General features: G+C 34.0%; 9 protein-coding genes across 12 annotated transcripts in view; 5 read left to right on the forward strand and 4 right to left on the reverse strand.

Moving 5' to 3' along the window:
• Positions 1 to 5737, reverse strand: part of LOC131624464 (protein BREVIS RADIX-like) — a 5839-nt gene extending 102 nt beyond the window's left edge. Inside the window, exons 1-6 of the mRNA XM_058895397.1 lie at positions 5412 to 5737; positions 3944 to 4076; positions 1336 to 1715; positions 979 to 1111; positions 584 to 888; positions 1 to 483 (exon numbers count right to left, since the gene is read on the reverse strand). The exon at positions 1 to 483 is cut by the window's left edge and continues 102 nt beyond it. Of these exons, the coding sequence (XP_058751380.1) occupies positions 405 to 483; positions 584 to 888; positions 979 to 1111; positions 1336 to 1715; positions 3944 to 4054 (1008 nt within the window). The 5' untranslated portion in view covers positions 4055 to 4076; positions 5412 to 5737 and the 3' untranslated portion in view covers positions 1 to 404. The remainder of the gene's footprint in view (positions 484 to 583; positions 889 to 978; positions 1112 to 1335; positions 1716 to 3943; positions 4077 to 5411) is intronic.
• A 43507-nt stretch (positions 5738 to 49244) lies between these two features.
• On the forward strand, positions 49245 to 51132 carry LOC131624452 (L10-interacting MYB domain-containing protein-like). The gene is made up of 3 exons (XM_058895387.1): positions 49245 to 49415; positions 49556 to 49879; positions 50578 to 51132. The coding sequence occupies exons 1-3, from the start codon at positions 49245 to 49247 to the stop codon at positions 51130 to 51132; spliced, it is 1050 nt and encodes a 349-aa protein (XP_058751370.1).
• A 263-nt stretch (positions 51133 to 51395) lies between these two features.
• LOC131624465 (uncharacterized) lies at positions 51396 to 52791 on the forward strand. The gene is made up of 3 exons (XM_058895398.1): positions 51396 to 51860; positions 51963 to 52194; positions 52273 to 52791. Exons 1-3 carry the CDS (start codon positions 51438 to 51440, stop codon positions 52758 to 52760), a joined length of 1143 nt encoding a protein of 380 aa, XP_058751381.1. The 5' UTR covers positions 51396 to 51437; the 3' UTR covers positions 52761 to 52791.
• A 587-nt stretch (positions 52792 to 53378) lies between these two features.
• LOC131624481 (cadmium-induced protein AS8-like) lies at positions 53379 to 59736 on the forward strand. Its single transcript, XM_058895424.1, has 4 exons — positions 53379 to 53510; positions 53719 to 53965; positions 54429 to 54686; positions 59058 to 59736. The coding sequence occupies exons 2-4, from the start codon at positions 53725 to 53727 to the stop codon at positions 59072 to 59074; spliced, it is 516 nt and encodes a 171-aa protein (XP_058751407.1). The 5' UTR covers positions 53379 to 53510; positions 53719 to 53724; the 3' UTR covers positions 59075 to 59736.
• A 377-nt stretch (positions 59737 to 60113) lies between these two features.
• Positions 60114 to 61881, reverse strand: LOC131624480 (uncharacterized). 3 transcript variants are annotated; one of them, XM_058895420.1, is made up of 3 exons: positions 61642 to 61881; positions 60961 to 61440; positions 60114 to 60797 (listed from the first exon to the last, which is right to left on the reverse strand). In XM_058895420.1, exons 2-3 carry the CDS (start codon positions 61305 to 61307, stop codon positions 60323 to 60325), a joined length of 822 nt encoding a protein of 273 aa, XP_058751403.1. In that variant the 5' UTR covers positions 61308 to 61440; positions 61642 to 61881; the 3' UTR covers positions 60114 to 60322. The 3 variants fall into 3 exon arrangements, with proteins under 3 accessions (XP_058751403.1, XP_058751405.1, XP_058751404.1); XM_058895422.1 differs by having other exon boundaries at positions 61733 to 61875; XM_058895421.1 differs by lacking the exon at positions 61642 to 61881 and having other exon boundaries at positions 60961 to 61608.
• A 9161-nt stretch (positions 61882 to 71042) lies between these two features.
• LOC131624483 (isoflavone reductase homolog) lies at positions 71043 to 72757 on the forward strand. The gene is made up of 4 exons (XM_058895426.1): positions 71043 to 71534; positions 71626 to 71866; positions 72142 to 72345; positions 72455 to 72757. The coding sequence occupies exons 1-4, from the start codon at positions 71205 to 71207 to the stop codon at positions 72616 to 72618; spliced, it is 939 nt and encodes a 312-aa protein (XP_058751409.1). The 5' UTR covers positions 71043 to 71204; the 3' UTR covers positions 72619 to 72757.
• LOC131624482 (uncharacterized) lies at positions 72070 to 78323 on the reverse strand. Of its 2 annotated transcripts, XR_009290609.1 has the most exons (11): positions 77967 to 78323; positions 77816 to 77881; positions 76954 to 77137; positions 76296 to 76492; positions 76107 to 76157; positions 74672 to 74763; positions 74414 to 74478; positions 73548 to 73657; positions 73087 to 73191; positions 72686 to 72985; positions 72070 to 72600 (listed from the first exon to the last, which is right to left on the reverse strand). XR_009290609.1 is itself a non-coding variant. In XM_058895425.1 (10 exons), the coding sequence occupies exons 1-10, from the start codon at positions 78204 to 78206 to the stop codon at positions 72848 to 72850; spliced, it is 1248 nt and encodes a 415-aa protein (XP_058751408.1). In that variant the 5' UTR covers positions 78207 to 78323; the 3' UTR covers positions 72070 to 72847. The 2 variants fall into 2 exon arrangements, 1 of the variants encoding a protein (XP_058751408.1); XM_058895425.1 differs by having other exon boundaries at positions 72070 to 72985.
• An 11568-nt stretch (positions 78324 to 89891) lies between these two features.
• Positions 89892 to 106074, reverse strand: LOC131624484 (DNA (cytosine-5)-methyltransferase CMT2-like). The gene is made up of 22 exons (XM_058895427.1): positions 105619 to 106074; positions 103487 to 103870; positions 103229 to 103263; positions 103010 to 103112; positions 102168 to 102272; positions 101965 to 102084; positions 101713 to 101806; positions 101081 to 101283; positions 100907 to 100972; positions 100579 to 100821; positions 99220 to 99278; positions 99050 to 99116; positions 98633 to 98962; positions 93461 to 93529; positions 93291 to 93377; positions 92998 to 93085; positions 92435 to 92553; positions 92255 to 92359; positions 91546 to 91589; positions 91387 to 91456; positions 91213 to 91316; positions 89892 to 90942 (listed from the first exon to the last, which is right to left on the reverse strand). The coding sequence occupies exons 1-22, from the start codon at positions 105859 to 105861 to the stop codon at positions 90312 to 90314; spliced, it is 3369 nt and encodes a 1122-aa protein (XP_058751410.1). The 5' UTR covers positions 105862 to 106074; the 3' UTR covers positions 89892 to 90311.
• Positions 106075 to 142968: 36894 nt separating this feature from the next.
• LOC131624485 (ubiquitin-conjugating enzyme E2-17 kDa-like) overlaps positions 142969 to 144179 on the forward strand; it is a 3261-nt gene continuing 2050 nt past the window's right edge. The window contains exons 1-3 of the mRNA XM_058895428.1: positions 142969 to 143052; positions 143193 to 143272; positions 144137 to 144179. The exon at positions 144137 to 144179 is cut by the window's right edge and continues 85 nt beyond it. Of these exons, the coding sequence (XP_058751411.1) occupies positions 143203 to 143272; positions 144137 to 144179 (113 nt within the window). The 5' untranslated portion in view covers positions 142969 to 143052; positions 143193 to 143202. The remainder of the gene's footprint in view (positions 143053 to 143192; positions 143273 to 144136) is intronic.

The raw sequence follows: 144179 nt of genomic DNA on the forward strand, positions 1-144179 counted from the left end.
AATTTGGTCTAAAGTAGTAGACAAACATAAATCCAAAACACAGTTCCACTTAGGGGGAAAAAAATAAACAAATTGTAATAATTTAATGTAACAACAACAGAATAAAACAATATTGGATATGTAATAAAGATTAGATTTCTAAATCCAATGGCCACTGATCTTTGGCAAAAATGGGGTCACCACAAAATATATCTCTGATTTGCACTGTCATGTGACTGTCAAATGGTAGGAAATCTGCACTCTGATCTGAAAGTTAGATTAATCCAACGACTGAGATTTTATCGGAGAGACGATATCGGTAACAACCGAGGATCCGAACTTGTTCCATAATCTAAAGTCTCAATGAAACAAAATTGGGGATTCCACAAGTTTAGGACATCCACTTTTTGTTAGGAGAATATAGTTCAAAGATATTGAGCTTGTATTCTTTCTCTGTTCTCTTCCCACCATGTTTTTGCATTTACCTCGCCGAATCTTTCCCGGCTGCACACGAGTTTAGAAAGTGTATGACACAATAAGAGAATGTATGACTTAAACCAAATATTAAGGAACATGTTTTTTTTATGGATTAAGGAAAATGTACCTGAATCTGACACGTCTAAGCTCCCGAGTACCATCGGCTAACTGTCTGATTGTAATGTAAACACCAGGCTCATCTTGTTCTACCCATTCTGACTCCATTTCGCTTGCATTGCTAATAGAAGGCTCGTCTCTAGATGAAGTGGTTGCTCTTGATGGTTCCATTGATGATCCTGCTTGAAAGGGGTGACCTCCGCCTTGATCCATCATTCCAGACGGTTTGTAGTGACTCCTTGGCGTCCAATCCTTGACCGATGCCATAGGACTTTCTCTTGCCGATGTCAATCTTGAGTAAGTAGAATCTCTTTGCTGTTCAAACAAAAAAAAAAGTATATATATCAATATGAATCTTGAGTAAGTATACATCGTCTGTGTAAAAAAACTTTAGATTATTATTACCTCATCGGCCTCGGATCTTGGAGGAGTGTTGAGGGCTTGTCGATTAAATCTTTGGACATTGTAAAGCTCCATGATTCTGTCATAATTCTCGCCCCACCATTTTTGAGCTTGCCATTTATTGAACATCTCTCGGCTTCAAATTCAAATGCTAAGTATTGTCAGTCGTTTGCTCCTACATGATAATTGTTACATTTTCAACAACTAAAAATTCCCATATTTTTTCTGTAATATTAGGCCCTAAGGTACCCTTTTCTTTAAAAATTTGATTCCACATTTCGACTAACAATTTAGATTTAGTTTATCTTATAACATATGTAGTTATCTTAGTATCGGTATTTAGTACTTAATTGACGATACCTGAAGCGAATTCTCTTGAGATCATTTCCACCATTAGGGAGAGAAACAAAAGTAATATGAACTCCTGGCTCAACCTGTGCCATCCATTCCTTAGGTTCATCTTCATCTTCTAACACAACATCACAGACTGATGCAGAGTCGCGTCCTCTAGGGGTGCGGTCTCCGGCATATCTTGCACCAGGGTAGTTAGAGGTAGTGAAATCCCATGCAGGGGTTGAACTTGAGCTTGCACCTCCAATATAAGGGTATGGAACCCCTTCTGAGATTGTGTCGAAGTCGGGATATGGTCTGTGTCCTTTCTTGTTGTAGCTACTCGATCCTCCTGTGCATGGTTTGCATTGCTTGTAAGCACCTGAAAACTTTAGGGCCATATCTTTTATCTGCATACAAAGAAAAAAACACATCGGATAACATTAATACATTAAAAGCTACAAAACACAGACACGCACACCAGACACGTCCAATGTGCAAATTGGGATTAAAGGAATAGTTAATTAGTAATATATTATGTGTTCAAGTGGATTTTGAGCACCAACATATATTATTATAGGTATAATTTAGTACTATCAAGTGGGGGATTAGGGAGAAATTAAAGTAATGTTTGTATATCTTAACAATGTGACAAGGATTTCAAAAATCAAAACACTAGAGTGACATCTTCCTTTTCTTCTGTCGAAGTAGATCCACCTGCTCATACTTTATAATTAATAATACGTAGCATGAAGAATGATATATTAGATTTGATGATTAAAAACATGGTAGATGAAGAATAAGGTGTCTAGTTTCTAGAAGAAGCAAGTACAAAATAATTTATTTAAATTCGTCACGATTAAGAAAACACTTTTTTGGTTTATTGCAACTGAACCGGTGTCCCCTTACTTCCACGACTTCGTAGGGAAAGTAGGAGAAACCGTTTCTTCCTCCCCACTATCCGGCCCGCGAGGTCTCGTCTCGTATATATTCAATCCAAGAAAACCCTCTTGTACCTCTATGAGCAGGGTCACCTCTATTGTACTTTTTCGCAAATACAATCTAACTAATTTATAACCTTTCTTAACAAATTCCAACTATATATTTTTCAATACTATTTATGTGAATAAAATTTATGTGATCTCACTAAATCTATCATGAGGATTCTATTTTTGGAATATTAGCACACATGAATTGAATATCACCTAATCATAAAAGAGTGATGTAAAGAATGTTAGAGAATTATTGCTAGCATTTGTCACACGAATATTGAGAGACTATAACAGCATAAGTACAATGTTTGTTAAATAGAGCACAAAGAAAAGAAATGGGGAAATCATGTCTGAATTTTCTGAACTATAAATTAAAATAAATTTGGAACAGACAGAATAGAGTCTAAGGTTTCAAGCATAGGTCATTTTCATAGAATGACTTTACAGTTGGACAGGTAAAGAATGTTTTTGGAAGACCAATTATATATAAGAAGCTTACAAAAATCTCACCATCAACTATATTACCCTTAGTGGCAAATATTTCCCAATTGAAGAAATTATATTGATTGATAACTAGCTGTTTCTTGTCCAAAATTTCACTTAATTTAAAGACAGTTTGGTTCAAAAGTTTGGTTTGGTTAGATATCTAAAAGTGCTTCACACATTTAAGTAGTAGTATTCATCAACTTATTAAAGTACTTATTCATGGTTTAAATTGCGGTTGAATCGCGGGTGTTGCAATTATGGTTGATGCGATGCGCATTGCGACGTGAATTTTGATTGAGAGGTATTTAAAATACACCCTTAAAATCACTTAATATTAAGATTTTTCATTACATCAGAATTGAACCAAATTTTAACGTTATGAAATTTTTAGTTTTGATGAAAATATTTGAAAAAACATGAAAGAAATTGTTGAAATTTTTATCATACCGTCATTGTGGTTCGATACGGTTGTGGAAGTTACCAATTACCACATCAGAAATATTGCGGCGGAAGTCCGCAATTTAAAACCATCTTATATTCTTAGCACATTTTTGAAGATAGAGAATTAATTTTAGTGGCCAAAAAGCAAAAAACATTAAGAAATGTGAATATTAACTTTACTGATGTAAAAACAACTAAAGAGCAACCAAAACTTGTTTAAATTTGTTGCCTTTTTTTAACAGTGGTAATAATAGAACACTTTAGAAAAACATTGTGTCGACAAGAATTCAAGGATGGGCCACACATAGGATGAGAATATGGCAGACCCTTCTGTATGTTAGGAATCTTTCCTTAACATCAACTCAAATTACGAATATTGAGCCTGTTCCCACTATACTACTAAATATGTAACTCATAAAATATTTGACCAAAATATTTTGCTTTTTCTTTTCAATTTTAAAATAAATATATACAAGGAGACCAAATCAAGAAATTAAGTAATTAGTGAATAATTAATCAAAATTATTGGTACTAAGTAAAGTAACCAAAAAAACATTATAGTATATTGATTGGTTTGTAACAAAGGATGAGGTCAGCAAAATGGGAAGACATAAACATATCACAATCAAAATGTTGTTAAGATTTGTTTGTTTCACCAAAATGTAAAAAGGAGAGAGAAAAGCAAAAACAAAGGGTGAAAGAAGAGAGAGAACAAGAACCTGTGTGGTAATGCTTTTGACAGCTTCTTTAGTACTAGGCGTGCCACTCTCTCGACCATCTTCATCCCTCTCATCTGATGTTTGTTTCGTACAAGCTATGCATGTAAACATCTTTTTCCTTAATCACTCTTTCCTAAAAACAACACAACAAAAACAAATAATAAATAATAAATAAACTACATGTGCATGTGTTTTTTATGTGTGAATGAATGAATGACCAATAAAGGGTAAAATTGGTAGTAGCTAAATGTTATAGGTAGGTGAAGACAATCATCACTTTCATTGAATTGAATGAAACAGTGACAATTTGTGCCAACAGCATAAAAAACATAACTAGTTAGTTAGAATTGAACAAAAAACCAAAAATTTATTAACAATTTGCCTGTGTCGGACACCTGTACATATACCTGTGAACTTATTCATTTTTTTTTAATTATTATCAATATTATAGTGTTGTTGTATCGTTGTCGGGCCGTGTTCGAGGTGTCTGTGTTTCATTGTTAATACTGAATGAAAAGGTGAAACAAAATGGTCCTATATTCTATAGAATAAAAATGGGGCAAAAGAGAAAGATAAAAAGCAAAATTGAATGCAAACTCGGGATCAGAGCAAGATCGAAAGTGATCTCAAAAGAATGAAACAATGGGCCTATAATTAAAAGCAAAATAAAATGGGGCAAGGAATGACCAAAGTAATATTTGCTTTGCTTTACCACACACAAATTCCAAAAATACAAAAATAAAGTAACCATAACTAAAAATAGATCATAAATAAAATAAAATAAAATAAATAAAAGAATCGAAGCAAGTCCAAAACAGAAGTTTCTAACACACTTTTTCTCATTTCAACCAAAATAGAACATCATTAAAAAAACAATAAAATCTTATTTTTATGAAAGAAAAAAACAAACAAATATATTATTTATTATTCCTTGATTCTATTTCTCACTTTATCTTTAATTATAATCACATCATTCACATTCCCCAATGCTATGCGACTCAAAATCAAATCAATGAGCTGTAGAGAGAGAGAGAGAGAATGTGCTTAGTTACTTAAGGGTGTACGTATTTTGGGGATTTGTGTAAAACAAGACTGGTTATGAATCAGTGTTTGTCGGAAGATGAAGACGAAGAATGAAAGAGAATGAATGCAGCAGTAGTAGAATTCAGAATTCAGAAGATAAAAAATAAATAAATAAATAAATATTGTGGCATTGATTAATAATTAATGAGAGTTAATTATTTAGCTTTATTCTGAAAAAGTGAAATTAATTAGTGTCATTAACTATTCGAAAACGACATAACAAGCATTCCTCAACTGCTTTGTCTCTCTCATTACTCAACAAAATTTTTCATTATCTAGTTTTCATTAAACACACGTTCATTTGTTTCCATCTTTGTTTTCAAATGCATGTGTAGTAATATCAAAAAATTTAAAATAAAAATAAAAAATGGAAATAAAAACTTACCTTATGTGAATGAAGTAAGTGCTCTTCTTCCTCGATGAAATGAAATGGAATCGCTTTTTTTTTTTTAATCGCTTCTTGAAAGTGATTGAGGTAAGAGGTGAGAGGAAGAAGAAGTAGTGAGTGAGAAAATGAACGATATTTTGAGGAGATTATGGGGTGTGAGGAAAGAGTGTGTCGGAAAATTTGGGAGATTACAAAGAAGAAGAGAGTGGTGGAATTTGAGGTTGTTGTATTTATATGAGAGAGAATGGTTAACGGCGTGAGAGTGGGACGTTAGTTTGGACGGAAAATGTTTTGTTGTGAGTGAGTGGAGAAGGTGTTAAGGGGGGGGGGGAATGGAATTTGGGTTTTGTCTTTTAGTTTAATAGAGCGAGCGGAAACAATGGTCGAGTGTGTAGAAGACATGAGGGACCCACGTGTTTATGTTGATGCAATGGGAGTGAGGAATCTGTACTATGTAGTTTGTGTGTGTAGGGTGTAGTGTACGTGTGTTGTTGGGGATGGATTGGGTGGTTGTGATTTGTTTGGGAGGGTTGGACGGTGGAGATTTGTTTATTTTGTAGGATTTGTGTTGGGGAGTAGTTATATTGTTGTGTGTCATCATTTGTAAATGTTACATTATCATAATTGACAACTTTTGCAATCAAATAATCCTAGTAGCGTAATAACAATTGTTAATCAAAGCATGAAGAATGTAATAACAGAAGAAACAAGAGATGAGGGGAAATTAAAAAAAATCATGAAGAACTCAAGTGATGATAGAGAAAAATGAGTTAAGTTAATGGTTGTTACTAATTGGAAATAAGAAATATGTGATGTTGAAGGAATATCCTCTTTTCATGCAGTGGCAAGAACTTTTGTTACAATAGAGCGACGATAATATGTAAGGTTAGTATTTTAATGCATAAGTTATTGAAGTCTAAAAGATGTAATTTGAGAGGAGCGTGAGATCATGCATGTAATTAACATATAATAGAGTTTATATATGTCATGTGGTTGAAACCGTCCTCATCTAATCTGGCGTGTGACGCGGAGAATCGTGAGATCATATTCAACAACAAGATATGTTCGTGTGATTAGGATCAAGTGTCCTGCATCTCGACGAAGCTTCACTTGATCATCTGCCTTACTTGGTGAAGTGTAGGATTGGACCTTCGTGATTGTGTCGTCGTTTTACGCCTTTGGACACCCTAGACGCAATTGCCCCCATTAGTCCATGTTTTTACTTAGTAAGCCAAGGATTGAGGTCTATTGTTGTCATGTGTTTTTAGGGAGATCCTTTACTTTATAGAGGTGGAAGCGGAAGAGTATGGTGAATGGAAGCAGGTGGCGTTGGGAACGCGCGCTTAAAATGCCAGTATTTTCATTGAAATGTTTTGTAACGTCATTCCTATGCGTGTCTTCAAGCTCTTAGTGTAGAGTGTGGCATTTCCGCTTATAGTACTCAAGTGCACTCTGTTGAGAATCAAGTGTGAGGAAGAAGTCCCACATTGGTTAGAAAATGAAAGAATGAACACTTTATAAGTGAGAGAACCCACACACCTATCACCTTAAGGTTTTAGGTGGAGATGTGGTGTGTCTCTCACAAAGGTGTGTCCCAAGTAAAGTGCTCACTCATTGACCCCCTCGAGTTGCCTCCAACACACTCAAGTATTGTTCGATCTCGAGGTTGATTCTCCATCATTGATTTCATTTTCTGATCATTCTTTTATTTTGGGACATAAATTTATCCCTTTTGTCTTCTTATATAAGGATGACCTCTCATTACAAATGACACTTTCATCTTCTTTATAAATCGATCTACCTCCAATAAGTTGTTTTCTTCTTCCTTACTTTGATCTATTCATTTGCTTGTTCTTCCCTGATTTTGCATTCCTTCGTCGTTTCTAAGTTTTTAGGTGATTTCCTCGGCGTCTTGTTTGCTTCCTTTTCGCACTTTTTCATGAGTATATTTATCTCTTTATCCCACTATTTTTGTTCATATTCTTTCTTTATACATGGCTAAACTAGAAAATTCGAACATGAATTTTGTGAACTTATCTAGTGGGGATGAGGTAAGCAATGCTTCCTCGCGCACTTGAGTGATTGACCCATAAGTGCGGGATTTGGTACCTTTAGCAGTGATACCTCCCCATATAAACATTATAGAGATTAGTGATAGTTCTGATTCTATGAGCAATTTTGACGATGGTGGTAATGAATTCGTGGGTCCTCAAGATGGCAAGGTTCTAGAGGAACCCGTGGAGGAAGAAGGAGGGGTCAATTGATATTAGGGAAGTTGTTCATGGTTTTTTCTTCCCCGAATTGTGCATGGTGAACCCGAAAAATTAAAGGTTGAGTGTTTGTTGGGGTAACTTGAGGGCTTGCATTTACATTAAAGCATTTTAGGGCTCTGAACAACATAAAACCTAGCAATGACAAGGTTATGAGGTATCTTGAATCTCAGGCATGCCCTGCAACTCACGTTCGTGATTTTTTATTCTTTCATAGTGTTAGAAAATACATCTTCCTTGGTATTATCCTCCCTCGGGATGAAAGAATGAAGTTCACCGGTGATCTCAAGGTAGGTACTTGGTAGGTTACTCTGATAGCTAGGTTGGATAATTCGATCACTAATTGTGCAAGGTCGTTGTTGGTGAATTGTGACTTTTAGAATTTGATTAATTTAATGTGGAAATTTGTGAGAATTAGAAGTTAATTCTCACAGATGGCGACATTATTCTCCGGTGGAACAAGAAATACATGATGTTGGAGGAATATCCTCTTTAAGTGCGATGATAAGAACTCTTGTTGCGACGGAGTAGGAAGAACCTGCAAGGTTACCACTCAAATGATCAAGTCAATAAAGACTAAGAGATGTAATTTGAGAGTGAGTGGGATCATACTTGTAAACGGCGTGCAATATGGTTTATATGTGCATTATATTGAAACTTCCTCATCTAATCTGGCGTGTGACGTGGGGAACCGTTCCATTATATTCACATGACCATCCATTCTACTTAGTGAAGTTTCAAATTGGGTCTCCGTAATTGACCCCACCATTTTGGATCTTTAGCCAGTATTGAATAATGATATTTATGTTGTTAAATATGAGAGAACTCACTCACCAATTGAACGATCAAATTAAAAAAAAAATGTGTTAAAGTCGGTTAAAAAGTTAAATTCTTCTTTAAATATTATGTATGTTAGAAAATTAAAATTGTCTAAAAATATGTTTAAGAGATGTTAAAAAAGTTTGATTTATCTTTTTTTAGTCTCTTAAATTTCACTTCAGGTTTTAGTTAGGTCCCTCAATAAAAATTTGTTAACATATTTTATCTCTTAAATTTACTTCAACGTTCATTTTTGTCTCTTTAACTACAATTTAATAAAAATAATAGACTAAAAGATTTTTTTTAGTTAGAAGATCGCACCTACATTATATTATGTAAATATAATCTAAATTTAAAACACAAAAAAAAATGGTTGTGTCATTTTAAGGGTTAATAGTAATTCACCCCAATAATGTTAGTAGATTTTGTTTTTCCCCCTTCCCTACCTTTGCCAAAACTGCCTTTGGCAACGATGGAAGGTAAACCGAAACACGCTTATATTACAGGGGTAAACTACTATTAATCCCATTTTTTTTTTAAAATGAAATTGGGTTAATAGTAATTCACCTCCCTGTAATGTTAGCGAATTTTTTTTAAAAACTGCCTTTAGCAACGGTGAGAAGAAACCGAAACACGTTCGTATTATAAGGGGGTAAACTACTATTAACCTAATGAAATTTCATTCTTGTCATATAAAACTTGTCTCCTCCAACATATTGAGAACATACTTTTCTTCTGAGAGATGACAAACTTGAGTACAGTCCCAAAAAAGTATTAGACAACCCAAACCATTAACTAGCTAGTATAATTGTATATTAGGCAAGCAAAACATATTCTAGTTCATCCACTTAGACCTTCCTCCATATAGTATAAAACTTTAAAACCATTAACCTATAAATGTTTGGTTATTTTCTCATTCAAAAATATAGTTTGCTTAGTAGTGAACCAAACATGCATAAAAAGAACATTACATTACATATTGTGTTTGAACCTTGGAGGATTGCATATACAACAAGCAAGCCTTGCTAATCTAGCCACTATATATTACTTTAAATAAACAATACCTAGCTAGGTGATTAATTTTATCACATTATTCATAACTTGCTAAGTTATGTACTTTTCCCAATCCTTTTCTTAAAAGTTTATCACTGTCTTAATCGATGCCATAATTTTCTTTGCCATAAAACCACATGCATGAAGCTTATTCGATTAAGTGCTCGAATGTGCTTTTTGAATTTATATTTCGAAATGTTTGATTGGTGGCTAAGATTTTACTTTTTTGAACTAGCTAGCTTGAGTAACTTTGTTTCACAAAAGCAGTAATATTTATTTAGCCTCCAATTTTATATAGTTTTATAGGAATGATCAACAAAATTAAAGATTCATTCTTCTTAGTTTGGGGAGCAGGGTCTTGACAAGTAATTTCTCTTTGGCCTTGTTTTAAATTTGGATGGCAAAAGGTTAGTGAAGGAGCAAATATACCCTTATTTATTCACGTAGTATGGATTTGTGTTACTCTACCTAGAACTTTTATCTTTAATTCAAAATTAATTTTTGTTAAGATGCTAAAATTTTAAAAGTTAATTAAAAATTATTATTCTACTAATTCCGTACTAGAACAAAAATGGATGAAATATTGAAAATAATCCCTATATAAAAGATCAGGGGCCGACCCAATTAAACTGAAGGTCACGTTCTAATTAAAAAAACAGACCTTTCTTTTTTTAAAAAATGCAATTATAATAATTTAAAATATTACTTAAAAATATAATTATATATTAATAAAAAATATTTAATTATAATTACTTTGACTTAAATTAATCTCATTTTTTTAATCTATTGGATTTTTATCATAATATTATTTTGATTTATTAATTTTTTTATATAACATTTCTTATATTTATTAATTTTAATGTAAACAAAATTAAACTTTTTAAAATTTTGGAGCCCTCCAAATTTTGGAACCCTGTGTTGTAGAGCCTGCTGCTCCTGCACAAGGTCGGGCCTGTAAAAGATTCTAGTATGTCGATTATGGTTTTTCGGTGAACAGAAAAAGTGCTTGCAAAAAGTTAATACTTCAATATTGAAGTTAGTATTTGAATGTGATGGAACTTTGCAAGTGTGTGTAAAAAAAATACATGAGCGTGACTTAGGATTAAACTTATATAGAGAAGACAAGTAGAACTGTTTTTTGTTTTTGTTTGTCCATTGTGGAATATGGGCAATCATTGAATGTAGACCAACAACTATGATAAAGAGGGAGGTCGTGCTTCTATCTAGTGTTTAAGAAAGAAGGTCCACCTGCACGTCAATGATAAATGCTCTTTCTAGATTGAATCAGTTTTATGGTGGAATGAAAGAAAAAAAGATGTGTTGGGAGAAAGAATTCTTTTGGTGCAACGACGAGAGCTTCGGGTACAATGGAGAGCGGATGAACTTCAAGGTTTGCACTCCAACACCTAGGTCAATGAATTCAAAGAGATTTAGTTTGATAGTGAGAGTGAGATAATACTTGTAAATGGCTCGTGGTAGAACTTATATATGGTTGGTGTTTAAAATTGCTTTCGTCTAACCTCGTGCGTGATATGGAGAATCTCTCAATCAGATCTAACAACAGACAGTCTACCAGTAGTTAGGATCAGGTGTTCGACCTCTTTACGATGTCCTACATGTTACTATGTTTGTTGTGCCAATATTCAAGACTGATTCTTATAATTGAGCTTTCCTCATTGGGTCTTTGGTCGGCCCATAACAATTTCCCCTAAGTTCTTACTACAACTTGGTGAAGGGAAGATTGTATCGCCCAAAACATTCTTAATTATTGTCTTGGACTTCCCGGTAAGTTTTCTCCACATGGAAGTGGAAAAGTTTGGTGAGTTGGAGCAGGTGGTCTTAGGAACATGCATATAAAATGTCTGTCTGGTAACCGTGACGTTTCATAGAGCGAACTCGACACATGGCCTCTAGTAACTATGGCGTTTCTTGATTGAGGTTTGAGAAAGTTAAAAGAAGGTTGACGATGACTTTTAGAATATGTGTCTTTAAAATCTTGCCTTATCTAAATAGTATATGAAGTCGATGGAAGACAGTTTATCTATCCTGCATGTATATTTTGAAAATGCATTGCAACACGTGGAATACTTTCATCCCATGGTGCATATTTCCTGAGAGCAAAATCCTCCTTATCTAAAAATGGCAAATGAGACGTCGTTCTTTATTGGAGATGGGGGAAATTCATGGCCTTATGTCACCTTATATATATATATGATTCTGTCATCCGATATAACTTTGTTGAATAAGTAAACTTTATGATCTATGCTTGGGGTATATATCGTACTTCATTTACGTATATTTTTTCTATTAGGATGTTGTTTTCAATCATGAGTTCATTTCTCTAGAAAATAGCTCGTCTTCTGAGGTCATGCTCAAGGTTTTATTGGACGTCTCTGAGGAATGTTCTCAGCCAAGGTTTTATTGTCCTCTGGGTGTACATGTATGGCGTCCCAAAATTGGCCTTAGTCTTTATTGTCCTCTAGGTGTACTTGTATGGCATGCCAAAATTAACCTTAGTCTTTATTCAAAGTCGTCCCCTACATCTTTCAAGTTAGAACTATTCAAATCATACCTGTTAGGATCCATGGTTCTATCTTTAAAAGGGTTGATTTTTATTTCTTTTAATTTCTTTATGAGAGAGACCACATTAATTTTCATCGTCTTCTCTTTGTATCCTTTGTGCTCCAGATAGGTCGACGCATACCTTCACCGACTCAATGTGATTATTCTGATACTTTAATTTGAGGTGGAATGAGGAAGCCATCGTGTTCATCATTGCCACTAAAGGTCTACCTAAGATGTAGTTATTGACATTACCGTGGGGAATTACTAGGAATTGTAGGTCGAACGCCCTAATGTCTCACCCTTCTCTCAAGGTAACCATCAGCTAAATATACCTCCATGGGTGAGTTACCGTGTCATTAAAGGCTCGTATACCGGATCCTTAATATGACCAAAACTTTTCCCTTCTCGGTCTAAGTTTTTCGAAAAATTATATGTACATAATTTCGCAAGAGCTCCATCCTGTCAACGAGGATCCGAGATATGTTAAATTTTTATATGATGGTCGTTATCACTAAGGATAAAATATCCTTTGTGGTTTTTCCTACCTTTTCATTATATGGAATCCGAGGATGGATCTTTTTGACTTCTTGTGAGGAGTTGTTTCTCCCTCCTAGTTGAATTCCAGTAACTCTGCGATCCTCTTTTTCACTATAGTTTCTCTTTATGATTTTCCTCTTCCTCACTTTCCTTTGGCTCCACTAAAAGCTCCCATATTTTTCTTGGAAAATTCTTTTTTTGGGCCAGATGACTGTTGCTTCCTTGGCGACTCATCCTGCCCCGTATGATATCTCTTTTGGTCTCGATTGTCTTTTCGGCCTCCTAATTGGGTATACCTAGTGAGTTGTCCATTTTTATTAACTTTTCAGTTGCATTCTTCAAGTGAATGCATTCATTACTCTTATGGTCGTGACTTTTATGGAAACAACATTATTTCAGCTTATTTGTCCTAGATGACTCTCCCACTAGATATGGGTTCTTGATTTTGACTTCTTTAAATTAAGTATTTGCGCATTCCCAAATATTTTCTCCCTCAATGTGTTCAAATGAGTGTATATAGATAATCCGACATGGGGTCCTTGGACCAAGTTTCCTCTACGTCGCTTACTGTCTTTTTCTGGCTCTCGGAAATACCTTGGGTTTTTTTTTCTATTTCTTCTCTTTGGCTAAGAGCTCTTCCTTGTAGTTGATATATGGCTGGGCCTTATTTAGCAGGTCACTTAAGTTGCAAGCTCTTCAAGCCAAGTTTTTCTCGAGACATGCAATCCATCCTCAGCCTATTTTTTAATATCCAACATTTTAATTCATCATCTTTACCTCTTACTTCCACTTCTACCTTCGTGAACAATCAATATATTCATGCGGGTTTCTTTTTTCTTTTGCGTGATTTCACTGAGTACGACCATAATGGTGGATTGTGATTTTTGAGTAGTAAACTGAGTAACGAATGATTCACATAGTTCCTTCCATGAGTATATGCTCAATTCTGAGAAGGTTTTAAATATGGTCATAACATCTCCCTTAAGGGTTATTGGGAAGATTTTGCATTTCAAACTTGTTATTTTCTACATGTTAGGCGTGTTCGTCTGGATCTTACCTACCATTGTAATTTTCTAGATTTTGGGGCTTCTCAAGGGATCTCATGATCCTATTGCCAAGAATGTGTATGGAGAGAGGGTTCCTCTTGTTCTCAAATACCTATGCGTTTGTGTCATGCTTTTCTCCTCTACGGGAGTAATGTATTGGTGAGCGACGAGGACAACAAATCTCCTATGGAGTATGACTGCCACCACTCCCTCCGGAGTCGATGGAGGATTCTGATGTCCTCTATTTTGTTTATGACATGGATATCTCGAGATTGCTTCGTACATTGAATTTATGTTTATTAGAGTCGTTTGTTATATGACTCATGTTTGTTGCACAAAGTTTCCTCAAGCGTGGTGCTGGTTTTCAGAGGAGTGCACTACATTTTCTCTTCAATCATGACTATCCACCCCCATGGCTTAGAATTTTTACTGTTGTACTAAGTTATAGTCAATTTTCAACATATCAGCAGCATCTTGCATGCCTATGTTTGCTTGGAGTTACTGGATATTTGGGAGCATCTATTGTTTAGGTATTAACGATTGCAACGAAGGTTGCTTCAAAGGGTTGACCTTGGCAAAGTTGTTGTAGAGGTTAGAAAAACGTAAGGGCTTGAAACGTTTCTCGTTCATATCTCGAAGAAACAAAATCTTGTTGCGCAAGAAAGAGCGGTGAGGTCACTAGACCTGCATCATCTTCTGCAAGATGGGGGAGGTGGAGCCTTGTTAGCTTCAGCGGCTACAACAGCAGTGTGACGTTGAGTGGAAGATCTAATATTTTTTGATGTCACCTTGGCTTTGTGAGTTCAATATATGATCTGTTCGAGAAAGAAATTAGTGCTCCGTGAGAAGAAGTTCGATTATTTGAAACTTCAGTGAAAAAACAATGGTCTTTCATGGAAAATGGCAGGAATTAATAGTTGATTCTCATTGACGACGTCATTGTTCCATTCAGGAACTATAGATAGGTGACGAAATGATGGAATGTAGATCATAGAAAGAGGATCAACCTTCTTGTACGGTGGATCAGGCTTCCGGTGTAATGGAGAGGGAGTGGACCTACAAGTTTAGCACTTCATCATCCAAGTCAGTGAATAAGGGAAAAATAGTTCTAGAGTGAGAATGAATTGAATGTTTGAAATGGAGCAAAGTGAACTTTGTATAGTATGAACAATTTAAATCGTCCACATGCGATTCAGCGTCTTATGCGAGATATCGTTTGATTAGATTAATGGTGAGATATTTGATGAGGGCGTGATCGTGTGTCTTCGGCAGGAGTGAGAGTCCACATGTACCATCACCTTTTTCTTCAACACTCATTACTTGATCTTCTTCATGAACCTGCGGACGGTCCAAACAAATACCATACTAAATTTTATTTTGTATCTATTCCATCTTTACAAAATAAACGTAAATGAATATTCTTTAATATTGTATTAGGTTTTTGGCTGAGTAAATTCAACTTTCCTAATTTAATATATAATAAAGTCTATTTGAATATATTTTTTTCTTCATATTTTATCTACTTTGAAGGTGATATCTAACATGCTTCAACACTCAACTATGAGTATAATAAATATTCCCCAACCGTGACTCTCCCATATAAACCAAAAAAAGTCATATTCGAATAGAGAAAAGCACCTGCACTGTTTGAAAATAGTCAGTTCAAAATAAGACACACTGCATGCTCCTATGCCTCTGCTTATTCACTGAACCACAACTCACCCAACTTTGCTTTCTTCAGTCACTCATTTTCCATGCGTATGTATTCCACTTCCACTACTAAAGCTAAAGTTTCAAATAAATATTAAAAAATGAAAGTAACTACATGTACGTTACCTTATATATATGTATAGTCCAATCAAATTGCACGAGTGAATTAAACTAGTAGTACTAAGTAAGGTATTGATCCATCAAAAAATGAAAATGAATAATAATTCAATTAAAGGAATATTTATGAAAAGAAACAAATAGTATATAAATAGAAAGATTTTCACATGAAGCAAAAGTTCCTTTGGCTCAGTTGAAGCATCATGTATGAATGCATGTAACATAATAATATGGTTCTTTTTGCTGACTAAAACAGTGAATGTGTGACCAAAACCCAACACACAGAATAGTATAGTCTCGTCAACAAGATTGGAGTAGTGAGTGAGTGTACCGGCTATGACCAGTGACTAAACATACGTATGGGAGGGAACTTTTTGGACACAGGAGTATGTTACTGGCTATTGTCGGTTGTCAGAAGAAGAATAGGCTCTGCAAGTTTTTGTGGTGTGACCAAGTGATGGATATGTCATTTGTGTTGTGTGCTTTAACTTTAATCCATCACTCTTTTTTTGGGTTCTTGGCTTTATTCCAATGACTAACCTCTCTTTAAGCAAAGAATGCTTGCAATAGAGGAGCAGTAACAAAGTGTGCATTTGTGACAAAATTGATCATTAATTTTGTAAAAAATTATCACAATTAATTAAATTGAATTTTTTTTTGCATGATAGATACTATACATATACAAGTTTTGCATGAAAATCATACTATGCAGGAATTCAATGATAACAACAACAACAAAAAAAGTACATGTTCTCATACTTAAATATATAAAAAAAATTGAGTATTTTTTTATGTACATTTAATTTTTGTTTTAAAATTCGGCTCCGTTTTGATAATGTCTCAAGGTCAAGAAGTCAGTGATCAAGCCAAAAAATTGAATCACATGACTGATTCGGATAAAATCGAATAATTCAATCACATGATTTGGTTTTTATAACAAAGTTGTATAAGTATTAAATTGGGTTGAACTTAGTAATACTATCTTTAAAAGGTCATATATATATATATATATATATATATATATATATATATATATATATATATATATATATATATATATATATATATATATATATATATATATATATATATAATCTGGATAAGTTGTGTATATGTTAAGTCTAACATTCCTCCACTACGTGATTCATATTTGAGGGATTGTGTACATTTCCAGCCTCTTGAACCAGATCAGCAAGAGTGGATTGGGTTGCCACCTAGACTCGAGAGAGTCCAAGAATGATAAATTGTCCAGTAGAGAAGGGTCAGGTTGCAATTGAAAGTCAGATTGATAATGTCAATTCAAAACTAATACATAGGGAATATCTGGATTAAAGATATGAAGAATAACACATTTATGGGTGATTGAAGGCAATATGGCCTAGGATCGAGCAATCAATTCTAATTACCAATTACCATTTTGAGATGGCATTAATCATGGGCGATCACCTTAAATGGTCTCTAATGGGCCTCGACTAAGGAACAAGTCATAACTACTATATAAGGAGATGATCACAAGCGGAAAAAGACACACAATTCACAAAATAGACAATCGATCAAGAGACAACTGCAATTTTACAAGCTCTCGCTGGTAGAATTATCATTGGTGTACTTTATAAGTACAAAATACTAGAGTTTTATTATTCTCACTAGATTTTGATGCCCTGGTCTCTACCACGTGCAAAAGTAAATTCAACAATATATGTAATGTTGGTTTCATTTTTGAAAGAGTCAAAGTCAAAATGAATGCCTAGAGTTGAATTCGACATATTTGAAAGTTCTATGTGATGTTCTATCACTAAATTAGAACGACTACATGAATCAAACTACGCTATAATATTTTATAAAAAAGTATGTGTCTATTCAATTTGTTAATCTCGAGATCTTTCTCTTATAATTTGTATAGGTTTTCCATGACCTCTAGTTATTTGACTATATTTTTTTCTGACCTACTCTCCTTACTACAGAGTTCACAGATCTTCTCTCTGCATGATTAAACCACCTAAGCTTATTTTCTACCAAACTATCTATTATAGGTGTTACCCCAACACTCTCTCTAATATTTTATTTCTTATCTTATCTTGTTTAGTCTTACCACACATCCAACACAACATCTTCATATCTACTACACTTATTTTATTTTCATGGTGGTCCTTTACTGTCCAACACTTGAGGCCCTTTTCCATTTCAATCACCCAACTTTAATTCGATGGTTTACGCCGCCTCCTTATATTTCTCCATCATTTTTTACTACGAACTTAAGATATTTGAATCGTGTAACTTGTGGTATAGTATGATCTCCAACTATCACCTTTAAGTTTGAAACATTTCTCCTTTTTCTAAACTTACATTTCATATCATTTGTCTTACTTCTCCTTAGGCGAAAGACATGTGTTTCTAAGACTCTTCTCCAAGTCTAAAGCCTCTCATTTAAATTCTCCATCGACTCTCCAAGTAGGATTATATCACATGTAAAAAGCATTCATCTTGGTACAAACTCTTGAATGTGTTTCGTAAATCCATCCAAAACTAAAGTAAAAATGTGCGAGATTAGAGTTAAAATTTAGTGCAATCCTATTGTTATGGTAAAAAAAATTGTCTCACCACCCTATGTGCTCATACTAGTCCAAACCCCTTCATACATATCCTAGTTAACTCTAATATAAGCAAACATAACTCATTTCTTCTTTAGGAATTTCCATAAAATCTCTCTTTGAACTCTATCATATCCATTTTCTAAGTCAATTAAAATCAAGTTCAAGTCTTGTTGATCCATCTAATATTGCTGATCCATCTTCACTATTTTCCATAACTTCATGTATAAACCATAAGCTTAACCATATATAATTTTCATAATTATGTATATTAGATTTGTTCTTATAGATGATAATTAAAGTGTTTATTCTCCATTCCTTAAGCATTTTCTTTGACATCGTGATTTTGTTAAAAAAATTGGCGAGCCACTAAATTTCTACATCCCATAGACTATTACACACTTCAATAGGTATTTTGTCTAGCTCAACCAATTTAGCATTACTCATCATTTTCAATGTTTATTTTATCTTGTATTTTTTATCTGACAATAGTAGTTACAGTTTGAATCTTCTTCTATAATGTCTAGCCTATTAGACTATCGAGAAATATAATATCATTCATTAAATAAATTGTAAAAATAGGTCTTCTATCACTTCTTTATATCTTTTTTTAACCAAAACATTGTCCTCTTCGTCTTTAACACACTTCACTTTATTCTAGTTTATTATCTTTCTTCTGTTCTCTTAACAAGCCTATATATAGATTTTTCTCTCTCATTGGTTCCTAAAGATTGATATAATCCATTAAAAGCTTGAGTTCCTACTTCGCTAACCTTTTTTGGGTCTCTTTCCTAGCTTTCTTAGAATTCTTCCAAATTTCGACATTTTTACACCTAGACTAATTTTTAAAATATTATTGTTTTTAGGCAAAATACCCATTTTGCTCCCTTAACTATACCCTTGGTTTCATATTGGTCCCTTAATTTTTTGCGTGTCACCTTGGTCTCTTAACTTTCAAAATGTTTCATTATAGTCCTTTTTATCTAATTAGCGACTTAAAAACTTTGAAATCGGTCGCTAAATTTGTCTTTAATTAGACAAAAAAAAGACTAAAATGAAACGTTTTAGAAGTTAAGAGACCAAGGTGACAAAAAAATTAAGGGACCAATCTGAACCTAAGGGTATATTTAAGGGACCAAAATGAGTATTTTGCCTTTTTTTTTGCTCTAACTTTAATCTGAATATTTTTGTTTCAACACTACGATTATTTTTCCTTAAGACCAAAGCCTCTTGATTCAACAAATGTCATTTTTTCTAAATTTCTAATCTCTCGTGCCACATTGTCCCACTTATCATTTTCATTTCCTTGTGGGTGCCCGAAACCTCCTCAAATATCTTGTGTTGGAAAACAATTGTTTTCACCCTTTAATACCCACAATATATTTCTTCTGCTCCTTATCTGTAATAATTTTCATTATATTTCTCAATCTAACTTTGCCGATGTACTAAAGCTTAAATCCCGAGTTATATAATTATTTCACCTTTTCACTCATCCCCTTAGTTTCTTGTAGGCACGTAAAATTGTTCTTCCTTCTAATAATAATGTCCACTATTTCCATAAATTTTCCTGTAAGCATATCAATATTTCATGTTCCAAAATGAATCATAATCCCATGAACTAATTTCCGTACCCAAAACCGTTCACAAAAAATATTGGAACTCTTTGCATATTTTTCACTTCATCAAGGCATTGATATATCGATCCTTTCTCATGTGACATTGTACCCGAGCCATAAAGTGTGTTGTTTATGAGCAACAATCTATCATTAAAATTATTACATATTCGATTTGTGTCATCGAGATTCAAAAAAGTTTTACATTGGTTGTTGAAGATAGAAAAACTTATATGTTGTATTTCTAGGTATTCCTTAAGTTAAGAGCAACATACGATGTACATATACAACATTGTATGATAACACGATCCTACAATCATGCTAGTAAAAAGTACTATACACTAATTTTAGTAATGACACATAAATTTTATAATGATAATAGGTAAATGCTAATAATAATAATAATAATATATAAATGCTATTTATATATCTTTAACTTACTTTCTCAAAGTGGTGGTGAATGGATCACGCCAAGTTTGTCTCTAAGTTGACTGAAGCGTGTCTGGCTTAATGGTTAGGTGAGACAATGTGCAATTTGATATGTTGTAGAGATATAAGCCACAAAAACCTCATTTTGTAGTACTTGGTCTTCGATATAATGGACATCAATTTCAATATGCTTAGAGTAAGCATGCAGTATTTGATTAGAGGCTAGGTCCGTTGCACTCGAGTTATCATACCAAATATGGGTTTCCTTGGCTATGAGAGTTTAAGTTCAGTAAGTAATGAACGAATCTGTGTTATCTCATCATCTAGGTCAGCTAAAGCTTTGTACTCTAACTTTGTACTTGACCTTGATACCACATTTTGCTTTCTTGAGGATCAAGAAATGAGTGTTTCACAAAGGAATACACATTTACCAGCCGTGTATTTCCTGTCATCAGCATAGTGGCCTAGTCTGTATCAGAAAAACCTATTATATTCAAGTTAGTGGATGGCTTTATGTGCAAGCAACACTTGATGGTGCCTTAGAGATACCTCAATATTCTTTTTATGCCTTTCTAGTGGTCAGTTGTGGGTGAACTCATGTACTAACAAATTTTATATACACAAAAGGCTATGTCAGGTCTTGTGTAAGTTAAATATTGTAATCCTTATATGGCTTGTCTAAACATAGTTGGATCCTTAAATTTCTCCCCCTTAACAGTGAATTCCCTACCTGTAATCATTGGTGTTAGACCTGGTGAGGCATTATCAATCTTGAATTTATTCAGCAAGCCACCGATGTATTTGGATTGTTTGAGGTACATTCCACTAGCATGTTTTTGCACTTCTATATCCCAAAAGTAGTGTAAAAGTCCTAATTCTTTGAGAGATACGACATTGTTAAGTTGTTTGATGAAATCTTAAAGAAACTTGTTGTTGGTGCCCGTGACTATTATGTCATCTACATATATAAGAAAGGACGTTATGTGATATTTACCTTTTAGAAGGAAAAGAGAGGAATCACTCTTTGTGTTTTGAAAACCCCAGTTCAATAATGCAGTTTTGAGACTATCAAACCAGACTCTTGGTGCCTGCTTTAGTCCATAAATTACTTTAGATAGTTTACATATGTGATTAAGCTTGGTAGGATCGACAAATCCTTCTAATTGATGCATGAATATTGTTTTTCTAAGATATCCCTTTAGGAATTCATTGTTGATGTTGATCTTTCTGACTTCCCAATTGAGGTGCATTGCAACGAAAAGAATGATCCTGACTATGCTTGCTTTGACTATATGGCTAAATGTTTCTTCATAGTCGATCCCAACTGTTTGTTAAAACCCCTTTGCAACTAGTCTAGATTTCCTACTTTCAGTGGAACCATCTGACTTATATTTTTTCTTGAAAACCCATTTTGAAGCAACTATGTTTTCTTGATCTTGGTAGGGAATTAGCTTCCATGTTTTTTTCGACATGAGAGCTTGAAAATCTTGTTGCATTGCTTGTTTCCATAAGGGTCTTGTGAGAGCTTCCTTGGCATTTGCAGGATGCATTGTGTCTTTGTAGGTCTCAATGAGTACAATGTAAGATGGCATTGGTTTTTGAATGCCTGGATTGCTCCTTGTGTATATTGCATTACCTGTATTTATGTTCATACCTAATTCACCCACACTTTGTTGCTGAGCTATGTCTGGCGTCTCTTCATGAGTTGTGTCATCTTTTGACAAACCATTTTCATTTTGTTCTGTAACATTGTTAACATCTTAAGGGTCTTATGCATTAATCTCACCTAGATTTTATTCTTTAATGATTAGTATGCTTGTATCATTGATGGAATTACTTGCAATGCACAAAGGAAAAGAAGTTGATGGATTGTTAATTGTAGTTTTTAGAGGACTTCTTATATTGAGAAATCCATCATGGAACGAAAAAATGGTTTTCATTAAAGATGACATGTTGTGATATGAAAATCCTTCCACGAGAGTTGAGACATATGTACCTTTTATGGGAGTTTCTATATTCCAAGGGCACACATCTGGTTGTATGAAATTATAGCATGTTGAGACATATGTTGGTTATAAGGTTTGAGACAAGGTTAGCACGCACAACCAAATGGTTTTAGAAGCTTATAGTCGGGTTCTTTATGAAGCATGAATGCATAGGAACTCTTATTTTGAGTAACATGAGACAACAATCTGTTTATGAGATATACTACACTAGAGAAGGCTTCCCACAAAAATTGTAAGGTAATTTGAGCTTGTGCAAGTAAGGTTAAGTCAAACTCAACTATATGCTTATGATTCCTCTTAACTCTTCTATTTTATTGAGAACTATATGGACATGACATTCTAAATTGTATGCCAACTTTTATTGCAAGTTTTTGCACAAGTTTATATTGACCAGCACAATCACATTGAACTACTCTAATTCTTTGATGAACTGATTTTTGATTGAGTGAAGGATTTCACAGTCTTAGACTTTTGTTTCAAGGGATAAATACAGGTGAACCTACTAAAATCATCAACCAAGTGCACATAATATTTAAAACCAAAAGATGGCATTATTGGTATCATCAACAAAGCTTTCGATCAATTTTTTTGATTGAGAAAAGGAATCCTTTAATAGAAAAATCTGTGCATCATACCCCTCAATTATTTGAGAAACCGAAGGAATGGAATATTTAATAATAAAATAAAATCTAAAGTAATAAGAAAGACGCCACTTTTAAAGAAAAAAACAAAAAACTGTTGTTTATGGGACTCAAAGCATGCACCGTGAATTAATTTACCCCTTAGTTTTATTCTTAAACCGAGGGAAAAGATTATAATTTCTTGAAAAAAAATAACATAACGCGTCTTAGAATTTTTCCTCGACTTTTGTTGGGTGAGGTGAAAGCTTTGTCATAAAATGTAGTAGTGAGGGCCCCATGCATATGTATGGACCAACTCAAGCGGTTCCTTAGTATGAGAAGAAGATGACTTAAAGGGTAAAAGATGCATTTTTCCTTATTGTCATGCCTCACAAAAACTAAAAGGTATCATTATGGGTACATTTACATTACAACCTTTCAAGACTTTATTTAGGACCTTATTATTAGGGTGACCAAACTTCCTATGCCAGCTCTCCTTGACAGATACATAAGCACTAGGGTTTCTTTTAGTTTCTAAGAGATGATGCAATCCATGTTTAAGTAGCCCTTTTAGCATTTCGTTTCCTATCAACTTATCCTTCACAAACAATAATTTTCATCAAACTCAACAAGTATGTTATTATCAGCAACCGGATTAGAAACACTTAACAGATTTTGGGTAAAGTTAGATACATATAGAACATCATGTAAATTGAGTGACTTAAGTTTTGAAGCACTTGTGGCCATGATTTCCAATTTCTCACCTTTACTAATAACTAGTGAATTCTTACCATGGTGTTCAATTAAGTCTTGAAACTTGTTAACTTGATGTATCACATGATTTATTCAACATCAACATACCAGACGTAGTCTTGAATTGAGTTCTGAGAGGCTAGGAAGGCATGATGAGATCATTGCTTATCATATTTACTGAATAATTAGATCTCGAGTAGGTTTTTTCGAACTTGTGAAAATAGTCTATTGCAGTGTGATTTCTCTAGGCAGAAGCTTCACATAGTGTCTTGGAAAACCTACTTCTTCCTATGGCTCCTCCTCACTAACCTCTAAAGATGGAACCTCTCCAATTATTGTTTGAATTGAACATGCTGCCTCGGTGGTCAGACTTATTTGCAACATTTGTTATTGTAGTGACAGTAAGGTTGGTTAGGTTATTTAGTTGCTCAATGTTGCTCGATTATTTGTGTTACATGTAAGTATACATGTATGTTTGATTACAGCAAGTGATAAAAATAAGAGTATTGTACCCACATGGAGTGAAATTGTTACTTAGATTGATTTTGCAATTAACTATCCTTGAGATAAAGCATGAGCAAGGAGAGAAATAATAGTTTATGGTATCAAGTTCAGTGTCAAGTAAAACAAATCTTAAAATAATGCAAACAGGAGTGGAAATATATCAAGAGTGATTAAGTTGAGCTATGATCCATTAATATCAAAGAAGTAAATATGTGTTACAATGTGTTATATCGTGACAAGCGAGGTCAGACTGATCTTGTGGTGTATTTCTAGAACATCAAAACGTACATACAAGGGCAAGGGGAAAATCTCTAAGCCTCACTTATAACCCTAGCATACATTTGTATTTATCCTGAAATCCTCAATAGTTGCAGCTCTGTATCTCTAAGTGAACTAGGTGAGTGAATATCTCTATAATACTTGTTTCAACCTTTTTTATCATGAAATCCACTTGTTGTTGGATCTCTCACAACAACAAGTTGTTATCTATTCCTAAGTTGATCATTCAAAGAAACAGATTTATAAACAGGATAGCACATAATAAAACAAGTCATTAAACCACACATCGTGTAACATAAAAACAACTTAATATTAACTTCAAACTGTTTAACTACAAAAGGTTTAGCTAATAATGAACTGATTGCAAACTACAAGCATGGTTCTCAGAAAGAACATCCTTATACAAATAATGAAAAAGAGATGTAAACCTAAGAGAGACTTGAGAACTTTTTGAGATGGATAATCTTCAAGAGGTGACTCCAGTCGCGCCAGAGCTTAGCAGCTGGTTCAGGATTGGGTGAGAAGAAGAAAAACTCTTTCTGCTCTCCACTTTCCTCACACTTAGTAACTTATGTATTTTCTCTTGGAATCGCTAAACTCGCTTCTCATTTCCATCAGAGCTCTATTTATAGACTTGAGCCAAGGTTTCTAGCGCCTCCAAGCCTTTTCCTCTTTGATTCAAATGAATTGTCCTTTAATCACAACAGATATTCCCTCCAAAGTTTCCACCCTTCCATGTTTTCCCTAGAAACCAGCTGACTTCATCATTCTTTTCTCCCTTACTAAGTCCAACTTCTTCCTTCACTTTGCGCTTCCAATTACAAATAACTACAGTCTTGCCTCAACTCAACAAAACTAACCTTAATTCAAACAAAAACACATTAAAACATAAAAGGGAGCACCTATTGTGATCCAAGCTAATTCTAATAAAAATAACTAAAATGCAGTAAACTAACAATTAAAAAGCAATTAACTACTAATAAATGAAAATATTAAAAAGCATGTATTAACTCACAAAAAGTGGGTTAACACTCAACTCTACTTTCAAAGATTAGCAATTGAGCTTGTAAATTCACCCAGCTCAATGTAGTTTGATCACATAGTTTTACAACTACAGGGTTATATTTGCAATCCAAACTATCTAGGGTTTGAATTATCATATTAGAAGTTGAAATTGGGCTGTTGGCAACTCTGATTTTATTCGTAAGGTTCTTCACTTTGATTATATAGTCTTCAATTTTCATTTCTCCTTTTTTGATGATGTAAATTTTAGACTTAAGATAGATGATTCCAGACCTTGAGTGTGCTCTTGCTAAACTTTGAGCCTCATCCTAAAGTTGTTAGAAGGTCTCACAGTGCAACAACTGTGTTGTAGTTTTAGTTGCCATCGAGTTGAGCATCCACCCAAGAAGGCACTGATCATTGGTTTACCATTCTTCAAAAGCATGATTGTTGTTATTGCTTGAGTCTAGAGAGGTAATAAACTCTTCATGACACTTTTTTTACCCAACATATATCCATCAAATTTGCAGCGTCGAACTAGAGGTAGAACCAGAGATTTCTATAGGGGATAATTGTTTTTGTCATACTTGACAGATAAAGATGATGGTATGTCATTCTTGTTGTTTGAGTTGGAAGCAGGTGTCGTGTTTTTAAGTATTGGATCGAGAGCTTTTCAACTTAAAAGCTCTAATACCAAGATAAAGAAGCTTGGATTTTGTATTTCGTGTGATACCTTAAATCAAGAACAACATACAATATATATACAGCATTGCATGACAACACGATCCTACAATCATGCTAGTAATTTTTATAATGACACGAAAATGCTATAATGATAATAGGTAAATGCAAATAATAACAATGTTAATAATAACATATAAAAGCTTGTTGAGTGCTTCATACAACTCTCTCCTTTAATCCGAGTTTGAGACTAACTATGCATAACAAAGTTAATATAGGCGAGATTATAGTTTCACGTTCTATACCAGTTAATTTTGTCTCAAAATGAATTCTAACTTTAAATTAGAGTTTGTAACTTTTAACTCAAAACAGAAACCACTTATTCGAAATTAATTTATCGTCACTACAAAAAAAAAACACACACACACACACACACACTAAATTTAAATGTAAAAAACTCACGCTTAAATTAAAAAAAAATCTTAATTTTAAATTAATATCAATTCTAAAGTTAAAACCATTAGAATAATTGGCAAATACTTAATCTGGGTGGATGAAAATTAACACAGGCGAATTTTTTCATTACAACGTCGCCTCAGGGGGAGCCATTGCTTGGGATCACTAGGGGGTTCCTAGATGCTTTTTCAGTCAACTTAGGTTAGGGTACGATGTTGTACGCAGAGCTTCACTCGATTATATTATCATTAGAAATTGCGGTGATAAGAGGATGTGGTGATGGACATGTAGTGGGATTCAATTTCAAATATCTTTAAAGATGAGTTCTTAAGAAATAAGTTAGAGTGAGCTAATTATCGATTTGTTTGACTTTGGTTGAAAGACTTAAGGACGGATGGTCATAATGGCAGGTTAGTCATTTCTTAGCATGTTTAGTTTTGTCTTTTTCTTTTGTCTATTGTTTTTCTTTAGGTATAAGTCTAACCCATATATATATATATATATATATATATATATATATATATAAAAGAAATTTCTTTACCCACCTCCTAACCTTCTTGGTCACCTCTGGAGAATTTACAAAAATACCCCTTGTTTCGGAAGTTCATTTCCGAAAACGTACTTTTATTGAAAAAAAAAGGTGTTTTCGGAAATGCATCTCCGAAAAGGTGAATATTTTAATGAAAAATATTGATTTCGGAGATGCTTCTCCGAAATAAAGTTGTTTTTCAGAAAATTGGTGTATTCGGAAGTGCATTTCCGAATTCACCCCCCTTGGAGGAATTCGGAAATGCACTTCCGAAATAAGGTCTGGACAGAAGAAAAATAACAAACAAGAATGATTCGCTTTATTTAATCGGATGAAGATTACATCGATCACATTACATAAGATTAAAGTTACATATTGTTAAACACGAGTAGGTGAGGATGAGTCAACATTTTGATAACGTCGGCCCCCGATCTTTGAACTCAACATCACTGAACCAAACTCAACCCTTGTTCACCTACCTCCTCCTTTTCATATTCCCGGTAATTACACTTTCTTTACTTTTACTGTTTTTTTGTTCTTACATTCCACTCACATTACTCTCATGATCATGAAACCCTCACATTACTCTCATGATCATGAAACCCTAATGGGAAAATACACCTAATTTAGGGTTTGTTTTGATTATTCATCCAATGTCTTTACCAAGAGGTGTAGAAATTGTTGCCCTTTTGTTAACACAGCTGTTATCATTTAAACATGTTGTAAAAAATCTTGTAGGATACTGTATGAGTACAGTTAATGAGTACTAGTACATTCATATATATGAAGCGTGCTTTAGTCAAGTTTAACCCGATTGACTCTCATATGAGTGGGAATTTGAAAAGTCCCGATCCTGATGATAAAGAATGAGGTTAGAAAGACGATGGAGGAGACGCTGCAACAAGTTAGAAAGTCCTGATCCTCTAGAAATTCATACCACATTGTAACTTACCAACATAATAAACAACAACAAAAACTATACACTTAAAGTTCAAAAAACTTATGAGCAAACTATACTTACATCATAGTGGTGTAGATCCTTATCAGCCACTCAAGGAAGCAACCGGCGCAGCAACAGATGGAGTAACAATCGGCGCTGCAACAGATGGAACAAACGGCGCTGCAACAGGTGGACGAACAACCAGAGCTGCAACATATGTAGGAGTAGGAGTAGGGGTGACCGATGGCGAAGCATATGACGGAGGAGGTGGATGTCCGAAGGAGGAAGAACCGGCGGTACGTCCACCGCGAGAGCCACGGCCACCACTACCACGGCCTGATCCTGCAGCATTGACGGATGATTGTTGAGAATGTGCAGGAGATGGTTGACTCCGGCAATTTTCGGGATGGTTTCCTCGACTGCAGTGAGACATTGTGATGAAAGCGGTTACAAGAGAGAGAAAATGTGTGAGTAGAGGAAAAGAGTAAAGATCGAAAATGATTTTGGATGTGATTGGAAGAAAAATGGGTGAGAGAGCAGGCTTTTAAGTAGGAAAGTGTTACCACATTTCTTAGAAGGTAACCGTCTGAGAGTGGTGGGGGAGAAAGAAAAGGCACTTCGAAATTTCAAATCAGTTTGATTACAACTCGTTCTACATTTACTATCATTTAAGAGACTTCCCAATTTACTATCAATGCGATTACAATTTTTGTCCTGTAATGGTGAATAATTAAGAGACTTCCCAATTTACTATCAATGCGATTGCAATTTTTGTCTTGTAATGGTTTTCTTACCTGATTGTAAAAAATAACTGAATTTTCATGCATTTCGGAAATGCATCTCCGAAAACACCAATTTTTTGGTGTTTTCGGAAATGCATTTCTGAAGTCTAAAAAATCTTTAAAAAAAATTACTTCGGAGATGAATCTCCGAAGCAGGGGTAAGTTGGGGATTTCGCTGGGGGTGACCCCCATAGGGAGGTGGGTAAAGAAAAAAAATATATATATATATATATATATATATATATATATATATATATATATATATATATATATATATATATATATATATATATATATATATATATATATATATATATATATATATATTAAAGTAGAACCAAACATGCACAAAATTATAAAAACTCAAAACATGAATAGAATATTTACTTTCATTAAATTTGTAAAAAACTAAAACCATCTTTTGTGGCTTGATCTCTCTTCTCTTTTTGTATGTGAAAAATTGGACTTCCAAATGTGTCAGCATATGGGGTCATGCTTTAGCTAAAGATATGTTCTCACTAGATCTTGTTTAGTAAGAAAAGCATAGTCAAGGTCTAAAGCCCTTCTTTCACCCTTGGTTTCATTTTGTTTTAAAGAGTATTCATAAATTTTTATCTTTGTTTAAAAAAATTTCATGCATCTTTATCTTCAATCAATGTATAAAAAAGTGAAATATATTGTTAACACATTAACAACAATTGAATGAAAAACTATGTGACACATTAAGAACAAAAATTCTATTCCTTTGTCTAGTGGGCACATATGCTTCTCAAACTCTTTATAAAGTATTATTCTGTTTTTTGTTACCGATTAAAAGCTCTAGAATCCATCTTTAGGTTATCAAATTCAAAAACCTCAGAAAAAGTGAGAGAACATGAAAGCATGGCGTAGATTAGACCACTTTTAACGTTAGGAATGTTCTGTTTTTGTTTTCAATCTCCTTAACAAGAATATTACTAAGGCTGATAAATACTCCCATCGTACTTTTTTTTTATATGATCATTATTCCTTTTTAATAGACAGTAAATGTTTTTTAATTAAATCAAAGAAATGTGAATGCATAATCCCAACCACACAAGAGCAAGATTCATAAGAATAGAGAGAAATGTATAGCATAATGTACTTTCAAAAGTGATTATAAAGCTCTTCCTATTGAGTAACCCTCTCTCCCAAGGTAGATCTCCATAATCTCAATCCCCAAGTATATTTATTTCCTTTTCTCAGTTTCCAATGTTTGGCATTTGATTACTTTGGTTATTATTATGCACTGTTTCTCTTTTGATTTCTTGCTCCTCAATAAAAACATTACTAGTACCTATGTTAAAAGAGACACAAGTGGCTGTCTTGTGCAAATACTATTCATCATTGCTTTTAATTTAATCCGTACCTACATTTATAATGAGATGCTTAATAAGCTGTTGGATTATGCAACTAATCAATTTTTTGCATGATGATGGAAATTTGAACCATGAATGTTAACATTTTGCTTATGTTGATTCCTAGGCCTTATGTTCTGTCTTCTACCCTTGTTGTGGCCCTTTGTTGCATGCAAAGGTCTATCAAGAGACTATATGTTGTCTCTATTTCTTTGAAAAATATAGAAGATTCTATTTATAAGTAGGGAATTTGCTTATTCTTAAGGAATTTAAATTGAAACCCCACAATGGAATTGTTAATTAAGGCTTAGATTTTAAATTGCAATGAATATTCTACTTTATTTTCGAGAAAAGAATGAAAGCTGCGATTGCTTTATGATTTATTTTGTTACTCATCCGTTGTTTTTTAAGTGTCATTTTAACATAAAGTTCTTCAACTAAGATAATAAATTGTTAGAGTTATTTTTTTTATTATACTCTCATTTATTTTCTCTTTTTAAATAAATTCAACCATACATTCTCTCTTTTTTTAATAACTAATTGAGAAAATAATTAATTTTGTGAAAAATATAAAGTTATTGAGAAAATAATGGTATATTTGACAAATTATACATTAAATTATAAAAATAATACTTAAATAAAAAAAAATCTTCTAAAACGAAACTTAAAAAGAAAAAGGAAAGAGTAACTTTTAAAGTTATACAAATTTGAGTTTAAAACTATATACAATTTTCTTTCATATACCCGGTTAATTATATATATATTATTAGTGTAAGTATTGGACTCAGAAAGTTTTGGGCTTAAAAAAAAGCATGTGATAAAAAGTCCGAACCAAGAACAAAAATATAGGAATTTCTTAATACACTCTATATTATTGAAAACAATTCTATGAAAATTCAAGTTTGCCCATGCATTTTCTCAAAGTATACTTCCGGAACGCACATTTTGTTTTTTAAATTCAGTTAATCTCGGAGATGCATTTACGGGAAAGAATCAAAAATACATTTCAGGACTTTATGCAGACAGTAGCAGAAAATAATTTTCATTGTTTCAAAATATTGTCATATATTAAGCCATATATTATAGGCATGACATGAATACAATACTATATGCATGACATGAATACTAAAGACATATATTTTCATATAGTAGTCAACACTACAAAATGTGTTCAAAGTCGATAAAGTCGCTAATCAAAATATTATCTAAATACAATTCAAAGTCGATAAACAAAATATTATCCAAACCAAAATATAATACAAGATATACAAATGTGAAGACTATTGTGTATGGCGGACTTTGAGTCGGCCCTTGTCCCTCCCGACGTTCCTCTGCTGCCTCCTGTACAGTAGAGTCTCCTGAGTCTTTGTCATAATGGCATCTAGAACACCTCTAACCTCAAAGCCATAAGGAAACAGTCCTCCATCAATACATGCATGTCAATCTCCATGATACGATGATACTTAGACAACATATCATGAGCATGATCAGCCCTAACCTACTCCTCCTTTAAAATCTCCGGATGAGCTGGCCTAGGTGGGTTTCCAGGGGCATCATGTACCATATATGGATGGGACACCTTGAAAAACCATAGGATGTAACCGTCCATGTAGCTCTATTCTTATGGTGCTAAGGTACTTTTGAACTCATCTAGCACCTAATGATTAACATAATCATCAAACAATGCATCCATATTCTTACGTTTCTGTTTACCTTTGATTTTGGTAAACAACCGCTAGTCTTCCAAAATTGATACTTTGGTTACTTATAGGATCGACTAGATTGATCCTAGGACATATGTGTATAATTTTGTTTTGGGTTTTCTCGATACTAAGTTGTTTTGATGGTAATGGTAAACTTAAAGATAAAGCAAAGATAATATAAAGATTGTTTGTAAAAGTAAAAGGCGAAAGAGATAATTTCGACTGAAATGTAAATGGAATAAAAAATGGGACTTTAATGCAAGTAAATTGACTTTAAAATAAAAATGGTGTTTCATACGTACATTTTCTCATAAACTCTTTTCTTAACACACTTAGATACTTTGCGTGATTTGAGTATGCATGGTACAATATTGAACACACACAGTCCATTTGCTAAGACTCCTATTTATACTACTTTGATAGTAACGCTAACGAATGGTCTCTTCTTCAGAGGATGACACGTTTCCGTTTGCATGCGTTTCGTGCCTTTAAGGAACAAATAAGACCGAATTATAGTTATCAGTCCTATTTCAAATTCGTCAATGTCGAACTCTTGTCCGAGTCGTTTCTAAAAATCTTCTAAGTCTTAGTGACATATCATTTCACCAGCATGACAAATCTTCCCAACAAATCTCAGTTGAAGAACAACCGGTTGACCTTCTTGTCGAAATTAGCTTGTCCACTTCAAATATTTCCCTAAGTTTCACCAGAACATCTCACACCTTTTGGGGCGTCGAAATTACAGCGAACAAATTGCCCCCCAAAAAATCTTTTTCGACCAAATAGAGAAATGGACTTTTTTGATGGCCTAGGACGCGAGAGTACGTTTGCTGCTGTGACGTCATGGTCATTATGACTACTTTTGCCAAACGTCCTGATTGGTCATCATTTCTACTATGTTTTTGTAAATTATTCGACATAAATCCATGAATTTCGTAACACTTTGTTTGGTAATTTCGTTGATTTTCAAATTAATTTCATTTTCCGCAATTTCATTCTCGTATTTTGTTATCTTGAGTTTATGTCCATCTTGTTCCATTTGATGCTTGGTTTTTGTTATTATTGATTCTCCTTAGGTGCAAGTTAAAGATCTACCGAACTTGGAGCAAGAAAGTGGTACGAGCTTTGGTCGAGGAAAAGATTGAGTGAAGAAACAAGAATGCAACACGGGCACCCATGTCAGCTGACAGGGGCTGTGTTGCCTGGCCTGAAAAATTGAAGTGAAGGAAGAAAATAGAGGTGCAATACGGGCGACCGTGTTACCTGACACGGGCTGTTGCACATCCTGGAACTATCATTTTTTGTTGAAACTCAGGGGGCCAACACGGGCACCCGTGTTGTCTGACAAGGGCCGTGTTGGTCAGTTACGCTAATTTTTGCTGATTTTCTAACCTTCCCTGAATAGCGACCTAAAAGGGCATTTTGGTACTTTCTGACTGAGTTAAGTGGATCACTTGTGAATGAGGAATGAGGAGTATAAAAGGGAGACTGAGATCAATGAAAATAGGACTTTTGACAACACAAATAATTTACACTACTGAAGATTGGAGAGATCAAGGTTATCAGGAAGCTGAAGAGATTCATGTGCGAAAGCAATTGAAGATCCAAGTTCCCAATTCCTTATAATGTCTAATTTTTGTGTTGCAATTATTTTGAACAATATGTGTGGCTAAACCCCCAATGCTAGGGGTTGTCCCTGATTTGACATTGTAACTACTTTGAATTCATATTTTGCAATAATTTATTAGTTTTTCATAAGGGTTCATAGTTGTTACTTGTTAATGCACACACCTACCCTGAAAACTTACTCACATTTGTCAAAACGAATCTTTTATTTGCTTATTGTTATTTCAGAATTTTGCCAAACAAAACCCAAACCCTAGTTTTTATTTAATTGAACAAAACTTAAACTCGATATTTTTACACAATCCTCGAGATCGATATTCAGGCATTTTCCCTTTATTACTGCAGAGGCAAAATAGTACACTTGCTATTTTTCCGATCACGTCTCGTTGTCATACCCTAATTTTTGACCCCCCTGAGATGACATATCTTCAGGATTTCTCATCAGGTCAAGACAAGTACCCAGAGCAGTCATTTCTCCATCTGGTACCTAATCGAGGATGCTCAAAGACAAGAAAGCTCAGGCAAAGGATCAATCAATACAAAGACTAGTCTCTAATACAATCATGGGGCTCAAAAACTTCACTTTTCTCATCTATGATTGATTAGACATCCAGTCATATGAGTACAGGTTTACTCAGGTCACCAGACTAGGGTTTTGAGCCTATCAAGGACTAAAATCAGGGATCACATTTGGGAAACCCTAAAAAACCTCAGAGGGTCATTCAAAGACATCAATCATCTTCAAATAACTCATATTACAAAGTCTACTGGACATCACACTTCAATTCAAAGTCTACAGTCATTACTTTCACATGGTCGACAAGTTAGGGTTTTGACCTAATTCACCAAGATAGTTGACTTCTGATCAGGGCATGAATCCAAAACTCAAGACATGATTCAAGGATCTCTACTACCTCCATATAATCCATTTATATCATCCATTTGGGGAGAAGATCTTATTTCTACACAAAAACCCAAAAATTCACTTTGTCAGGAAAAAGTCAACTGTGAAGGATCATCATTGACTTTTAAGGTTTTTGGTCAAAAATTGACTTTCAAAGATCAACATCATCAATATATGGATGTCAAAGTCATTTGGCCAAAGAAATTCAAAGAAATTCATCAAGGAGCGAAAAGTCGGGAATTAGGGTTTTTGAAGGCATGGTGAGATCTCAAAATTTCACCTACACAACTCAAAAAACTTCCAACATGAAAGTTGTAGATCTTGCCAAATAAAACAACATCTTACAAGGGAACTTTTTTCAAAAGATCAACCATTTATGAAGTTTTGGAGATTTTGAAGTTTAGGTCATAAACACTTAGAAATTTTTCTAAGTGTTTTAACCTAGTTTTCTTCCAACTTTGGCCTCATTTTTCACAAATTTCCCGAAGGATTCTGAAGAAGACATAAACTAATGATTTAAAGTAGATGTTTAGGGCTTTCCAAATTGTGTTCAACCTTCTCAAAATTCAATTTGAGCTAAGAGTTATGCTTGTTCAAAGTTGGCCTCATGAAGTGAAATTATAGGTCATGCATCATTTTGGAACTTTGAAATTTTGTGCACATGACCTCAAATGCAGATGCTACATGACCCATAATACATCTGCAAACATGCCATGCATTCATTTTCACCATGCCATAAGAATTGAAGAAGATTCTAAAAACAAGAACATGTGATTATGTAATGATTACATTTGTGAATTTATGGCAAATTGATGAATCACCCAAGGAATCTTCTCACCAACCAATTAGAGCTCATTTCTGGCTCAGAATTGTCCCCTAAGATCAAGCAAAATCGAGGGCTAGGGGATTGATCAAATGGAATCAAAATTCTCATCATTGCATAAGAGATATTTGCAAATTTCCTTCATGGCTAAGAAAGCAAATCAACTTCACTAAGGAAGCTCACTCCTCTGCAGCTATACTGATCCATTTGCCTATAAATACAGATGCATTCCTCATTCAAAAACACACCAAAGCAACCATATTACTTGCTTTCTCTTTCTCTTCTCTTGTTCATTGTTTTTCAAAGTTCTTTGGCAAGAAGAATCGATTTCTTCAAACCAGAGCTTATCTTTGGGAAGTGAGCATTCTAACATCTCAAGGGAGGTCATTTGAGGTGATCCAAGCACCTGGATCACTTCTGTAGGTGGAGGAACACCATTGTTGCTCTCACTTTGGAGCATTTGCAGTTGGAGGTCCATGGAGTGATTCAGAAGGTTTCAAGGCAAGCCAATCATCCAGGCACACTCCTCAGGTCATAGTGAAGCTAACCAGATGGCTGCAGCTCATCTGTAACTCAGGATTCAACAACCTCCATGTCCACTTGAAGCTCAAATCGAGGGAGGTCCATAGAACAATTCAGAAGGATTCAGGCTACAATAAGCATCCAGTTAGCATCATTGAGTCTCAGGGAAGCTATTGAGATCATTCATTCAAGCCCAGGTGCTCTCAATCATCCTCACGACCTCCATTTTCAGAGGTAAGTTTCTGAACTTCACCTCTCTAATTTAAGTACTCTTTGTGAAATAGCTCGATTCTATCTTGTTCAGCATCATCAGAGGATTGAAAACCCTCTATCATCATCCATTTATCTTTCAGTATAGTCATTTAATTTGATTTTGAAATTTTAGGGTTCTTCACGATTTCTGGTAAATTAGTTAGATGTAGTTAATATTAGTTCATGTTAGTTACATATTTAGAATCGTGAGTGAAATTAGAGCAAGTTTCGTGTTTACATCATGGCAAATGATTGAGAAATGAGTAAGTTCAGAAATTCAAATTCATGGAGCTTGAGGTTGAAGACGAAGATGGTGGTGGCGCGCAAAATTCAAATCTCAGGGCAGAGTTTATTTTATTTTGAGTGATATGCGTTTTATTAATGACTAAACAACTTGCCCTAGTGGCCACACATGCGCCCTTAGTATCATCATGCCACAAGTCTGAGGTTCGAATCCCCCTCGCCCCAGACTTTTTGATTCTTTTATTTTTTTAGGATTTACAACTTGTTTTGAAACATGACCAAATGGAGGCAAGTCACTAACACTGAGCGCGCGTTGGCTCAGTGGTGTTGTTTTGGACTGGTAACCTCAAGGGCGTGAGTTCAAGCCTTGCTAGGACCAAAACCTATTTTTTATCACTTTTCTAACTTAATTCCTTCACAACTTTAACCAATTATTTAACTTATCAAATTAATTCATTTTGACTTCATTTTTTTAAACACTTGTTGATTAATATATATATTTTATAAATAATCAAAAAAATCATAAAAATATTATTTATTTCATGTATTTTAATTAGGTTTAAAATAATATGTTTTAAATGTTTTCTTAAATACTTTAAAATACATATATTCATTTTGTTTTAACCTAATTACTTTGTGAATAATGTTATGATAAAACCCTATTTATTTAGGTCTTAATTAGGTATAGATTTCATCTTTGCCTTAATTAAGTTGACTTTTGTCAATTTGCAAAATTGTTTTCAATCTCCGATTAAACAGACGATTAAGGTTTTCAAACAACAAAACCTTATATCATTTCAATCATTTTTTTCAACTATTTTCATAAACAGTAAATCATTTTTAAGTGGGCCTCTAATAGAGTATAAGTCCCAAAAACCTTCTCTTCTTAGCTTGTTTTCAAAACTGTATTTTCAAAATCTTCTTTCTGTTTTCAAAACATTCTTCTGGTATTTGAAGGGCATTATTTCCGGTGAAACTCTTCAGATACCTATGTGACCTTTGTCCATCTTCACTTCTTCTGTTTTCAAAAACCATTAACTGTTTATCATATATACTCAACTGTTATCAACAAAACAACAAAAATACTGTTGAGGCTCTGTACATACTTCTTCAATGGCCTCCACTCCATCCAGGTTAGGCTTTACAAGCTTTCAATTTACAGTCTTTATTTAAATTACTGTCAAATATAAACTGTGCATATATATATTAGTTTAGAACTACGTTTGAGTGTAAACCCTAGGACAGTTAAACTATATATATATATATTAGGAATATGACCTAGGATTGAGAATGTCTTCCCGGTGAAGGCTCTTTCCTAATTAGAGATCTGTAGTTCAAACCCCCAAGATGAATTATTCCCGGTGAAACATCTTGGCAAAAACCTTAGAATCCAAATAATAGGACACATCCACCCAAAGAGGAATTATTCCCGGTGAAACCTCTTACCCATTTGCTTAGAGCCAAAATAAGTTCAAAACTACATAAGCTTTCTCTTGTGCTATAACAAGGACCCTCGATTAGCCTCCTCTTGGGCTTTGTACAAGGACCCACAGGCTTCTTAAAAGCATTTCCAGCTTCCTCTTGAGCTTGTATACAAGGACCCATCAGGTTTCTTATAAACATAGGAACAGGTCTTTAGTCACCTTTTAGCCTACCCTGGTGAGTTTCTTCCAATTTAAACCAGACTTTAAACAAGCTAAGTTTGTCTCAATTTCACATTAAGTACACTTTTTGGAATGAGAGACATGGACAGTCTCTGGCACCCTCATCTTCATCAATCTTCCTTAGCAGAGTCTAGGATCCATGTTTGGTCATCCTCAGCATTGAGTCAGCCTTCATCTTGGGCTTTAAACAAGAAGTCTCCACTAGATAATCTTTCTGCCAATCTTTTCATCCTTTAATAATTAATGGAGTGCTACCCAAATTTATTCTTTCAAAACCCCTGGAAAGGGTTAGCTTCCACACATTCCTTCATTTCAATAAAAACCCCTGGAAAGGGTTAGCCTCCAAAATTAATTAATAAATAATTTCATTCTCTTAGGAGATAATTTCCCCAAAAGAGTCAGAACCCCTGGAAAGGGTCAGCCTCCAAAAAACATGATAAAGTCAGTCTTTTAAAAGACAAATTCACCGGCTGAGTCAAATCCCTGGAAAGGGTTAGCTTCCAAAGAAAAACAGTCTTTTAATAAATAAAACCTCCTCAGTAGAGTCAAAACCAACAAAAACAGTTAGCCTCAACCTTGGGCTTCATACAAGGCACCCAAACAATAAAACTCCCCTGTCAAGAGTCAGCCTCAACCTTGGGCATTGTACAAGGCAGATAATAGAGTCTCCCCAGTGAGTTCTTCATCACTCAGTAGCCACAACCTTGGGCTTTGTACAAGGCAGATAAACCATATCTTTCATGTGTCAAAGATTCCTAACACTTAGGATCTTTCCCCATATAGTCATCCATACTTAATTCATTTAAGAGTCCGCCACAACCTTGGGCTTTGTACAAGGCAGAAAATAATGTTTTCCCCTAGCTAGAGTTAGCCACAACCTTGGGCTTTATACAAGGCACATAAAATAGAGTCATTATCCTCAACAGTTAGCCACAACCTTGGGCCTTGTACAAGGCACACAAATAGAGTCTCCCTAAGTAGAGTCAGCCTCAATTCTGGGCTTTGTACAGAACACAAAAATCCCCTGTAATTAATTCCCAGTGGAGTCATCTCCCAGAGTCAATAATATTAATTAATCAATCAAAAAAGCCTCAAGCTTGGGCCTCATACAAGCCAGCTAAAGTCAAATCTTTTATACAGTAGATAGACATAGCTTATCTCCATAAAGAGATATTTTTACTACTCTACCACATTCAAACAAACAAACATTTCATTTCAATTTTAATCAAGTCTCCCATTTAGGATTTTGAAAGGCATGAGCTGGCAGTAAAACCCAGACATGTGGTAACTTTCCCTAATTTGGATGAGCATCTTTCTTTCATTTAAGAGGCATTTGACTGGTATACTTGCACATACACAAGTAAGGTCCCCCTCTTGAATGAAATGAATTCAGTTATTCTGTCACTCCTTTAAATGTTTGTGGTAGAATAGTATTAATACCTCTCTGTAGAGATAATTTCATGTCTCTTTACTGTAAACAGAGATTTAATTCCAAGCTTCAACCTTGAGCTTCAAACAAGGCACCAAAAATAATTAATTTCCCTAGTTAGTTCCCCGAACTACATTAAGCTCTGACTTCCACTAGGGATATGTAGGCATGAGGTTCACAAGGAATCTCAGCGAGCTAATAAAATACCAAAAATAGTCAGTTTGTCTGTCTGTCTGTCTTTTTCAAATCAATTCAATTCCTTCTCCTAATACAAAGGAGAAACTTTCCCAATCATTAGCAATAAACACAAACACAAATGACACAAAGAAGGTTCCTGTAGAGTACTACAGATATGTAGGGTGTTTAAACACTTCCCTATGTATAACCGACCTCCCGGACTCCAGAATTTCTAGTCTAGGTGTAAATCCCCACACTTAGCAAACTCCTAGGGTTTAGTTGAGATCTTTTTTTCCCTTTCCTACTCGTAGGACAAATAAGAAAGTTCGTGTGATATCGTAGGAAGAACTGAAATAAAATTCATCCCACCACGGGCGCATTCTCCTTCCAAATTTCGCGTGAAGGGTCTAGCGTGCCGTCCTCCCAAGTGAAACGGGGAGGTAAAAGAAAACGACACCACACTCGTCGAGACGAGCTACACTATAATTGTCATCATTACTCTTATATTCTAGAAGTGATTGTGGAAATCGAACAGGCAAATGCATATTTAACCTCTAAAAAGCATACACATGCCCCACTAACATCTCTCTCTGTTTTTCAAAAGGCGACGGGACTAACTCTTCTTTCTCTTTAAATAGCCTTCACCTTCAATATTTGAAACATTTTCAAACTCTGAGCTCAAAACTTTCATTTCCTTTGCAATTCTTTCTTAGAAAAACAAAATCTAATAAGCTTTTTCCTCCAAACTTAACATTTCCAACAATGGCGCCTTCAAAGATCAAGAACACCAAAGTTGGCAAGCAACAAGAGGATCCTACATCACCTATAATCCAGATTTCTAGTCCATTGCTAATATCGAACCAGGAGTATGTTCATGAACCGCCTCTTCTTGAAAAGAAACTCATAATTTACCAATCTCGGGTACTAATCCCTTTAACTATTGTTGGTGAGACTCATGCATATATGGGTCATCTGCCTGGCCCTAACGCTGATGTCAAAAAAATCAAAGAGTTTTCCCCCGTCTATCATCGTACAAAACCCATAGCTAGTAAAACTAGAAATGCTGATAATGGTAATGTTATTCTTGATTCAAAAACTGTAGATGATCAGGCCAAGTCTTCGACTGGACCCTTGAACCTAGAAAAACCTCTTACTCTAGATTATAAGAGTAATGCTCTTAGAGAATTTCGCTCATGCCCTTTGGTTAAAGACACTGAACCTTATCTCGTTTGGCTTGCCAATGTCGAGAATAAGAAGGCTCCATTTTGGAAAGAAATGGGTATTTATGACATTATCCAATTGTCGAAAGTATGGCCAGGTTATTGTCAAAATATGTTAGTATCCTCTTTGAATTTTTGGGATAGCTCCAACAACACCTTTCATTTCCCTTGTGGAATGTTAAGTCCTACCCTCTTTGACATTGTTGCGATTTTTGGACTTTAACCAACTAGGTAAGCCTTTGTGTAATTCTATAACTTGCAACATATGTTAATATTGATGCCCAACATCAGAACACAATGTCAGGACAGATATTGTGACATATGTTGACTGACAAAACTAACATATCAAAAATTTAACTTATGCATAAATAAATTGCAGAATGATAAATTACACGGATAATTGATAACCCAGTTCGGTGCAACCTCACCTACTCTAGGGGCTACCACCAAGTGATGAAGGAAATTCTCTATGATAGTATTAGTTCAAAGCCTAAACAGTTAAAATTTACAACTTCTCGTCTAATCCTTGACTTGTGCAACTTCTACATAGAACCCACTAGATATGAGATTCCCCTCTCACTTCCTACAACAATCACCTCGGTGATAAAGCAGTCTTAATTCCAGTGACTGTATCAAAACAACATACCGGAAGATTACACTTCTAATACAAAATACTTAGTCTTTCTTGAAAGATTCAACCAAGAATAATACTCAACTCTTTGCTTAAAAGCTTTTGAGTGAGAACAATAACTTGATAAACAATCAAGTAACAATGAGTCTTCCTCATTGTATCAAAAGATACATGGGTGACTTAAAACACAAGAGACTCTCAAAACCTAAGACTTATAAACTTCCCATAATTTTACAAATAGGAAAAAAATTGATTTCATTAGTTTTAGGTTTCTCTTTAAATACTACTTAGCAGTCCATGGGTTTCGAAATCTTCACCTAAAAATTACTTGATCCACGAGCTGAGAGCTACACCAATTATGCAGAAAAATCTCTTTAAATCTTGGAACAAAATATTAAGTTTCCTAAATTGTCTCAATATCCAATTTTAAAAACTTATGTACAGTTGGAGATCAAATCATTTGTTCCAGATTAAATCTTCTTGACCTGCAAAAATAATTGAGATATATCCAAAAGAAATATCACAAAATCAAATCTATCAAGATTTAAAATAGTGTGTATTGATGTTCTGGTTCAGCATGTCACGATACTTGTCAAAACATTTGTCTTCAATGCAACCTTCACACTCTGTTGTATTAGTTTGATAAAGATGTTATGACATCTTGCCCAACATCAGTTATGAACCTAGTTTTAGCAAAATTGTTGTCAATCCTAAAATCATGGATATAACAATAACAATCCCCCCTTTGAATTTTTTTTGGCTAAAACACCCTTTTGCACATTAAACCTGGAGAGAAAGGAATAGAACCACAAACAAAAAACACAAGCTACATGAAACATGTAAACTTTGTAAATTATGTAATCGTATGTGTGTGTGTGTGTATATATATATATATATATATATATATATGAGATTACATGCAGTTACAAATAATCATCTTCAATACTCCATAAGACATTTGCCAAGACATGTGGTCTGACATCACATTAACGTAACTCAATAGCTTGTACAATCAGACAGGTCCATTACTCCCCATGTCATAAAAAAATTCTCCCCCTCAATGAGAAAATCTAAAGCACAAGAAAACCAACCTTGAACCACAAGAAAACCAACCTTGAACTATCCCAGTTCACACATTAGAAGAACATGAAGCAGAAGTAGCACACATAACTCTAAGTACAGTAGCCAAGGTTCTTCATAAACCTCAACGGGCAGGATGTACAAACATCTTGTACGACATCCTACACACAATCTCATCAGTAGCAGCAGAAGCAGCACAACACCAAACATGACAGAATATCATGCCCCCCTAAATAATAGACTACTCTATCCTTAAGCAGCAGTACATACCTATTATTCATTAACATGTCAAAACATGTGACATGCAACACTCTTTATTCCTAAAAAATGCAACACTCTTTACTCCTAAAAACTCCCAAAAATAACAAAGACACTAATAACACTACTTTACTCCCCCTTTTTAGCCAAAAATTAACAAAAATAGAGTAAATGAGCAACAAACAGAAAAACAACTGGTAAGACACACTAGCAAACATAAACATTTTTTTGTTTTTTTAAATCCTAACAAAAAATATAACAGTTACTCAGTCATTCCGCTTGAGTCAATGAAATTGACCAACTCTTCATCAGCATATGAGGCAAAGTCATGTAACTAAACATGATTTTTTAGAGACTTCATCTTTGTCACAGACTTCTTTCCTACCACTAATGCTCCAGTAGATGATCCAATAAATGTTACAATATTAGACTCAACCTTCTTTGGAACGGAACTCTCATCCTTCTTGGTTTCCAGCAAATGAGCCTTTTTTAGCATCAACATTTTTGGTAGACTGACTCATGTTAAAACGCAGCTTGAGAGGATGAACAACCATTAAGATATTAATTGAAGAAAGAGTTGCTTTGTTTACAACAATACCTTGCTTGTAACAATAAATCAGTCAATGAGAGAGTGATTGAAAGACATTAAATCATCCTTATTAACAATGCACCTCTTATTATGGGAGAGAGAAATTTTCTTGTTCTCCTTTTTCTTTTTCCAAGCTTTGACTGCTGAAAATATTACAACATTTGAAATTACATTCTCTGTGTTATTGAAAAATGTTTCTTTCTTGAAATTGCACGCATCACTAGATGATGGAGGAAGAAATATTGTTGGCAAGCCTTTCATTCAATAACTGCTATGATTCTTTAGCAGTAAAAAATTCCCAAAATACCCCTCTAATACTCCAACTAATTTATCCCTCAGTAGATTCTCTGAAGTTCCATGCTTAGGAGAAATACTATTGCCTGTAACAAGACCCCTGAAAATAGATGACCAGTAATAATAATCTTTTACCTACTATGCAAACTGACATCCTTGAGTATCTTGACTAAAACCAACTTTCCAAAGTACAATGTCATGACATCCTGTTGGACATCGTATTCCTTTAACATCCAAAACAATTGAGGACAACAACTTCCTGCATCATTATGTCCAGCCTTTCGTAGACTAGGACTAGCTCATTGCTGATTCAAGGGACAAAATTTGTTTCTAAAATAAGAAACATTCTCCATTAAAATTATCTTCATCAGACCTGGCCAATAATCTTACTCCTAAATTCACCATAATTAGGTATTTCATCTTTGAAACAATAGGTGATACAAACTCTAAATAATGATTTCCCTTGTATAAAATAACTGAACTTTATAGAAAACTTTGTTGACTTAAGAGTTCTCTGATTCAGTGTCTATTAGCTCTTTTAGAATCTGGCTCATTTTCTAGAGTGTCAATCTGCTAAGATGATGTCCCAACATCTGTTTGGACATCAGTCTTTTCTTTAAGAATTGAACCAATGACTTTGGTTATGGAGATATCATACATAAATTCTGCTATCAGTAGAGAAAATCAGGACCATCCCTCTGGTATCTATGAAGGAGTTGATAGAGATCTTTGAATTTTCTTGATATATATCATCACTACGCCAAATTTAAGCTGTAGCAGCGCAGCTACTAAAGCGCTTTTAGCAAAAGCGCTCTCGTAGGGCTCGCTAAAAACAAAATTAATAAACAAGGGAAAATGATGCAAAAAAAGCGCTCTGGTAGGGGGGGTTATGAGAGCGCTTTCAAAAAGCGCTCTGGTAGGGGGGGTATGAGAGCGCTTTTAAAAAGCGCTCTGGTAGGGGGGTTATGAAAGCGCTTTTAAAAGCGCTCTTATAGGGTGGGTGCTACGAAAGCGCTTTTGGGATAAAAGCGCTCTGGTAGGGGGTGTTATTAAAGCGCTTTTGAAAAGCGCTCTGGTAGCCCATTTAAAAAATTATATATTTTACAAACACACGCGTTTTGTTTCAGATCCAAAACACGCGAACCTTCTTCTTCCTTTCGTTGCTCCGCCGTCCTCACTCCCTCTCCAGCCTTCAACCGACTCCGCCGCCGCCTTCCTCACTCCATCGCCACCCTTCAACCGTCTCTTCTCTGTTCAGGTTAGGGTTTTGTGCCGGAAATTTTCCTTTTTTTCATTGTTTGCTTTCAAAAATACAAAATTTTATTTAGGGTTATAGTTAATATTATTGGGGCTTTTTTAATTTATCAGTGATTTAGGTTTTATCAGTGTGATTTAGAGTATTGAAGACAAAGTTTGTTAGGTTTTTATCAGTGATTTAGAGTATTGAAGACATGTATCAAGTAAGTAGAAGATGTTATTGATAATGAGACCTACAAGGGATATCTGTTTCATCAACTTTTACATGATTCAAGATTTTCTATATGTAGTTAGTAATAATCACGTTTTTCTATTGTAGGTTGAGCTTCAAACAGTGGATGGACTGGTAAAGGATAGAACACAATGTGCCTCTGCCGATTATGTTCCACAAAATATGAATCAAGTAATTGTACCCCGAAGTCTTCTGTGGCAGGATCCTTCGGGGTACAGTTACTTGATTCATATTCTGTGACACAATACAACTTGGATAGAAATGAGGCGATACAGGTTAAGTCCAACAAAACCTTCAAATTTCTAGTCCAACAACCCCTTCTCATTATTGCAACATTTATTGATTGAGTAAACATACACCCCTAGCTTACACCAACACCGTTATTTTCTACATACAAGGTATACAATTCATTTTTTATTAATTTATTCTATCTTAATTTCTGTGCACAAGTATCTATCTGTGTTAAAATATACGGTGTAATATACAAGTGTAGGAAAATAAGTGTAGATATAGCATAGCTGATGAAGGAAAACGCTGAAGGGTAAGTAGTAGTAACTAGTTGTCATGTATTATTTGTCATAGAAATTAATATTCAACTTTTATTTGTGTCTAATTTTTCCTGTCAATTGGTTGTGAACTTTACATTAATTGTTGTTGCAGAGAAACTTCTTATATTGCTAAGAGATAGTAGAAAGCTCACAAGGATATTGGGCTCTTTTGATCAATGTGGTAACAACTTCTCAAATTCTGTAATTGTTTGACATGCTGTTGGTTGAGTTTCTAATAGTGTTCCTATCAATAACATGTAGCTAATGTTGTTCTTGAGGGTGTCTGTGACAGGATTATTGTTAGTGATCTATATTGCTTTATCCCTCTGGGCTATATGACGTGGCTGTGTTAAATTTAAGGTAAACTTTATGTACAAAATTTGTTGAACTAATTTACAATAAATGATATTCCATTCCATGTATTCAAGTTAGATATATAAAGTCCTAAATATTAATAAATTAATTTGTATTTATTGATATATTTAATTTGATTATTCTTTTTACACGACATATATATATATATATATATATATATATATATATATATATATATATATATATATATATATATACTCGTTCTACTCTTTACCTTCTTATTTTAGAGCCTTTATATAATAATAATCTTATTTTGATTATATTATTTTTATTTTGCAGATTGTGAAGATTTTCAGTCATTTGAAGATGTTCAGACTTTGCAGGACTAGGACCGATTTAGTTGATTTAGTTGTTTAGGGATGATTTTCTTATTGTTATAATGTCATGTGAATTGGTTTAGTTGTTTTCATGTTAGAAATATGTGAATCGGTGTATATATATTTTGGATTAATTACAATGGTATAATTATAATGCATGTTTAGTATATAATCGAAATCGCTTCTTTGTTGAAATAATGAGATTACTGAAATAATGGGATTACGATTGTAAATTATAGGTTTATGGGATAACAATGGTAAATTACAGGTTCATGAAAGAATGCTGCCATAAATGCAGGTTTAGAAATTATAAAAATAATAGGTTTATAAAAAAAAAGCATAAAAAATAAAATAAAAAACGCAACCTACGAAAGCGCTTTTGGAAAAGCGCTCTTATAGGGGGGGATACCAGAGCGCTTTTTCCAGAAAAAGCGCTCTAATAGGGGGGGTCTACCAGAGCGCTTTTGTTACCTACGCCAGCACTGACTTTCACAGCGCTTTAAAGCGCTTTTAAAGCCCAAAATAAGCGCTTTCGTAGGCCTTCCGTGTTGTAATGCATCCAGGTCATAAACATGCCTTTATTCACCAAGACACTTACCTTTATTAGGTTCATAAGATGAAGTTTTAGAATTTTGGAAGTTGTAACTTCTGGTGTGACATCTAGATTTTATCTTCCTTGAACTTCAAGCATGTGAAAGAGTAAGTAGTTCCTAGTGGTACACAAAAAAAAACTGTCTTTGGACTTAACTCCTTTATCAGACTCCATCCATCTCATTAGAGACCAAACACTCTTCATTAGCGAAAGTTGCCTTCAGACCTTGGTCACACAACTGACTTATGTTTATCATGCTAGTCATCAGTCTTTTTAACAAGAAGAACTACATCAAAACTAGGAAATCTTGTTCCATCCAGTTTCTCATCCTTTTTTTTTACTTCGCCTTTTGCATTGTCACTAAAGTAACATAGTTGAAAGAGTGAGACTTGAAGATCAACAAAACACCTTTAGTCAGTCATGAGTTTGGAAATAGCTAGTGTCAAAAGAGAATATACCAATCTTCTTTTGTTAAGCAAAACTCTAGAAAAAATATGAGTAATAAGGTAATTACCTTCCTCGAGTTTTATCCACTGTTTGGTCAACCTTAGACTGAGTTGTACCTTTTGAAATAGCCATACAACTTAAAATATCGTGAGCTGATATGACTAGTTTTTACTATAGAGGTGACATATCCAGTCCAAGTACCTGCCATTTTATTATGTTTTTAATTAAGATAATCAAGTTAAAATTGTGTAGAGAATTTACCAAAAAGTAAATACTTAGGACGTGTTTGAATCACTTTTAGAAAACAGTTTTTTTGTTTTTAAAAACTAAAAATTTAAAAACTTATTTGGTATATTATTTTTAAAATATAATTTTTAAAAACTGTTTTGTATTTTTTACTTTTAAAAACTAAAAAAGAGAAATAGCTGAAACATATTTTGGTTTTTACTTCTCAATTTTAGTTTTTAAAAATTTGAAAAAATTTTGAAATATTGAAACACGCTGAAAACGGCTTGTTTTCAATTTCACCTCACTTTTCTCTCTCGATCAAAACTCACACAATCTTCTCTCACAAACACGAAGAAAAAGCAATGGAAAAATTGTGCGATCTTCAAATTTTCCCTCAATGGTCTTCGATTCATGTTCTGTGATCTTCAAGTTCTTCTCTACGATTTGCGATTTCAATTTTTAGGTTGGTTATTTCACTCTTTCATTGATAATTTCTTCATGTTGAATTGTTAGGTCAAAATATTTTGTTTGATTAACCTAATTTAAGTTTAGATCTAGTAGAATTTCTATGAATATTTTATAACAGACTCTGATTTGTAAACTTTGATAGTTTTTCATATTTTTTCATTTTCTTCAACTCAGTTATTTGCTTAAAGGTTTGTTGGATTAACCTAATTTGATATGAATTGAGTTTGTAGAATCTATGCATCTATGAAACTGGATTTAGAATTTTAATTCTAGTAGAATTTACATGCTAAAATGATAATAACAACAATTTTGTGTTGAGTAATTTTGAGCAAATTATATTTTAGGAATGATGTTTCAAAGTAGAATAAAATTGTTTGTTCAATGATTTAGGAGTAAAAAACTATTGCAGTATGTTGTAGCAAATTGACCAAGTATCATATATGAATTGAATTTTGTTGTGTATTAATGTATGTTTGACACAACTTGTGTTAGAGATAGGATTTGGCTATGTGAACACTATCAATGGAATAAACACAAGAAGGATTTTCCTACATTCTCACTAGCTTAAAATGTTGCTTGTTTGAGGATGATATCATGGATTGAATAGGAATAATCATGAATAGGTTAAGTTAAGTTTAAAATATGGATGGAATTGAGTTTGGATGAAAATATGTTTTAAATAGTTGTTGGTTTCATTAATTCTTCTATTCATACAATATAATAGACTATTGCTCCATGAATTTGCTAATGATTTATGAAAATGTCAAAATGAAATATGGAGTAGGTGTTTTGGTAAAAGATTGAAGTTTTCTGTTATAGGTTTTGTCCATGGTGCCTATTACTAACAGAATCTCTTACTTTTGATTGCTACGCCTTTTTGTTCGTGTATAGTTTAATTTGTAAATGTTAATAGTTTATGTCAAATCAATGTGTACATGTGAATTGTGGTTAGATGACTGCAACTTTGTTTAATAACATAATAACAAATCTCCATCAACTGCTCATAAATATAATAGTGAAAATCAATAACATTGGTCATGCTAATAGTGCACATTCGATATATGTCAAGTTCGGTTATCAATTATTTACATTTTTTGAAATAGTATAGTATTTACATTCTCTTTGAATAGACATATTTCAGTATAATGTATAACCATATATGTTCAGTATAATGTAAGTATCAGACACCAATGCATATGAAAAAGTATATCTATAAAGTATAAAGTATAATGTGATTGGTTGTGTCTAAACAGGTTTGAGATTTTGAGAAAGCATGAAGAACAACAGCTATCGTGTCCATTTTGCTGCGCCAGGCTCTTCCTCGACCAGGCCTGCCACTTCCTCAGTTGCGCCTACTTCTGTTGGTGCGCCTGCCTCTTCCTCAGTTGCACCTGCACACTCTTCCTCAGTTGCACCTGCTGGTGCGCCTGCCGTTGCTGCACAGGTAACATGACTCACATTCACTCGAATGGATCATCTTTAAGTTTAGAATGTATCAATAAAACATGCCTATGTCTTTTTATCTTGTTAATGACTGCGTGTGACTCTATTCTAGATTTCCTAAGTTGCTTGTTTTTATGATAGATGGCAACTAATGTTGACATTAGTGACTCAAAGCTTTGGCCTGATTTTGTAACTAAAGTTTTCATTGACATTATGGTTGATGAAGTTACAAAAGGAAATATGCCAAATGGTGTGTTTCATAATAGAACATGGACCTCAATGACTACTAGGTTGAGTTGTATAACTAGTCGATCATTCAAAGCTGGACAACTAAAGGCAAAAATGCATAGGCTGCGAGCTATGTATCGTGAGTTCTATTCCCTCTTGCAAAATACTGGATTTGGGTGGAATGCTGAAACCAACACAGTTACTGCTAGTGAAGAGGTCTGGAGAAATTATCTGAAGGTATATTGCTTATATTTTTGCTCATTTTAAGATTACTTCATGTGTAGTTTATGCATTTTTTCTGTTTGTCTTTTACTCTCCAATGTAGTAACTCTATGTTCAGTGAGGCATGTATGAACTTGGGTAGTTTATGTTATAGAACTTAGGTAGTTTGTGTAATAGAACTTGGGTGTTTTTTCTGTTTTTCCTTTACTCTCTAATGTAGTTGGTAGATGTAAGAAGCTGAAATGAGTTTCCTGAGTTTGATTCAGTTTGATTAGAATTTTGTCCTACCACACCCAACGAAGGTGTGAGAGTCGATTCGTCATTTCCTGCATCTGTTAGGTAGATTTTCCAGTTCATTATTTCAAACAATACTAAGAATAAAAATGAGTTCTGAATTTAGAAAGCATAGTATGAATTACTTGAAAGGTTGAGTTCATTTGAGTTAAACGGTGTTTCTTGTTGTTGTCTTGTTTGTTCTTGTTTGGACTTGTTTTGCAAACTGTGTTGTATTGGGTTTGCAAGAGTTATCATAATTAGAATAGTCTGCTTTGAAACAATACTATATGTTGTGTTTTAAGATTGTTACATGGTATAATGAAACATTAATATAACTGTGAACATGTGTGTCAAACAGGGCTTAAACAGTACACAATATACCTTGCCTACAATATAATTACTTCATAACTGTGGCTGAATTTCTTATATTATTTTAGGTACATGATAAAGCTTCTCAATTTCAAAAGAAAGGGTGTGATCATTATAAGTTGTTGGAGATGATATTCAACAAAAATAATGCAACTGGAGTACTTCATCACTCATCTACCCAAGATCCACCAAATACTGATGAAGAAAATGAGCTTGACAATCAATACCTTAACAATGGGAGTGCGAGTCATGTACGTGTTGATAATGATAGTTCAGATGATGATCTACATGAAGTGGAGCACATCACACGTAGTGGAAAGAAACAAGTTCAAGTACGATCCAGGAAAGAGTCTACATCACATATGATGGGAGAGGCACTTTCAGCATGGGCTAAAGCATCTTTGGCAAAAGCTGAGAGGTATAGGGATAGGAGTGTGGAGGCTACTTCACGTGTAACATCAGACTGCTCTCTTACTAAGTGTGTGGCTATTCTAGATGAGATGGAAGACATTGCTCATGATGTATATGGAAAAGCTTTGGAAAAGTTTATGAATCCTGATTGGAGAGAAGTGTTCATCGCCATGTCTCTTGAGAGGAAACGTGGATGGGTACTTAGACTTTAAAGATAAAATCTTGCTTGAATTTGTGGTGGTAGTGATGAGACATACTTATCTTAGTACTTTGTTTATCGTTTTTATAGTTATGTACTTTGTTCTATTTGCTAACAATTGTTTGTGTTTTTTGGTATTGTTTTGAATTTTATAGTTATGTTATAAAACCTTTTGTTTCCTTTTAATTGAATATCTCATTATTAAAGTTTTGTTATTAAATTGTATGACAGGTTCTAACTAGAGTTGATATTGATAAAAGTGATGATTCTACTTCTGATGCAAGTGATGATGAATTTGCGGAATTTCTCTTTAATCGTATGATTTATGACTATCATCAGAAATACTTTAACAAAGCAAAGGTTTTGACATCTTTATTGTCTGGTCGTGAGTTTGTTGCTGAAGTATTAAGTGGATCTGGAACAAGTTGTTTTGAATTATTTCGTATGAAGAAAGAATGTTTTGTGAGTTTTTGTAATGAGTTAAGGGAGAAGAACTACTTAGGTGACTCAAGAGATGTGCTTGTTGAAGAGAAAGTTGCTACATTTTTATTCATAATTGGTCATAATGTTCGTCATAGAGTTGCATCAAACCGCTTTCAACATTCCACTGAAACAATCTCACGCAATTTCAAGGAGGTATTAAGGGCGGTGTGTCGATTCGGAAAGGAACTAATAAATCAAGAGTCGAAAGAGTTTCCTGAAAGAATTAAAAATAATTCAAAATACTATCCTTGGTTTAAGGTATGCATATAATTCTTACTATTGCTATCGTAGTTGTATATTTATTTCAACATAATTTGATTATGGTTTACTTATTCATATTATTTGGGTTATATCTTAAAGAATTGCATAGGCGCAATTGATGGTACACATATAAGTGCATCGGTTCCCGCAGAAAAACAAATTTCATGTAGAGATAGAAAGGCAACTATCACACAAAATGTCATGTGTGCTTGTGATTTTAACATGATGTTTACGTATGTATATTCGGGATGGGAAGGAAGTGCACATGATTCAAAGATTCTTTTGGATGCCATTACAAATCAAAATGCGGGATTTCCTTGGCCACCAAGAGGTAAGTTATAATATAATCATAGAATTATGTTCGATGAAATTAACAAAGTTGAGCTAATATATATTTTATTTGATGTAGGTTCTTTTTATCTCGTTGATTCTGGGTATCCATGTATTGGAGGTTTTCTTCCCCCTTACAGGGGTGAAAGGTATCATGCACAAGAATATAGAGGTCAAGGTAGAAAACCCAAAAATCCAGAAGAGTTATTTAACTATAGACACTCGTCTCTAAGGATGACAATTGAGCGTTGTTTTGGAGTGCTAAAAAATAGATTTCCTATTTTAAAGTTGATGCCTCCTTATAAACCTTCTAGGCAACGACTTATAGTTATTGCATGTTGTGCTATTCATAATTACATACGCAAGTGGAATTTACCTGACGAGTTGTTTAGGATATGGGAAGAAATGGATCCTATCGAACTTGAGGGGATGCAAGAAGGTCCTATCATAGAAGGAACAAGTTCCAATGTCAACAATTTAACAAGGTTATCTAATGAAGGTGCTGCTGAAATGGCAATGGAGAGAAATCTTATTAGAGATGACATGTGGGTACACCGTAACAATTAAGCGAACTAATTATCTCTCTTTTAGATTTTCATACAAGTAATTTGGAGTTTTAGTGGTTATTTTATGAATTCCTATGTTGGTTTAATTTGATATGAATGTTGAAGATGTTGATATACGCTATAGTACTTTGATAATGAAATCTTGTGTGAACAAGTTATTAACTCGAATCTAAAAAAGAATTAAATTATATATTTAATCATAAGAAGTTTTTATCTCGATTTTATTTAATTATAAAATTGTACATTTGTATATTTAAATATAAGTTATTAAAAATTTGATTATTAACTAATAAAAGTCTTTTTCAATTTATATTAGTTAAAAACCAATTTTTTAAAATCAGATTATCAAATAGATTTTTTATTTTTACATCTCTAAAACTGTTTTTAAAAATAGTTGACCAAATGAATTTTTTTATTTTCTCATTATAAAAACAGTTTTGAAAAGTCATGTTACCAAACAAATATTTTAATAGTTTTTTTTTTAAAACACTTTTCTAAAACAATTTTCTAAAACCTATTTTAAAAACTGAAAAGCAAAATTGATTCAAATATTATGTTTTTAATTAAGATAATCAAGTTAAAACTGAAAAGCAAAATATTTTATGTTTTCTTTTACAATAGTAACCGGAATGGATAATGATATTTTTCTATAATTTCATTGTCAATTTAGCTTCTGCTCAAAATCTCCAATCCTTTTTCTCCGCTTCTTCCAAACTCAATTATAATTTCTACTTACTCCATATTTCCCCTCGTAAGTTTTCTCAATTCCCTTTCCATTTCATATTCAGTCGCGTGTATGTTTCAAATTATAGATTATCATAATCGATTTTCTAAACGTGATTTCAGTAAAACTTCACTCGTTTAGTACTTTGACTGAAAGTTTCTCATTGTCATTTCAACAAACATGTTGTGTGCTAGTTTGTTGATCACTTACAACTGCAATGTTTTCACTTGTTTAGGTTGTAATGATTATAAAAGGATTATTTAGAAGATATAAAAAATGGAACCCTGTTCATCCAACTTATGGAGCCTTTTATGGAATGGGTTTTGGAATAGGTTGTGGTGTTGGATGGGGTCCTGGGTTTGGTCCTGAAGTTGTTGGCTATGTTGGATCTGGTTGTGGCGTTGGATTCAATGTTGGTGTTACTCTTGCTGGCTTTGGAATTGGGCTTCCAGCAAACATTATCTTTGCAGCTCCGTATAATGGTAAATTTCTTTGGTTAATTGTTTTCTCAAATTTTTAAGATTCAAAGCATAAGAAAAGTGGGTGGCAAATGGTGAACCTGAAAATAATTTAAGATTCAATTCATAAGGAATGTGGCTGGCTATACATAGCTGACAAAAATAGTGGCTCACCACACTAAGTTTTTAGGTTGTGATTTGTTCCGTTGTGATTCATTGGATTGGAGTGAATCAGAATTCATCATAGTGAATCAGGATTCGTCATCATAATAAATCAGAATTCAGTATGAGATTCATGTTTGAAATAGATAAACAATTGAGATTTGTATCAATTGTATCCAAATTTGTACTGAATAGAGATATGAATCACATGTTTTGTAAGATACTGATGGCCATGATCAAATATATGCAAATATTATGTGTGATTAAAATTAAAGATTCTTAGTCCTAAACTCACGTATGTTACTTGTGACTTATTTTAAACCAGCTTTTTTGGCAACAAAAAGCTCTGCATTGAAGTTAGCACGTTCTGGTACACAAACAGCAGAGGACGTTTGGATTAGAAATTCACCTCTTGTGTCTGATTTTCAACGAGAAGCCGGTGAAAAGTTCTCTTGCTTTCGCCAAAAGTATTTATCAATCAATGGAACTGATTTCTTTGACGTGAAGAACAGCTTGCCTTTGCTTACTGCATCTGCCTGTAAAAATATTCAAACATTTCATGACCAATTTTTCCCTCATAAAGGTATTATTTTGTTTTAGAATATCAAATTCATCTCTACTCAATTACCTAGTATTTGTCTTGTAGAAATTATTTGCATTCCTTTTTTGCACCATTTATCTATCTTGCTGAGTTAGTTGCGTGCATGTTTTTATGCTTATCTTTATTTTACAGTGCATTTCTTCTCCATTTTAGCATTTAGCTCATTCATCTACTAAATTATCCAGCCCATTATTTTCTATTAATTTTGAAATATTTGATCTCTTTTCTCTATTTTTCCTCTAAACCTATAAAGGCATTCTGGTGTTACAAACCTCCCATTGAGATAGGTTCTAGGGAATGATTGGACTTACTTTTGTTCTATTTTAGGCAGCCTTATCTTACACAGCCTTCTATACCTAGAACCCTATAACTTAAGCAGTTAGGAGTGAAAGCAGTCAAACTTCAACTATTACTCTTGAGAGCTATTTCATTTTATGTCATATAACAATATTAGAAAACTACCTTCATTCGGAAAAATGTCTTTTATCTTATAATTTTCTTATTTAATGTGCTTAAGTGATAGGAAGTTATTCCTACCAAACTAATAATCTAGGGTTTCTACTAGAAAAGGGGAAGAACACTAAAATGAGTAAATAAAATAAAAGATAAACATAAACTTTGATTTCTTTTGATTGATTTCCAATGTGTCTAGAGACTACATTATATAACACTAATAATAGATCCTAAATCTAAAAGCCCATATACTACTAAGAGCCCATAACAATACAAAATAACTAATAATATGAATAACTTACTAAATTATTATTCTAACTTAATTTAACTCATAATTCACTCTCTATCATTGCCGCCGGGTCCACTTGAACCTTGTCCTCAAGGTTCTAAAATTACTCCCGGATTCCATTGCTTAAACTGAACAATTATAACAGGAAATTTATCTTGAGTCACTAGTGGACGGTTCTCCGCAGTTGCTTTCAAGTTACCAAATCCATAAATTATTCCTCCAATGAATAGCTTTGGGATTTCAAGTTCCATATCCTTGAAGTTAAGTCTGCTGTAAGCCTTTTGTAACAAAAAATTAGCAGGTACCTTCTCTTTACACAATGAGCAGTCCAAAATAGCCCATGCTTCTCCTAACAGCTCAGAATTACAGGTTCTACCTGCAGGTAACAAAGCTGACACAACTAAACCTTCATCTACAGAAAGCAACACAAGAGGTCTTGCGCGTTCACCCTTAACAATGCATCGGGCCATAAACTCCAGACCATAATAGGCTAAATTGCAATTATTCTCTCGAATTGCAACCTCGGCTATAAAAATACACAAGTTCCAGGAAGGGCACATGGCTTTGTTTTGATCTGTTGTCCTGCACTTTTCAATTATTGCCACCAATGTATCAATTATTTCCTGGCTGACACAACTCCTCACACAGTTCATAAATAAATTTATTGACAACATGTTACCATGTTTCAAAGTGAAATCTATATATTTGAACGCACCGTCAATCTGATCAGTTGAAAAGAGCATTCTGATGACCAAGTCATATGATTCATCATCAAGGACAGCTGCATTTCCTGACTGTAGCATCCGTTTGAGAAGTTTTTCAACAACAAGCATTTCCCCAACCTGATGCATAGCCTTAAGAACCAAATTAAACGACACGGTATTCGGCAAAACATCAAAATGCTCCATATGAGCCAACAAATCAAGCAAATCAGCAGCAGAAGCTCCTAATATAAGATTCGTCCTAAGATTATGATTAAACAAATCCGCATCCGGCTTACAAGGTTTCCCATTTTTATCCAACGACCTAACCCAAGCCTCAAACAAATCTTTTGTACCCGGAATTCCATTCAAATCTTTAAGCGGTCGGTACATAACTGAGGTAACATCAACAGGCATTCCAATATCAGCACTATGGTCGACCCACAAAGCCGTAACCGGCGTCTTTCCCTCATCTCTTGCAGTAAAACACACGAGGCCATCATAAACACGGTTATCAACAATAACATGAGTACAATTCCCACTGTTCCTCCCCGTAACAATTCCACCGCCATTCACAAGTTTGAACCGTATCATGGTTTCAGTGAGAGGGTCGAAACCAAAGATGGAGAAATGAACACCGCGAAAGACTCGCAGTGAGTGGCTGGTTTCGAGCATTTGAGAAGAAATTGAGGCGAAGTTGTAGATTTGTTGCAGATGACAAAGAGAAGCAAATTTTCCTTTTTTTATTTTTGAAAGCAAAAACTTCTCCACATCTCCCTCAACAATTGTTGTTTTCAATTCTTGTAAGAGAGTGGTGTTCACATAAGTTGGTGTCAAGGGTATTTTAACAAACAGTTTATGGGCGAAAATTAAGAACAGATTATTTGTGTACCTTTGGAATTCATTCTCTCCACAACATATATCATCGTGTTGTTGTTCATCATCATCTTCAAACGGAGACGAGAACCGCCTCGAACTGCGCTGTGTGTCGTCGTAGTCTAAATGCTTCGTCAATGCTTCAGGTGTCTTGAATTTGTTCCCGTGCACTCGCATGTGCATCCGGAGATTGCCGTCGTGCTTGAAACCTTCCCCGCAAATCTCACAGAAATGAAGATGTTCCGCAACGGAGTCGAGCTCCACGATTTCGTGATCTTCGTTGGAGTCATCCACCGTGAGGTAGTTGTTGTCAGGAGGTTCGGTTTTTGAGTCGAGCATCTGTGGTTCTGGTCTGAGGCTGAGATTCGTCTGTGGGGGGACGGAGGATGCGAGAACGGTGAGGTTTTGAGAGTAAGAGACGAGTGCGGTGACGTTGACTGTGGTGTGGTTGATGGGTTTGAAAGATGAAGATAAGGGTGAGTTGCGATCAAAGGATTGTTGCTGGAATCGAACGTAGCCATTTGGAAGAGCAGAGGTACTCCAGGTTTGGTCGAAGTAGTTGCCATAGGCGGTTCGTAGCTTGAAGGAATAAAAGGAAGAAGGTTTTGTGGTTCGTGCACGATGAATCAATGACGACGTCCCCAATTTTGTTTTCTCAAAACAAGGATAAGCAGATTTTCTTTTTGAGTTTTTCTTAAAAGAGGGATGGGTCACTTGCAGATACATATCAGAATCTCTTCTATTTTTAAAATGGGTTTGATATTGATTACAAACTGTAGAAGAGGAGTTTGTTGGTTGAAGTTGTGGATGATAATAATTAGGGTAGTAGTATGAATCATGAGAAGATGAATAGGATAAATATGAGTTAGGTGGTGGTGGATATGAGGTAGGTGTATGAGGTGAATATCCATGATTTAGATAAAATTTTGGTGATGAAGATCCATGAGTGTAGTAAGGTGTAAAGAGTTCCCATGGGAATGATGGAAATGAAGGTGGTGGTGTGGGTGAGGGATAGGTAGGAGGAATGCTCCATTGATGAGATGAAGGTGTATAATAAGCATAATCCATAGAAGGATTTGAGTACATGGATGAAAGCACCAATTGATAGGAAGTTATTCCTACCAAACTAATAATCTAGGGTTTCTACTAGAAAAGGGGAAGAACACTAAAATGAGTAAATAAAATAAAAGATAAACATAAACTTTGATTTCTTTTGATTGATTTCCAATGTGTCTAGAGACTACATTATATAACACTAATAATAGATCCTAAATCTAAAAGCCCATATACTACTAAGAGCCCATAACAATACAAAATAACTAATAATATGAATAACTTACTAAATTATTATTCTAACTTAATTTAACTCATAATTCACTCTCTATCATTAAGGCACCAGCTAGAAACAAGTCCAAAATCAGAATCTAGAGAAATGCCCCAACTTTCGTACTATAGCTAACCTTAAATATAGGTTGATAACTTTCCGTTAACAAAAACTAATAGCTTTAGGTTTTTCATGGTTTGCAAATCTTTGCAGTTGCGTTTTCTGAAGTCGCAGGTCGTTTGATTAAAATCAGACGCCGCATATTTCAACTGTGCACTATTTGTCAAATCACACAGATAAAATGTGAGCCGTCCAATTTTGAAAGGACGGCCTGCAATCCGCTACTGCGATGAATGTGTGAAAACGTGACTGTAGATCCAAATCTGTTTTTTTCGTTTTATGACATGAAAAACCAAGGATTGTTAATTTTTTGAACTGAATGCTGCACTCAGTTCCAATTGTTGTATTTTATTATTTTCCCGTGTGAAAGTTTTGATATCTTTACGAAGAATTCTTCCTGTTAGTACACATTTGAGAATCTTATAATGGAAAAAGCATGCATGTTATAGATGATGTTCTGTTGAAAGCATCAAGCTTGAAAGAAAGTGTTTTTAAGACTATATTTGCACTATTCTCCATCTATATTAACCTCATTACCTGCTGCTGATGTCGAAGAAAATAGATTGACATTTGCATCTCTCATTTTGCAGGAAAAGAAGATTCCTAAAACAACTACTCCCTCCGTCCCACAATGAGTGACCCAGCCCACCTTTTCACACATATTAAGAAAAGTGGTTAAAAGTAAGAGAGATAATAGTATTTTTACTATACTACCCTTATTATGTATTGGAAATGATGAAATTTTTATTAATTAGAGGGTAAAACTGGAAAAAGTGTATTGGAAATTGAAATGGGTCATTCATTTTGGGACATCATTTTATTCCAATTGGGTCACTCATTGTGGGACGGAGGGAGTATTGCTTTGGTTACTTTTTGATGGAACAAGAGGTCTTATTCTTAGCACTGGAGTTTATTTCCCCCAGACTCTCCTAGCCTTCGATAACGATTCCAGGATGGAGAGAACACATCACTGACAAGAAAGACTAAAAGGGTAGTCGACAAATAGAGAAGAATATCAAGTCAGATATTATTGACGTGTCAGTTATTAAAAAATGTTACGTGTATCATGATTTGTGAAGAAATATAGGATAATTTTGTTATCAATTCCACAAGTTAAAAACATCTATTTACTCTTCACTAAGTTGGTCTGATCTTGTGTTCTGAGTTGTTAAAATATGTTGGTGTTTAGCATATATTAGAGGCTTCTTGAAATATGTTGGTCAAATAAAATGTAAGATTTTTTTTATCTAATAGATAATGACTAAAATTTTACTCTTTAAATATGAATAAGGAAAATGTTAAATATTCAAACATGAGTATGCGCCCTTGTAAAGCTTGCTTAAAATTATATAAGAAACTAATATTATGTAAGAAAATAATATCAAGTAAAAAATATATTAATACAAAGGTGTAATAAACCTTGAGTTAAAATCTCAAGTTCGAACCTCAAGTAAAAAATCTTAAGTTGGAACTCAAATAGCTACTTATCTGCATCATTGCAGCTACTAAACAAGTTGTAATTCGCCCCCCTAAAGCTCAGGGTAAGCATCCTTCTATCACATGAAGTTATCTTCTATACTGAAAAAACTATATGGAGAATCAATTAAATTATGGTAATTTTTTAAAATGTGTTAAAAGAATTAAACTACTTAAGAATACACCATCATGGATATTTCCTCATACTATTTAAGTTTACATAGTAATTGTATCCCAACTAAATGAATAATTTGCAAATTAACTTTACACTTGACTTTCTAAAAATCTTTTCATCACACAAAACAGCACTTGTTTACTCCAACATTACATTTACCAAAAAAACTGGAAACATAATATCACAATCTACATGAGTGTTCTTCTAATCAAACCCTGAATTAGGAGCAAGTTCTTCTAAATTTCCATATCTAGAAGCTGCAAAACCAAAGGATACTATAGTTCCTACATGAACCGCGAGGACTGCAAAAAAGAGCTGAGCATTGGCAAACAACTCACCACGAACCTCGCTCTCATGCGAATGACACGTGACAACGTTATCCTTCATGCTACAACCAGCTGGTAGCATAGGGCCAAAGAGAACAAAGGCTGTCAGATAGAACCAGATTCCTTGCAGTGTTATGGCAATGCCCTTACATAAATCGACCGGGAAACTGGTGGGAAAAAGTGCTCCAGCAATTGAACATAATATACAAAGACCAATTAGGAATGCGAGGAGGACATGGTAATAGCCTTCTAGGCCTTTGTGCATTGTTGAGTGAAAATAAAACAGAAGATACTCTGCAGTGAATGCTGTTGCAGCAATTAAACAAAGTGCACCTTCTGGCAAGGAAACATATCTACATAATAAAGATCAAATTAAGCCCTGTTAGGAAAAATGGCTCAATTAAGTGCTTTAAGAATAAGTTCTTATGTACAAGCTATATCTTAAACAAAAAACAAAATTAAGCAAAGTTGTGGCAGGAAAAGTTCAAGAACATAACAACAACGGAAACACCTAACCTTGTTCTTTCTGAGAGCAGGGAAACGACACCAAAGATAAGAAACATGATAAGCATTCCCGAGTGCTCAAAGTTAATCAAGTAAGTGGAATTCAAGACTCCACCAACAAAAAACTTTAGTTGTGTTGCAACTAAAAGCTCAACGCACAAGTCAATGAAAGCGCCAATTGAAATAACATAGAGTTCCAAGTGCTTGAGCTTCCCATCAACTCTTGGTACAGGATTCCATACACGAACTCGGAATGTCTTAGGACTTGATACATATCTCACCACGGCACACCATATATGCCATAAACCAACTAGAAGAAACAAGGTTCCTGGCAAAATATGACCAATGAAAGATCCCATTTTTCTGATTTACTTTCACCACTCTCTAAATAAATCTTTCAAGTTCGCTTAATGCTTGTTTGGTTCAACGTACAGTTTGTAAATCTTGCACCGCAATGTTGTTGACCCCAAAAATGGGATAGTGTATACAGCTCTATTTGATCAATTTTTGGACAAATTACATATAATAATTATAAACATATATTTAAAGTAAAATTAACCAAATGACTCAATCCATAAAATATTCATCAATCAAAGCAAACATGAACCTTGAAATGCATAATCGATTTTCCAGAGAAACTAAGAAACAAGGAGTTTCTCTGGAAAAATGATGAAGATTAGGTATTATACTTACAGTAATAGTGTAAAGATAGTTACGGCATGATAATGATGATGAGTTTGGATGTAGAAAGTGGAATAGAAAGAACCCTTTTTCAACAACTCACTTTTTAAGTAATCTTCTTCTCAATCATTCGACAATTGAAAACAGAAGCTTCGGTGATGTTGATGATGAAAAAGGAGAAGCAATTATTCACTCAGATTTTACCATCAGCAGCAGTTTGGTAAGGGAAGATTCTTGAATCACGAATTGAAAAAATAATTGGGCTTAACAATTCGATTTATTTATTATTTGATTGAATCTTTTTATTAAATTTAGTAAAAACAATTTCTCAATTTTATTTTTATTTTTATTTATGACCGATAAGTTTATGAATAAATAATTAATTGCTTGAAAATGCAATTTTTTTTTCAAAAAGCTATTTTTCAATAAATTATTTCAAATAATAAATCTTTCTCGATAATTTTCAAAATATTGATGTTTTAAACAAAAACAAAAAATTACAATACATAATATATGTCAATCTAATTGACGGTTCCGTTTAAAAAATAAGAACCCTAGCCAAGCCAATTGAATTGGCCACTGCACTATGACTAGCCAATTGAATCGGTGACTGTGTATAATCCTTAGAAGTAGTCGCCAATTCATCTTACTCCTGGTGTAGATTTTTTTTAGTATAATAGAGGTGTGTCTTCTACCATTTAGTTCACACCTCTTCTCATTTTCATCTTAATCTTTTTTTCACTTGTTCTAACATGGTTAGTAAAAGAAATGGGTATATTTGTTTTTCGAGAATCAAGCCTTCGATGAAGATGCATTTTTAGAACATCTGGAGTTTCGAGCAACTTGAAGCTTTGGTTAGACGGAGAGATTAATGATAGTAAAAGAATAAGAAGTATTAAGAGACTTATTTCGTACATATATATTACGAATGATAATGATGATATCCAGCGTATGTGAGTGTCAATTAAAGATGACAATGTTAGGCATATAAAGTCTACACCAGATGACATTGTTCTGATTGTTGTAATCTCTTAGATATGTTGTGATGTTAAGTCCTTTTATTTGTTGTTTGTGTTGTTGTTTCAGGGGTGTTTATGTTTGTTTTGTTGTAATCAAAAGCTATTATATATATATATATATATATATATATATATATATATATATATATATATATATATATATATATATATATATATATATATATATATATATATATATATATATATATATATATATATATATATATATATCATGAAGAGCATGTATGGGTTGACGACATATACCACACAATCTTTCCATTTTGGTAGTCGTATCCATTTCGGTTATAGTGTGTGTGTTGTTGGAGTAAACCTTTTACTTCCTTTTCATATTTTTGTTGTGCCAAATAGAATCCCCTTGATATGTAGGCCAATATTTCTCTTTTGCTACCACTAGAAAGCTATTGTTGTATACACCGAATACGTTTATGACTTTGTAAACGGCGGATAAATGCTTGGAAGAATCCCGGCGAACACTTGAACGTTCCTCAACGACATGGGAACAAGACATATAGAAGAGTTGCAACTTTAAAAAATCGCATCAACCTTCATGTAGTTCGACCCGATACTATTCCTTTGGCCTCCCTCATTTTGGTATATTGTCTCCTCTACACTGAAAGTATATCTATGATGGTCAAAGCAAGTAACAATATGTGTGCTAGCTTTGATAGTTTCCTCCTTCATCACTTTCATGCAGCTTTCACTGAATAATTTGTAACATTGAACTTCATTTTCCGCCTCTGATTGCGAGCTATGATCCCAATATAAAATAGGTTTCTCTCAACAACGCGGTTATTGATAGGTATCTAATGCCTTTAAATACAAAGTTCATTGATTCCACAAGTTTTGTTGTCACGTGGCCCTATCGTCGACCCTTGTCAAATTCCTCAGTCCACTTCTCTACTAAAATATTATCGATCCACCTTAATACATCCGTATTTTAAAATCTAATTTACTTGCGGTAGTATATGAATGATAGTTGATGTAAAGCATACCTCACATTTATACATACATGCATACATTCATATACATACATGCATACGTTCATACACACACATACTTGTGTGTGTATGCATGTGTGTGCGTGCACATATATTATGTTGATGATGTTGTTGTGCATGTTGAGATGTCCATGCATCCAAGTTGTTGAACTTATGTTCGAAATTATGTTGTGGCCTCATTTCTTATGGTGATGGTTCGAGTGTGAGTAGCTTAATCTTTTCTCTGGGGGGTCTAGTGAAGTGTTATTTATGTATTTATATTATCGTACCACATGCATTGTGTCAGTGTTGTTGCATTTAATATCCTAAGTGACATTTGCATAAGGTTGTTGTTGAATTATGATGTGATGATGCTTGTGCGTATGATATGACTGTGTAAATGTTGTTTTAAAGATGTTGTGTGAATTATTTATAATGAATGAAGGTGTGAGTATATGTTGTATTGATGATGTAGAATAGTAGACTATAATTGTTGAAGTTTACTTTTCTCTTATGCCTTTTATATTTAATCATGATTACTCGTCCCTTATGTTTAAATGTTGTCTCCACGTGGGTAACATGCAGATACTCAAGAGTAGCGTTGCTGAAGTAAGTGGAAGGATAGCTCTTGAAGTGTCTTCTATTTAGTGTTGTTTATTTTCTTGAAGGGTCTTGCTTTGATCATGTAACATTGGGATGTGAACTGTTTTATGTTATTTACTTTGTCGATCATTTGTTGAATTTATGTTTTATGTTGTTGAGAGTAGAACATTCATAACTCTCTTATTTATGTTGATTGAAGTTGAAAAGAGTTTTATGAGATCAACGACATATTTACTTATATGTTGGATTAAATATTTTAATCATATTCCGTTGTGTTGCTATTCAGATGTGTTTTGGATGTCGTGTAACATCGCAGGTAAGTTATCAGATGTGTTTTGGATGTCGTGTAACATCCCATGTAAATTAAAATGTTTACTTTAATTTTTATGGAAATCCGTGTAACGGAACATGATTGATTTATGTATGTTTTTATGACGTGCAACACCTTTGTGTTGCTGTTTAAAATAATTTATTCGTAAAACGTACGTGTGTGTACGCGCGCATTTAAGCAATTGTATAATTTTTTCTCTAAAGCTTACTATTAGATGATCGGAAGTTCAATTTTTTTTTCTTTTTATTAGCTTTTATTTGAAATTTTAAAAAAATATTTTAGTTAAACAATTTTAAAAGTTTAAATTGGTTTATAAATTTAAATTTGATTAACTAAATTGGTGACAATAACTAAATTGGTCTCTAAAACTTTTTGTTGTAACATCTTTTAACCATTTATGGTGACAATAACTTTTGAACATCCATTCTCATTTATGGTCTTGAAGATGAGACATTTTTCGTGCATAATGTTGTGATTCATAACACCTTAATAATATCTTCTTTCAACTCCTTTACAATGGTATAATCCACCAATTCAAGTGCACTTTCTCTAAACTCCGGTGTAGCAACCTGCCTAAAAAATTTGATTTTTAGAGTCGCCGCCTATTCTGAAGGGCGAATAGGAAACCCTACGCAGTATAGAGATCAGGGTAAGATACTATATTCAGGTCGAGGGAAGGTGTTAGGCACCCTCAACCCTTTCCTATGGCTTTGAATCTAAGGTCAACAGTTTTATGGCTAAGAGTATTAAGGTAAGGTCTATGCTTTCGAGGGTTAAGTAAGTAAAGGGAACGAATCGGGAAAAATGAGATTTAGAGGGAAGGGGACTCGCCTTGTTGCCAAGTGCCTATGTACCTCCTTATGGAGGATCAGAGTCAATGTAGTTCGGGGAACGGGTTGTACGCCCTTTGAGTTTGAAATTTGATTTGATATGGTATTGGAGGCTTTTGAATGACCTATCGTAGTTTTGAATAAGGATGAAAATCCGTAGTTTGATATTGAGGTTTTGAAAGGTTTGAAAAGTGTTTTGAGGTTTGGGCGTACAACCCTGATTTGATTTAGCACTATTAACCGCAACGATCAATAGATTCAATCGACATAGTTAACAGATTTGAAATTGTATCGTTACCAATTTTAATCAATTGATTTGATTATTACTAATAACGAATTAAGGTATTTTTTAATAATTTTATGAATTGATTTGCATTGTTACCCCTCGCAATCGATTGATTCGATTAAAAAGAATAACAAATTTGAAATTAGAAAAAAAGAAAGGATTAATCATCACAACTAATAAGATAGTTGCAACCATTTAATCGAATATAATTTAATTTGTATTTTAATTAAATAGCATTTTAATTAAAATTATTGTTGACCATAGCGATTAATCGATTTAATCGGCACGAACAACAAATTAAAATTCTTAATATAATCATTATATATTTATTTTATTAAAAAATAATTATTATATAATTAATATATATATTAAAAAAGATATTTCAACTAAAACCAAAATAAATAATTAAAATTATTTAAATTAATTAGGATTTAGATTCAGTGTGGCAGTTTTGAGGGTTTATGTTATAGACATCAGGTCCCAGGTGCGTTGGATCTATGTGGCTAGTGGTTCTATGGCCCAGATTTGGGGACTTATAATAGGGCGCATAGACTGTGGTACACAGGATCACTGAACTAATGCTTCATAAAAAATATAATCTAGGAGCGAGGGATCGAACCCTCGTCCTTTGACACACACACGTTACCCCTTTACCAACTGAGCCAAGTTTGCCATCTGAAATATATACGCGCTCTAAACAATATACGAAGGACAAATACCCCTAAATGAAAAACGCGCGCGCGATTCAAAATTGACGAACCCCATGATGACAGCTCATCATCGTCCCCAACAGAACTGCAAAACCTGCAAAGATTAGCTACGACTTTGCTACGAAATTGTTCATAGCAACCAGACCTGGAAAATAACGATTTGCACATCCCAACATATAAACATGGCGCGACCTATCAGATCTCTCCGTCTCCCTTACACGAACCTAACCACGCTCCTATTGTGACCTAATTTTACTTCTAACGGCAAAGCCCCAATTTGACCCCAAGAACCCTAATTCGTGTAACAATGGCAATTCACAATTTAAACATACAAACCATAATTAAAACAACCAGAAACACCAAGTAGACCAAGAATAACCAGAATATTCAACCAATTTGCTATGGATGCGCATGAATTATCCTAATCGACATAACTTTAAAAGGACATACCTCGGTTAGTTGGAGAGTAATCTGGGGGTGTTGATGCGGAGTAAGTATCCAGATAGCTTCAGAGTGATCCCTCAAACGTATTGCAATGCTCTAATCCCTTTGAAACCTCTCCAATTTACTAAACCGAAATTGAGTTTTCTTGGAGAAATTTGGTTCTTGATGCTCTACCTCTGACCAGAATGTTCCAACCCCTATTCATGTGCACAACTTCAAATACTTATAGGCTTGTATTAGGTCAAGAATTTGAAGCCCAATGATCACTAAATCCAACTTTGCCATGTTTGAGAAAATTCACTTTATTCTTGATTCATAAGTTACCATATTTGGCAAATATTGTATCAATCTTCTCCATTTGATTTATGCACGAAAATTAGATATATTTTGCCATTAATGTTGTTTGGAATTGGCCAAAATATATTTTCTACCCAAAATAATTTGATTTCCCATTTATTTAAATCATTAAAAATCAATTTTAAATGAAATAAAATTGTGTAAAATCAAATAAAATGAGATAATTCGTGTCATATGTTTTGGATAACTTGTGGGCCAAATTTAAGTCATAAAAGTATGGGCCTATTTGCAAGAAATCCAATTTGAACCTTCTTATTTCACATTTTGCCTTCAAAAATCACCCAACTTTGATCAATCATATCTCACTCAATTTTTAAGCTATGAGGGAGTTCTAGTACTTTTTGGAAACCTCAAGATGTCCTCTACAAGCCACTTTGGAACATATTTCTCATTTGGAGCTTTTATCTTGATCATATCCTCTTTGCAAAAAAACTGCTTTTGAAGGATGCTTGAAAATGACCTGTAATCTTTTGTACTATAACTCTCAAATGAAGCATTTCTAGCCCTGGCTTGTGAGAGACAAAGTTGTAGAGAATCCAATTTCCTTCAAAATAGGCTTTGAGTGGGGAATTTTTGATGTTCCATGTGAAAGTTATGCCCAGTCAAAGTTGGGTTGACCTTCTCCTAAAGAAACCCTAATTTGAACCTTTTTGTATTTGTTCATCTCTGAGTTTCTATTAATGGAATCATGATCAATCTTTGATCAAATGATAGTTATGCACCTCTATGCTTGATGTTTGACCAATGATCATAGGTTTGAATCATGCTTTGATTGTAGTTGACCTTCAGGTTTGAATCAGTTGACTGTGGATCTTGGGATTGTTTGAGCAAGGCTTTGGAATTGAATCTTGAACTTTGAATTATTGTAAATGGAATATGGAAGGCAAATTTTGGGGTATGACATCCGGCTAAAAAGGCGTCTTCAGTACTAAGCCGAAATTGTAAACATCAATCTTCTCTGTCACCTTACTAGTGTAGGCATACTCTATCATAATAACAACCAACATGATCAATTTTTAAGAATAATAGCTAAAATGCAACCAAAAAAACGAACACTTTTATATTATTATAATTGACTTATTGTTTCAACATCTTAAAAAAAAACTTATAACTTATATGCCAAAAAGGTTTATATCTAAATATTAATAATTTTGGCTTACCAGGAGCTATGTAGCCAAGTGTTCCAGCAAAGATATGAGTCGAACTACCAGCTTATCCGTGTAGTATCTTAGCAAGTCCAAAATCAGCAATTCTTGCCTTCCGTTCTTCATCAAGCAATATGTTACTTGGTTTAGCATCCATATGCATAACATGTTTATCACAACCATTATGCAAATATTTTAATCCTCTTGTTGCACCTATTGCTACATCATACCTAACCTCCCACCCCATCTAAGTCTCCGACAAGTATGCAACCTTTCTCACAAACCCTTATTTCGTAAAACTCATATACAAGCAAACTATTATCTTCACTTGTGATACTAAAATATATATTCACCATATGCATGTGCCTTATAGAACTCAAAGTTGCCACCTCAACATCATACTCAGGTGAACTTGAACTCCTCTTTTGCATTGTTGAACTGCTCCTATAATCACTTCTTGAATTTTAAGTCATTATGTGTTTTACTACAAAAATTTCACCACTTTGTCACTCAACCTTGTAAACACTCCCTGATGCTTCTTTTCCAATCAAACTCTCAGCTTTGATTCCATAAATAATTTCATTCTTATTAGTGTTTAACATGTAGTATTTCTTGAAATTCCAAGAATTAATCATAAGTACTTGCTGCTTAAATTTGTTCTTCTGTTTATGTCTAGCAAAGAGAAAATGTGCTAATGAAGCAATCAAAACCATTATTATGCCGACAATGGAAAAGAACACGAGTTTTCAGAGTCTCTTATATCCGTCAGATGAACATGGTCGAAATATTCTTTAAAATCTTGCTACATAAGCCACGATTTCCCATGAAACTAGCTTTGAAAGCTGAAATAGCTAGTGAATCTGGTATGGAACCAAAAAATGATTGCTTAACTCGATGGAATCTCATTAGACAACTTCTTTAATGACAAATTCAACAAATTAAGTGTATGCAAAGCACGAATATCAATTGGAATTACACCAAAATGGAATTATCAGCAAGGTTTGCTCCAGTAATAAGAACCAATAGAACCTGGTAACGCACCAAAAAGATTAGTTAGTTTGATTAGTCTTTCTATAGTAACATGTATGTTACCGGAAATACAATTCAAACTTAACTGAATCAAAATCAAAGAAGAAGCTTCTAAGATTTCCAAAGGTAACTCACTTATTAATTGATTATTATATAAAAAAAAAATTGAGCTAGAGATTTAGCTTTACAAATATCAAAAGAATTTGAACCTTCAAATTGATTCCTTCCAAAATCAAACATTTCCAAATTTGGCAGGCTCCATATACCTGAAGGAACAACGATGAAAAGTGAATTCTTTATTAATCTAAAACGTACTAAAGTTGTGCAATTTTCATATTTCTCTAGTATACTTCCTGTTTGTATAATTCAAAAAGTATAGGTATGCATGTTACGAACTCAGAGACGTATTGTATAACAAATAATAATGGTTAGAATTTGCCTAGAGTGACGAGAAGCCCTGTACGACAGTGTTTATGCTGGTTTAGAGGATCTACTCACGTGAGAGGTGAGAGACTTTGTATATGTGTTAGGTACTTAGGTGTAAGCGTGTGAATTAGGATCCCCTTTCTTCCTTTAAATTTAGAGTAATTCTTTCATTAATTTTGCATGTAATTTTTTTTAGAAATATTGTTTAATAATCGATACTTATTTTTATTATTTAGTGTAAATCTTTTAAACTTGATATTTCTTTTTTTGTCAAATACTCAAATCTTTAAGTTATATCATTAAATTTTGTTAAGATCGTGTGTATTACCTTATTAAAAGAGACGTTCTTTTATCTTTTAATCTTTGTTGAATTTGTCTTCAACTGAATTTTGTGAAAATAATTAATATTAGTTTTAGTGTAATTCTTTCATTAATTTTTATATTTTTTTTTATTAAAAAAATTTAATACTCGATAGATATTTTTATTATTTAGTGTAAATCTTTTAAACTTGATATTTCTTTTTTGTCTTACTTTATTTTTAATTGTATTATTTTTTAAATTTAATTCTCATGTCTTTTTGGTACTTGTATTTGTTTTTGATACACTATAAATCACTATAAATCACAATAAGAAATGAAATATATAATTTTTACCTTAAATTACATTTCTCTTACTCCTTTTCATGTCATAAAACACAGATGAAATTTTGAAATATAAAACTTGCTATCATTTAGGTTTAAATGATTGTAGCAATTTTGTTCACGCTTCCCCAATGATGTCTATTTGTTTATGGGTTGGAGCATCACTAGTTTTCTTTCCAATTTATTTTTCATTACATTAATTTTCGATATAAGATCAATAAAATTAACCTTAAAAATTAACAAAAATAATATTGATATTAAATTTGTTGATAATTGATAATATTTTTATAAATTTATCATTTAAGAGATGATATGTTTGTGTTCTCAAACAGTATTAACTGTTAATTATAAAAAAATTAATTAATGTTATAGTTGTAAATAAAATAATTAATGCAATTAAAAATTTAAAATGAAAAAAAGCTTAGTTGTTTTCTGTGTTCAAAATTGGCTACCTCACATAGTCAACTAAGATAGAATCTTAAATACCAAATTCGTTTTATCTCCACCTACCTACCCAGCTACCCCGTAATTAGTCATAGTTTATAACCTAAATAATATTTTACTATTAGTGCATACCAACAACTTGTTCTTTCTTTCTTATCCCATATAATACTAATACTAATAATAATAATAATAATAGTTATCAGTATTACATTATTTAATTCAGCTAAAACTAAGTTCATAATGCATAAAAGGTGAAACCAAAGATCCAACAAAACAAAACATTGAATCACAAAGAAGAAAAGAGAAAAAAAATGGTAAAGAGCAAGGTTTTAGTAGTGGGAGGAACCGGGTACATAGGAAGAAGAATAGTGAAAGCAAGCTTAGAACAAGGACATGAAACCTATGTGATTCAAAGACCAGAGTTGGGTCTTCAAATTGAGAAGCTTCAAAGGCTTCTCTCATTCAAGAAACAAGGTGCTCATTTGATTGAAGCATCTTTTTCAGATCACAAAAGCTTAGTTGATGCTATCAAGAAGGTTGATGTTGTGATCAGTGCCATCTCTGGTGTTCATATTAGGAGTCATAGTATTGGCTTGCAACTCAAACTTGTTGATGCTATCAAAGAAGCTGGTAATGTTAAGGTAATTTAATTTCACTAGTGTTTTCTATCAAAGATTCTTAAAATTATATACAACATGGATACTAAAATGATAATATCATTTTCTTCTGCAGCGGTTCCTGCCTTCGGAATTTGGACTAGATCCAGCAAGAATGGGAGATGCATTGGAGCCAGGAAGAGTAACATTTGATGATAAAATGGCTGTAAGGAAAGCAATAGAAGAAGCAAACATTCCTTTCACTTACATCTCTGCTAACCTCTTTGCTGGATACTTTGCTGGCAGCCTCTCTCAGATGGGGTCATTTGTTCCTCCAAGGGACAAAGTTCATCTCTTTGGAGATGGAAAACTCAAAGGTACCTTTAGAACTTCAACAAACTTCTAAAAGTAATTGAATCAGCTAGAAAATTAGACACAAAATATATCAAACTTGTTGTAAAATAGCAGCTATAATAGTGCTGAAGTGTCACAGCGCAGTAGAATTCAAACAAATTGTTATTGTTCTGCAATACGCTAAACCGTTGTTATAACGGTGTTGTAATAGTATAACATAGTAGAATTTGAACAAACTGATAGTGTTTCATTTTCGGTCAATAATGAAATATTCATCTACATATATGTATGATTGCAGCGGTGTTTTTGGATGAATATGATGTTGCAACATATACAATCAAGACAATAGATGATCCTCGAACCTTAAACAAAACAATATACCTTCGACCACAAGAAAACATTCTGTCCCAAGGAGAACTTATTGGAATTTGGGAGAAACTAATTGGAAGGGAACTGGAGAAAACATACATACCTCCTGAAGGCTTTCTCACAACATTGAAAGGTAACACATTCACTTAATTGTCCTAATTAAGTTTCTGTAGACAAAGCAACATTATTGTCGTAAGCAATTACTGTCAGTGATTTATGGTTTATGTGAACTTGATTTGCAGGGTTGGATTATAAACTTCAAGTAGGAATTGGACATTTCTATCATATTTTCTATGAGGGTTGTTTGACAAACTTTGAAATTGGGGAAGATGGAGAAGAAGCATCTGAGCTTTACCCTGAGGTGAATTACACACGCATGGACGAATACCTGAAAATTTATGTGTAAAATGAAATATTTCCACACGCGACAATGGTTCAAGCACAGACATGGTTGTTGGTTAAAAATACATTACCTTTAAGAGATTCTGTAAACTGGATATCTTGGATATCAAATGTCAATTTAATGTTTAATTTATGTTTTTCAATTTTTCTCAATAACAACACTGTTGATCACCATCTAATATACTGATTTCAATTACTTTTGCCATGCACAACCAAAGCATGTGATGATAATATTAGACTAGACAGCCTTTGAAGCCTTTTCTGAGGGCAGTTTCGTCTAAATTCCTTCCAATGAACACGAGCTTGTTTATCCTCTTTTCGTTGGGTTCCCATGTTTTTCCTGGGCTGTCATCCAACATGGAATGCACCCCCTGAAAGTAATAGAGAAATAGGGTAACAAATTTGAGTTTGAAAGCTTTAAAATTGCAAATAGACAATAGAATGGAAGAATGATAATATTGTAGAAGAGAACCTGAAACACATATCGTTGTTCAGAACCATCCACTGACAGGACACCTTTCATTCTGTATAGGTCCTCTCCCTTTTCTTCAACCAATCTTTCAAGCCAATCTTCAACCTTAACCATCATTTATTGTGAAAGTAAGGGAGAAACATGATCAGCGCCCATTAGAAAATATCATTGATCAATATATATGTTTCTATGAAACAGGCATAACCCACTTAAGCATTGTGCATATTATGAATGGTTATGCAAAATTAGTTCTGTAAGCAAATTCCGTAAGCAAATTCACAACTCTATCGTTTTATACAGAGCAATTGTTACCATTGACAAAACCATTTAAAAATCCATTTGATATGAAATTCATGTTGACTTTGTCATCGTGACTGATTGAGGACTAAGGATTAGTTACTCAATAAATAAATCATAATAGGGCTGATGATTACAGAAACATGCAGAATTATTACAATTACCTCATCACGATCAAGAGTTCCCTCCGCAACAATGCTGACACTAGTGACAGCAGAATCATGCACGTGATCGTGATGATGATGATGATGATGATGATGATGCCCTTTGTGTCCTGTCGATACAGTCAGAATGATGAACTAACTCACAATCACAAGAAAATATTATGATAAACAAAATCAGAAAACATGGTGTATTAACCAAATCAAAGCCACACAGACTTTGTTATTATTTCAAAATTTTAGACTCAAACCAATCAAACAATGGAAAAGGAAGGATATGGCGCAAGACTAAAGAGTTTCAAATGTAAGGAAAGGAGAAGACAGAACTCAATATAGTTAAACAAAAGACTTAACTATAAACTACAAATAGAACCTGAGGGAGAAAGAAATAATTTGCAATTAATTACCATAAAGGACAACTAACTTTGCATTACAACCCATCTCAATTTCAATTTCAATGATACACAAATGCTTGTATAAATTGTTTGAATTAGACCGAAAGATTACTTCTACCAACACCAATGACTAAACACGTTGATCGATTTTTCCTATGTACTAGACAACATTATGATCAGCACGAAAAACAGTAGACATGATTATTAAATGACAATGCACTATACAGGACTAGATTTCTATATGGAAGACATCAAGTTCATTCTTTACTGTTTCTACTTTAGTCTTTCAAGAAAAGAAGGATCTTGGCATAATGCAACGGTAAAATTTCTTGCGTCATGCATGATAAATGAAATTTAATCAGATCAACATGATTAAACACAAACTTCTTTCCATTTGCAGTCAACTCTAACAACACAAGTGAAAAAATATATATAAATAAGAAAGAAACTGACAACAAGGTTTTAAATAAGTACCATTCCCACAATCATCTGAGTGGCTCGCTGTAGAGGGGCATTCTCCATCTACCTCAGATTCAATTCTGCAATATCAAGACATTTGATCAAGATGAAGATAAACTTGCAGTAAATACAGACAAATGGATTACTGAGCATTATGATCTGTCATATTTATAGCCATAATATTTAGGAAGTAAAAAGGGGGCATGATAGGAAGAGGAGTATAGTACTTTAACAGGAGCTTAAAAAAGGTAAATATACCTCTTATTCTCTTACCTCTGAAGATCATATCCTCCCACACCCAGAACAAAGTCTATGTCAACAGACCCAAACTTAGCTTGCTTAATTTGTGCCATTCCATTGATGTGCTGGCAAAAAATTCCATAAATGAAAAAATTAATCCATTTGCATGTTTTCAAGGGGAGCTAGGTACATTCATATATAACTATAGAAGCTGATATAAACAATATAAACAAAAATTAAAGGTTATAATCTGAAGCATTTCATAGAAAATAATTCAAAATTATCTCAGCTTCTCTTCAATACACACGTGTACATACATTTATAATATCATAATAAAACATGAAATAGCTATATCTATCACAACATATAAAAAATTTATTAGAAGTTTATTTTTCCCCAAAAACTACAGAACTATTATAGCCATATTGGAAAATCAACACGAGAGAACTAATTTTATTTATCACCATGAAAACAAGGTTTAGGAATTTGTAATCTGATTCACCTAAATACTAATCCCCGACCATTGACCAATTGAAATTTGAAAGGCAACCATAGACTATGTAGAGGTTTTTTTACCTTGGTAGTGAAATTCATAACATAACAAAGTTACTTGGCAACTCGCCAAAAGGGACGCCGGACATCCATAGTACATTATTATGTATTTATTTCTAAAAAACTCCAAGGTAGCAGCACAAAAAGAATATGACTTGGTGTTTTTTTCTAAAAAGGATTTAGGCAAGTCATGTATTGGATCTTTTTTTACTTGAATGAGATTGTTTATTTACGAAAAATTAGCAAGTCATAGATACAAGATAAGACTTGCTCTTTTGCGTGGAAATTATTTATTTTTAAACAAATGACACCGGTTGTAGATCCAAATCCAATATTTGACCTACGTTATTTTGAAAGGAAAAAAAAAAAAGTAATATTGTAACTTGTAATTTTTTAAATAACTTAATAATGTTTTGTCCTCCCATTGTTCTCAATGGACCATGACGAAATATGGCGGAAGGTCAAAGCTTGCCATATATAAACACCCTATTGCAGCAAACGGCACCACCATGGTGGGCATCCCTTCACAAAGCCTATGGCGGTTGTCAAAAAAAATGCCATATCATTTTGCAATTTAACAACGCTATGTACTCAGGAGGTAAAACTCCCCTTTTGCAAGTCACACTGCCATATATGACTAGCTTCAGGCAGGTGAATATTTGCAAACTGCTATTCTCTGGTAAACTATGTTCTGAATTACACAACTCATTCGGGTCTAAAAACCAATAAAATCATTTAGGTCATGCTCAATCTAAAATTGGTGTGAAAACTCGTGAAGTCAAGAACACGTGTTCATTTCATGAACCCAGTTTGTTGTTTGTACATTCATCGTTATATAGCAAAAAATTCTCTTACCTTCCTAGTAAGATTAAGTAACACAATGTTTGTGTATCATCTATAAGTAACAAAAACATACCTTTAATTTCTTGGTCAATATATTTAACTCAGATTCAGTAACCAAATCTTTCTGCAAAAGCACGTAATAATAATAAAAATCTAGACCCCCGGATAAAACATATATGCATTCAATATTTTAATATGGAATTAGAAACAAAGTTGAAAGTGAACATAGGAATATCACAGAATCTTAAAGCCAGATGATTGCCTTGTTCAAAACAATTCGGTCAGCATATGCAACTTGTTCAACTGCCTCATTGACTACAAATCTTGGTTTCACCTCGTTCAAATGTTGCATAGCATGCTTGCAGTCAACTAGAGTCACAACTCCATCCAGTTTAACATATTCAGAAACTAGTTCATCACTGAAGAAAGTTTCAATAACAGGGGCGGGTTTCGCAAGACCTGCAAACCAGTTTAAAAAATAGACATTAAAACAATGTTTTATTAAACTGTTTCATATGCCTAACATCCGAACAGACAAATTTTAACCATGCAATCAATCATTTAGCCCATACATTAGATTCAAAAAACGTTGAAGAACCATCAAGGGACTTCATAAAAGATTTTTAAGCACCACATGATCAGAAATAAACTTGTATTTAGAGTTATATAAATAAGGGCAATAATAATGTGTTTTTCCAACTCTTTATTTTATATAATCTTTTTTCCTCAAACAACATATATTTTTTAAAATCTTTTTCATTAAAGTCCCAAGAAAGTGAATTTCAGAGGTCCCTACAATATTAGTATCTTGCCAATTTGGTCCATTAGTTTCAACTTGCAAGTAAATATTCATTCTCTAACACTTCAATCCTCAGTACATAATGAACAAATTCTTTGAACAACGTGAGCATTTTGCAAACCTGTGGTTTCAATAACAATGTGATCAAATTTGTCTCTTTTTTTCCTAACCAACTCCAACAGCATTTTAACTAGATCTCCTCGCACAGTGCAGCATAGGCAGCCATTATTGACCATGATAATGTTTTCACCGCTCACAGAAGAATGACTAGCAACCAGTGATCCATCAATATCAACCTCACCAAACTGCATTATTTACAACGAGACAATTTCATGAATAACTATAAACCCATATTATAAGAACGGATCCTCAAAAACATTCCACACACTCAAATTCTTCCCTTATTTTACAGTTGTCCAAATAAATAACACGCCAAGCAATTTTCCCATAAACTAACACATTACCTCGAGTCGAGCATCATACACGAGTAATAATATTTAGCTTGAGTTGAGTCAATCTCCCAAGAAAAAAGCTACCCATGATGTTATTTCATAAGTTACATCTTGTCAAAAGTATTTTCCTAGCAAAATTATCAACCTAACCTACTATTCCCATTTAAAAATTTGGTAGAGTGCCGAAATAAAATGATGCCAATTAAACTTGACATGGCCATCATCTAATCATATGGAATTAATTGATATCAAATAAAAAATTAAGAGTGTGTTTGGTTTCACAATTGGAACACTTAGAATTGAATCTGAATGTGAATAATTGATTTTGACATGTTTGCTAGAATTGATTCCGCTTTCTTTAGTCTAAATGTGATTTTAAATTGAAATTTACCGTTCAACTCACTTTTGCAATAATTTATTCAAACATAAACCACTCTTTACCTTCAACTCACTTTTAATCCTAAGAAAACACAAGCTAAAACTAACACCGGGCTATTGTGTGTAATTTGTAAGGTAGAAGAAACTTGATACCTCATTTTCAATCACAGCTATCCGCTTGCTGTGTTGGGAAGTGAGAATATGATTCAGAAGAGTAGTCTGCAATACATACAGAAACTAAAAACATTCCATAAAATGAATAAGGAAAAAAAATGAAGAGTTGGAAGTGTGAGAAAAGTAGGACCTTTCCAGAGCCAAGAAAACCCGTTAAAATTGTAGCTGGAACGCGATTATCAGTAGAAGCTTCTTGATCAACATGGGTTGGGGCAGAGGACATGTACCTGAAGAAGCTTCCATAGTAGAAGTTATGAGCGGTGGGTTGAGGACGGAAAACGGAGGAATGTAGGGTTGTGATAGAACGTAGTTGGAATCGGATTAGGGTTTTGATGGAGTTTGTTAGAGTCGTGTATTTCATCGTCACCATTTTTCACCGGAAGAGAATCGCTGCAAAAGTGAGAGGAAAATGTTTTTCTGTTTTAATGGGAAATTGTTAAACCCTCGCATAAGGGTGTGTTTGGTTCGGGGTAGATGGAGGGGAGGGGAGGGGAGGGAGGGGAGGGGAGGAAAAGGGAGGGGAGCAAAACCCCTCCAAAACACACTTTTTGCGTTCCTCCAAATCGGAGGGATTTGGAGGGGAGGGGAGGGAATCTCAATTTTAATATTTTAAAAATTATTATAATTACTATAATATCCTCAATTTTATTTTAATATTTCTAAATTATTCATTTTCTTTTGTATTATTGCTCTCTTCTATATGATTTTTCTCGATTGTTTTTATCAACTTATTATAATTATTCTCCATCTTCCTATTATTTTGAAAGTTTTGTCCTTAATATAAATCATAATCATTTCACTTTTTCGATTTTTTTTTTATAATTCTTTTATGTTTATTTATGTTTTTTTCCTAATTTTGTTATGTATCCTATCATATTTTCTTTTATATCAAATTTTAAAATTTTCATTTTAATTAATTAATTTATTTTATTAAAAGATTTAAACCATTTATATTTAATAAAATATTATTTTATGTATTTTATGTATTAAGAAATTTATTAGGATTTCAAAGTTGTTATCAACATATAGTTTAATTTGTTTTTGAATATTTTATTCGAATTAAGTGAACTCTGTAGTAAATTATAACTTTTTAATCACTAAATATTAGAAATTTTACTAACAAAAAAATATGTATAAATTTTTCACATTTGAATATCATATTGTATCACTTATATAAGATAATAAGGATAAAAATGTAAATTATTAGTAAAACCCCTCCTCTCCCCTCCTGAACCAAACATATTTTTAATTAAAATCTCTCCCTTCCCCTCCCCTCCCCTCGTTTGAACCAAACACCCATCTGATTAAAAAAATCTCCTCACCTCCCCTCCCCTTCTCTCCCCTCTATTAAAATCCCTCCCCTCCCCTCCCCTTAGTTTGAACCAAACACACCCTAAGGGTTTATGTGATACTTTTAAAAGGAAGGAATATTTGAATTACTTTCTCCAAATTAATTTTCATTAATTTAATAATTTTAATTGACTTTTTATATAGAAAAATATTTTTTAAAAAATTAAATGATGAATTAAAGTTATTAAATTAATGAAAATCACATCTCAAGATTTGGAGTAACTTTTTTTAAATTTACTCATGGATTAAGAATATTTCTCCTCATTTTTAAAAATTAAAATTAAAATTAAATATTTTTAATTAATCAACGAAATTTTTTTACACGATCTATGTATTTTAATTAAATTCTATTTTTTTTTATAAATCAAATAAGAAACATCATGACTAGGATTTTTTTAGGTATGAATTTGTAAAAGACAATGTCATAAAAGCCTATTATATGTGTTTGATGAAGTTTCAGAGTTCAGTCTTTTGTTACCTTAACTCCCATTTGAAAAAACAAAATCTACTTTGTGGGTCTTTATGTCCATTTATATATATTTTTTTAAAATAGGTAGTGATTGTTTTAGTAAGAGTAGGAGTAGGAATGAAGAATTGGACTTCTTTTATATCTATCATATTGTTTACATTTGAATTTAATTTTCGTCTCCTTTTTATTGACTTCAAATATGAGGAGATGTCATGATTATACGTTATTATCTCTTAACTTCTTTCAAATAGTTGGACATACATTAGATATTTTTGAGCTATTATGTGCGCATTTGAAAGTTTATTCCACTACTACAATTTTATTTTGTTTTTACACTTTCAAAGTTATTCGTAAGATTGATCTCTTCTTATTGAGTTGAAAACTATCTCGTGATGTCTTTTCTCTATTCAATTATTTTGATATATTCTTCGAAAACTATTTTTAAAGTGTCATGCATACCTACTTATCTTCACTTTAGTCGTGACAAATTAGGTGAACCTAAGTTTCTTTTTACTATGATTTGAATTATGTGAGGGGTAAGTATTGTAGATGAGTAGTTGTTATCACCTTAAACTCATTGTTTTTATGAATTGGGTTAATAGTAATTCACCCCTGTAATGTTAGCGAATTTTGCTTTTTCCCCCTCCTTATCTTTTGGCAACAGTTTTTTCAAAAAAACCGTTGCCAAAACCTGCCCTTGACAACGGTGGAGGGTAAACCAAAACACGTTCATATTACAGGGATAAACTATTATTAACCCTTATGAGTTTTTAGATTTTTTGTGTTATCTAAACGCGAGTATTTATAGCTCAAACCAACCATTTATACTTAAAGAAGTACTTTAGAAATTATCTTTAAGTTGTTTCTTTCTTGTTTTATTTATTCTTGATAGTTGTTACATCTTCCTTTAAATAAAAATGTCACTATAACAAATGATACATTTTATGACAATGTTTTTACCTTAATCAACATGCATTTGAGATATAATTCTTAGACACGCCATATTTTAATTTTTTAAAATAAATATCATTTATTCTCTCGGTTGTGGGAATTAACCTATCATGTTTTTTTTTACAATTAGTGTGTTTCTATTTTTCTACTTCTAAATCAATCAATATAATCTTATCCATTGATTGTATGAATCAACCAATAGAAAACGTGTCTCAGAGACCAAGCTTCAAAATCTACTTTTTGCATTTTTACTTTTTTTTTCAATTGGCGTCTTTCTTATTATATTTATTTATAATTTATTTATTCTCTCGATTGGGACTTCTAACTGAGAGCAAATATCAACTTTGTATTTCAAATGATCATTTTCTCTTTCTTGTTTTTTTTAATTATATATTTTTTGAGTTGGGAGTTCCAACAAAGAGGTCATTTCTTTTACATGTACTTCCTAAAACTAGACTATTTTTTCCATTTACTTTTAAACAGTCGTTTCTTCTTCATTCTCCTCCAAAACTAAACGGTCCCTAAACAGAATATACAGATAAGTATCTAATTATAGTTATTATTAGTAGCGTTTTGTGGCACTTATTGCTTGATTTTTTGTATTAATAAGTTAAAACCTCAACTTTAATGTAAATATTAGCTTTATACTTTTATCATGTAAATATTGTATAGATTAATAATGTTTGGTTCAATTTGTAGGATTTATCGTATTGTGGAAGTATTAATCATTGGAACTACAAATAAAGCTTCAAGATGCATTTTTGGAACGAAATAAGGAGCTATAGAGCAGGCAAAGCACACTCCTGGCGCGCTAGCATTTTTTAGGACATGGACTAGCGCACTTAACGCCCTATTTTGCCGCTTATCACGCTTTAAGGCGGTTTGATGTGTTATTAGTGGAAGCGCACTTAGCGTGTCCTGGTGTGGCTTAGCACGGTCTACGATTTTTCACTTGTATAAATAGAGTTCTAAATTAGATTTTTAGAGTGTGGCCCATTTTTTAAAGAAGGGTTTCACCAATTTTCGTGGGGGTTCCAATTTTTTAGTGAACACCACAATTTTGGAGGTGAGAGGAATAGAAATCAACAAGTGAGGGTGCATCTTAATGATTAGAAGTTGGATTCGCGTCGATTGTTGAGACATTAAGGTTAAGGCTTGTTCATCTTCTATTTTTTTTGCATCAATCCTTTTCTTGTTGGGATTGGAATGATTTCATCATATTAGCATGTATTTCTTTTAAGCTTTGTATTGTGAACTTTGTTTTGAATCATTATAGACGTTAATCTTCGCTTTCATGTTATATCATGGTTTGATTTTTATTGAGAAATATATGTCGAACTATTGATCTAAGATTAATCATCTATCGATAACCAAACTCTAGACATATATTTGAGAGTTGATATTCATTCGGTATCAGATCTTAACGTTTGTGTGTTGTTTAATATGTTGAGGCATTTTCTATTAATCAACTAGTATAATCCCGCAACACTGCTCTAGACATATATTGTATTGACGAGTGATATGTGCTTATAGAGATGAATAACTTTGTTCACATGCTAATATTAGGAGAATGCATATTGTTATAGGTTTTTATTGATCATGGTGTTATTTGTAATTTTTCCCTGGTTTAATACCGAGGATATCTTTATTTCATTGTTTAACCATGGATTTTAATTGCTATTGAGAGATATGGTTCGAATCTTGATCTAAGATAAGCCTTTGTTATATTATAAATGCTAGACATAGCTTTAGGTTTAACATTCACGAGAGTATCTATTCTTAATGTTGTCGTATTATTTGATAGGTTGAGATATCGTCGATTAAACAATAAGGTTGAAATCTTAATTTTGTGATAGGCATGACCTCAGTTACGAGTGATACGTGATGTTGTTAGTGAATGTTTATAATGTATTTAACTGATTGGTAAAATGCATATTCTATGGGCAAATGAAATTCAATCCTGAAAAGTTCTCTTCTCTCTGAGACTTTACTTTTTCGTTTTTTATGTTTTATACTTTATACATGTAAACAACATGCACACCCAAGCTTAAAAACCTGGAGACTATTGAACGACGTTGATATCACATTAATCCCTATGGAGACGATAAAACAAAAATACTTACTTTTACTTGCTTCTTTACCGCAACCAACAAAATGACACCGTTTCTAAGGATTAGTGTTTAGATATTGAAAGCATTGCAATAATTCTTGTGTTTTTGAGCTTTGTACATATTGTTTATATTGTATTTACACTTGTATATTTATACTCGTATATTTACTTCTCTATGTTTCCCATACTTGTATATTTGTACACGTTTTTCATACTTGTCTATAGTGTATATATTTGCTTTGTACATGTTTTATATACTTCTGTATATTGTATATATATATTTGCTTCATCATGTTTACTAAAGTGATTGGTTAGGAGTAGTCATTGGTGAACAACTAGCCAAGCAAAGAGGCAACATGAAGGAGCGTCTATGCATAAATGAAGGCGTCGAGCTACAACGTAAAACAAACGCTTGTTGGGAGGAAACCCAACTTTTTAATTTTTTAATAGTTGTATTTAGTAGTATATATAGTTATTGGTGAAAATGGATGAAATGCATGTCCTTTTGGTGTATTTTGGAGTTTTCAGCACAGACATGCTCGCGCTGAGTGCGGTATGTGATCGCTAAGCGTGCCCGGAAACTTTACACGCACTAAGCGCAACTAGTGGGGCTAAGTGTGCACTGCTGCTGATCCAGTGGAAATTCTTTTCACTCGGCCCTCTTACCCACTTTCACATAGGTCATTTAAAGTAGTAAATAGTAGTAGTAAGTTTTAATATTGTTGTGTGTCTTTAAAAATTGATATAATGGTTTGAAGAAGCATAAAGTGATTTGTCCAAGTTTTGATGTTTCAACATGCAAATGTCTGTTAATGATAGTGTTTGAACTTGAAGTTGGTACAATGCAAGTTAAATGTTTATTGCTTTCTAAAACATAGCATGGTTATGAAACTTGTAATTTGTACAAATATCATGTCATTCATTCTTTTACACTACTTGTTCATGAATTGAATTATTTTAGAATAAAACCAAAATGTGCAGAAGCTTTATATTGTTTACTATATGCACAAGAGACCAACAATCTTTGTCTTAACTCGGTTTTATTATGTTTAATCTTGCATTTGTGTTGTTTTGTATTAAAGCGTGAAAAGGATCAAGGCGTTTTTTTTTAATTAAGCATAACCACCTAACCAAAAGTAATTTACCTTATGAGTGAGCGAGAATTTGTTAACCCCTTTTGAGCCTTAGTGTTGGGATCCATCTTGATGTTGAACTATAAAGTTCTGCATGAGTAAGTAGTTCATCATGGATTCTGAATTTGTTTCTAAAGAACTTGAGCCATCAACCATTTATCGTGGTTAGAATTTTTCCTTGCCTTAGAAAGTTGGTAGCATTCATGTCACGATTGTGATTGTATTCAAGTTTGGGATAAATATAATTATTTGCTTAAAGTTTGGTTGCTAGAGGTTGAAAAAAAAAATAAACTGGTTGAAAAAAAAAAGAAAAGAGAAAAGAGAAAAATTGTGAAAAATAAAAGAAAAAGAAAACAAACAAAAGAAAAAAAAATAAGATCAAAGGTGTAGCAAATGAGCAAAGAGAAAAGGGTGAATAATTTCTTATTGCTTGAAAATGTGGGAAGTGATTGCTCTTATAGTATTAGGCAAGCCACGTTACAACCCTTGAAAGTCCTTGTGATTCATAATTTTATGCTTTTCAAAATGACTTTTTTGGATGAATGCATAATTTAATTTGTTGTTAACAAGATTGTTGGGTGAGAGTCAAGTCCCTCATGTTTATTTTCCATCTATCGATGATGTCGTGTGCTAGGTGTGGTTCAATTTTGAATATGTATTATCTTAGGATTTTTGATATGTATTTTGTGCTTAGAATTTGTTTCTTGCTCATGGTGTCGTTGAAGTATAGTGATAAGCATTACTTTGCTTGTGCTTATGGAAATTTGAACCATACATTTGTTTTTTCATTTCTTAAAACTTGTTGATTCATAATTGTTTGGATCTTGCTTTTGTTTCTTTAGATTGGAAAGACTTTTGTTTGAGGACAAACAAAGTTTTAAAGTTGGGGAGAGTGGTAAGTGCCTAATTGTAGTTAAAATTAGTAGTATTTTGTGGCACATATTGCTTGATTCTTTGTATTAATAAGTCAAAACCTCAACTTTATTGTAAATATTAGCTTTATAGTTTTATCATGTAAATACTGTATATATTAATTTTTTTTCAATTTGTAGGATTTATCGCATTGTTGAAGCATTGGGCATTGGAACCATAAATAAAGCTTCAAGATGCATTTTTGGAAGGAAATAAGAAGATATGGTCTAACTCTAGGCTTCGCAGACTCCTAGCGCGCTAGCATTTTTTAGGACAGGGGCTAGCATGCTTAGCGCCCTATTTTGGCACTTAGCGCGCTTTAAGGCGGTTTGATGTGTTATTAGTAGAAGCGCGCTTAGCACGCCCTAGTGTGGCTTAGGGTGTGACCCAATTTTTCAGAGTATGGTTTCACCAATTTTTGTGGGTTCCATTTGTTGACTGAACACCACAATTTTGAAGGTGAAAGGCTTAGTAATCAACAAGCAAGGGTGCATCTTGAAGATTGGAAACTGAATTCGCGTCGATTGTTGAGACATCAAGGTTGAGGCTTGTTCATCTTCTTTTTTTTTCGTTGTATCAACCATTTTCTTGTTAGGATTGGAATGACTTCATCATAATAGTATGTATTTCTTTTAAGCTTTGTATTGTGAACTTTGTTTTGAACCAATATAGATGTTAATCTTCGCTTTTATGTTATATCATGGTTTGATTTGTGTTGAGAAATATATGTCAAACTATTGATCTAAGATTAATCATCTATCGATAACCAAACTCTAGACATAGATTTAAGAGGTGATATTCACTATGTATCAGATCTTATCGTTTGTGTGTTGTTTAATATGTTGATACGTCTTCTATTAATCAACTGGTATAATCCTGCAACGTTGCTTTAGACATAGACTGTGTGTCACGAGTGATACATGATTATAGAGATGAATGCATATTGATACGTCTTCACATGCTAAGATTAGGAGAATGCATATTGTTATAGGTTTTTATTGATCATGGTGTTATTTTAATCTTTGCCTGATTTAATATCGAGGATATCTTTGTTTCTTTGTTTCATTGTTTTACTATAGTACCTTTAACATGTATTGGAAATGATGACATTTTTATTCATTAGAGGGTAGAATTGAAAAAAGTATATTGAAAATTGAAATGGGTCATTCATTTTAGGACAGTATTTTATTTCAAATGAATCGCTCATTATGGGACGGAGGGAGTATCTTAATAGTTCTACAGTCAACTCTCGTTCTTTCGCTACTTGGCTTGAAAGTCATATTCTTTGTCTGAGCTAATAGCATTTTGAGAGTCTACAACCTTGTTTTTGCATAAGAGTTTTCTTGGTGTATTTTAAGGCGCTTTCTATTTATGTTAATGATGGTCTCTTTGAGTTAAGATTTAACATGTTTTCAATCGGCCTAGTGCAATGATTTTAATGTGGTTTTTTATCTTTTAGTGGTTAATTGACGATATTGAACTAGACAGCCATATGATATTAGAATTTAGTGTAATATTATGTTTCATCAATGTAGTCATTCTCACTTGTTATTGTTGATGAGTTCATATATGTTTTAATTCATTTTTGTGACCTTAAATTGTCAACTCATATGACAGGAATTAACATGCCATCCCCAAATTATATATGTCACCCCCCCCCCAATTTATGAAAAGACCAAATTGTCCAACCAATGTTCATTACCAGATTTTCAGAATTTTACATGAAGAATCGGATTTTTCAAATTTTCTGACGATATCGGAAATTTAGAAGAATTACCGGAAATTTGACGAAAACAAGTAAGATTTATGGTATATTTTGTAAAAATTTCGGTATTTTCTACCGAAAATTTCAAAATTTCCGATATTATTATCATTTGCCAATATTACGAAAAATTTTGAAATTTCCGATGCCTATTATCATACTGGAAATTTTGAAATTTCCGGTATTTTAACTTTTAAAAAAAGAAGCTATTTTCTTTATATTTTTTAAATTTTGCAGTGAGGACCAGAGGCAGGGACGGTTCTATTGCGGGACGGACCACCGATAGAGTCGGTGCGGTTGCTCGAGCTATTGATGAGGCGCATGCCTCAAAGCTACGTGTTGGACGACATCCTCCGACCGATTCTAACCGGACACGGAGCGCTAGGTAGCAAGTAGTGGCGGGGTTCCGCGCACCTTGCCTCCAGACTAATAGAGCATCCACTATAGTGGAGGAGCCGGTGGTTCAGATGCAGACAGTTTAGGAGCCGGTGGTTCAGGAGCAGGTGGCTAAGGAGCATATGGTTGTTGAGCCGGTGTTTCAGGTGGCCCAGGAGCAAGTAGTTGTTAAGCCGGTGGTTTAGGAAATAGTGGTTCAGGATCAGGTGGTTCAGGAACGGGTGGTTCCGGATACAGACACCACCACTTATGCATCTACGAAGTTATCAGTACACACTGATGGAGGCTTCCCCAGAGGACCTTCTAACAGGTCTATGTTGACGGGATACGCTGACCATGTCGCTTATAGGATATGGAAGGGAAGGGTATGTAATATTGGTCTTGTTTAAATACTTAGTTTTTATGTTTCATACGCAATTTGATTTATACTAATTGTAATATTGGTCTTGTAATAATGGTCTTATTTAAATGCTTAATTGTATTATTTTGTTGCAGGAGCGTCCAGTGTTGAAGGTCGCTTCTCACGGGTCGAAGTTAAAGAACTTCCCCGAGATTCGGATGCCTAAGAAGGTGAGGAGGATAGTTCAGGATTTCCATCTGATGGACTTTGCTGGATGCTCCTTAATGATGTTGGACGCCTCCCTGTTATCAGCTTTTGTTGAGAGGTGGAACTCGGATACATCATCCTTCTATCCTCCATTTGGGGAGATGACAATGACTTTTGATGATGCGGATGCCCTCTTTCACATTCCGATTGCTGGTACGTTTTTCACACTAGTTTATAGGGACCAAGCGACGGCGGTGCGCATGGCTATGGATGCTTTGGAGGTTGATGAGGTGGATGTGCTATGTGAATTTGGTGAGACTCGGGGTTTTCACCTTACGATATCTTGGTTGAGGACTACTTATCAGGAGCTTGTGAATGCAGAGAGGTACCAGGTTACCGTTAGGGTGTACATGCTACATCTAGTGTCATGTACTTTCTTTGTGGATAAGTTTGGAGTTTATATAGATGTTCGATACCTTTCTCTATTCAGCGCCATTGACACCCCCACGTTGGGCTTGAGGAGTGGCGACAATGACGATGATGTACACGGCATTTGATGTTGCATCTCGTCTTGACACCAGACAACTAGCTGGTTACCTGAGCTTGTTTCAGGTATATTCTAATTTATTAGATGGTTTTGTGTTTAATTATTTTGATGTATTTATTTTATAATTTTTATTTATGTAGTGTTGGATCTAGGAGCATTTCCCTCACATCTGTGAGCGGAAAATTCTGCATGTTGCGGCTACTGACTCATGTGAGAAGAGGTGGAAGGCCAAAGAGGCCATTCCAGAAGGGTTGGTGGAGTACATGCAGAGGCTGGATGCTCTGGCCTTGGATTATGTAATTTGGACACCGTATACAGTTCGCCGTCCTCATTGTCCTTTTGACGTATCTACTTTATATTCAGGGTATGTCAGATGAGAGAGCCATGTGGCTAGACACTTGCCTGAGAGGTGTCTATGCCAGTATGGTTATATACAAGGCATCTCGCGTCCGATCCTAGAGGCTCCAACTAGTGGCATTGATCGATGGTTTTAGAGTCACATCATCAGTTTCCCCCGTAAGATCATTGATACAACCATTGAGGTTTAGGAGCCTGGACAGTGCGAGGATGGATACCTGGAGTGGTTTCATAGTGTGTCACACCCTAGGGTCATATCACCTGCCACAACATCTGATGTTCCATAGCCTTCAGGTACCAGGGATTCTTCCGTTCCACCACCACCACCTCCACTTCCCGCGGGTGACCAGGACAGACGCCTACAGTTCATCACCGTTCACTCAGATAGCCTCATGGATTTGGTGAACTCTAATGGTGAGGTTCATACTATTTTAGCTAGGTTGGCCGATGTTGCCCGTGGAAGGCCTGTGTAGATTTTTTTTATGATTGTATTATATGTATATTTTGTACGGACATCTTTTTTATTGCATAATCTTTTTTGCTATAACATGTTTCGATTAGATAAAGAAAATAAAATAATATCAATAACAAACAAACATAGTTAACAAATATTAGATGACAAACAACAAACATAAATAGTACTCCAAAACATGAAAACCTAGGCATTAACGGATGACTCTAGACGTTTCAGACACTTCATTATGTCGTTCACGGATCTTTGGATTTGCGCGTCCAACTCGATCGGACCTTTAGTTATCATATAACGAAATGATTTCCACATGGGCTTCACATCTTCATCATTCTTCAACTCGATTAGGTTGTATTTCACCCTTCCATTTGTATCAATTTAGTCCCAAAACTCGATCTTTGTCACCCTTTTGTTATCGGAATCAAGCAGCAAATTATTCAACGTTTATTTCAAGGTGGCAAAGAATTCGGGCCCATATGGAATCTTGGTTTCAACAGTATGGTTGCAGCCATTGAAATACACTTCTACATTAATCAAATACTGAGGAAGAGGTTTGTTGAGATATGTTATTCAATAACCCTAAGACCCCTATTTATACAAATGGTGATGCATTATAGACCACACATGTGCCGATGCAATCAGGACCCTCCAAAAGTGTCGGCAAAATCTCAACCATTGAAAAAACCTAACATTAGAACATACCGGAAATTTCAGTTATAATGAAATTTCCAGTACTGCATGGGAATTTAAAATTTCTGATATACCGAAAATTTCAAATACATTACCGAAAATTTACTTATACTGAAAATTTAGTAGAATGTACCAAAAATGTCGTCTCCAAATTCCTTGTATCTCATCAGAAGTAAAAATGGAAGGGTGACATATATAATTATAATTTGGGGGGTTAATTTTTCCTAGTATGAGTATGTTTAAAAGTTAAGTGGAAAGTTGAAAAACCATATATTAATATCAGCTAATGGTTTTCTCATGATTGTGATTGCTAACTTTACGATATAAAATGAATCATATATCTAAAAGAACTGAATCCCAAATCAAAGCAACGAATGTTATTTCTATCCACCTAAATTAGATGGAAAACTATCTTTTTTTCTCTTCACATTAAATCTCTCATACAAGCTTACAGGCTTGAAATGAGGCATGGAAATAATTTGCTTACAACGGATATTCAAGTACTTATTGGATTTTTTTTTTAACTAGTACTTAGATATGATATTACATCTTAAATAAGTTACATAGTAGCACAAGAGTTGTACAAATAAATGAGATTACACGTTCAAATTAAATGGAGTAGCTGAAACTTGTCTATGAGATTGAAAAAATTGCTCAGCAAGAAAGTCAAAACGTCAACTCCACTTGTCATGAGACCAACAGGAATAAATAGGATGAATGTTACACTAGTTGGTGTCTCCGGCATTTTTTTAATCAAAAAAGGTTTTGGTAGCATTTTCTGACTAAAAAATGGCGGTGTCACCTGCATTTTCTGACTGAAAAATGGAGGTCTTTGCAGCATTTTCTGAATCAAAAATGGTGTCTGTAGCATTTCCTGAATCAAAATTGGTGTCGGCTGCATTTTCTAACTCAAACATGGTGGTGTCTGCAGCATTTTCTGACTCAAAAATGGTGTTGGCAGCATTTTCTGACTCAAACATGGTGGTGTCTGCAGCATTTTCTGACTCAAAAATGGTGGAGTCACCTGCATTTTCTGACTCAAGAACGGTGTTGGCAGCATTTTCTGACTCAAAAATGGTGTTGGCAGCATTTTCTGACTCAAAAATGGTGTTGGCAGCATTTTCTGACTCAAAAATGGTGGTAGCAATTTTGGTGTGGGTAGCATTTTTTGAATCAAGTGTGGTATTGGCAGCATTTTCTGACTCAACTCCGGTGGTTACGTCTGCATTTTCTGACTCAAAAATTGAGTCGCCAATATGATTACTTGATAATTGAAGATAATTGGAAAGAGAGAATTTGGATGGGAGGGTCATATGATGCTCATTACTGACAAGCTTCCTATGTGCAATTCCTAGCGCATATCCTAAAGCTCGTGAAACAGGAACAGCAACTGCATTTCCAATTTGACGGTACCTGTAAATAATATCATAAGAAAAATGTAAGGACACTACACTCAGTATCTTGCTATATTATCACAATGTTTTACAAGGGAATTTTGACTGTAGGTCTTTCTAAAATCAGTTTCTATTTCTGTCCCTTGTTTTTTTCACTATCTACAAAACAGATTTCAAATGCAGAGTTGTGACTACGGTGGACCAAAAGGGATCAAAATTTGGTAAGATTTAGGAAAGAAAAGCATATTTAAATTAAACCTAGTTTATATTCATTAAATAATGGTCTTACCTAGCTTTCACAGACCCATAAAATCTATAATAATCCTGAAATCCTTGCAACCGGGCAAATTCTCGTATAGTGAGGATTCGATCCTGCTCTGGATGTAGTACTATCTGCAAGAGTTTGAATATATAAGAAACCAATTTTGTAATTTCGGCAACAAATTAGAGACTGTGATAAGACCTGGTTATGACAACTTGGGGAGGTTAGTGCAGTAGGAACAGTCTCATCCCACCACAATCGTCCAAATGGCCTACATAAACGTCCAAATTAAGATCAAAAGTAATCAAATGCAAAGCAAGAAAAATAACCAGATAGACTACTGAACTGAAAAAAAATTACCTCTTGGACCTCCCCTGCTCAAAAGTGAAGCAATAATCCGGGACCTGAGACCAAACAGTAAAGTCGGTAAAGATTAACTAACTTAGTACCGTTTGAATCTAAATGCATAACCTCTCATTTAAAACACTGGATATTCAACTGCATATAGAGACCAGGAACATCTAATAACATCTTATTTTTCTATACATATGGCAGGCGATACAGCTTACAAGTTTGCTTCGATTGAACTGCTTGAGAGGCTAACAACCCCTAGCCATATGTATTTATAATGAAAAGATTACGATCAAGATCCCTTAGTTATAGCGATAAGAATGAGAGCCTATATCTATCAAATCAAATAGGAATAAAGAATGTAAATCTTGACAGTACCTAAATAGAAGTATATGATCATTATTATTAATAAAAGTTAATGAAAACATTAATTATAAATTTTTAATAAAAATATTACACAATTTCCAATAAAAAATTTCTACACAATTTCCAGCACCTCAGTCTGCCATGGCTACTATTAGACAATAATAGTTGAGATCCCGTGTCAATTAGAGAGATATGGCCAAAGTAATCCTTATAAGTTATAACTCTCGGGCAGTTTTTACCACAGAGGTTGACTATATGGACTTATGTGACTTCTAGCCCAAACTTTAAGAATATTCATTTATTATGTCATGATAACTAATATCTAAGGAAAAAGCAATATATAAAGATTTACCAATGGCTTTCCAGATGGTAGCAATGGCCTTTTATCTACTGGATGTGGCTTAACCACATTGTCAGCTCCAACAACTATGCCGGGAAGATTACGGAAATTCGCTCCCTGCAGTAATATTAAATTAAAGGTTGTTCAAGGAATGGCACAAGTGCAATACATGAAATTGATCCAGAATACAACCTTCTGTTTGGGTATTTGACAAATACGTTGGTAGTCATCTTCAGACATAAATTGAGGTCGGTGATCATATAATAAATGATTTTGCTCTGTTGTTCCATTTAATGTGGATCCAGTCATCTCTACTCAAAATGAATAACAAGTGAACAAGATGAGCCAATGCTTGATCCATATATTTATTGCTAAAATACATAAACAATAAAAAGGGAACTGCGTACAGCATATGTAAACTAAGTGGACTATGATGAAAACAAAGGAACACCAACCATTAAGATAAATTCCACAAAGGCTTAATAAATTGAATCTAGAAAAAAAAAAAAATAGGTGCATTAATTTTAATTTTGAAATGACAAAAGAATGCAGAATCAACTATCATGGAAAATTGTTACATTTAATATGAAATTGACATATGGGACACATCCATGGCAACCAGTTTGTCTAGGAGTTTCTTTTTTCCTATATATACAAATGTGAAAGATAGACAGCGATTGGAGACACAACCACTTATAACAATGTAGATAAGCAAACTATGTTTAATGAATACTAAATAAATTAGGCACTATTACCATACTTAGTTGACCGTATATATCTTTGAAATTCTGTTTCTGGAGGATTTTCGTAAGGCATTTCGTCCCGAGTTTCGAAGTTTGTGACCTACAATATTGAGTTAAGTTAAAGTTATGTTAAAACCAGTAAACATAAAGGAAAAGGCTTCTCTATCGGTACGATTGTGTAAAATGTAAGAATTTACCACACCAGAATTTAATCAATATAACATTAGTACTTCACTATAAAAACCAAGGTCAATTAAGAGAAGCCTTGTCCAAACATAAAAAGTCAAGCAAAAGCAAGTCGTTACAGGAGGAAGATCGGAGATGGCATCTTGAATAACAAGAGCTTTCTCTAATTCTCGTTTATGGTCCTCATCATAAGCAACAGTATTACGCTGCAAACAAAAGCCAAAAGCTAGTGAAAAATAGAAAGAACTCCAGATCGAATTATTTTACAAAAAAGAGTAAGGATTGATACCTCATACTCAGGTGGAGGCCAGTATCTAACAATAACATCATGTGTTGGCAATGGAAATTGGGGTAGGACCTGGAAAAAAATGACAAACCATAGAAAAGTAAAATAATTATTTTTAGATCAATGAAACTTAAGAAATTTACTTCATACAAGAATTTGATGTGCTTAATACAAGTCATTATATTAATGTTATGTAAAATTGACGTGTTTCTTAACAAAATGCAGAAAAATTACTACATTCAAGAATCTGATGTGATGAATAAAAAGAATTAGATCAGTGAGTAAAATTGATCTAATGAAAAAGAACTTCATTTGCTAATGAAAAAGTGCCCTTGGCAGAAAATGATTGGAAAATATTCAATGAAAGACAAATTTTCAGTTGAAAGGAACCCATCAAAACTTCATGTTTGGGCTGCATTTCATTTACATTGTCAGTCTGCAAGTTTGGTTGTTTATTTCTGAAGATTTGCCCTAGAGGATAGTTTTATGTCATTATATTAATACAAGTCATTATATTAATGTTATGTAAAATTGATGTGTTTCTTAATAAAATGCAGAAAAATTACTACATTCAAGAATCTGATGTGATGAATAAAAAGAATTAGATCAGTGAGTAAAATTGATATGCTAATAAAAAAGTGCCCTTGGCAGAAAATTATTGGAAAATATTCAATGAAAGACAAATTTTCAGTTGAAAGGAACCCATCAAAACTTCATGTCTGGGCTGCATTTCATTTACATTGTCAGTCTGCAAGTTTGGTTGTTTATTTCTGAAGATTTGCCCTAGAGGATAGTATTATGTCCGTTGAATCATAGTAAAATTCATCCTCAAGATCTTCTACTTTCTGAAAACAGATATGCTCCTGATATATTTCTATATAGACATGTGTGTAGTAAGCAAATGAGAGATCTATCCTCTGCCTATGTTGTGCTTGCTTATCTTATGTAGCTTGTCCTAAGTCCCAAAAAAGACAAGGAACTGTGTCGGATTGTCAATAGCCAACGTAAAACATTATCAAATCCTTATTAAGTGGATAGAAGATGTCATTTTGTTAATCCTATGTTGTCAATCGTAAGCAATATGTTGTATGACTTGCACATCTCAAGTACATCACATCTTTGTAAGAACAACTACATTAATGCATTGATAAACATGAATTCTCATACTTTTGAGAAAGAATTTGGTAAAGAAAGTAATTGTTATGTAACTTAGAAGTCTACAAAAGTAATTGACACTAAACTTGCTTTTAAACTTGAAATATTTGCACAATTGAAATCAATGGAAATTGGTGGGCAGGAGAGTTTACTGTCACGTGCCTATATGAGAGCAAACTTGTGGTAGATAGAAAATATGATATCATAAATGGGATAAACATGATAGTAGATTAGATTTGGTAGAATAACATAGTGGATCTTAGATGGGTCAGAGATGATCACAACATTAAAGTTTTTGGAGAAATGAGAAACCCTTGATACATGTTTTTTACAAAACATGTTTTAGTGAAAATATAATAGAAAGAGAGAATGGTTGAACTTTCATTTCAGTTGTAACTGATTTTCAATTGTGAAAAGTTAGTTACATCAGGTATCACAACTTGTTTATATACTACAAGTTGTGACCTGTAGTAGCCTGTAACTACTGAATACAAACTGCCAGGTGTCAGTAACATACTGACTGGCTCTAATGCTTAAGCTAATACTCTAATACCCCCCCCCCCCCACAAACTCATGGGGAGCTAGCAACCCTGAGTTTGTGTCTGAATTCCAGGAACCTTGTTGAAGGAAGAGGTTTGGTGAGAGTATCAGCCACTTGATCAACACCAGGAATGTGAGCAACAGCAATGGTTTTGGCTATGACCTTCTCTCTGACAAAGAAGAGGTCAATCTCCATATGCTTGGTACGAGAATGTAAAATAGGGTTATGAGCAAGCAGAACAGCTGATTGATTGTCACAAAGAACAAGAGGCTGTTGAATAGCAATGCCAAGCTCAGTGAACAATGTTTGAAGCCAGAGCAGGTCTGCAGTGGCTTGAGCCAAACTCCTATACTCTGCTTCAGTGCTGGACCTTGCCACTACAGGCTGCTTCTTGGACCACCAAGAGATTAGGTTGGGACCAAAGTAGATAGCAGCACCAGATGTGCTCCTCCTATCATCTGGATCAGATGCCCAGTCAGCATCACAAAACACCTTGACAGGAGGTGGTTGGCTGGAGGTCAGAGGAGACAGATGAAGGCCATGAGACTGTGTGCCCTTGAGGTAACGAAGAATGCGTTTGACTGCAACCCAATGGGTCTCTAGAGGGTGAGACATGAACTGGCAGACTTTGTTCACAGAGAAAGCAATGTCTGGCCTAGTAATGGTGGCATATTGTAAAGCCCCAACTACTGACCTGTACATGAAAGGGTCAGAGAGGGCAGCAGAGCCAGTCTTGGTGAGTTTGCAAGAGGATTGCATGGGGGAGCTGACAGGACTGCAGTCAGACATTTTGGTCCTGTGCAAAAGATCCCTAATGTACTTGGACTGTGTGAGCAGCATGGAGCCATTAGAGGTAGCCTTAACTTCTATGCCCAAGAAATAATCAAGATCACCAAGATGCTTAAGAGAGAAGGCAGTGTTGAGCTTGGAGATAATCTGTTGCAACAGCTTTGAGTCACTTCCAGTGATGATTATATCATCAACATACACTAGGAGATAAATGACATGGCCATTGGAGGAGTATATAAAAAGTGAGGGATCACATTTGCTAGGAGTGAAATGAAGAAGAACAAGAGCCTGTTGTAATCTCTCAAACCATTGCCTAGGAGCTTGCTTCAGACCATAGAGGGCCTTCTGAAGTTTGCAAACCAGTGTGGGATCAGAGGAAACAAAACCAGGGGGCTGTTCCATGTATACCTCCTCAGTGAGCAATCCATTAAGGAAAGCATTGTTGACATCCAACTGTTGGATGGACCAATGTCTGGAGAGAGCTATAGTAAGAATGATTCTGATGGTAATAGGCTTAACCACAGGGGAAAAAGTCTCATTGTAATCAAACCCCTGCTGTTGGTGGAAGCCCTTGGCAACAAGCCTGGCCTTGTACCTATTAACAGAGCCATCAGGATTTTCCTTAACACGGAAAACCCATTTGCAGCCAATAGATTGTCTGTTAGGAGGGAGAGGAACAAGGGACCAGGTTTGATTCTTGCATAAGGCATCAAACTCAGCTTGCATAGCAGCTTTCCACTTGGCATCTGTAAGAGCCTGCTTGACAGACTTTGGCTCAGAGTGAGCTAGCAGCAAAGAAGGATGTAGTCTAGGCTGAGTGAAGCCAGCTTTGGCTCTAGTAGTCATAGAATGATTGTTGATAGGAATGTGAGCAACAGGGATGGCATTGAGAGGTACACTGGGAGAAGAAGAAGTAGAGCTAGGAGAAGTAGAGAGGTTTGAGGAAGAAGAAGCAGTAGGAGACAAGGAAGGGTCAGAACTGACAGGAGCAGGTGAAGGGGCTGACACAGGACTTGAGATAGGGACAGCTGTAAGAGGAGTAGGCATAGGTAGAGGAGTAGATGGAGAAGAAGATGAAGTAGGTAAAAGAGAGTGTAGAGAAGAGATACTAGAGGCTTTTAGAAAAGAGTTGGAATGAGAAGTGGCTGATTTTGAAAACAGCTCTAGAAAGGGAAACCTAGACTCATTGAAGAGGACATCCTTGGATATGTACATTCTTCCAGAGGGAGATAGACACTTGTAAAACCCTTGTGGGAAGTGGAATAACCCAAGAAACATTCATGAGACCTAAACTCAAGTTTGTGGGCATTATAAGGTCTCAATAGAGGGAAGCAAGCACAACCAAAAGCCTTTAAAAATTTGTAGTCAGGAGCAGTTTTGAACAGAAGAGTTATAGAAAGAGAGAATGGTTGAACTTTCATTTCAGTTGTAACTGATTTTCAATTGTGAAAAGTTAGTTACATCAGGTATCACAACTTGTTTATATACTACAAGTTGTGACCTGTAGTAGCCTGTAACTAGTGAATACAAACTGCCAGGTGTCAGTAACATACTGACTGGCTCTAATGCTTAAGCTAATACTCTAATAAAATAGAAGGTAGTAAACAAGAGTGGTGGTAGTGAACCTTGGAATAATATAGGTTCCATTTAACAATAAATAAGTAAAGTGGAATATATGAAATGCAAATTTATCCAGGTACAAACTATAATTGTGATAGTTCTTTGATATTTATGAGAGTGATTGATAGAACGATAAACTAAATATTATTGATAGAGTAATTCTACAGTAACTACCAGCAGGAGCAGTTACAGAACAAAAGGAAATTACAACTGCAGCAATAGGAATAATAAACTAATAAGTAGCATAATTTTCTAGGAATTAGAGAGTCCGGTCTCTCCCGAGCTAATTCACATAAAACAACCGAATCTTCTCAGTTTCCTACCCTTATTCTATTTAAAATATGCAATTAACTTAAAGTGGGCCCTATTAATTGGGTCTGCACCTAGCATATTGTCTTGGAGGTTATAGATACAACATGTCACATAGTTTAGATATCTTGGATACAAAAACAAAGAAATAGTAGAAGTTCAAATTCTTAATTAAGCTACACAAAAAAATAGTAGAAGTTCAAATTCTTAATTAAGCTACACAAAAAAATAGTAGAAGTTCAAAAATATAATTCAAGCAAATGATGAATATTCTAGTGTTACTTCTGATAGAAAGGAACAATTAAAGTTAAAAGGAAAAAAATGTGAATGGTAGACTAAGAATGTAGTATGGTACTGATTATTAGACTGTAAAAGGAAGTGAGAACTGAGAAGTTATGACAATATTGTCTTGGTTGAGTGGCACCATGCATCAGGAACTAGTGTATTTAACAAGAAAAAAATGACATTTATTGATGACAAGACAGTAGAATCATGCATTGCATCATTTGATATGTAGCTTACCCCCAACCACTGGAAAAATACTTTGGTTACTATTCCTGAGGTACAACCATGAATGTTAGAAATGGAAGTAGCTAATGCATATGTTTAATGTATTAATGGAAAGAGACACCTGTGTTCCCTTAAAGTCGGGTCAATTAACATAGGCATAGGCTTTAAAATATAATTTTAAAAGAGAGGGATGTGTTAGTTTTCAATTCCATATTCATCAAATTTACTAAATATCAAATTATAAAACACACCTCATCAGGATGAGCCCCCCACATGAAAACGCGCAATCGAAATTGTGGAAGACCATAACACCCAGCTGCAACAATTCCCAATCTTGCTTGGTAATTCATATGTACCAAACGGCCTAAAGCATATCTTCCGAGTGAACCCTTGTCAAATCTTAATATGTCAACCACATTCTCCATTAAAACATACTTAGGCTTTAAATATTTCACTATATCCATGAAAACTACTATCTGATGATTTCTTTCATCATCCAGTGGTGATTCCGTGTTTCTATAGCGATTATAGCCACTAATTCCTTGACATGGAGGACCTCCACAAACAACACCAACTTCACCCTGAAATGATTTTAAGCAACAATTCTAATTAAAATGCAAAAGCCCTCGAGATTTTTTCAAATTTAGACCATAAAAAATAATACTTACAGGAAGAGGCAAGAGTTTTGATTGTATCCCCTCTCTCACAAAATCCTGAATGATTTGCTTACAGTTGCTGCATAAACAAATAATAATAATAATTAATAATAATAATAATAAGTATGGAAGCACTAAAAATACTTAAAATTATCAATCATTGGAAAAATCAAGTTATATACCGTAAGTTTTCAATTGGTTCCCATGTATCTTCACTTTCATCATAACCTTTCCAGTTCACCTACAAAAGAAATTCATGAATATTTTCAGAGATTTCAATATGGAAACATATGAGTAGAAGATTAGACATTTAACTTGTTAAAAGTATTGTATAACTTTAGAACTTGATTATTCCAATGAAAGGATGCTCCTTTTATAGGAAAGAGTACATAAAGACACTCAATAATAAAACACAATAAATATAAAATCAAACAGTGTCAACAAAACTGATAATTTTTAGCCATTAGATGTATTGGACTAGTGATGTAGACTAGTAGAGTCTGCAGCACTAATGTTAAAGTTTATTGAACATTAACAAAATCTGATTGGTCGCTAAGGACAATGTTATCTTAAAATTTGCAAAACTAAGCAGAATTGAGTTTGGAAAAGGTTTGATTTTAGATATGCAAACATTTTCTATTCCATCACCGTTATTGACTGAAAAATAGGAGTAAAAAAAACACGTGTCTCCTTTCATTCGTATATATAACTAAAGAAAATTCAATTAAAAATGAGATTTATTCATAAATAAGATGCGAAGTTATTTTGATTAAAAAAATAATGCAAAGGGTTTGGGCTTTAGATTTAATAGTGTAAAGGTCTTCAATCGTAGTGCTCACCAAACAATTCAGAAGCCGCTTTTCTCATTTGCATCATTTTTTAATGAGGTAAAATTGTTCTCATGCGTATTTTGTGTAGTCTTTGAAGTGAATTTTGATAGAAACAGGTACCAAACAATAAATTTTTATACTAATTATTACAATGAGTTTCCAAGAAATTCAAGAGTCTTGGTTCTCTCCCTTCCAAGAATTTGAGAGCTTGGTCTCTCCCTCCCAAATATAATTGCTTCTAATAATAATAATTGTTACTCTAATAATACTAATGGCTGCTCTTAGATTTTGTAACAGCTACAGACAACTTTTAGAATGGCTGTTCTTAAGCCTGTAACCGCTACTTTACAGAATAATCAGCCAAATTCAACCCACGTTTCTAGTAATTCTTAAGGTCCAACAAAATTTTAACACTGCCATTGTTTAAATCTCACTTGATTTTTTTTCTGTTTCTCTTTAACAAAGCCTTTTTTAAATTTGCATGCCTCTTTATAACCCACAGTTGTCAACATCTAATTAGAAAATTGTATAATCAAAAAATGTATCGGAACTTGAAACAATGGCAAATACTAGTCACTTGAAGGTGACATGAATATCACCATATCAAAAAACAAGTAAGCAACTATATATATCTGCATAGATATTTCAAGAAAAATAAAGTTTTGTCTGGAAGGAAAAAAGCCAAAAATTGACAGAAATTAGATTTATTACCTTCAAATATAGACTATGTTTTCCTGTTTTACTGGGATCACCGTAGCATATATCAACTAACCTAGATACTTCAAGTTCATCATCAGAACTATCATCCGCTTGAGAATTCACTTGCTTCTTTTCTCCTGAGCTCCTTGCCCGTATTGGAGTTTTTCTTTCTATGTCACCAACATTATATCGTTTGCATAGCTTTTCCCACTCTTTCAATAGTTGCAGAAAGTCCTCTGCAGATTCATTTCTCACCTATACAATAAAATTAAATAAATATTATATGGAATCAGAAAATTTATCATCCAAAAAATTGTAGAAGAAGATAGTCAGCACTTACGTGCGTATCTGGGTGGTTTAGTTTCAAGCTATTAGTTGCAGAGTTATCACTATCAACAGCCCATCTCTGAGCAAAAAAGCAAACAATAGAAGATCAGAGTATAACAATGATACTCGATGTAATTTGTGAAATACAAATAATTTCAGTACAAATATGAATTTCATTTATAATTACCGCGACAAGATTAACTGATGATAGATTGGCACCTAAGCACAGTCCGGTTGACATGCCACCACAGCCAGAATAGAGATCTAGCAATGTCAGTTCTGTCCTGTGCAATTCAGGACTAGGTAGGCTCTTGGAAATAGTAGATGCCTCTGTTGAGAGACTTTCAAGCACAGCAGGTTGTGATGACTCCTTAATCTTAACAACATTATCTAAGAAATATAGACATTTTTTAGCATTAAATTTGAACAAAACAACACATATTTTATGAACTTAGTTTGAATATCTCAACTTGCAGTTTTAAATGATCACTGAAATTGCACTTTGTTGTCAATTCAACAGTTAAAGGATGCAAATGCTGACCACCTCAGAACGGGTAACAGTATATAATATGACCAGCGAATAGATGATTTTTTAGCTAAAACTCGAGATCACTACAAAAAATTAATTTTTGTGTTCATCAAACAAACATGACAACTGCAAGAAGCACACTGAACAGAATTGTTTCCTATTTCTAAACTACTTTTTTTTCTTCCTATCAAGGCACTTCTGCCTTCCAATTCCTTGTCTAGTGATAGATTAAACAAGAAAATTTTGGTAAAGAAAAGACTAAAAGCATCTTGCACTCACTCATGACATACCTGTTGGTATTTTACGGAATGTAGAGTACTCAACACAATATTCCATATCATAATAGAAGTTAGATGGTGAAACAGAAGTCACCCTCAGGCCAACCTGGAAGAAGTCATACAGAAAAAAGAACTAGCAATTATTACATACAAAGACAGAAATATAAACCTCAAAATTGACAAGGCAGCAGTACCTTGTCAGATGAAGTTGTGAGCAAATAGAAAAAAATAAGAAAGATCTTAACTGAGTCTTGTCATACATACCTTAGGTTTTATGTATCTAACATTCACTTTCTCTATTATGGAATCTATTAAGTTATCATTCATTATTGATGAATAGAACAAACGCCTCTTGTCATGATAATCACCTGCATCTTTGACAACCTGTGAAAAAATCAGATGCAATAATTAGAATGACATATATTTCAACATAACTAAATAAATATCAGCACATACTTGGTACTCACTGTATCTTGAATTCTGTAAAACCATTGGACCCGGAAATATTTTTTCCTATCAGTAGTTTGAAAAAACTCAACAATCTTGCCAATATGTTTTTGTTCTTCTTCACCCTGTAAGAATCACATAGAATATAAGTATAACTAGCTCTCATTGTGTTCATAGAATCACGAGATTTCGTGGTACACAGATGTCACTGATATCCATATATTACTCTGCTGGCTCTTCATAGGAGGACAGTAGAGAGATTAATATGACAAGCCGTACTCACAGGCAAGTTTTAAGGATATACTCGTACACCTTTAATAATAAAGTCAATGAACATAAACATATAGCAGTATGCTGGGAGGAATTTAATTAGAAAACAAAAGAAAAATGCATAGCAACCCCTGATATCTATTTACTTTGTTTTGAACTGATCACGCCATGAAATTTTGAATCCAGAACCTTCCGAAAATTCAAATAGTGTAATAGAACCGTTCATCTATCAGATAGTTAAATCACTTGCACATGATTAACACTAGACGTGAGAATTGATAGTGAGTCTACACCATTTTAAAAATAAATATGAAAAATTAAAAAAGAAAAGATGTATTATTTTTAGAAGAGACATATAAATATATATATATATATATATATATATATATATATATATATATATATATATATATATATATATATATATTATAAAAAAGTTGATGACACTAACTAATCCAAACTTAAATAAATTAGTAATTACGGTCATTATAGCTGCACTACTAAGTTAAAGTACACAGTAAATCTATAACAAGTTTTGCTTAGGTGACAAGCAAACAGATAAAATACCATGTTTTCTGAAGTATGCACTTACTTCTATAGATGCACAATCACCAATATTGAAAATGCAGTTCCCAATTTTAGCTTGGGCATAATGGCATTTAACATTTATAATAGTCTCGTCTTCTTCATCCTCACTATGATATCAGCCATGTCAAAAAGAATAAATACAGTAAGAAATTTAGAACACTTATCATCTGAGAAAGAGAGTTAAAATCGCCAAAGTTGAATTTATGAATAAGTCAGTACTTACTTTATTTTGAACACTCTGTCTTTACATTGCTTGTCCTGCAATTTTCAACAGAAAAATCAGATAAAAAGAAAATGGAATACAATGTGTTTGAATCAATAGAAACTAACAGACCTTTTCATTTCTTAAAATGAAGAATGCAGATATTGACCAACTACTTATGGGAAATGAAAATGGTTAATATTTTTCTTCCTTTTTTGGATACAGCATAATGTAGTTATAATAACATGAAAAGCATACTAAATGAATCAGGCCAACAACCTTCAATTCATAACGCCATCCCCATCTTTCGCGAGCTTCATCATCAGGTATAGGATCGCCAATGAATGAAGAAATGCTTTTCTCACCCATACTTCCATTTGCAAATGAAGCTGATGAGTTAAATTTCTTTTTTGGTGGTTTTCCTTGTAGCTTCTTAGACAAAGCGAAATAATCAGAATTTGTTTGGCCATTTTCAACCCAGGTTGAGGATGTCATTTCCTCAAGAGACAGTGCTGAGCAGTTGATATCATCAACTTCAGGGGAATGCTGTTCCTCTGATGAATTAGGCAATTCAATGGAAGAAGAAATCACTTTTCTAGTTTTCTTCTTCTGGTGAACTACTGGCATGTCCTCATTCCCGTTTGAAGACCTACATCTTCGAAGCTGCATGACTCAAGAATCAGAATACAGAATCTTTTATCATTGGATAACAAGAAAAGTAATATCAAAGGTTTCAGGTATGTCAACAATGCGCACATTGTGCCAATGTGTTGTTACATATAATACTAGTAGAGAATACCAGATAACAAAAATGAAAGTAGTTTAGGTAGAGGACATAGGAACTAAAGTAACAACACATTAAGAATCAAATACACTTAAATAACCACAACAACAAAAATAATTAAAAGAACAATTGTACATCGCTTGGGAAAACAACTTAATTAACCACTTATGCATGGATTATTTCTATAATCAAAGAAGAAATGTGATTAAATTGTCATTTTATAAATAATACATTTTTCGTTTAGTTAAACTAGCTTAGTTGATAGCTCTAGGGACCTCCGGTCCGATTGCATGAACGTACGTTCAAACCCGCGACACTCAAATTATTCACGTTTAAGGGATTAAAGATGTTTCACAAGTTATTTACATGAATTCTATCAAAAGCTATATAGCGAATGTGCTTGTGAAAACAAGATTATTTTATCAAAATGAGAGAGAAGCAGGCAGAAATTGCTGAATTGGTTTACAATAACACAACCCAAGAGTAAATATTGATATGCTTTGGGATTGAAATAAACTTTTTAAATTTATTTTATATAACTTTTGAATTGAAAATATTATCAGTTAAATAAACAGCATAAAATTCAAGTAATAGAAATAAGCTTGATATTTGTTTATAGTATTTATATTTTATTTTAGGATATATACTATATATTTTTAATATCCATTAATTTTTTTGACAAGTAAACATCCATTAATTAATAAATTAAAAAATGATATAATTTAATAACTGTGCACTATTAACGTGATGAAATTTTACGCACATATTGAATCACATCATAATGATGCAATATGATTATGAAGCCTTATAATAGTATTTTTAAAAAGAACGTTTATAATATATAAAGGAAATAATTGTTATGCACAAAAAAAGTTTTTTTGACCATCCGTAAATATTACTTTAAATAAAATAAATATTACGTAAAAATAAAATTCAAATATGATTTAAAATATGACGTCACTATGGATAATAAATAAATCCTTTTATTAAAAAATACGGAAACCAAACTGATAAAAAAAAAAACGTTCATAAGTTTAGAAAAAATGCTTGTAATAGCAAAAAAAAAAAAAAATTGAAGAACAAAATTAGAGTTTTTTTAAAGTTTAACTATACAATTAACAAAGAATTTTCTATATCAATAAAACAATTTTATAGACTTATCCAATTAAATCTCTCTATAACTTAATTTGTACTAACATTTCCAAAAATATATTATACACAAAAAAGTTTGTTACCATCCGTAAATATTACTTTAAATAAAATCAATATTTACTTTAAAATATGACGTCACTATGGATACCAAATAAATCCTTTTATAAAAAAAAAACACCGAAACCAAACTGATAAAAAAAAGTTAATATAATAATAAGTATAAAAACACGCTTGTAATAAAAAATTGTTTTTTATTTCCGAAGAACAAAATTAGTTTTTTAGAGTTGAACTATACAATTAACAAAGAAATTTCCACAAAATAAAGATTTAATTGGATATTTCTTAAATTAAAAAAATCAAGATTATCCTAAAAACATAAAATTATCCACAAAATAAAGATTATTATGACGCAGAAAAGAAAAACACTAAAACCAAGAAAGAACTAAAAGAAAAGAGAGAATTACGAGTGACGAACCTTCACATCACGAGAAGAAGAGTCAGTTTCGTCAGATTCACCGGAAAATCTCGGCGAGCGTCGTCGATTCTCCTCCGACAATCTCACCTCAGAAACCCTACCTTTCCTCCGCGAAGATCCTCCTGAAGAACCTGCATTGCGACCATTCGCATCGGCGGGATTCGGTTTCGGCGGAGGAGATCGCATGGAGTCGTCATCTGCATGCTCTACCGGGAGCACCTTCGGCGGCGATCCCTCCGTCATTTGGAGGTTAACGACGGAGAGGCAGTGAATTGAATTGAGTTAGGTTAAAGTTTGGAAGGGTTTTGGTTTTGAAGATCTAAATCTCGAAAATGTTAGAGTCAGGGTTTTGCTTTTTTTGTGTTGACCGTTTAAGAGTGAGTTGGTTAATGTGTTGGAAAATGTAAATCGTGTGAGTGAGGTGAGAAAAGGAAATACACCAATAGTGTGTATGTGGTGGAATTTAGTTTCACTGCGAATCTAATCTAATCTAACAGCACACGGTAACCCAAAAATGTACTTTCACTTTAGTGACAACTCAAAATCCTCTTTTACCAATTTATTTTAACATTTTACACAAATTAAAATTTTATACAATTGTTTTTACTAATGTATTCGTTTATTATTAATTAATATAATGTAGAGTGGGAAAATTTGTTTATTTTACACAAATTAGAAGTAAAGTAGGAACAAATTGAAAAAACTAAAAATATTATTCATTTTAGAACATTTTAAATTGTTTATAAATAGATTACTCATTCTAAATTGAGAGTGTTATATTACATATTTTAGGTTGTATACGAGTCTTTAAAAACTAGTAATAATCATATTAATCTTAATAATAATATTATATTAATAGTGGTATGGACCTAAGGAATTCAACCCGAAATAGTTACTACATTCAATGATATAGTGGGTGTGTATAAAAGTAAGAAATAGAATTAGGATTTTATTATAGTGTCTCTATCATCTACTGGGAATGATGAAATTTTTATTAATTAGATAGTAGAATTAGAAAAAATGCATTGAAAATTGAAATGGGTTTGGGACACTATTTTATTTAAAATGGGTCACTCATAACGGAACGGGAGAGTAATAAATTAGGCAATTTCTCATCTCACATGTGTTACATAGGGCACACTTCTGAAAATTCAAAAATGCCCCTAAGTGAATTCGGAGATGCATCTCCGAATGCACCAAATACTATTTTTTTGCAGAAATTTAGTTCGGAGATGCATCTCCGAAGTCACCCTTTGTGTTTAAAAAATCAAACAACCCCCGCGTTTCTTAAGAAAATTGATTCGGAGATGCATCTCTAAATTTTTGTCTGTGTAATTTTTTCAAAATAAGTTTTCAAGTATTGTGATATTTTCGATCCAAACTAATTTCAATTCGAGTAAAAATGACGTTATTTATTTCAACGATTAAGAAAAAATATTATAGAACCACGTAAAGCTTTAATAAAATCAAATATTATAGAAATTAAATATTTTAGTACAACCATTATTCTCAAAGTCGATTAAAATTAAATAAAATACTCTAATGTGTATTTCTAATCCTAATACCCTGGTTCCTCCTCTGCCAATGGTAAACCACGGCACTCCGTGCCTCAAAAAGAATGAAATGTGTTAGGACGACCGGTTCATCTCCACCTCTCGCAAACACTCCGGACTTGATGCCCTGACGTGTAAGCCGCATAATATTCTGATTGTGCGGCAACACATCAACGACATGGCCGTCCAATGCCTGCTGATTCTCCTAGAGCTCCTCTTGAGGAGGTCTAGGTGGACATCCAAGAGCGTCTTGTGTCATGTAAGGGTGTGACACTTTATAGAACTATGACATGTAACACTCAACGTAGCTCCACTGAGACGTGGCCTCGTGAGTCTGATACTCCACCGGTACCAGATGATTCTCAAAATCCGCAAAAATGTCATCCAGGTCTCTACGGACAGTACGGATAGAAACACTCTAAAAGGGTGACCTGGGAATGATCTGCATGTACCCAAATTGTCGCATGCACCGCTCGGGCAAATACCTGCATATGATGTTGGTCTCACGTGCAACCATCCAGAGTATAAGGAAATGTGATCGAATGAAACTTTGTCCCGGTGCACTGTATGGCCTCCATTTTATGTCGTCATATTGAGTGCGACCAATATACACATGGTAAGACAAGATATGATCATTCCCTCTGCGAGGGACAAACCGGCAAGCATATGATCAATCATGACTATAGGTCTGTGAATGTGAAAACCTGTGGATGCGGTGATAGTGAGCTAGGATACATCCCTGAAAACCAATAAGAAAAAGTATTGGTAACAAGTGTAAAAAGAAAAAAATTAGTTTGTAACTTAATAGTGGGATTTGGAAATTACTGTAAGTAGGGTGCATGAGCCTGTCATCTGATTTGTCGTCCATCTACAAGCTTCGTTCATGTTGTGGTACAGGTAAACCGAGCATGTTGCTCCCCACTTCCGCTCGCGAATGGACTTTAAGTCGATGAAGTATTTTAGGTAGGCCATATCCACGTAGTTAGCACTTTTGTCCATAAACATGGACGTGCCCGCCAAGAACAAGAAGTAGCACCTCATGACACACTCCCTATAGTACGCAACCCATAAATCATCGGCGTCCAGGTGTTCGGATGTGTCCAAGTTTTTTTCATAATTTCTCCAAATAGGAAAACTTGGCATGTGCACCCTTGCTGCTTCTACACTGCTCAAAGGCATCATCATATTCACCTCCCCAAAAGGTCATCATCATATCAATGCCCTTAGTCCTGGTGATCTTAGAATGATTAAGAAACCTTCCTCTAATGGGATGGTGTGGGAGGCATGCTACATCATCCAGTGTAATAGTCGTCTCACCAATAGGGAGGTGGAAAGATGATGTCTCATTATGCCATCTCTCAACAAATGCAGCATGCATGCCACTGATGATGTTGGTGTACCCTGAAGCACAAGGATTTGCAAGCCCAAAGTCTTGGAGTACAGTTTGGAACTATGATTCCTCATGATGATAAAAATTGTGAATATTTGTTGCATGATTTGTAACACCCCATACTTTCTAATTTTAATTTAATCGGTAATTAAATTACTATTTAGAATTATTTAATATTTTGTTGAACTAATTGAAGGAATTATGAAATATTAACCTTTGGGCCAAGCGTGGTATTTAGTAATGAGGGGGGTGTTAAGTGTTGAGCCCATTACTAAATTATGTTATGTTTTCATAAAACAAGGAAATAAGAGGAATTTGAGAAATAGAGGAGAAAAACTTAATAGGGAGAGATGGAGAAGTCATGGACAAAAGCATTTTCGCAACCCTTTGGCATCACAAGTCATGCCATAACTCTTTGCTCGTAACTCCAAATCAGGTAATTCTTGAAGATTCAGATTCTACACGAAATTTCCTTCTATTTGATATATTAATTCGTGTCAGAGAGGTTCTCGATGAGGGAGATAAGCGAGTTTGAAGATTGGAGATTCTTGCTGAAAGTGAAGAAATGAGGCTTACGGGTTTGATGGAGAAGAAGGGGAAAAGTCCAGATTCTTGGCTAAGGTAAGGGGGACTTTTCCGGTTAATTTCTATTATGTGATTATAGGTAATAGGATGGATTAATATGTGATTCGATTCGATTGGATATATTGGGAATCGATATCGTTAGGTCTGTCATGAATTAGGATAATTGATGCAATTGATGAATTTGATGAATGGTTTGGTGTTAGATGACTTCTAAAATGTGTTATATTTGTGTTATAATATGTTATTTGATGATGTTTTGGTGTGGGGACTGTTATGGTGCGATTGGACTGAGATTGGGAGAGGAAAGATGTCAAAATCGCAGCAAAATTTTGCATCTGCGAAGAATGCGTCGACCTAAGCGTCAGATGCATCTACCTAAGTGTCAGTTTGCGTCGACCTGAGTGACAGCATGCGTCGACCTATAGGGTCAGCATGCGCATAGCCGAGGGGGGCAGGAAATCTAATGCGTCGACCTGAAGGGGGTTTTGCGTCTACGCATAACATCCAATTTTTGACAAATTTTCCGGAGGTCATAACTTTCAGACCGTACATCCGTTTTGAGCGCCGTTTCGAGCGCTGCGGAGCTAATTCAAAGCTTTAGATGATGAATTGGTGAAATGGGCAGTGGCCCTATTTTATTATAAATGTTGATTCAATTTAATTGATGGATTGTAGCATTGTGTACATATATGTGTGAATGTAACAATGTGTTGTATGGTGATGTAACCACTTTGAATTCGTTGTGACTGGGAGGTGTTTTGACGTGATTATATGTGATATAATTGAATAATGATGATACTAGAATTGAATATATATTGATATGATTATGTGTGATATAAACGTGGATGGTGTTGAAATCGAATATATCATTCGGTGTTGCTTTTGGTGAGTTATTGGTGATATACATTGTGCGTATGTGGAATTGTGTAAACATGACAATGTTTTAGCGTGATGGTGAATGAACCATTATTATTATTAATGTGATGATTATATGTTGTATGTTTACATATATGATTGAATGTAACATTGTCTGCATATATTCTTGAATGTGACAATGTGTTGATGCGGTGATAGGTTTGTTGTGACTATTATCATGATTGTTGTGATAATATGACGGTGATGATTGAATGATATATTTGATGTGAATATATGTGAATAATTGAATGATTGTGCAGCGTGTACATACTTATTCGGTGATGAAAATGGTGAGTTATGATGAGACGATGCGGTGCATCGGATCGATGATGTTTTTAAATATGGTATATGTGTACATTCATTCATATGCATTCGGTGATGGATTCCATTGATGTTTGGATCAAATGGTGGACATAATTCCCATTGTGCGGAATTTGTGTCGGTTAGGCCGTATCTCGATGAGGCGTAGATCGGTCAGGTGGATTAATTCCATAGTTTATTGATACCACATGTATAGTGTCAATTAGTCATATGCATCCTTGTCATAACATGATTGAATGAATTTCGGTGTTATGTTTGGTGTTGTATTTGTTGTGATTGTTGTCTTTGTTGCGATTGATGAATGATAATTGAATATCTGAATATATGACAAATTGGGTGAATGATATATTATGATATTTTGTTGCTTATGAATGAATAACATTGATTAATTGAGAATGAGACTCACCCTTACTTGTTGACATTTTTCAGATTGAGGAGTAGCGGCATTAGTGCTTGGTGAGGATGACTCGTAGAGTTTATCCGTTTATGTTGGGTCGTGTCGGTCATGCTCTGGTCTTGTAACACTGGGGAACGATAGATTTAGAGTTTTAAGAGATTACTCTATTTTATTTGGTGTTGAATTATATTTCCCTTGGTTGTACTGGCGATGTTTCGTATTCCGCTGTGATAAACATGATTATGTTTTGGCAAATCGTTTTCTAATAAAGCATGGCTTTGACCATAGTTGTTTTATTTGTTTTAAATAATTGTGGCACCCTTGTATTTATGTTTTTACTCTGATTATTTATTTAAATTTCCGCGGAGCTTAGAAGGGTGATACAATAGTGGTATCAGAGCCTGTCGGTCTGTCCGGCCAATTGTTGAGTCAGTTGAGTTGCGCGACAGTTGAATATTGTCGGCATATTACCCCTTGGTACCTGACATGTGAGTGAATCACTGTCGGTACTTGCTTGTTTTATTGCAGGAGTTGGTTTGAGCAAAGTGGGGGAGAAGCCTTGCTTCTCGGAAGAGGTTCAGTTGTAAGTTTGCAAAGAATAATGTTGTCGTGATGTTTCAGAAAGCGGACTTAGACGAGGGAATGTGTCGCTTAAGTTATGAGAAGTTTGGGAGCGAAGAGATATGATAAAGGACTGTTTGGAATGTGATTGATTTGAAGATGGTGAGTTTTGGAGCGGAATTTCCGTAAGAAAAACACAGGAAGGTTGCTGAACCGTTATGAAACTTCGAAAATTCATAACTGGAGTTCTGGACATCCGATTTGAGTTCCATTTGAAGCGACGGAAAGCTATCAAGATTAACTTTGTTATAAAAATGGTTGTAGCAGCTGTAACGTATTTAATTGTGACAGAATGATGTTGGAAAGAGGTGAAGTTGCGGTTACGCTTGCTCTTGGAACTAGGCTGTTTGTTGGTGCTGCATGGGATGTCAGTGTCAGAGTTGGACGAAATGAAGGAATAATTAAAGGCTTATGGAGAAGAAATTTTAGGAATTAAATATGCCAATTAAGGAGTTTTGGAGATATCGTATAGAGTGTCGCTGCATGGCGTCGGTGTTGCATTTTTGGATAACGATTGGAAAATTCATATCTTAAGCTCTGAGTGTCGGATTAATGTACCGTTTGAACCCACAAAGAGGAGAGATTATGTTCTACCTTATGGGAGAGTTATAAATACAGTAGAGTGGTCCTATGAGAAGATATTCCGAAGTCCGTTAAGAAAGCATGAAGCTTGTTGAATAGGAATGGTTACTATCGCGATTGTTCGAAAACGAAGTTGAGTAAAACATGTTGTTGATGAATAAGTTGATGAGATGTTCGGTAATAAAGATGATTTGAGTGTCGATGGATCTTAGTGAGGATTGAATTAGTAGTAAAGGTGAATTAAACTTTAGAACAGTTGAAGTCGTATTTATGATGCGTCACTGATGGGTTTGAGTGGTGTATTGATGCAAAGTCAGGAAGTAATAGCTTATGCATCAATATAACTCAAAGTGCATGGAAGGAATTATCCGACTCATGATTTAGAGTTGGCAGCCGTGGTTTTGTTTTGAAGTGGCGGTGACATTAATTGTCTGGGTCAAGATTCGAAGTGTTTAGTGATCATGAGGGTCTGAGGTACCTCTTTGATCAGAAGGGCTTAATATGAGGCAACGAAGATGGTTAGAGTTTTGTTAGATTATGATTTTGAATTGAATTACCATGCGAGTACAATGAACGTAGTTGCTGATGCGTTAAGCAGGAAGTCATTACGCATGCCTATGCTAATGGTGCGAGAATTGGAATGGATTGAACAATTCCGAGATTTGAGTTGGGATGCAAAGGTACTCCTAATAGTGTTAGACTGGGTATGCTAAAGCTGACTAGTGGTATTCTCGACGAGATTAGAGGAGGTCAGACAACTGATGTTGAGTCGATCGATAAGTTGACTTTGAATTACCGAGGTAAAGGCGGTGAATTCAGAATCGAAAAGCATAGTATAATGTGGTTTGGTGATCGGGTTTGTGTTCCTGATGTTTTTTAGCTTTGAAAGAATATTCTAGAAGAAGACACCACAGTGAATTATTGTATTATGACGATGTTAATGAGTTTGAGTGCAAACTCCGAAAGGACATTATTATGTAGTAACGACAGTTTATGCTTAAATATGGTTGTCGGCTATCTATTGACAAATTGAGGACTTGATCACCCTTAATCTCTTGTTGATAGTAGAAGAAATCATATTGATGGGATGAAATTGTTTGTTACCTTAATGGTAAAGATGTGATGAATGTTAAGCCGTGAGAATAATCACTCACCATATTGTGGGAACTTATGAAGAAGTGAATATGAAAGAGTGCAACGTATTGGACGGTGACATAAGACGGGTAATCAGAGCCGCACAACAAAAGTGTGCTGTGGAGCAATGTTGTGAGTACTACTCGTGGGTAGTGAAGAATTAATACGTCGGGAGCCTATGTGGAGAACATGTATTGATCTATATGTTGGATTTAGAATCTAGTGGATGTAAGGATGCCTTACCGGATAATTAGAATTTTTTTTTGAATACTTGTCGAGATGATGAGCATATTATTGTGGTTGTACAAGGTTGACGAGTATGTATTCGGCGAAGTTGAGACGACGAGTTGATACTATATGATGCTATAATAATTTTGTGCTATTATAAGGTGTTATCGTAGAATTTCCAGATATAATGAGGAATTATACTCTACGAAGGACGAAGTTGATTTGATTCTTAGTAGAGAGCGGGACTCAGTTGAGTTAGTCTGTAAGCAATGGTATAATGAGGCTGATGAGTGTAATTATAACTACTTATGTGTACTCGTTCCGATGGTGGGAATGTTTTAATAGATGTAGTAACTCAGGAATTGTTTTGAGTACGAGTAAGTATTGCTAAGTGGTAAATTAGTACCATATATGGTAAAGGAGGATTTTAAACGAATGAGTAAAGAGAATCAGAATTGGGTAAAACTAAGTAAATCTAGCTGGTGATGATGATTGTAATGAGTAAATTAGAGTAGCGCAGCAAAAGCGGAATGTAACGTGTTGGATAATTACTGGTGTGACTTAAGAGGAGTCAGAAAGTTGAAATTCAATGAATGGGGAATATTATTATTGGGTTTCTTGAAGGAAGCGGTTGGTGAAGAGTGTAAGTATTACTTTATCGCTCTGATGGAAAGGTGTGTCTAAGGTTGGTACGTTCGGTGGATGGAATCTATTACTGCAGTGTTGATCAGTTGTGATCATACCATGGATTGTGTGATTATATTATTTAGTTATTGGGCGTATTGTATGAGTCGCACCTCGATGTTCGTTGTCGTTAATCTTTTGGAGATATAGCGAGTGGTGCACCTTTAAGGTGGTCGAATGCGATGTAAGAGTTGAGATTGAATGCATGAGACATGATTTCGGTTGGTTATGTCAGATGAATTTTGAGGATCGACTAGGGAAATGTTACCTGGGAACTGGAGAGTCAGATGAAGGACTCATATCCGAGACTTTTCACTTGAAGTATGTTTTCAAAGACGGAAACTCTTTTAGTGGGGGAGAGTTGTAACACCCCATATTTTCTAATTTTAATTTAATCGGAAATTAAATTACTATTTAGAATTATTTAATATTTTGTTGAACTAATTGAAGGAATTATGAAATATTAACCTTTGGGCCAAGCGTGGTATTTAGTAATGAGGGGGGTGTTAAGTGTTGAGCCCATTACTAAATTATGTTATGTTTTCATAAAACAAGGAAATAAGAGGAATTTGAGAAATAGAGGAGAAAAAATTAATAGGGAGAGATGGAGAAGTCATGGACAAAAGCATTTTCGCAACCCTTTGGCAGCCTTCACAAGTCATGCCATAACTCTCTGCTCGTAACTCCAAATCAGGTGATTCTTGAAGATTCGAATTCTACACGAAATTTCCTTCGATTTGATATATTAATTCGTGTCAGGGAGGTTCTCGATGAGGGAGATAAGCGGGTTTGAAGATTGGAGATTCTTGCTGAAAGTGAAGAAAAGGGGCTTACGGGTTTGATGGAGAAGAAGGGGAAAAGTCCAGATTCTTGGCTAAGGTAAGGGGGGACTCTTCCGGTTAATTTCTATTATGTGATTATAAGTAATAGGATGGATTAATATGTGATTCGATTCGATTGGATATATTGGGAATCAATATCGTTAGGTCTGTCATGAATTAGGATAATTGATGCAATTGATGAATTTGATGAATGGTTTGGTGTTAGATGACTTCTAAAATGTGTTATATTTGTGTTATAATATGTTATTTGATGATGCTTTGTTGTGGGGACTGTTATGGTGCGATTGGACTGAGATTGGGAGAGGAAAGATGTCAAAATCGCAGCAAAATTCTGCATCTGCGAAGAATGCGTCGACCTAAGCGTCAGATGCGTCGACCTAAGTGTCAGTTTGCGTCGACCTGAGTGACAGCATGCGTCGACCTATAGGGTCAGCGTGCGCATACCCGAGGGGGGGCAGGAAATCTAATGCGTCGACCTAAAGGGGGTTTTGCGTCGACGCATAACATCCAATTTTTGACAAATTTTCCGGAGGTCATAACTTTTAGACCGTACATCCGTTTTGAGCGTTGTTTCGAGCGCTGCGAAGCTAATTCAAAGCTTTAGATGATGAATTGGTGAAATGGGCAGTGTCCCTATTTTATTATGAATGTTGATTCAATTTAATTGATGGATTGTAGCATTGTGTACATATATGTGTGAATGTAACAATTTGTTGTAGACTTGTATGGTGATGTAACCACTTTGAATTCGTTGTGACTGAGAGGTGTTTTGACGTGATTATATGTGATATAATTGAATAATGATGATACTAGAATTGAATATATATTGATATGATTAAGTGTGATATAAACGTGGATGGTGTTGAAATCGAATATATCATTCGGTGTTGTTTTTGGTGAGTTATTGGTGATATACATTGTGCGTATGTGGAATTGTGTAAACATGACAATGTTTTAGTGTGATGGTGAATGAACCGTTATTATTATTAATGTGATGATTATATGTTGTATGTTTACATATATGATTGAATGTAACATTGTCTGCATATATTCTTGAATGTGACAATGTGTTGATGCGGTGATAGGTTTGTTGTGACTATTATCATGATTGTTGTGATAATATGACGGTGATGATTGAATGATATATTTGATGTGAATATATGTGAATAATTGAATGATTGTGCAGCGTGTACATACTTATTCGGTGATGAAAATGGTGAGTTATGATGAGACGATGCGGTACATCAGATCGGTGATGTTTTTAAGTATGGTATATGTGTACATTCATTCATATGCATTCGGTGATGGATCCCAGTGATGTTTGGATCAAATGGTGGACATAATTCCCATTGTGCGGAATTTGTGTCGGTTAGGCCGTATCTCGATGAGGCGTAGATCGGTTAGGTGGATTAATTCCACGGTTTATTGGTACCACATGCATAGTGTCAATTAGTCATATGCATCCTTGTCATAACATGATTGAATGAATTTTGGTGTTATGTTTGGTGTTGTATTTGTTGTGATTGTTGTCTTTGTTGCGATTGATGAATGATGATTGAATATCTGAATATATGACAAATTGGGTGAATGATATATTATGATATTTTGTTGCTTATGAATGCATAACATTGATTAATTGAGAATGAGACTCACCCTTACTTGTTGACATTTTTCAGATTGAGGAGTAGCGGCATTAGTGCTTGGTGAGGATGACTCGTAGAGTTTATCCGTTTATGTTGGGTCGTGTCGGTCATGCTCTGGTCTTGTAACACTGGGGAACGGTAGATTTAGAGTTTTAAGAGATTACTCTATTTTATTTGGTGTTGAATTATATTTCCCTTGGTTGTACTGACGATGTTTCGTATTCCGCTGTGATAAACATGATTATGTTTTGGCAAATCGTTTTCTAATAAAGCATGGCTTTGACCATAGTTGGTTTATTTGTTTTAAATAATTGTGGCACCCTTGTGTTTATGTTTTTACTCTGATTATTTATTTAAATTGCCGCGGGACTTAGAAGGGTGTTACATGATTCACACATTTCAGACAGTCACGCTCCTGTTAAAAATAAAATATAACATGATTAGTTGAGTTGAATTTGGATACAAAATAAAAAATAGAGGAAGTTCAAAAATATACTTCTTCTTCACAAACATACGGAGCCACGTGCTTTCTAGAATATAGGAGTAAAGATGTGTCTTTAGGACCTCTTGGAAAACACTATAAGTATAAACCAACAGAGAGGAAAAAATATTGAGAAAGATGTATAGGTTCAACAAAATAGTGATAGGGTTCTTATACTTGTTATCACTTTTAACATCCATAATAATAAATAGAGTAGGATTATGGATGAAAACAAACAGCACGACATGTAAGAAAATTCTACAAAACACCACTTCATTGGTGCTTGTTTTCATGTAGCATGTGCACTATGATAATATTTGGTGATTATGTTGTTCTATATTTGGATTTGGTATGACTACTAAAGGTGGTGGTGTGGAAGTTCCTGATATATCTTATAGTGAATATTATCTAATGGATTATTAACATTGGTTGAAGAAAAAAAAATACAAGATCTTAAGTATTGGAATATTTTAAGGAATTGGCACAAAATCCATAACTTGATAGATTTGAATTCTTAGCAACAACACATGAAAAAATAAATAATGTTTGAGCATAAAGATGGTTAAAGTTCAACAAAACTGTCACATAGAAAATTGAGAAATAGAGTAAACCCTGGGTTCTCTGTTTGCAGGGTAGGCCATAATTGTAATTGTAAATGTAACCTCTAAAAAACTTAAAACACTAAAACAAGGAAAATGTATACTTTATTATCTTTATTTAATGTGAATAAAAAAAATCCTTTGTTAGGGATTGGCGTTGGACTTGGTAGGGAGAACCACGGTTCGATTCCCCGCAACTGCGATCGGGAGGGGGGTGGAACCACTTGATGCCAGAACTTGCGCCCGAACCGGACTAAACCGGTGGTATAAAACCAAAAAAAAATCCTTTGTAAAAAAGCTGAGATCCACGATTACTGATTGTTGTTGGGTGTGAAAGAGTTGAGTTAAGAGATTACCTTCTTTGTGTTCGTCATCGGAATATTTGTTTTATTCAAATTGTGGGAGTTGGTCGTGTTCTTCTGTTGGATTTCTCTTTTAGTAGTTTTTCCTTTGCAACTTATCTTGTTTCAAATTTTCCATGAATTTCACTGTTATAATTGCAGTAGCTTGTAAGGTGTTTGACAAAAATTCAAAACCAATATTTTTCTTCTTTTTTCTGGGTTTATTTAGAGGAGGTTTAAAACCCCCTCAATTTCAAGTGTTTTCAGATTTTTGTCGAATTGTCTTCCACGTGGCATGCCACGTCAGCTTCCGTTAATGAAAGTTTACGTAGAGACCGAAATTGTGGATGAAAAACTTTATAAGGACCATTGTTTGAAAGAAAATTATAGAGGACTAAAAGCGAAAATTGAGATATTTATAAGGACCACAAACATATTTAACCTTTTTTAAAATACAATAAAATCAGGTTTTTTGAAAATAAGGTAAAATCGAGTTTTTCCAAAAATACAATAAAATCGAGTTTTTGAAAATACAGTAAAATCGGGTTTTTTGAAAAATACTATAAAATCGAGTTTTTTAAAAAATAGAGTAAAATTGAGTTTTCCAAAATTACAGTTAAGTCGAGTTTTTCCAAAAATATAGTAAAATTAGGTTTTTCTGAAAAATACAGTAAAATTGTTTTTTTAAATACAGTAAAATTGAGTTTTTTGAAAATACACTAAAATCGGTTTTTTTTAAAAGTCAATAAAATCGAGTTTTCCAAAAAAAAAGCAGTAAAATCGAGTTTTTTGAAAATACAGTAAAATCATTTTTTATAATACAGTAAAATCGAGTTTTTGAAAATACAGTTAAATAGAGCTTTTCCAAAAATACAGTAAAATCGAGTTTTTTGAAAATATAGTAAAATGGTTTTTTTGAAAATACAGCAAAATCATGTTTTTTTTTTAAAAAAGCCTGATTTTTTCGTGTTTCTGAATTTTTTTTTCTTCATTTTTTTGAAAAAATTCGATTTTTTCTCGTATTTTTGAAAACTCGATTTTTGTTTTTAAACAAAAACTCAATATTTTTGTATTTTCAAAAAATCAATTTTTCGTGTGTCTGAATTCAATTTTATGTATTTCTGAAAAACTCGATTTTTTTATTTCCGATAAACTATTTTTTATTATTTCTTAAAAATAATTTAATAGATTTAAAATATAAAGTTAAAATAATCCGTTGGATCGTCAAAATATGTTGGATGGATTTAATCCAATCCATTAATTTTTTTTTTATGTGATGGATGAATTTTTTTTTATGGATTGGATAGCCACCCTAGAAAAAACACATCGAAAAGAAGAAAAATACAACAAAAAAATGAGTCTGTCGGAATCCATCATAAGCTTGTCGTAGATCGCGCTGATACTCGTACCCTAGCCCTTTTGCCGCGAATCTATGTCCTCTGAGCTCCGATCTCCATCAGCGGCGAACCTCGTTGAAACCACACGATCCAGCAACCGACACCAAGCAACCAAGCGGCCGATACTCTTCGACAGACTTCCCTCTGGTGACGCCCTGCAGCCTTAAACTGCGTCGTCACCATCACTTTGATCGGTATCACTTCTTCTCTTTAGCTCATATTTATTCCAATTATGTTTGTTGTGGTGATTCAAAAGGAAAAAGAAAAAAAAAAAGAAGAAGAGAGTTTTCATGTTGTTAAAGGAATTAGAGAAGAACAAGTTTGTCGTGTGAATGAGAAAGGGAGTAAGATATATGTTTGCCTCTGTTGTGTTCCATTGCTTTTGTTGCATTCCTTTGTTTTAATTTTATATTCCAATAATAAATGCCATGTGTCAGCGGTAGGATATATTGAAAAATTCAATTTCCATTTAAGATATTTTATTTAATTATGTTTGTTAAAAAAGATTATAAAAAGAGAATAGTAAGGGGGTGGCCGATCCACCCCTATTTGGTTTTTCCTTTTCTTATTTTTTTAATATATATTTATTTTAATTAGGATTACATTAGGGTAAGAAATAAGTGGGTCTTGGGCCTTAACCTCTCAATTAGTCTACCCCCCATGAATCCATTTTATCTTTTTTTTTTTTTGTTTTGTATAATTTTATTTTGAAAAGAATAATATAAACCAAAAATACAAAGACATGTTAGTTAATTAACATTAGTTTATTATATTTTATATAGAAAAAATATCAAAAAATTATATTTTAGTAAATGTTAATTTTCCTGTAGAATTTAATATGTTTATTAGATATTTTTTTCTAATATTTGTTAGTAATTTTTACCATTTCTCATATTTTATTTTATTTTATGGTATTTTAATTTATTTTTTTTATTGTGAGGAACTACACTTGAGACTATTGGACTATTATGGACATTTACAATTTATTTAATTTTCGTACATTTATCATTTCACTTCCATTTGGTTTTGTAAAAATTTGTAGTAAGTATTTTATTCGGTAAAAATGTAGTCCCCATCCCCGAGAGCTTGTAATAATTTTTACCGTTTTTCTTTACTATACTCTTTATTATATTGTTAAGCATTGCATGCCGTTTGTCAAAATAAATGATACTCGATTTCGAGTCCCTTTTTCTATCATAAGTCGATCGCACTTCACGCATCACAATCAACCGTACTTACACGTGCACATTAGCACACATTCATAGCTTGATCCTGAGCTTTCTTACAGTGAGACATATTCGACTGATCGTCCTGATTGGTCATTTAGAAGGCTAGTCTTTGGCTAGTACACTTACACTTTTATCTCAACCATGTTCATGTTTAATTTTTTATGCTTGTTTGTATGAATTTACTTTTATGAACTTATATGGTTTCATTTACTACTTCCATCCCTCTTTTTGAATATATTGTTCATCCCTACATTCTTGGTCCATATACCAAGCCTTAACCCACTCTTTGTAAGTCGATTGCCTTGTGCATCGACATCGAACTTGTTTTTCAAAACTTTAAACTCTTTATGTGCACTTGCACTCGTTTTTCCTTTAAAACCTTTTTCAAAATCTCTTTCGAAACAAACTCTTATTTTTCTTTTTGAATAGAACTACAAATGCTCTGACTTCTCCATTGCACTAAGGAGGTATGTAGGCACAAGACGCGACGTCTTGCCAAGCATAATTTTGAAACCAAACAAAACTTTCTTTTACACACAACTCTTTTTTACACAGATTTTCAAAAAGGTTCATGTGGAGTACCACAGATGAGAGGGGTGTTAACACCTTCCCCTTGCATAATCAATCCTCGTATCTAAGATTTCTGCTTTGTTTTATTAGTTTTTTATTTTAAAAATTTCTCTGAGTTTTATTTCGCTCTTTTTCCTTTTCTTTAAAAACAATAAAGCGCGGTGGCAAATTTCACTAAAATAATAAGTCAAGTCGATCAATGGCTTTGGTCTCAATTTTTTACCGCTATAGAATTGACGACTATTGGGGACACTACATTATCTTTAAGCGGGTTAAGCCTATTTTTGTTTATTTGTGTAGTTTTTTATATACTATTGTGTGCTTTATTTGTTTGTTTGTTTGATCTTTTCTTTTTTTTTTGGTGCTTGGTGGTTCCTCTGTGGTGAGATAAGTCCTGAACCGGACTTGAGAGCACAATGAGATAGGAGGTGGTATGACCAATAGTTCCATATCTGGAGCAGTCCTAAACATGAGCAACATATGATGGAACCCAAATCAGTGGAGGCCTTATGGAAGGTAGTACTTGCTTTTACGAGCAGTCGTAGCAACGTTATTACTTTCAATTTTGAGTGTCCTGAGAAGCTGAAAGACCATTAGAACCCCTTAACCCATCTTAGCCTTTTATGATGTAGCGCAAAAATAGTTAAACTGTAGAGTTGGATCAATTGTCATGCGATGCTACACTCAGACGAGTTTTTCTTCAGAATATTATTGGCACCCACAAACAGTTGTGTAGGCCGGTAATATCCAAAAGAGGATCGTAGACTCTGGGAACTTTGTAGAACCCGTTGTAAAGGTACAATAAACCCTTAGTACATACATTGTGGGATTATTAGACCCATGGCTCCATGCTCGTGACGCCGAATCTATGAACCTTGTTTGTGATCTTATGTGTCATCTTGCGTGTGATCTTGATTGTGGTTATTGCATTCATGCATCCATAAAAAAATACCTTTTTCATTTGGGTTTCAAGGAACTTAGAGTTTCTCTTTGCAAACATCACAGTTATTGTGATTATGGATTTGGAAAAAAGAAACACTTGAAAATATTGTTTCAAGAGTCCTCAATTAAAGGAACTGAGAAAGCTTGGATCTTTAGTGGTCAGTCCTTGATATCGGTGATTTATTTTCTCGATTCATTAGCATGCAAAGAAGAGAAGAGCGCAAGAGGATTTATTTTATTCTAGCATTTTGCCATCTCAGAGTGTTCATGAGTTTTCTGAAATTCCTCCCACTTCTGATGCTTGAAAAGGTATTGTTGACAAGCTGGCAATCTAAAAAGCTCAGATGCGAAAAGCATATAGAGTCAAGATTAAGAAGCTCACAAAGGTGTTGCAGTTTGGATTTTCTTTCGTTGTGGTTCTTCAGGACCCTGGGATATCTTTCTCTTTCTTTTGATTAGGGCTGTTGAAACTATATAAATAAATTATAATCCTTCCATTGTCAATAAAGTGAGATTTGTTCGGTTATTTCAAAATATGCTCTTTATTGATGTTTGTGATTATTATAACTTCTTAAGTTCCTTGAGACTTGAAAAATAAAAACAAATAATTTGAATTGCATTACATGCATCATACTGCATTTAGTCTTGTTTATCTAGAGTTTTCTAGAGTATTATTTCCTTTCTCCTGGTCTCGTTTAGTACAACACTCGTGTCAAGAAGAAAATGGAAAGCATTAAGCAAGAGATCCTTGAACTCCACAAAGAGGTGATTACTTTGAAGGCTGGAATGGAGCATCTGACTGCTCTGGTTGAAATTATAGTTGTCGCCCAAGTCAATCCTCTTATGAAGGAAAAAAAGATGGCAAAGGTTTTTCTAGAAACTATGAACTCATTTTCTCCTAAGAGGATGGTAGTTAGTGCACCTATTGATTTCCATAAAGAGGTGGATATGGAAGTGCTTCTAGAAGAAGGTGTTCGAAAGGGACGTTCATCTGAAGAAGGTAGCCCAGTTGGCAGCATGAACAAGTTTGGTAGTGACTTTTCCAAGAGGAGAACCAGAGGAAGAAACAACCATTATCAGCATCAGCATGTTGCCTCTGTCATCCCTGTGTCTAATTCAGTTCCTACAGTTTTAGACTATCAACGGTGTACTCATCACCAGCAATCACATCAACAAAATCAAGAAGGGATTAGTCAGAGGAAAATGAATTTTGATCCAATTCCAATGACATACACATAATTGTATCCTTATTTGTTGCAAATGAATTTGGTTTAAGTTCGACCTCGGCTAGTTGTTCTTGAAAAACTTCCATGTGGATATAAGGTTGATGATTTCTATACTTTTCATCAGGATGCTCTTGGGCATGATTTGGAAGGTTGCTTTGCATTGAAAGTTGAAGTTCAGAAGCTGGTGAGAAGCGGTGCCTTGTCATTTAAAGACAATGGTCCTGATGTTCAAGTCGATCATTTTCCAAAGTGTAAGCATGATTGATAGAGACCTTAAAGATTAAGGATTATTCGTTCAGCACAAGTCCAAATTGAGAGCATTCTCAATTTTTTAGCATTTACTGTTTTTTCATTTGTAATCTTTCTTGTTTATCAATGCATTGTTTGCATGTAAGAACTTATTTGCATTTGAATGCTAATATTAATACAATGAGTATGTTTCTCTTGAAGAGATCCATTCGTTTTCACTCATATTCATTTTAAATTGTTTTTCTGAATTATGATATCAATTGTTTTTACCAACCCCTTTCTAAGGCAGAGATTGGAGGGAGGATGATGAAAGTGAAAAAACGTAAAACTTCTGGTTTATGCTTTTGAATAAAACTTTGTTGATGATGTACAAACATTGTTTCAAATTCCCAAATACCGGAGATATAAGGAAGATAATCCCTTGTTAACCTTTTTTGAGCCTTGAAGTAGGAGTTTCTTTTCTAATTGAAAAAAAATCAAATTTTTAACCCGGGACAGGATAGTCTTCAGTTAATTTGACCAAGTGTTCAAATTTCAAAAAAGATTGTGCATCCAAGGGTCAATCACGTCATATCCACATCAAAGGCTGGAATATGTGAAACCACAATGAATTAACATCCTTCCAACTCCCCCAATGAATCTTCCTCTTTTCCTCCACTCCCCCCATAAAAAGTTACTTTGAAGCCTAACAAACTCTTTCACCACCTTCATCGGCATTTTGTAGAAAGACATAGTGAATATGGTTAAAAAGCTTAAAATAGACTTCAAAAGAGTGATTCTACCTCCCAAATTGAGAAAACAAATTTTCCAACCCTCCAAACGTTTCTTCAACTTTAGCAAAAGAGGATTCCAAGTCAACTCCTTCCTAGGATTAAAACCAATGGGAATGCCAATAAAATAAAAGTTACTCTCTTCCACCTTACAAGAAAGGAATAAAGAAGCGGCTTCTAAAAATATGTTGCTAGAATTAATGCCTATCAATTTACTTTTTTGGTAATTTATTCCAAGTCCCGAAACAAGTTCAAAATCCGTAGCACCGCCTTAATCGCCCAAACATGTTACAAAATACCTTCTTCCACTATTAAAGTATCATCCGCAAATTGAAGAATATCCATCCAACAAGACCCTTTAATAACAAATCTTCTAAATTCCCCAACTTCAAAAGATTGCTTCACTAACCCCAATAGACCTTCGCGACCAAGACATAGAGAAAAGGTGAAAGACGACCACCATGTCTCAACCCTCTAGATACGACAAACTCCTTAGTAGGACTTTCATTAACTAGCACCGGCATGTTGCTTTTAAAAACCAATAACACCATTCAAATCCTCTATTTCCTCCCAAAACCCATTCTCTTTAACATATAACGCAAATAGCTCCAACTTACTTTATCATAAGCCTTTTCGAAGTCCACTTTAAAGAGAATACAGTTGCTTCCTTCTTTTCTAGCATAATCTACCACTTCGTTAGCCACTAACACACCGTCTAACAATTGTATTCTGGGAACAAAAGCACTTTAACAATGAGAAATAATGGAATTTAAAACACATTTAAGTCTCCCCGCCAAAAGTTTAGCTACCACTTTGTACATATATCCCACCAAGAAAATAGGTCTATAATCGTCCAAGCTTAAAGGATTTTGAGTCTTCGGAATCAAAGCCAAAAAAGAAAAGGTAATCGCATTTGAAATAACACTTTTGGTATATAAATAATTGAAGAAACTAACAAAGTGCTCTTTAAGGAAAGAATAACAATTCTTTATAAAGAGAAAGGAGAAACCATTCGGACCCGGACTTCTAGCACCCCCACACCCCCAAATGGCCTCCTTTATCTCTACTTCTAGACAAGGTTTTTCAAGATCCAATGCATCCTCCTCACTAATACTTTTGAAAGGGATCCCTTCCAACAAGGGTCTAACCTCTTCCGATTCAATAAATTTGTTTCCAAAATGATTTGAAATCGCCTCCCTCACCTCCACCACCGAATCCACCATGCCTTCCGAAGAAAGAATAAGATATTAATGGAATCAAATTCCAACCTCTCATCGGCCAAGTTTATGTCCCGAACTCCCTCTTCCACCTCCAAATTAATCTTCCCAAACAATTCCTTGTTCCACCATCTTAATTTGTCCTTTAGGAGTCTAAGTTTTTCTTTTAAGACAAAATCTCCTCTTCCTTCCAATTTTAAACTTTTCCACTCTTTCTCCACAAAAGGAAAAAATGAATCAAAAGAAAACCATTCATTATTGAACTTGAAAAGTTTTGGTTCCCAATTAGTGTTATCCCCCACTATCCATATTGGACAATGATCTGAAATATCCCTTGAGACAATAAATTGACCAATTACTCCTCATTGATTTACGACATTATCCGATAAAAGAAACCGGTAAGTTCTACTCATCAACTTCTCGTCTCCACTATACCAAGAAATGTTTTCCCTTTACATGGAATATCCACAAAAGAACTTTTATTGATGAATTCCGCAAATAACTCTGCTTCATTGTGAGACACTATCTCCGCCCTCCCTTTCCGTTCTCAACGCTCTTTAATAACATTAAAATCACCTCCCATTATCAATTCTCCATCTTTGAAAGACTCCTTCAACAACAACAACAAATCATTCCATAAAATATTCTTCTCACTAAATTCGCACGAGGAATATATATATTGATCGTATAATAGATATTACTCTTCCAAAGAACTTTGATCCCTAAAAATCTCTCCCCTTGAAAACTATTTAAAACCTCCATCTTGTCGGCCTTCCATAAGATTAACAAACCCCGATATTTCCAAAGAATTGGAATAAGAATATCCAAATTTTGTGGAATTCCAAAAATTCTTAGCAATTTCCTCTTTCAAACAAGTTATCTTGGTCTCTTGTAACATAAAAATCTCCGCATTTTCCTTTTTGATCAATGAACTTATCCTACTCCTTTTGAGCGCGTACCTATAATCATTTCCTTTTTATTCGCATATCCATAAAACTCATTTCAAACCATTTTTAAGCTCCCTCCTAACTTTCTTTCCTTTAACATAAGTGATTTTTTATCAATGCGGAGATTTGTAATTAATATAAGTGATTTTTACTCCTAAAAAATTGATAACAAAAGATTAGTTATTAAAGAGTGTTTAAGAAATTAAGGTGGGTTCAATACATAGTCTATGCTCTATATAGTATTAGTTTTCTAATGACCAATATTTTTATTAGTTTTTTTTTTAATCTTGAATGTTCAATTATTTTGCTTCTTTTAGTTAGCATATATATTTTTATTTATACATTGTGATTTGATGGTGGACATTTCTTTTCATGAGAATAGTTTATTAAAGAATAGTGTGTACTTTGACTAAATTGATCTTAAGCGTTTATAGTAAGTTATTAGGATTAGAATTCCTAGAATATTCTTTAGGTACCTCTCTGGAACATATGTTCATAGATTGTATGACCAGTTGACCACCGTATTCTATATGTTTATAACCTTCCCTCTACTCTATTTAGGCTTTAATAGGTCAGACGTCTACGCAATTTAGAATAGTAGTTTCCTTGAAGAGAAATTATGAGAAAATTGTAATGAAAAATAAAAAAAATTCTTAGGTGAGTGCTTACGAATGGTCATTATCAGTGATCAAATGATTATCTGTTGTGATAATTAACATTCGATTGTCAAAATCAGAGAGAGGTCACGAGCATTGCACGAACGATAAAATCTCTACTCAGTCCACACAAACAGGATGTCTCTGATCTCAGTACAAGTTGATTCTACAGAAGACTTTGAGAGAGAGAGAGAGAGAGAGAGAGAGAGAGAGAGAGAGAGAACATCTCTAGATTTTAAAAGCACTAGGGTTTCATAAACTAAATTTTGGTCAAGTGTAAAATACTTCAGCACAAGGGTTCTATTTATAGAACCACTTGTGTGGGATACGTGCTAAACAAGTCCACTTAAGCACATTGTACGTTACGATTTGCCACACTTCACTTTAGTATATCGCACCTTATGGTGTTCCTTATTGCACTTAAGTACGTAGTACCATACGATGTTTCGTGTTTATCTAATTATGGTTAGTATCTTCAAAAACTGCAAAATCGAACAAGTTTCACTTATTTATTTTATCTCTCATCAATATGTTCTTATTTGTGCGACCATGTAGGTTCTCTTAACTTTGTCAATTATATTAAATCATACAATGACCTCAAGGTGAAAAACCTGTTTATTTTCTTCAACTCATAGGAATCTTTTCCCTTGGAAGTGTGCATTTTGCTATTGCTCCAAGATGTAAATGTTTGTGAACAATTTGTTTTCTCCTTGCATCCCTAGGTTTACATGGAGTTGCTGGAGACTTTTGAGCATTTATGGTTTAGAAAATTTGTGCTTGCAATTGAGGTTGTTTAGAGGTTTGGCCTTGAAGTAGTTGTTGGAAAGGTTTAAAGGTCGGTAAGATCTAGAAGGTGTTTTGGCCAACTTATGGAAGAATTGGACTCAAAGGAGATTACACGCTTGACAAGGTTTTGTGGAACAGATGAGCCTCCCCCAATGGAGGAGACCGAATCTCTTTCGAAATAGGATGCTACCATTTCCATTAAAAGGTTAATCAGAGATTAAGACGAGAAATGATTGAACGATTGCAGTGGGGCAACAGGTATGATTCGGTGGATTTACGGGAAAATTCGTGAAAATTAGAAGTTGATTTCCACATGCGATGCCACTATTAGAGGATGTACCCGCAAGGTTATCACTCCAATGCACAGGTCATTGAGGCTTTAGAGGAATGACTTTGCTATAGTGAATGAATAAGTATCTATTTATAGCATGTGGCAAAGCTTATATACAAGGATTTGTGGAAACTACTTCCACTTGACCCGACATGAAGTGCAGGTGGTCGTCTAATTAGATCTGACAACTGGTTCGTGCTACTCTCTGGCGAGAGTCCACTTGTTCGTGCTTTGTCTAAAGAATTTCTTGACTGAACCACTCAATTCAAATCGATTTTACTGGATCGTTGGGTGAGCTCGAAACAGAAGTATATTATAGACTATTTTGGGTTGATAATATCCTCTATATAAAAAAATTATTAGTCTAAAATTGATTTTGATTAAAAATTACTTCAAACAGTGTTTGATTTATATTTGAATTCATTAACATAAAACTGATTATTATTATTAATTAGAAACATCATATTTAATCAACTAAAGTACCTAAAAAATAAATCATCAATAAAAAAAATAAAAAAATTTAATTATCACTCTTGTCTGTACTAATTAATAACACAATTGGAAAGAATATGGAAACACAGAACATATAAGATTATATTGTAGTAAGATCAATTTATTCTTATCTTGAGTCTCAATTAAACACTAACAGATTCTTTAGAGTCTAAGCCAAGATTATCATTGCCTTGAGAGCCACTCTCAGTCTCACTATCATCACCAACATTTCCAAAAAGAAGAACAACAATTCCAACAAGTGCAGCAATAAAAGCAGCTCCAAAAGAAGTTTTAATCTGTCCAGGAACAACAGAAGCAACTGTGAAACCCAAACACAAACCAGCAGCTCTAATCCAACCATACCAAACACTGAAAACACCTTCTTTCCCTTTAGGAGCACATTCCAAAACCAAAACTCTTCCAAATGCATGCAAAACTCCACTTCCAATCCCTTGTATCCCTCCAAATATCAATATATGACCCCATTTCCAATGACTGTTCCAAAAGTAGAATCCAAAACCAGATGATAACATTGACAGAAGAAAACCAATGATCTTCATTTTCACAGAACTAGTCTTTATTAGTTGTTGTAGAGGGTGTAGAAGTGGAAGAGAAACCAAAGGGAAAAGGAAATAAGTTAACCAGAAATAAAGCAAGTGTAATGGCTTAATACAAAGGTTACCAACTATGAAAAGAATAGCACCAGTGAAAATACACATTGTTGTAAAGGACGATAGAAAAAGACCAAAAAGTCCTCCTATTGCCTTTGGATGTTGAAGTATAGAACATGGGTAAAACAGTGTTTTGTTGAATGAAACAGTGGAAAAAGATGTTCTATTTATAGCTGTAACAACATGTAAAACACCAACCAACCATATTAAGCCACTGAAGATTGAAACAATCCAAAGGGTGAAAAGGTTTCTATCATCAGGCTCTCTAAGCATGTGATATATGAAAGAAGAGATAACAGCTGAACCTAAACAACCAAAGGAAGTAGCATAAAGAGAGAAGAAACTTGAAACTGTTTGTGTTTTGGATTTCTTAGAGGAAGAAAGCATGAGAGCGAGATGGTGAGTGTGAGATGAAGATGAAACTGTGCTAGCTAAGACAATGAAAGCAATGTAAGGAATGAAGATTAGGGTTGTTTTGAAGAATCCTGCTGGGAGACAGAAGAAAACTCCAATGCCTGTGGATACTGCTGTGATGAGTGTTTGGTATTGGCTATTAAGGTGGAAAGAGATGAAGCTGAGAATCGGAATGGCTAGGGTTAAACCTGAAGCCCATGCAATTGATGTCCATTCCAATGATGAGAAGTGTGAACCATTTACCGTTATTGTCCTCTTTGTGAGAGTGCTGTAACTGCAATAAAGAAAATCCAAGTTTGCATGCAAATTTGTGTTATAAAAGAGTTTGATCCAAATATATTTAAAAAGTTCATAAAATATTAAGGGAGTATATATTAGGGTTACGCTGCAACCAGCGTCACAACACCTCTATGTAACTGCAACGCAACCGCGACTGTTATTTAAAACCTTGGTTGTAAGAATACTTACAGGTGAATTTCTTTGTCAGAACAAAGCAAGCCTTGGTGATCACTTTGCCACTGTTGAACAGGATCCGTAGGTAGAATCTGTAACTGACTAATAATCAAAGGAAACAGCACAGGTATAAGAACGGTTTGAGCAAAGTAAGAACAAAACTCATATAGGTACCATCCCCAAACCTCATATCTTGATGGTTTCTCTCCTATTGATCCCTCAACCTCATCACTACTATAGCTACTCTCTCTTGATTTCACCACTTTCTTGGATTTACTATGCAATACAGGTGCACCAGCATGGTGTTCATTTTCAACTTCAATAGTATTTGTTTGATCCATGGTGGTTAATGCATGAAAAGAAAATGAAACAGGAGAAAGATATATATTAGAATGAATGAATGGTGACAATATGGAAGTGCTGTAAACGTGTCAAAACAGCTGGGTTAACGAAACTTTCAAGGCTGCAAGAGTATTATTATTGTATTTTTCAAAGATTCTTGTAACTTGTAAGGTTATTTTGATCTATGATATTGGTGTTCTTTTTTTGTCTTGTTGTGTATTTATTTATAGAAGAGAATTTGCTAGTTATTATTAATGTTTTGTTGTGTAAATTTTGAGCTAGATAACCTGAAAGGTCAGAAAGTGATGTATATATGTTGCCGCCGGCAGATTCATTTTGACATTGTTATTGATTCACCCGCCTAGTTCTTAAGCAGGAGAATTTGTCACCTTGACTCCACCTTGATAGCTAGACATATATCAAACAAGAATTATACACCAATGTCTGCATTTTTAAAGATGTTTTATTCTTATTAGCTTCTGGTTTATTTTATATTATATAAATTAGATGTGGCAATTAAGATCTCTAGTTGACACCTTATGTTCTCCTCTAAAAATATAAAAACACATGTCTACCATTAACCTTTGTGTTACGTGTTAGTTGTGTCTCTTGTGAATTTGAAATCTTATTCAAATCAATAAAAATAATAGGAGAGGAATTTTTTTATTTAAAATTTTGATATCCAGCCTTGTGACTGATTATTTTAAGAGGATCAATTTCACCGTTTATTTGTATGACTCCCTTTAAAGTCTAAACTGTATGGACATGGCCTAACACAAAAATTATTTGCACCTAACAAAATTTGAATCTGAGACATTGAGAAGAACACACTTTCAACACTCAAGTTTTCACAAATAGACGGACCCCATTAGGGTGTAATAGTTGAGAAAATAATAAGGACAATTAATAAATAAATAGTTTGAAGCAATAATAATAACGTTTTGTGTAGAGAAATCACACAATCAAACTAGTGTACATATTAAAGGAAGAAGACGAACAAACACGTTAATTTGTTAGTCAATTTGTTTGTACAATTCAATTCAAAATAATCGATATTTAAAAGAGATAGCACTTCCCTAATCCATTATAAATAAGTCTTTATAATAGTTATGGTAGTGAAAATGACAAGATTCAATTCAAATCAAGTTATTTGATATGTGGGGACGAATAACAATAGCAATCAAAATTAAAGACCTTAATCAAGAGTAACCAATAAACAGGAAATATAAGAGAGAAAAATAAGGAGAGAAAGGTGAAAGGTTTGTTCACCGAGTTCGATAAAAAAATCTACGTCTAAGAGAGAGAGCAGCTCTCCAATTCACTATATATATACTCAAAAAGTTGTTATAAGAGATTACAAAAGAGTTACAAGAAAATAGTCTTCGCCTTCAGAGTTCCTAAGAACAAACCCTAATTTTCACCCAAGTGTTTCACAACCTCTACAACTCTCAATATATGAATCACACAAGCCCGAGAAACAATTCTCTATGATAACCCCAAAATGCTGTCAAATCCCTAGAATATGATTCTAAGAATTTTACTCATTGCTTCTCACAAGGATTTCTACCTTATATCATTCTCATCCTAACAAACGAGAGAAAACCCATATTTATAACTAATAAAACATTAACAGACTCAAGATATGACCCATTAACAAACGGGACCGCGAACAAGTCTGAAAAATTATTAGTACCGAAATATGTCTCTTTTCCTTCTTTTTATCACTTGAAGTTTTAAGGCATATTACAATAATTCTCCACTTTGACTTTAAATCGATGGTGATGTCAATTTAACCACCAACCACCTTGTTGCTCTCTCCAAAACTTAAATCACTCTTCAACAAATTAGACTAAGTCCAAACAATGCTTGAACCTTGATCTTGGCAATGATTTGGTGAACATATCAACTGGATTTTTTTTCTGAGGGCACTTTCTTAACCTGAATCTTCTTTGACTCTATCATGTCTCTTATAAAGTGTAAACACATGTCAATGTATTTTGTCCTTTCATGATAAACTTGATGATTGGCCAGGTGAATGGATCTTTGACTATCACAATTTATCTTCACGTATTCTTGAGTAATTCCTAACTCCCCAATCATGTCTTTAAGCCATATGGCTTTCTTGACCCCTACAACAAGGACAATATATTCCGCTTGAGTGGCAGATAACACAACCACCAATTGTTGATTTTTCCTTCCAGTTTATAGGTGTCCCAAACAATGTAAACACAAAACTTGATAGGGATTTTATAGTGTCCACACTACATGCATAGTTTGAATCTCGAAAACCCTCAAGAGCATCTTCCTCTTAAGTTGAACTTGTGTACTTTAAACCACCCTTTAGCGAACCATTCAAAAACCTCAACACCCACTTCAAATCTTCCTAATGAACCTGACAAGGATTTTCCATAAACTGTGTAACACCCGTATTATGATTTATTATTTAATTTGAATTATTTTAGTATCTATCATGTTTTGGCACGTTTTGAGCGATCGAGTCGGTATTTTAACGGAATAGCGGGTCGAGATTTAATAGTAAATTTTAGTATTAAAAATATTAGTAGAATAATATTTGGCGTTTGAGAAATATTTCGATTAATTAAATTAACCGAGTAATTGAGAAATAAAATATTAGGAGGTATACTATAATTGAATTAAATGGGCTAAGTATATACTGTACGCGCATTTGGTTTGGCCCAATTAGAAATAGTGAGGTAGTGGTATCACTTAGGTTTCCAAAAACCAGAAAAAATAATTTTGAGGCACCTTGAGAAATAACAGTAAGTAAGAAAGGAATTAGGAGAAGAAGAGAGTTCAGGGAAAAAGCTTAGCAGAATAATTTTTGGGGTTTCAACCGGAACAAAATTAGAGCGACCTTTGACCCAAAGGTAAGGGTGGGGTTCTTGATCTATAAAAGGGGACATGATGAATCGTATGTGGGGTTTAGGGTATTAGTATTATCTTTATGTTTCAGTTTAGTTTCTGATATGTGTGGTAATGTTGTGTTGCTGTTCTTGGAAATTGTGTGTAAACATTTGTTGCTATGTGATTATTATTTGGCCTGTGTTGTCTGTGATTTTGGAATGAATTGAAATTGTGATCGATGAATAATTTTCTGTGCTGAAAATAAATCTGTGATGTTGTAGTGATGAATGTTCTGAAATTGAATGTATTTATGGGTTGTGTAATGAAGAGGAACCAGAATGAAACGTGCGTCTAGAAAGAGAAGAAAAAGTTAAGGGACGGGGCCATACCTTGTTGGGACGGGCGTCCCTTAGTGGAAAGTGGGGAAGACCACACACATTAGGTGGGGCGGGCGCCCTTGTTTATGAGGGGAGTCCCCTTTGGGGACGGGTGATGCACATTGGGGACGGGGGGGGGGGGGGGGTCCCATATTGCAACTATATGCTACTTTTTATTAACTTAGTGAAATGAATATTATAGTATTACATTTAGGCACCACTTAGGATTAGTTTGCAGACTTAAATTATTTAGGCTATGTTTGGATATTACGAAATGAACGGAGCGGAATGGAGCATAGCGGAGTGGGGTGGAGCGGAATGGAACGGAGCGGAACGAATGTACCATTCCATTGTTTGGAAATTTTAGGACGGAGTAAGACAAATTGTTCATTCCGCCCAAATCGAAGGGGAGGGAATATGGTGGTAAGTGATGGAAAGGGATGGAATCCATACCACTCTTTTTCGCTCCGCTCCATCAGTTTTTAAATTATCCAAACAACGGAATATCATTTTATTCCATTCCATTCCGCTCCGCTCCATCCGACTCCATCAATCCAAACAAAGCCTTACTGATCAAATTAATACCATAGCATTTTAAGTAAGCAATTAGAGTGTTAGAAGTATATAGCAGGTGCACGTAAATAATGAAAACAAAGGCAACATTAGTAGCAGGTTACAAATACCTGTAAAACTATTTAGCAGGATAATTTCAAAGTAGCACTACCATAACATTAGACAGTAGCAGAGTAAAATACTTAATAAACATAAATAAATAAACAGTGGACAAAAAAGGTACATAGCAGCTAGGATAATATTCGGGGCATTCGGGAATAGTCCGTTAACCATTGTGTTTGTGATGTTTTGGCGATAATGTGACGCGATGAATTGTTATGAATATTGTGAATTGTTGTGAAATGCGGGAAATAAAGTGATGATGTATTATCAATAATTATTGATTTTGGCAGGGAATATAGGCGAATGCCATGTGACGATATTTTGTGATTTGGTTGTGATTGTTGCATTTCATCTATGTCGCATGAATTGCATATTTTTTATGACAGCCTGATTTTGGCGAACAGCGACGAAGGCTTATGTCTGTTGGAACGCCTCTATTAATTAGCAATTGGCGATGGGGGCTGAAGACCTGGGTACCACATGTATTTGCACTTGTCATGTCTCATTCATTTGTATTGTTTATGATGTTGTGTGTGACTTTTGAATTGAAATTATCCGCTTTGGGTTGAAAATGCAAAGTGATGTATATTATAACTTGAACCTGAACATATACTGTTTATCATAAATTTGTTTATATTGTTTGATATCTCACCCTTTAATTGTTTTCGCCATTGCCTTTATACTGGTAACGTGCAAGTGATGGCAACGAGTGAAGATTAGGCGTTGTGAGTCGAGTTGGTTGTCGCTCTGATATGTGGCACTCGGGGGGACAAACGCATGTTTTTATTTATTGTTGCTTTGCTGAATTTTTAGTGATGTTTTGCTATTGAATTGTAACTTAAAGTTGTTTTACGAAGATGCTATGATGTTAACTTAATTTTGGGAAGTTTTGTGAATCCGCTGCGTGATTAGATTTTATTTGATGAAGTGATTTTTAAAGACTAAATTTTTTTTTTTAAGTTTGTCTGCTCTTAATAAAGGTGTTATGTATCTATGTTAAAGGCGTGGATGCCATAAATGATTTAAATGTCGAAATGTGATATCCCATGTGTATGTTTGGAATTTTTATACTATGGTTTGTGAATAAATTATTGGGTAGAATTGGGGTGTTACAAACTGACTTACTATGTTGACTGCATATGCTAAGTCCGGTCTACTACAAACCATACCATACATAAATTCTTAAGCAGGGAGTACTCTCAATTATCTTCTTCTCTTCATCAGTTTAAGGACATTGTTTAACCGAAAGCTTCATGTAATGACCCAAAGGAGTGCTGACAGTTTTAACATCTTGCATTCTAAACAACTTCGTCAATTTCTTCAAGTAACTAGATTGAGTTAAGAAAAATTCACTCTTAGATTGTCATAAGTACCCTTATAGAATAATGTTTTACCACAGGTGAACAAATTTCATTGTGATTAATCTCTTCCACCTGAGTGAAACCATTCACTACAAGTTTTTACTTAAACCTTGGTTCTTCACTTCTGGGAATACCTTCCTTTTTCTTGAAAACTTGCATCCAACCACCCTTTGTTTCTTAGGTAGTCTCACAAGCCCTCAAGTACGGTTCTTCATTAGTGAATTCATCTCATCATTTACTGCCATCAAACATCTTTGACTATCCTTGTTTTTCAATGCTTCCTTAAAGGTCTTTGGTTTTAAGTCTTGCAACCCTTTAGCTACATTCAAAGCATGACAAATAACATCATCACAAATGTACCTTTGAGGTTGGACAATTTCCCTCCTAAATCTATCATGATCCAACTAATAATTATGAGACATCGTATGTTGCCCTTTAATAGTTCTGGAGACGGGAGTCTCTACAACCTTCTCGTCTTTAGTCTCACAAGTAGGAACGTCTATCTGAGTCTTTTCCACCATAGTTTCTAATTCTTTAACACCCATCTCTTTGCACTTCATCCCCATACGAGTCTTATCAAAAGTAACATCCCTACTTATGATATATTTTGATACTTTAGGATATTTCTTCCATAGTTTGTAACTTTTCACTCTTTCAGGATAAACAATGAAGACACACTGTATAGTTCTAGTATCAAGTTTGTCTTATTTGATATGAGCAAACACTAAGGCTCCAAAAATCTTCAAAATTGAGTAATCTACCAGTTTCCCACTCCAAACTTCCAGAGGTGTCTTGAAGTTTATTCTTGTGGATGGAGATCTGGTAATCAAGTAAGTTGTTGTAGGAACAACTTCACCCCAGAAACTCTTTAGCAACCCAACTCCCAACAACATACAACTTACTCTCCTTAAAATGGTTCTATTAATGTGTTATACTAAGTCATTTTGTTGAGGTGTTCCACTGTTGAAAGTATATTGGAGTACTTTTAGTTTATCGTTTCCACAGGGATTGGTGCGATATCACCGTCGTTCTATAGTTTATATTGTTTCGAGTTAAAGTTACTTTGGGTTCGGTTTGGTAAAAGATCATTCACAAATTTAGTAGCAAAGATTAAAATTAGGAAAGTTCTAAGTTTAAAGAAAAGTATCAAGACTTGATTTAATCAACCTAAAATTGCATGTCTTCCTACAAACATGCGTATGAATTCGTTATCAATCAATACTTCACGTATCGTTCGTCTATACCGTTCGTTTCCGCAACGTTATAGCAAGATTTACCTTATTGTTCAACCAACAATTTCTCAACCGATTGAACAATACAAATAACATTTATAAACCGATACAAAGTGATTATCAACCATTAATTCTATGTCTAGACTTAATGTTTGATAGATGATAAAGTTAGATCAAGATTGAAATATTGTATTTCACAAACATTTAAACCATAGAAATTCAAGAGTAAACAAACTAGATAATCTATGTTGATTAATAACTTGTTCATACACAATATGCATAAGAAAAACATACAAAAAGTAAGGAGGATTACATCAAAGCCTTGACACCAAAAGTGTTTAGCTATCCATAGACATGGTAGCTTGCACAAGAAGGAAGGAAGGAAGAATAGCAAGCATCAACGGTGATTTCTCGACGATCAATGCTCCGATTCTTCGATTCTATGTTGCTACAGTTGTATTAGGGTTTCTTAGCTCTCAAAAATGGTGTAACTTATCTAAAAAACAAAACTGATGTATTTATATAAAATTCAGATTCTGTCAAGCGCGCGTCGCACGCTTTAGCTCGCGTCGCGCCCACCTCATTAATGATCAAACCGCCCTAAATCGCGCGTTGCGCGCTCCTATGCTCACGGTGCGCGGAAGCCCTTGGAATTTAATCTTCAATTTTCCTTTCAGCGCGCGACACGCGCTCTTGCTCGCGACGCGCTCTTGAGCCTGACATTGAAACTTTTTCTTTGCAATTCTTTCATCAATCCAAGCCTCAAGTTCCATCCAAAAAAGAAAACCTGCACAAAAATCACTAGAAAATAGATTAACAGAAAATGAAAGCTTAATTAACTAAACTACTATTATTTACTACAAAATAAACAGGGATCACAAGAATATGCGATAATAATAGTCGAAAGGTACCAAATATAAGAGCAAATATTAACACAATTTGGCACCTAACATCCATCAACGGTTATGTGCCTCTTGATACCATGTTTCTTGTAAAACTCATTAAACTACTTTAAAATAAACTTTAAGACATTGTCAGTTCTTAATACGTTCAGTTTAGTTTTCAACTGATTTTCTATAAGAGTATACCATTCATTAAACTTTTCAAATGTGTCACTTTTACTTTTCAGAATGTAAATTCATACTCTTTTAGATAAATCATCAATGATAGAGAGGAAATAGAAGCCACCCCCATGAGTTGCCACCCTTTCTGGACCCCATAGATTTTAGTGAACATACTAAAAAGGTCTACTAAAATTATTGACACCACTCACAAACACCACCCTGTGTTGTTTGCCTAGAATATAATTATTTCTTATTCTCTCGTTTTCGTGTATGTTGTTGTTATGTTTCACATGATTTTTATATGATTTTATTCTTGTTAGATAGTTTATGTTTTTTATTGTTGTATGTTGTTGTTGATAAACGTAGATAAATGTTTGTTGACATGATTTTCATATTATTTACTTCGGTTTATCATGTTTTGTTGTTGCTTGTTGTTGTTGACAAATATTTTTCCATATTCTCTCTTCTTCGTGTATGTCGTTGTTATTTTGATGTTATTGTTATGCATGTTGATAAATTTTGTTGGATTACAATGTCATGCTAGTTTATGTTAACATGTTGTTTTTTTCATGGTGTTTGTAGGATTCAAATTCACATAGTATGGTTGTGGTTCATGTGATAGTTTGTGGTTCACATAGCATGAGAAAAAAAATACAAGGAGGATGAACCTATTCATCCTCCTTGTATTTTTTCATTGTAACACAAGTAGATCAACTTCAACTTTATTATGAGACAATCGTTTTTTTTTCCAATTAAAGGTATGTATGTTGTTGATAAATGTTCTTGTTATTGTTGATGTTGTTTTGTGTTTTTTGTTAATAAATGGTTTTTCACGTGCAATTAGCAAGTGGTTATGGTTCTTTACTTATCACTTAAAACTTCGAGAAATGATTAGTTATTAAGTTCTTCCAATCTATGTTAATTAATTGAAGTTGTTGTTGATAAATGTTGTTAGTGAGTTTGTTATATCATATGTGATTGCTTGTTTCACTAACCCCTAATTGAAATTGCATTCATTTAAATATATTTTTGAGATAATAACTAAAAAAAATTATTCTTGAAAATCAACTTTCACGATCCAATATTTTTTCCAATTACATGCATCTTGTAAATCATAATTTCCTTTTTAGTGTATAGAATTTCATTCAATGCCACAAAATTTTCAAAACAATGTTGATAAATGGATGTCAATCTGCATCTTTCACACAAATCTTGATGTTTGAAAAATAACCTAGAAAATAAGAGGAAATCAAATTTTGTTTGAAAGACTCAGACTGACATTCATTCATCAACATTACTTTGAAGAATTTGGGATTGAATAAAATCTTATAGGCTAAAGAGAAAATAATGATTTACAAAAGGCATGCAATCAAAAAATATTGGATCGTTTAATTTGTTTTTCAAATATACTTTAATTTTTCTGATTATTATCTCAAAAATCTATTTGAATGGTTGTATATGGTTAATGAGGGGCAGGAAAAACAAGCAATCTCATATTTTAAAACAATCTCCAACATATACCACAATGGTTGAAATTTATAACCGTGGTGAAATGTTATTTTTTTATGCGCTTTAATTTTGGTTGTAGCTGGATATCGAACCCATGATACTATATTTATGACAACGGTTGTTTACGTCAACTGTTGTGATAGATAGCGCGTTACATATTTTATCACAACGATCGCGTGCCCGTGGTTGAAACAACAAACTTACAACCACACGCTACTTCATAACGGTATGTCACGCATGATGGCATCCCTTTTTCAACCGTTTTGAAAGGGGTTTTTCGTAGTAGTGAATAAGAACAAGAAAAATCCATGAATTTAGAATATTTCAACTATGAAATCCCCGAAATGCCATATGCTGATGACTTACGTAAGGTCATAATCATGAGACTAAAGTGGACAACTGAGAAGATCAACTTCGTGACTTTTTTATTTTGCACAAGACTTATGGTATCTATCTCAAGGGATGTTCACTGATGATGAGGAGGATAATAAAGAGTAGCTTCACTTATATGCTTTAGGTTTAATGTTTAAGTGTGTTTAAATTTCCATCTTTCTTACTTTCTTAGAATTATTCCCGCAATTTTGTGCTTATTGTAATTTGAATTTTAGTTTTAAATTAATAAGATATTTTTCCCTTCCTCAGTAAAATGGGTGATCTATGTGAACTATATGCTTGCATATTTACAATTTTGTCTAGCATCTTTATCTGTCTTTTTGATTATGACAAAAGGGGAGAAATATACTCTTAAGGGGAATATAATATACTCCATACTCATGTGATAGGGAGTTTAACCCTTCCAAATTTTATTTACTTACTTTTTCTTTTACCACCTCCCTGAGAGATGTGTTATCATCATAAAAAAGGAGAATAATATGGATCTATGTGCTTGCAGGTATAATCAAGAAGTGATATAAGATAATAAAGCTCATGGATAACAACATTTAAGAAGCGATAGCTTTGACGATGAAGTGATTTTCATGATAACAATACTTGAAGTGGTTTTCATGTTGACAACACTTTAAGTCAAGCTCAAGCGATCAACGATGCACAGGGTGGTTGATCGAGATCAAGATATCCTTTCGAATCAGGCTAAAGACTTTTGTTTAAAGTCAACACTTTAGTCCAATGACTCTCAAGTAAAGAATTATGGTTTATGACCATTGGTGACTTAAAACATCTCAGATGATGACAACTAATACAAAAATATCTCATGCCTTATCAAGAGGACTCAAGACTCTTATGTAATAAAGTTAAAGATAATGTCAAAACTTGAAGCTTCAGAGTGTGAAAGAGAAGAATTATGAAAGTTCGTCTGAGTGATCAGCAGGGCCGTCTCAGAAAATTTAGAGGCCCTATTCTAATTTTTAAAATTAATCATTTTAAAAAAGAATATAAAAAAATAATATGTTGTATAAATTATAAATAATATTAAAATAATTATTTATATATTATATTTTAATAATATATTAATTGTGGATATTTAATTATATATATATATATATATATTTTTTTTTTAAATGTTAATTTTAAAATATTTAAATGTTTAATATGAGGTAATGAGTTGTTAATTTTAATTAATAATAAGCACGTAGCCGCTTGGCACATAGTTACCATTTGCTGTAGTTGTTTATAATTTATAAAAAAAAATTTGAGGCTTCGATTTTTCGTCGGCCTTATGCTACGGGTCAGGTTGCACGAGTTCAAATCCGGCCCTGGTGATCAGTATATTGTAAAGGCACAAGGGCGTTTATAATATTAGTATGGCTAAAAGACACACACTTAAAAAATTTATATATATCTAAAAAAATATGTGTTCAAACAAAAACAATCATGTTCAATTTATGAATATCGACTTTTGACAGTTAAGTTAAGACTCATAAATAGGGGTGGCAAAACGGGCCCGGCCCGTTGGGCATGCCCGTTTTACCCGCACTTTAGTGCGGGGCGGGCCAAGGTTTTAGGCCCTCACCCTCTAATGTGACCGCCCCGCTCCGCCCCGTTTTCAACGCGGGCTTTTGCGGGCATGTGCATTTTCATAAATTTTTATGTTTTTAGGCTTAAAAGGTGCAATGCCCGCGGGCTTTGCCCGCCCCGCCCTCACTTTTTTGCGGGGCGGGGCTAGGTTTTAGGCCCGCATCTTTAACTATGCCCGCCCCGCCCCGCCCCGTTTATTTGCGGGCTTTTGCGGGGCGGGCTAAACGGGCGCGGGCATGCCCGTTTGCCACCCCTACTCATAAACCATACATTTTTAATAATTACAAAATTATTCTAAAACTAATTAGTTGATATATATTTTTAAAAGATTTTTTTATACATATATTTGAAGTACGATAAAAAGTTTTTCCAAAAAAAAAGAAAGCATTCACAATTGAATTTATTGATTTAGATTTTTATTACTTTTATCTTGACTGTTTTTACATTTAAAAATATATATTTAATTTATTTCATGTTAAAAATTTAAATTTTATTCTTTCTTAATAGGTAAGAAATGTTTTCCTAAATTTAAATATTAAAGAATATTTAAATATATTTTATTTTGATAGATTTTAAAACAAGGGATAAAATGGTTTTGTAAAAGTAATTTTTTAATGAAAAATAAAAATGCACAGTTTAATGTATGAGTCGTGAAATTCTAATAATACATATCAATTAAGTTAAATATGTATAAATTTTTAGTATGTAATTTGTAAATAAATTATTAATATTTATAAATTAATAATTTCTGAAAAACCATTATATAATTTATAAAATATATATTATTTAGCATTGATAATAGATTAGTTAAAATACTAAAAAATTTAAGTATCATAAATTATTTAAAAATGCACTGATTCTTATCTAATAAAAATATATCACTCTGTCATTTAATATAAATAATTAAAAAAATTTAATCTGATTTAATAGAATAAATATTAAAATTGTGAAAGATTTAATTTATGCATAATCTTTTTATCTTTTTAAAACCTTTACAATCAAGAAAACATTAAAATTGTGAAAAAAAAAAATAAGAATTTTACTAAAAGTTAAAGCTCTAGAAGTTAAAAATAATATTATATTATTAAAGTGACACTTTTTAAAAACTATGATCAAATTATATAATAAGATAATAGAAAAGATATTTGACCATGGTTTTTTTATATTAATTTTTGAATATAGAATAAAGTTGCTTATAGGTTGAGTGCCAAGTAAGATAGTGCGTGGCAAAGAAAGCACGAGTTTTATGCTTACTACTCACCACTATATAAACGCTCCTTGTTTCTCATTTTTTTTCACTCTTCAAAACGCACAACCCTTTTCTGTTTCATCCACCGAAAGCCCCAAACCCTCTCAAACCCTAGCCAAGGTGAGTGATTCATCTTCAACTTTCTCGCACTGTTTCTCTCATGTTTCGATTTTCTGATTTTTGAATATGATTATTTATACAAAATTTGTGATTATATTGTTTACGTAAACCTATGATTTTTTTGATGATAATGTGATCAGTGTTGACGAGATGGCCTCGAAGCGGATCAACAAGGAACTGAAGGACTTGCAGAAGGATCCTCCTGCTTCTTGCAGTGCTGGTATTTTTGTTATGATGTTTTGCCTTTGATTTATTGTTTCCTCTGTTTTATTTGGAATTTTTTAGAGTGATTTTTGAATATATATATTTGATTTTAGTGAAATGTTTTGTGTTTTTGGTTAGAGATTAGATTTTGAGTTAAACCATGGATTGTAATGGATTAAGAAAGAAATTTGATAGATACGGAAATAATGATGTTTTGATAGTTGATACTGTACTTCATTTTAAATATTTTTCTTTCGATGGTAAAATTTTAACCAAGTTTTATGATAACTTTGATATGCCTATTATGTACGCACGCACAAGGTTTTTAAAAGAAGTATCGGTAAAGGTTTTTGTGATTTTGGTCGGCACGTATACTATTGCGGTGAATAGTGGTGTCGGTGTCGGTCGATACTGTTTTGTCTGCGGATTTTTTTAAACCCTATTCACCCATATATGTATATGCATGTGTGTATTGTATTGTATGCATATATAAGATGTTGTCTGTGTTGGTGTGTTTTCATTTAAGTGTGTTTGGATTCACTTTTGGGAGAGCCGAAAGTGATTATGAAAACTTAATATTGATTTCGGTACGTCTGAGGTTCTCGATTTTGATGTGTTTACTGAACCAAGATAAAGTGTATGGGTGTGTATGAGTGCCCGTGGTTATCCCCATCTTCTTTTAGAACTAGAAGTAAATCAGAGAAAATTGAAAAAAATACGTGTTACACATTAAACTATGCTGCAATCAATAGCTTTTAATTTTTGCTTATAACACAATGCTAGTAAGAATAGGACCTCTTTAATTATTCTTGTTTGATTAATACCTGTCTTAGTACCACTTGGGCTGCTAATAAGTATTGTTTTTAATTTTTATGGTCAGGCCCTGTCGCTGATGACATGTTCCATTGGCAAGCTACAATCAT

The sequence above is a fragment of the Vicia villosa genome, unplaced genomic scaffold, assembly GCF_029867415.1.
Source record: "Vicia villosa cultivar HV-30 ecotype Madison, WI unplaced genomic scaffold, Vvil1.0 ctg.000131F_1_1_1, whole genome shotgun sequence".
NCBI lineage: Eukaryota > Viridiplantae > Streptophyta > Magnoliopsida > Fabales > Fabaceae > Vicia > Vicia villosa.

Excerpts from the sequence above, each read along its gene's own strand:
- LOC131624452 (XM_058895387.1), top strand. The coding sequence starts at position 49,245 with ATGAAGAACAACAGCTATCGTGTCCATTTTGCTGCGCCAGGCTCTTCC. Across the intron at positions 49,416-49,555 it reads CGCCTGCCGTTGCTGCACAG|ATGGCAACTAATGTTGACAT; the intron begins GTAACATGACTC and ends TTTTTATGATAG. Across the intron at positions 49,880-50,577 it reads TCTGGAGAAATTATCTGAAG|GTACATGATAAAGCTTCTCA; the intron begins GTATATTGCTTA and ends ATATTATTTTAG.
- LOC131624465 (XM_058895398.1), top strand. The coding sequence starts at position 51,438 with ATGATTTATGACTATCATCAGAAATACTTTAACAAAGCAAAGGTTTTG. Across the intron at positions 51,861-51,962 it reads AATACTATCCTTGGTTTAAG|AATTGCATAGGCGCAATTGA; the intron begins GTATGCATATAA and ends TATATCTTAAAG. Across the intron at positions 52,195-52,272 it reads ATTTCCTTGGCCACCAAGAG|GTTCTTTTTATCTCGTTGAT; the intron begins GTAAGTTATAAT and ends TATTTGATGTAG.
- LOC131624481 (XM_058895424.1), top strand. The coding sequence starts at position 53,725 with ATGATTATAAAAGGATTATTTAGAAGATATAAAAAATGGAACCCTGTT. Across the intron at positions 53,966-54,428 it reads CTTTGCAGCTCCGTATAATG|CTTTTTTGGCAACAAAAAGC; the intron begins GTAAATTTCTTT and ends ATTTTAAACCAG.
- LOC131624480 (XM_058895420.1), bottom strand. The coding sequence starts at position 61,307 with ATGGGATCTTTCATTGGTCATATTTTGCCAGGAACCTTGTTTCTTCTA. Across the intron at positions 60,798-60,960 it reads CTGCTCTCAGAAAGAACAAG|ATATGTTTCCTTGCCAGAAG; the intron begins GTTAGGTGTTTC and ends TTTATTATGTAG.
- LOC131624483 (XM_058895426.1), top strand. The coding sequence starts at position 71,205 with ATGGTAAAGAGCAAGGTTTTAGTAGTGGGAGGAACCGGGTACATAGGA. Across the intron at positions 71,535-71,625 it reads AAGAAGCTGGTAATGTTAAG|CGGTTCCTGCCTTCGGAATT; the intron begins GTAATTTAATTT and ends TTTCTTCTGCAG. Across the intron at positions 71,867-72,141 it reads TGGAGATGGAAAACTCAAAG|CGGTGTTTTTGGATGAATAT; the intron begins GTACCTTTAGAA and ends GTATGATTGCAG.
- LOC131624482 (XM_058895425.1), bottom strand. The coding sequence starts at position 78,206 with ATGGTGACGATGAAATACACGACTCTAACAAACTCCATCAAAACCCTA. Across the intron at positions 77,882-77,966 it reads GTTTTCTTGGCTCTGGAAAG|ACTACTCTTCTGAATCATAT; the intron begins GTCCTACTTTTC and ends TATGTATTGCAG. Across the intron at positions 74,764-76,106 it reads TATTGACCAAGAAATTAAAG|CACATCAATGGAATGGCACA; the intron begins GTATGTTTTTGT and ends ATTTTTTGCCAG.
- LOC131624484 (XM_058895427.1), bottom strand. The coding sequence starts at position 105,861 with ATGACGGAGGGATCGCCGCCGAAGGTGCTCCCGGTAGAGCATGCAGAT. Across the intron at positions 101,807-101,964 it reads TTAGATACATAAAACCTAAG|GTTGGCCTGAGGGTGACTTC; the intron begins GTATGTATGACA and ends GACTTCTTCCAG. Across the intron at positions 99,117-99,219 it reads GAACCAATTGAAAACTTACG|CAACTGTAAGCAAATCATTC; the intron begins GTATATAACTTG and ends TTGTTTATGCAG.